The 144,179-nt window shown below is 44.1% G+C and overlaps 1 long non-coding RNA gene across 1 annotated transcript; it reads right to left on the bottom strand.

Moving 5' to 3' along the window:
* Positions 1-48,528: 48,528 nt before the first annotated feature.
* LOC148525152 (uncharacterized) lies at positions 48,529-117,640 on the bottom strand. Its single transcript, XR_015878308.1, has 4 exons — positions 117,339-117,640; positions 88,995-89,127; positions 75,814-75,902; positions 48,529-50,945 (listed from the first exon to the last, which is right to left on the bottom strand). It is a non-coding gene; the product is annotated as an uncharacterized LOC148525152 (long non-coding RNA).
* Positions 117,641-144,179: the final 26,539 nt, after the last annotated feature.

The raw sequence follows: 144,179 nt of genomic DNA, 5'->3' as shown, positions 1-144,179 counted from the left end.
CCCTAATGGTGTCCCAATAACAGAATTACCCACAATTCCAACAGTTCGAATAAAAGCAGAAGTCATCACTAACTTCTTAGTCTTTCAGATCTCTCTGCTACATTTGATACTTTTGACCACTCTCTTCTCATGCAAACTCTACAATCCCTAGGTCTTCAGAATACAGCCGTATCCTGGTTCTCATCCTACATATCTAATCGCTCTTTCAGAGTTTGTTTCTCTGACCCCACTTCCTCTTTGCTTCCTCAATCTGTTGGAGTACCACAAGGCTCAGCCTTAGGCCCCCTGCTTTTCTCAATCTATACCACCTCTCTTGGCAAACCTATCAGCTCTTTTGGATTTTAGTGTCACCTGTATGCTATCCTCCAGCTTCTCACCTGCTGCTTCACTGTCTCTTTGCAGCCTGTCCTGAAGTTGCACATGCGCAGCTTCAAGACAGGCTGCGAAGAGATAGTGAAGCAGGGAAAATGTCCCTTTTACCCAAAAAGCTATCTCCGCAAAAGGAGCAGTTTTTCGGAAGTGATAATTAAGTATAGGAGGCATGATGACTGCGTCCAATACTATGATTGAACTGGCAGCAAGTTCAATCCTTAATTATCACAGGGGATACTTTTCCCCTGATGAATAGACCCCATAACCTGCTTCCGTTCATGATTACAGGACTTTTTTTCTAGTTGCACCCACTCTGTGGAATGCCCTCCCATGCAAAATAAGACTTTCCTCTAGTCTCCAAACCTTTAGGCGTTCCCTGAAAAATCACCTCTTCAGGCAAGCTTATCAATTCCAGAACCACCCACATAACCTCCATAAGCTATCCTACCCAATTACATCCCCACTAAACAATCCACACATAACTTTACATATTTTCTATTTCTTTACTTTCACATTCTCTGACCCTTGGCCAACATTCCTGTGTGTCTGGATCATGCAGCCCACCAAGAACCTCTGCAATCAGGCTGGCCAGTATGCAATAGGTAGCACTTATCCTTGTGTATCAAAGCCTGTTTCCATATTGATTGTAAACTTACGAGCAGGGCCCTCTTACCTCTACGTCTGGTTGTTATTATTACCCAATGTCTATTACTCTCTGTTCCCATTTGAAAAATGCAATGGAAAATGCTGGCGCTATATAAGTAACTGATAATAAATAAATAATAAAGACCTGAAGCCAATTACTAAATCTTGAAATATATGACATTACTGGCAACAAGTCACCATCCGGATGCATTAAAAAAATAATTTCCCAATTTTGCAATTTATGCAAGTTCTGAGCAAGATTTGGCAGAGCTTCAGTTAAACAAAGTCAAGAAGAGATTTTATGCACGTGATGACTACAATTGATAGAAGCCTAACCAGATGAGAGACTTGTTTAAAGGTATAGGAAAGTTGACTTCTGCTTCTAATCAGAAGGACAGACTTATATTTAACACCAGATGTGATAATGGCCTAGGGGCTGTACAGAAATTGGTCAAAAGCATTGGCCTCTACTTGGTACTGACCCAAATCTGAGGAGAGTTGGGATCAGACCATCTCCATTGAGCATAAAAAGGGGACCAAATCTGAAAGACCTCTATCAAATGAATATGTCAGCTGTGAAAGTCCAGCAGGTTAATTGGCTTTCTGGAAAAAACAGCTGTTATCGGTATCTAGGCTGCACCACTTGTAGGGCATTAATGGTAAGAACCTCTTTCATGCATCCACATAATGGGAAACAAATTATTCATAAATATCGCATGACCAGTCAAATGGACCACATCATTTATATACTATTATGCCCTTTTGGCCTATTCTTTTTTTTTTTTATCGTTTATTTTAAATACACTACACACATACAATATAATTTATCCAGTAAAGATATCAAAATATGGGTATCGAAAATAGAAAGTATAACACAATAACAGAAGTGTCTGTTTTCCTACATTATTACAAGTAGTGTAATTTTATATTTTTACAAATCTTCAAACATTCCATATATAGAAAACAATAAATCAAAAATAACTATTAAGTACATCTTTAAGAAAGGAGAAAGGGTAAGGGAAGGTAGAAGGGAGAGAAAAGAAAGATAAGCAGGAGACAGATGGTGTGTTGCTGGTATCCACTTGTGACAAAAATATCAATGAGGTGCTCCTGGCAGTGAGAAGTTATGATAAGTGAACCAAGGGCTCCATACCTTCTGGTATGTAGGTACTGTGTTGTTTAGCAGGGAAGTGATATATTCCATTGAAGAAATGTACCATGGCCTGTTAATTAGAGCTGTTTTATTATGAGAATGAGGAGATTTCCAATGTTTGGCTATCAAAAGTTTGGAGACATTGCATCTATGCCCAATCAATTTATTTTCAGGCTTCGACACCGAATGCAGAGGCTCCTGAAGCAGTATTACAAGCGGATCCATGGGTACAACAGAAGAGATCATTTCTGACATTAAAGTTACCGTCATAGACTAAAACTGATGGATCACAGGGCAATCCCACCAAATGTGGAGGAAAGAACCTTCCATACCACAATTATGCCAACATCTATCGGAGGAATTTGGATACATGTGATGTAATTTGTCAGGTGTTAAGTACCAGCCGGTGTAGACTTTAAAGGATGTATCTTACACTAATAGAGGCTTTTGAGATTTGCAGTCGTATACGGGCCCATCCCTCATCATCTAGTTGTAGCCCAAGATCACATTCCCAAGCTAATTCAAATTTGTCTTTGGCGGGTTGTTCGGGGGCCAAAATCGAATGGTATATCAGAGAAATCACACCTTTACGCCCAACCAAGTACAGACATTGGTGTTCAAACTGGGTGAGTTGATGAAGAGTTCTAGACTGACATTGAGTCCATATAAAATGGGTAATCTGGAGGTAAGGGTAGTGAAGGTTGGAAGGGAGGTGATATCTTTCCTGAAGATCTGTAAACCCTTCAGAGAGATGCAAAAAACATGTTATACCCGATGAGAGCCAAGGTGCAGCCCAGCTTGTCGAGAAACCTGGAGGAAATAGAGGATGTTTCCATACAGGAGTTAAAGGAGATGGGAATGATGTGAGTGAAAAATGTCGGTTAATTGTATCTCATGTAAATTGGATGGAAGGGTGGGAGTAGGCCAAGGCTGGTCTGTGAACCCGTGGGAGCCAGGGAAGAAAAGCTACACCTAAGTCTGTAGAGGATGCGTGTTCTATATCAACCCATTTTTTTGTGCCTGGGATAGAGTGCCAGGAAATAATATGGCTCAATTGGGTGGTGTGATAATAATTCTGTAGTAGTGGAAGACCTAACCCACCATTACCTGTAGGTTTGGACAAAGTTAAACGGCTCAATTGTGGTTTTTTACCTCCCCAAATAAATCTCCCAAACAACTTTTGCATCAACTGTAGTACATACATAGGGACACGAACCGGAAGTGTCTGGAATAGATATAATAATCTAGGGAGTGCGTTCATTTTGACAGCATTTATTTTACCTATCCAGGAAATATACAATACTTTCCAAGTCAACATGTCCCTCTGCAGTGCCCGAATCAGGGGGGAGTAATTTGCGTGGTAAAATTGGGCATACTATTTGGTGATAAAGATGCCGAAATAGTGAATCTTCGCCCTGCGCCATTGTACTTTAAAGGTGGACTCCAAGCCAAACTTTGTTTGACGTGGAATAAGTAAAGCGAGTGCTTCGGATTTTGATTCACTAACCTTGTACCTGAGATCTCACCAAATTGGTGCAAGTCCAGGAACAAGGAAGGGAGAGATACAGTTTGGTTGGACAATGTGAAAATCACTTCATCAGCAATGATATTTTGTATTGTTAAGACCGAAAACTTACTCCTGTAATATTAGGGTTTGCTCTAATGTGTGCCGCTAATGGCTCTATACATAGAGCAAAAAGCAAGGGAGAGAGCGGGCAGCCCTGTCGAGTGCCATTTCCCAGACTGAACACGTCTGAACAAATACCATTAGTTGTAACCAATGAAAGTGGATTCTGATAGAGAGATCTAATAGCATGTAGAAAGCATCCGTTAAATCCAAACATTTCTAGGGTGTGGAATAGAAACGGCCAAGATTCTCGGTCAAATGCTTTTTCAGCATCAATTGCCAAAATCACAGAGGGTAACCTGGAGCGATTGATAATGTGGATAAGATTTATAGTTCCGCGAGTTGTCTAGACCCTGATGATGGGGTATGAAACCCACTTGATCCGGATCAATTAATACCAGCAAGATCTCATTGAGTCTATTTGCCAGAATCTTGGCAAACAACTTAATGTCCATGTTCAGGAGAGAAACGGGTCTGAAATTTGAGCATAAATTGTGGTCTTTGTCTGGCCTAGGGATAACAATAATTTTGGATTTGGCAGATTCCGGGTGGAATAGTGACCCATCCAAAATAGTATTGAATAATTTTGTTAGGTGCAGGATTAAAACGGCCCCAAAGGATTTATAATAAATCATTGGGAAACCGTCTGGGCCAGGAGCCTTTGAAGGCTTCTGGGTCTAAAGAGCTTGAGTGACTTCTTCTGACGAAATATCCTGGCTGAGGTTAAGCGCTGTGTGGGAAGTAATAGCTGGAAGATTACATTAGGTAAAATACTCCCTACATTTATCCACAGATGTAGTAAAGTCTAGAGGGGGAGGTATATTATATAATGCTTCATAGTATTCTTTGAATGTTTGATTAATAACTTTGGGGTAATATATGTCAGATTACCCGAGCTATCTTTCAGTGAGACTATTGCTTGTGCTGCCCGTTTAGCTCTTAATTTTTTAGCTAATAAAGCGTCCGCCTTATTACCTTTGTCGTAAAATTTTTGCCCGAGCCAACGCAGATTTTTCTCATTTTTTTTGGCTAAAATATTATGTAGCTCACCCCTGGCTTTGTCGAGTTGTTGCAATATTGAAGCAGCGTGTTGCAATATTGAAGCAGTTTATGTGTTGCCTCCAGTTGGGTAATTTGGTTAGTCAGAGTCAACATTTCTGCTTTTTGAGTTTTCTTGCGATGTGAGGCATACCTAATCATTTCCCCTCTAATTACTGCTTTATGAGCTTCCAATATCGTCCCTACAGAGACATCCGGGGTTGAATTGGTCTAAAAAAATTAATTCATTTTGGTGGTTAGTAATGTTTGGAAATCGGGGGGCTTCAGGAGCACCTTGTTAAGCCTCCAGAAGTGCCCCCCTAAACCTGAGGATGCCTAATTCAGATGAGCCAATAATGCCGCGTGGTCAGACCATGGGTTGGCATAAATGATCGAGTCTACAAGTGTATCAGTCAACAAGGCACTGCAGAGGAGCATATCAATCCTAGAGTATGAGTCATGAAGGCGGGAGTAAAAAGTATAATCCCTGGCTGTGGGGTAAAGAACCCTCTAGGAATCAAACAAACCAGCCTCGGTTATTTGTCTCTTCAATGTTTTGGAATTATTGGAGCTGGACAAGTGCAGGGAATTACCGGAGTAATCTAGGTTGTGTGAGAGAATGGAATTAAAGTCGTCTCCTAGTATGACCTCCCCGTGTTGGAAATTATGTAACTCCAAAAAGAAACTGCAGAAAAAATCGGACTGACCTGAATTTGGGGCGTACAATGTTGCTAGGGTAATGTTCCTCCCACTGAGCTGACATTTTAGTATGAGGAAACGGCATTCCTTGTCTTGGAGTGAGTCAAGTAATGTGAAAGGGACAGAGTTACGAATTAATATCGCTACCCCACAACGTTTTGATTTATGATTCAAATAGTAGGTTGAAGGGAAACGTCGAGTGGATAACGAGGGATGGCCCGCCTGTTTAAAATGTGTCTCCTGCAAAAAGACAATGTCAGCAGAGTGGGACTGAACAAAAGAAAACAACATAGATCGCTTTTGTGGGTTGTTGAGACCCCTGGCATTCAAAAGTACAACAGAAACAAAAAATAACTAAAACTACAGGGATAACAGGAAAAGGTAAGGAATGTGAGCGAGGACCCCCCAATCAAGGAGACCTGCCACACAATTAGAGTACCCTAACTAACCTAATCGAATGGGGCTCAGGGTAGGGCATGAGTAAGAATTCCCCCTAAATATCAGTAGGGTAAATATTTAACAAATAATATATTCGAATACCTTAAAAAAGTTTATGGAGGCGTGGTGTGGTAAAAGAGTTAGGACATAAAAGCATGCTTCCAGAGCCCTAAAAAATAGCTAAGTGAAGCAAGTGTGAAACGTTGAAAACATAGTAGAACTTCTCAACAGTATTAAGAGAAAAAACAGTTTCAGTGACGGTTAGATATATGAAATACATGAAAACTAGACTAGACAACCTCAAGTATACAAGGGTATATAGTCTGATGAACACAGACTAAAACAATATGCCCTATTGGCGTAAATGTCACATTAGAAGGTGCTTAGAGGATAATACAGTTCAGGTGTTTGGGTAATTTTCTTCGGTCATTAGGGAAGGGCCAGGTGGAGCAGAGCAAAGGTTCAGCTGATGGAGTAGGTCTTTATCCTCATGAGGGGAGCAGATAATATGTTGGCGGCCTCCGTTCTCCACTATCAAGCCGAAAGGGAACCCCCAACGGTATCTATATCCATGGTCATGGAGGATGAGGGTAATTTCCTTAAGATCTCTGCATTTGGCTATGGTAATAGGTGCCAAGTCTTGAAAGATTTGAAGTTTTGATCCTTCGAAATTTAATGAGGCTGCATTGCGGCTTGCTTTTAGGATTTGTTCCTTAAAACGGAAGGACAGAAAGCGGAGGATCACATCTCTAGGAGGTTCGGTGTCTTTAGGTCTTGGGCACAGAGCACGGTGAGCCCGCTCAATACATATCTCTGAGGGTGACATTGTGGTTATCATTAATGTAAAAAGGCGTGTAAGATAGGAGGTAAGCTCCGCAGGATCAATTGCTTCTGGAATATTCTGGATACGAAGGTTGTTGCAATGTTCTCTGTTCTTCTCTTTCAGAAAATCTAGTTCACGGCTCAAATATTCTAGATCTCTATTAGTTTCAGATTGGAAGGTTGAAAGTTGAGAAGTGGTCACTTCTAGGGCTGTAGTACGTGTATCAATATCAGAGATGTCCTGTTTTAGTTCACCTACCAACTTGTGAAGATCGGTGGTAAGGGTATTGTTAAGAGAGACAAGTAAAGATTTGAGATCTGAGATGTCTTTCTTAGTAGCCGGTACTTCCTCATGATCCATGTCGGAATCAATGGAGTGTTGAGGGGAGGCAGGTTGAGATTTAGTGGACCCTGCTTTATCCTGTTTGCTAAAGTGAAGTGTGATTTCAGCTTGAGCCCCTTTTTTGCCCTTGTTCTGGATTTTACTCATGACGGAAAATGGATAGTGATAAGTTCCAATGAAACTGTTGATGGCAGAAAAACTTGCTAGTAGAATCAAGCTCGAGAAGTGGTACACATTAATTAACAATGCATTGGCACAGTGAGGTTCAAAGGAAAGTTCCTGGTACTATCCCGAACTCCAGACCGCTGATATATGCAGCGGTGTAGATCGCCACTTGCAGAAGCCTAGCTTTGGGAAGCAGGAGGAATGAGGGCATGGGAAATTAGTTTTAGGATTCTGGGATCCTCCCGGACCCTTAAGTTAGATTGCTAGCTTGATCCTATGTACCAGTGGTTAGGATTTGTAATAACTATTCCACATACGTCAGATTAAATTATTTAAACAGAATTATTAATCTGGGTGTGTAGGGGAAAGTTATAGAGGGGTATTGTGCTACAGGAGAAAGATACCCCCCTGCCCTGTACAAGGATAATAATATCAATATATAATAGGGTGAGTTGTATAAACAGTGGTTGTGTACTGTTTTCTATAAAAAAAAGACTGAGGGAAGGTAAAGGACCAGTCAATAGGTCTCAGTCCCCTGCAGGCAAATACCTTGCTTGCTATGAGCACTGGAAAGGCTCAGGATCAGCTTCTCTGCTCTGCACTGTGATGTCCGTCAATACAACTCGGATCTGGAGCCCGGTGAGGTCATGCAGAGGACACAGCCAATAGCCACAGGGCAGGAAGCCTTGATGGGGACAGGTGAGTCCAGTAATATGGCCCAATGGGGAGAGGGGACCAGCGGAGGAGATGGAGAGAAATCCAGGTCCCGGCTTCATGAGAGTCGGCGGGGTGCAGCTCGCAGCCATGTATAAAAGCACTGCCCGGCTCTGCCATCCACACCAGCCGGTAAGCTTTGTCAGGGACAGCTGCTGGGAGGCAACGGGAGCTGGAAGGGTTATCGGGGTGGCTGGCTGTGAGCCGTTTCTGAAGGAGCTCTGGTTGCGTGAGTCCAACTCCATTAATGGCTATACCACACACCTCCTTGTGGCCTATTCTATGTTGGAAAGACTGTTAGAACTTTCCACGAACACATGTCAGACATTAGACTGGCTTATGAGAAGAAAAGCACTGGCAAACCAGTGGCAGCCCATTTTTTACAAAAGGGGCATCAAGTCTCCATTTTTAAAATACATGATAATCGATTGGGTCTCACCACCTAGAAGAGGCAGAGATCGCGGTTTGCTGTAATTAATATGTGAATCCTACTGGATCCATAAGCTGGACACAGCGGCCCTTAAATGGCTGAATTAATATATTTCCTTTCCATTTTTTTATCAATTTTTTTTTTCGTTTTTTCATGTTCTGGATTATATATTTTTTTAAACATGGTTTTCTCAGATGCCCATTATATGATTTTTTTTTTTATATATTATTTTATTGATTCTTTGGTGATGGGATGTTATTGCACTTTACATTGCTATTTGTAATTTTGTGATCAACACTATTCCCATGGGTCTCATTTATATACCTAATAGCACATCTTTTGATTTGAATGTGCATAAGATTAGCCTGATTTTGAAGGGTTAATCATCTTTCTGATTGTTACATGTTGCAATACATTTTGATATTACTCTGTGATCGCTACAGGTTACCATAAGATATTTACTGCTAGACATGCTGATTAGCATTATTTTCCTGTGTGTTTTAATCAGTGTATAACATTAGCCTGATTTTGAAGGGTTAATCATCTCTCTGATTGTTACAGTACATGTTGCTATACATTATTATATTATTCTGTGATCGCTACAGGTTATCATAATGTATATACAGCTAGATATGCTGATTAAAAAAAACTTTCCTGGAAATTTTGTTTTTCCTAGGATGCAGTTTATATATCTGAATTGTGTACTGCTATTTTGAATATGTACTTTATGTTTAAGGGTTAACTTGCCTCCTGATTGAAATATGTAGTATTGCTGTCCATATTAGATAGGATAGTTTGTCTCTAGGAAATATGTGTGTGGTCGCCCGGTTTCTGGGGGTACTGTATTATGAGCTGGACGTGGTATGCGATCTAGGTCTATTATATGATTTATGTTATTGGTCCCTGTTTGTGGTGATGTACGCGCCGTATGTCTTGTTCAATGTGGGGAACGGTGTACTGTGTGCTTGATCCCGGGGAAGCAAGTACGCAAGCCGGAAGTGACGTGGCTGGAGTGCAGACCGTGAAACTTCCAGCAGCAGTGGAATGCATGCTGGAAGTCTCAACCCGTGTGTCTTAGATAAGGGCCACCCTGGGGATTATCAAGGGGCCTTGGCATTCAAGTGATGGCATTGAATGTGATTGAGCAGTCGAGTGACAGGCAGCAGGTAATTTATGCAGTTGTGTATACAATTTATTCATCAGTGTCTCCTTCAGTGAGCGCCACTTCCGGTCCCAAGGGGGCGCAGGAGTGAGGGGCCACTAGCTGGATTAATTGACTGGGGTATATATTGGCGCCCTGGAGGGTCGGTGTTTGTATGTCTTATGGTCACTTGTGGTGTCCTGATGAAGGCTGCATTGATGCAGACCTTTTATGGAATTTTAAAAATAGATTATAAGCAAGGCTTTATACGTGATCATCTGCTTCTCTGATATCAACCCCACCACATCATTGCTGCTGAATGATCTTCAAAGGTGACAATAATATTGATGGGAGGAGGAACTCACCAGTGTCGTTTGCATTCTCCATTACTCTTTAAATTACCACTTGCTCAACACATATTCTACATATCAAGATACCCTGCAGAACATATTGGACAAAATACTGACATACAGTATGACAGCATAAGTATATTGGTGGTCAAATAGATAAATCAGTAGCTAAGCATTTAGATCTTACTTGTTCAGCTTCTCATGGGAACATTGTAATCCATTTCAATGGACTTCTTCTAACTTTGAATACTAAGTCATTATTCGCCTTAAATATCCAGCAAATCTATTTATCCTAAATATACTTGAGCCATCTGAGATATTAATGATGGATTGAGGAGCTGGATTCACCTGACTCTGACTCTTACTCTTATTTAGTGAAAGCAAACCTAATAACCTTTACTTGGCTTTTATACTTTCTTTAATCATTGCCCATTCTTTTGACGCACAAAAATAAGTTTATCAATGCTTACTTTCGCACATGCATATGGCAAATTAAGAGGGCATGGATTAGCCAGAGAATACTCTATCAACCAATATCGAATGGTGGAAAAAATGTCCAAAACATTACTAACTACATCTATGTAGCTTTAATGCAATCCTTAGTTGATTGGCTTAATGGTTATAACACATATGCCATACTTCCTTAAATAAACTATTCATGTTGAACCTAGATATTGAATATATAGATATTTTTACATATACACGATCAAGAAATCCCACAGCGTCTACAACATAATCCTCATCTGTGGAAAACCAGGAAATGTAGACACATACTCTGCACCATAAAACTGGACTAAATGATCATGAATCCATCTACCTCTTGCAAAATTGTGAATTCAAAGATGGCCTGACTTCTTATACTTTTACATTCTGGAGAGTCACCGAGATTAATGATGATCATCAATTGAACAGACTAATGAAAAGACTGCTAACTTTTTTCAGAGGCAACAGAGAGATTTGAAATGCTGTGGACATACCCTTTAGCATTCATGCAGGCACACAACTTTTACTAATATAGAAAAATTGTTCTGTCTGTTTGCTCAAATTGGCGCAAAAACTACTGAACCGATTTTCCTAAAAAAATTCATCATGTTGTAGTGGACTCTCCTAGAAATAACCTCCACTTTGTTTCAGCTCAATCAGGAAAGTTAAAGATGAGCAATAACAGAAACAAAATGTATTGACATCATCAATGAAAGAGATAGGTGTGGCACCATGCGCACAGCCGGTAAGGGTGATGGGAGAGATGCTTTGGGCCTGCGTTCACTTGAATAGGATAGGCTACATACAGTCTGTGCACAGGGCACACAGTGACATTGGTGTGATTGGTGGTTGAAGGTGTTGCTGCCACCAGTCTGTATAGCGCCTGCTGGTCACGTGGGCCACTCCCATGACAGGGCCCCTATGCAAAGCAATACAGCTATAAAACTTCAAATAAAAAAAATGTGGGCAGAAGTGATTTCAACGTGGGCAAAACCACAGGCAACAGCTAGTATTACATACGTTCATCTGATAGACTGTTCACTGATGCTGACTGACTTAGACAGGTTTTTTTCCTGCAAGCCTCGGTGTCTGTTAAGGCCATCCCATATTATTATTTGTTAGAGAAATTGTAGATCATGAGGCAATCAGTTTGGGAATTATACAATGGTTCCCTCACTTTCCTAATTTAACCATCACTGATCTAATTTGCATTCTTACCCACATGGAAACAAAAGCTTATAAAGAATTATTTCTAAATATCTAGCACAGGACTTATCTTTCATCTCACAGATGATTCCTCATGGGCTTTTTCACCTCTCATGATTGTCCCAGGTATAACCATAGTGAGGCCAACCTGCAGGGGCGTATCTAGACCCTGGGCCCCCCTCGGTCCGCACGCCTGCCCCCTTCACCCTCCTCACTCCCCTCTCCTTGACTTACCTGCTCCGTGGTCACGGCGCGCAGGGCAGGCACACAACCTCTCCCAGTCGTCGGCTCCCTCTCTCCTCACTGACTGATGCTGGGAGGAGGCGGCCACGCCTCCTCCCAGTATCAGTCAATGAAGGGGAACCGACCAGGAAAACGTGACCATGGAGGGGGTGGGGTGCGCTACCAACAAGCAGGTAATGCAAGGAGAAGGGAGTGAAGAGGGTGCAGGGGGGAGTGATATGGGGGGCACGGACCGATGCCTGGCACTGTAGGTGCAGGGGGAGAGCTGGTCCCCGGGTCGGTCCGGGCCCCATAGCAGCTGCACCCCATGCACCTACGGTAGTTACGCCACTGAAAACCTGTGTCACTGTCTATGGGAGTGTCCTGTGGTACTGTACATGGATTTTAAACTTTGTAAATTATCTTCCTTTAACTCCAAAATGGGCAATATTATGAATAGCCCCCTAGGTCAGAGGATCATCAAAGGCTGCAAAAAATATTGTTGCCCATAAGTGCCATGAGATAAAAAGACAATTCATAGAGAACCTATTAATTTCTAACTGTATAAGGAGAAATACTTTTTTGTGTTCAGTATGGACTGGATGGAGACCACGTTCGAAAAAAAAAAAATTGAGTTGTCTTAAGACTCCTGGAAAAGCTACATATATATTTACCCTTATTCTTGCAGAGACAAATTTACTAAATTCTTTGCCTGAATGCAGAGCCATTACTAGACTTTTTGGTGCCCTGTGCCAGATAGTACATTGCCCCCCCCTCCATTTTTTAATTAGGGACACCTAAAAAGATAGTGCACCTGAAAAAGGACCTTGACCTCATGGGGGAGTTTCAGGAAAGAGATAGGGGATGCCAGGAGGTGCTGAAGATAAAAGAAGAGGAAGCAAAGGCACAGGTCGCACTACCCTAGTTACAGCCCTGCCTGACTGCAAGGTTTGAGATTTGGCCCTTCCACCTGGCTCAAATTGATTATCATGCATTATTTTCCATTACTTTACATTATAATTGTACATGTATTTTGATTCTGTAATACATAGTTTGTATATTTTATTTCTTTGAGATGTTACAGCTAATTCTTCTGTATTCTGTTTCATTTACTATCCGATCTTTACTAAGCGAGCTGTAAACAATTGGGAGTAAATTTACTTAGAATCGAGTCTAATCGAGTTTGGTTTTTTTAAACTCGATTTGCATCGCCGAATCTTGGGTGATTTTCCCATTATTAAACTGGCAAATTTACCAAAAGAAGTGAGTTTAGCTGAGAGTGAGAGGCCGATGGTGAAGTAGATTGAGATTTCTCCCCCGAGTAGCAAGTTTAGATGAGATTGCTCACCCGAGATTGCAGTATTTTCTCTCTGCAAAACTCTCCCGAGCAAGCAACCTGCACATATCAGTGAGATGTGTGAAGGCTGCTTGTGTGTTGCACCTGTAAAAAACGGGATAAATGTAAAAAAAAAATTATGTAGGGTCCCCCCACTAAAGCATAACTGGCCCGGACTGCTCAGCCAGTCCTGGTTCTTAAAATTACAGGGTACAAAACGAGTAGGGTTCCCCCATATTTTAGGAACCAGAACCTGGCTGCTGGGCCAGTGCTGGTTTTAAATATAGGGGGGGGGAAATTACATAGGGGTCTCCCTATATTTAAAACCAGCACCGGACCCAAACTGACCAGGGTGTAATGCCACAGACAGAAGACCCTATTACCGGGTGCATTCGCACCCCAAGCTGGTCAACCCAAGTCGGGGATCTCAGGGGAGGTATGGACCCCCACAAGAAGGGGTCCCCCTCTCCCAAAACCCCCATGTTTGGGCTGAAGCCTGGGACTCTTCCCCGCACCCCTAGGCTGTGGGTAGTGGGGTAATAATGTGGAAAATAGTTATAAACTACTGTATTTTACAGTGGAACTACAGGTGCCAACAGGCCTGCCCTTTGGTACTTGTGGAACTACAAGTGCCAGCAGGCGGCCGGCACGCATACCTCCACTGTAAAATAAATAGTTCAAAAAGACAGTACACACACCGTCTAAAGTAAAACTTTATTACACACCTACCTACCTCACTCGCACATACTTACCTGTGCGTGCTGGTCGGTCCCCATGTTGAATCTGTTTGGAGTACCTGGAATAAAGATGCCATACTCACCTCCATCCTCGCGCAGCTCTATCATAGCATCCAGGGGTCTTTGCAACATAACACACCGAGTAACCAAACCCATACGAACAAGTATTGGTATGTGTTGGCACACATATCAATACTTTGCGAATGCCAGCTGACAGGAATCCTCAGGAAATCCCACGGCCCACCAGCCAATCAGAGGCCGCTCATTGGCTGGTTACACATGGGTCCCTGCCAATGAGTGGAGGTATGGGTGCCAGCCGCCTGCTGGCACTTGTACATCCACAAGTGCCAAAGGGCAGGCATACTGGCACCTGTAGTTCCACTGTAAGTTACAATAGTTTAGAACTATATACCACATTATTACCCCCATACCCACCGCTCCAGGGATACGGGGAAGAGCTCCATGCTTCAGCCCAAGCCAGTGGTTTCGGAAGAGGGAGGACCCCTTCTTGGGGGTGGTCCCCACCTCCCCTGAGATCCCTGGCTTGGGCTGACTGGCTTGGGCTGTGTATAATGCTTTGGCCCTGGAGACCCAGTGATAGGGTTTACTGGATGTGGCATTACATCCCGGTCGGTTTGTGTCCGGTGCTTGTTTTGAATATAGGGTGTCTCCTATGCATTTTTTCCCCTATATTTAAAACCAGCACTGGCCCTGTTTCCTAAATTACAGGGGAAATCTACTTGTTTTGTCCCCCGTAATATTAGGATCCAGGACTGGCTGAGCAGTCCTGGGCTGGTTATGCAATCAGGAAGTCAGCTGACGTAAGCCCGACAGCCGGCTTCCCGACTGCTTTATCCCAGCGAGGGTTAAATGACAGGCAACTAAATATAGACGCCTGTAATTTTTCCAACGCTAGGAGACCTGCGCCCGGCATCCCGATCGAAGGGATGCCGGGTGCCGCGAGCGGACAGCCGTGGGGGGGGCCGTGTTTTAGGCTTAGGGCTCCCAAGGGGACTTAGGGTTAGGCATCCCCCAGGAGGGTTAGGGTTAGGCTCCCCCAGGGGGAAGTTAGGGTTAGGCACCCCCCCGGGGGACTTAGGGGTAGGCAACGGGGAAGGGGGGGTTAGGTTTAGGCACTTAGAGGGGGTTTTAGGGTTAGGCACAGGGGGGGAGGTTAGGGTTAGGCACCCCTAAGGAGGGTTAGGGGGGTTAGGTTAGTAAGTACTTTCCTAGGGACGATCAGGATTTCCAGCGCTGTCGGGCTGCCGCTGCCGGGATCTCAGACTAACAGATATCTAGTCGCACAAGAATAGCTCCTAAAGAGGAGAAAAAACCCTCACATTTATATTTTCCAAAAATCAGTATCATCAAATGAGGGGTGCTACCAAGGACATCTACAATATAGTTGCCAGAGAAGAAGAGAAAAGGGATGAAATGTCCCTGTTGGTGCACGTAATTGAATATTAAAATGTAACTTTTATTGATGAATATTAGGAAGAGCAGCGAAAATGGATTAAAAATTATAGAGGTGAATATGAAATAAAGAAATGTGATTAAAAAGGCGGCACATGAGTACCCCCTAAATCTACGTCACAATGTGATAGTAGGTTATACTATCCAACATGTATCACATACAATTAGAGTATCTGATTGTACAAGTATGTATATGATAGTCACAAATAAGGCTATCAAGGAAAGTGTTCACTATTATTGAACTTGTATTGAATCACAAGGAGTCATCCATGTGTTATTATGTTATCAGTTCTCAAATAATGTTTCAATAGCTGGGACAAAAATAATAATATGTCCCCTACATATATCATTAAATACACATACAGCGATAATCAATTGAAAAGTGATTTTCATAAATCACTAATATGGTTATGGTGAGACATGTGTGGATCACATTGCTAAGATGCAGCTCATATATTCAATTTAATGCCCCAGAGTGATATCAACTTATATTTTCATTTATTATAAAGACACTCTCAATTTGAGCATGATATTATAGATCTTTTCAACACATATACAGATGCTGCTGGGAAATATGCAAATATAACACACAATGTAATGCTCTAGGGATACCGCACCGCACTGGTCACAGTTATCCAATTTGATAGAGCTATTGATAGTGAGAGTCGCGCATATTGAAACCTTTCTCAGGATAATCACATATGACTCTCAATATAAACATACAGTGTAATTGCTTATTTCAAAACATAAGGGGTATAAACATGCGCCGCTAACCGACGCAGCGTTTCGCTTCCATGCTTTATCAAGGTAAGTCGAATGTCTTACTGAAAAAGCCTTAAATACCCGCGGGTGCCGTAATTGGCCAATCCCCAGCGTTCAGATCGTCAACAGGCCTATTACGTTCTGATCTTATTCAGGCTATAGTAATCAAGCTCCAATCTTTTTCTGATATAATTCCTGTATCCACAATTAGATTCCAGAGTAAACAAGATAATATGTGGGGTTACTTATAAAGTAAATAAATCCTCTATATATGGACAGTCAAAGTTCTTACAGCGGGAGTAGATAGCACTATTAAAAATATAAGGTCACATGATCGCTATATACGATATTGGATATAGCCTATTCAGACTGAATGGTAGATTACCTATTCCTTGCTTGCCATCTATTCTCACATAAATACATGGATTTGATCTAAAATAGCATCCAATATATATAATATAAACCCAGATAAAGATCATATTGTTTAATATAGTATAATATCATCCAAATAATCCCATCTATATGTAATATATAAAAAAATGTAAATATATATATATAGAAAATTAATATATAAATATATTGATATAAAATTATAAAAATTAAGTGCTACACTGTGTTAATAAATAATGTCATGATATGTAAATGTGTGAATGATCTTCATAAAATGAGTCAAAAATATGTGAAAAATAAGAAAAAGAAAAAAAATACAAAAATTGCGAAGAATATATAAAAAAGTGAGTTAAGGAGACATTTGTCTCAAAAAATAGTGAAGAGAAGGGGGAATATATACATATATCTATGATGAATCTTATATAAATTAGTCTAATCTCAAAACTCTGGATTAGAGAAAAATCTCTAACATATATACTATCTTAATAGGTTCTTTTTATGTTGTTTATGATGCTCTTGTTGTTATATCCATGGATTTTAAACATAATTGTTAAGAAATCCTCATCAACAAACATAACCCCATTCAAACTGGAGAAAGTTATAATATAGTATACTATTAAAAATATCTAAATGTGAATTGAGAAAACAATATTTAAGTAAATATAAATATAAATCTAATCTATTTATTATGGATTAAGTACATTTGAAAAGAATATATATATAATAATATTTTAAATTCATCCAATAATCTACCACCATAAATTGAATATTATTGAATATTATAGTATACAAATATTGTCATCTTCTAATCCTCACTCCAAAAAGGCTGTATGGGTATTTTCTTCATTCAGACCCCTGGGTGTTAGAGTGTCCATAAGGAAAATAAGTTTAGTTTCTTGTTTAAGTAATTCTCGATCCACATCTCCCCCTCGAATGTTAGTATTAATTTTCTTCATTCCAAAGGCCAAAAGACCCTCAGAATTGCCATCATGAAATCTCAAAAAATGTCTGGCTATTGGTGTTAAAGGTTTGTATAGCTGTTGATCACATTTGGCATTTCTTATACTTCCAAGATGTTCAAGAATCCTCTTCTTGAGAGGTCTTATAGTTTTACCAATATAGTGTTTTTTACATGGACATTGTAAATTGTATATCACTGCTGTTGTATTGCAATCAATGTGTTCTTTAATATGCCAAATTTTTTTGAATTTAGCACAGTTAGTTTCCGTAGTTGTCATAACTGAACAGGCTTTACAAGTTCCACACTTTCTTGAGCCCTTTTTAAAATATAAGGGCTTCTTAGGTGTTTCAAAATGGCTTTGGACTAAAATGTCCCTCAAGTTTTTGGATCATCTCCAGCTCATTTGGATTTTATCTCCAAGGATTCTCATCAAATCTTGATCAGTGTGTAATACATTAAGATGTTTATGTAAAATTCCTTGTATAAGTTTCCATTCGTGGCAAAAAGTTCCCACAAATCTCACACATTCTTGTTCTTTTTTCTTAATTTTTGGTGTGAGAAGTTGATCTCTATTATATGTGTTAGTATCTTTGTAGGCTCTTTTAATGCTCCTGTTGCTGTATCCTCGAAATTTTAATCTTTCAGATAATTGTCTAGATCTGACCCGAAAAGGTCTGGTCTTCTGAACAATTGCGCTTCATGCGCAAGAATTCCCCCTTGGGTAGACCCCTCAGAACCGGAGGAAAATGCGAACTAGTATTATATAAAATACTGTTGGTAGATGTTTTTTTGCGACATAAATCTGAGGATATGTGTCCATCACCTTCGATAGTCAATGTGATATCCAAAAAGTTAATTTTCTCTCTGCTTGCCTCGAAAGTTAATTTAAGATTAAGGTCATTGGAATTTAGCTGATTTAAAAATTCCATAAATATCTCCACTTCTCCCTCCCAGATGATCAGGAGGTCATCAATATACCTCAACCACAGAATTACATGATTTGTATAGATCTCGTTAATCTCGTTAAAAACATACTCCGGCTCCCACCACCCCAGGTAGAGGTTAGCATATGTGGGGGCACAAGTGGTCCCCATTGCAGTACCTCTTACCTGGAGATAGAAGTTGTTATTACACACGAAGTAGTTTTTGGTAAGTACAAATCGTAATAATGATATAAGAAAATTATTAAAGTTGCTATCCTGATCCATACACACATTTACATATCATCACTTTATTTATTAACACAGTGTAGCACTTAATTTTTATAATCTTATATCAATATATTTATATATTACTTTTCTATATATATATATTTACATTTTTTTATATATTACATATAGATGGGATTATTTGGATGATATTATACTATATTAAACAATATGATCTTTATCTGGGTTTATATTATATATATTGGATGCTATTTTAGATCAAATCCATGTATTTATGTGAGAATAGATGGCAAGCAAGGAATAGGTAATCTACTATTCAGTCTGAATAGGCTATATCCAATATCGTATATAGCGATCATGTGACCTTATATTTTTAATAGCGCTATCTACTCCCGCTGTAAGAACTTTGACTGTCCATATATAGAGGATTTATTTAGTTTATAAGTAACCCCACATATTATCTTGTTTACTCTGGAATCTAATTGTGGATACAGGAATTATATCAGAAAAAGATCGGAGCTTGATTACTATAGCCTGAATAAGATCTGGAGATTCGAGTATCCATTGGAACATCCTGGGTTGATGTTATCTTTCTCCTGCTGCACCTATGTCTGTCAATCAAGGGTAAAAAGGCGGGACAAAACTAAAGATCAGAACGTAATAGGCCTGTTGACGATCTGAACGCTGGGGATTGGCCAATTACGGCACCCGCTGGTATTTAAGGCTTTTTCAGTAAGACATTCGGCTTACCTTGATAAAGCATGGAAGCGAAACGCTGCGTCGGTTAGCGGCACATGTCTATACCCCTTATGTTTTGAAATAAGCAATTACACTGTATGTTTATATTGAGAGTCATATGTGATTATCCTGAGAAAGGTTTCAATATGCGCGACTCTCACTATCAATAGCTCTATTAAATTGGATAACTGTGAACAGTGCGGTGCGGTATCCCTAGAGCATTACATTGTGTGTTATATTTGCATATTTCCCAGCAGCATCTGTATATGTGTTGAAAAGATCTATAATATCATGCTCAAATTGAGAGTGTCTTTATAATAAATTAAAATATAAGTTGATATCACTCTGGGGCATTAAATTGAATATATGAGCTGCATCTTAGCAATGTGATCCACACATGTCTCACCATAACCATATTAGTGATTTATGAAAATCACTTTTCAATTGATTATCGCTGTATGTGTATTTAATGATATATGTAGGGGACATATTATTATTTTTGTCCCAGCTATTGAAACATTATTTGAGAACTGATAACATAATAACACATGGATGACTCCTTGTGATTCAATACAAGTTCAATAATAGTGAACACTTTCCTTGATAGCCTTATTTGTGACTATCATATACATACTTGTATAATCAGATACTCTAATTGTATGTGATACATGTTGGATAGTATAACCTACTATCACATTGTGACGTAGATTTAGGGGGTACTCATGTGCCGCCTTTTTAATCACATTTCTTTATTTCATATTCACCTCTATAATTTTTAATCCATTTTCGCTGCTCTTCTTAATATTCATCAATAAAAGTTACATTTTAATATTCAATTACGTGCACCAACAGGGACATTTCATCCCTTTTCTCTTCTTCTCTGGCAACTATATTGTAGATGTCCTTGGTAGCACCCCTCATTTGATGATACTGATTTTTTGGAAAATATAAATGTGAGGGGTTTTTCTCCTCTTTAGGAGCTATTCTTGTGCGACTAGATATCTGTTAGTCTAAGCATATGTTTGGTGAGGTAACTCACCCCTCTTTCTTTGGTCAGCACAGAAATATATGATGAAAACATAATAAATAAAATTATATTTGTTGATATAACCATCATAACAACTAAGTCGAATTTTTATTGAACTTGCCTTGTCTATCATTTATGACATGTCTAGTTCAATTGCAACTGAATCAAATATGCCTAACTTTAGTCTAAGCCGTGAGTTAGATGACAGACAAACAAGATTAAAAAATTATACAGGTAGTGTATTTAGCAATGAAATATCTAACTCAGATCCTTTATGTGGAGATTGGATGAATGATTTATATCATTTGAAACAAATGCTTATTAAACAATCAAAAACCTTTTGGAATAAAGTGACATTTGAAAATTATATTAAGCAGTCCATCACACCAAGGGGTTTAAGACCTAGGGTATTCCCTTCTTTTGAATTAGCTTCTGATACTTTAAAAATAGAATGGGAAAATACCCTTACAACCTGCTCTTTGACTTTTATTACTATTTTGATCAAACATGATGAATTACTATTGAAAAAATACTCACAAGAAATTTCCACTTTGGGAACTAAACTAAAGCAATTTGAAAGTTTAGAGAAATTTCAAAAAACATGATAAATAGAAGCAGGAAGTAGACAACATTGAGAAAGATATTATCAGTAGAAAAAGAGGAAAATTGCAGAGAGATAGGAATGATTTCATATCTGATACAGTATATAAATGGAATAATGTTAAAAGAAGAACACCAGATAGTCGGCTAAATTACACTACATCAGATATTGAATCATCTGAAAATGAATCTGTACAAGAACCACCTCACCAACAACAGAGAAGTTTTTTAGGGGTTACCCCCAGAGAAACCAGGAATTCTATACGACGAAATTCAAGAGGATTAGAAGGGGAAAGAAGAGGAAAAAGGAGTTTCAGGGAATGGAGGGAGGAACCAAGAGATCATCGTCGATACAGAAAATAGATGATATTGATTCTTTGAGAATCATTAATCTTACTGATCGGACCCTAACACTTCCTCAAATTGGAGTCCTTAATAAGGGACTGTCCTTTTCACTCACACAATCTTTCGATAGATTTGAAATAGAAAAAGATATCAATCTCTTTGCCAGAAAGTTATTATTAAAAAAGTTTTTTACGACTAAAGGCAATAATCACACATGCACGAATGTTGAACTCTCACAGAATGATTTAACAGCTATTGCCATATTGGAAGAATTAGAGGATACACAATCCTTAGGACGTAGTGATATTAATTTACTAAATCCTATAGAGAATCAAGTAATTGTCTTAAAGAAAAAATCTACATTCTCACCAGACATCTCTATTTGCCCACAAGTGCAGGTCTTTGTAGACTTTTTAAGTAAAGATCTTGATAGATTAGAAAATCAGAAAATAATCAAAGATTGTGATAACAACTTGACTAGGGAAGAAAGAAGGGCATTAAAAGAGATGCGTAAATGGGAAGATACAGTGATCAAGCCCTCAGACAAGGGGGGCAATGTTGTTTTGTGGTCTCGACATCAATATGTGGTAGAATTGAATCGACAACTTAATGATGAATCCTGCTACAGACGTCTTACTTTTAATCCCACCAATGATTTTTTGGATCTATATAATAAGATCATTACAGAAGCTAAAATTAAGGGTATTATAACAAAAAGGGACTATGATTTTTTAATGACTGAAAATCCAAAAGTCGCGACCCTCTATTTATTACCCAAAATCCATAAAAATTAGACTAACCCACCGGGGAGACCGATTGTCTCAGGGATGGGTAGTCTCACTGAAAACGCCAGTAAGTTTTTGGACTCCCATCTTAGAAATTATGTTCTTGCATTACCATCATTTATAAGGGATACATCAGACGTTTTGAGCAAAATCCAAGACTGTTTTTGTGAATGATGACACATGGGTTATTACGTGCGACGTGGAAAGTCTTTACACAAGCATTAGCCATGAATATGGGATCAAAGCAGTGAAATATTTTTTAAGTATGGATCAGGATAGCAACTTTAATAATTTTCTTATATCATTATTACGATTCGTACTTACCACAAACTACTTTGTGCGTAATAACAACTTCTATCTCCAGGTAAGAGGTACTGCAATGGGGACCACTTGTGCCCCCACATATGCTAACCTCTACCTGGGGTGGTGGGAGCCGGAGTATGTTTTTAACGAGATTAACGAGATCTATACAAATCATGTAATTCTGTGGTTGAGGTATATTGATGACCTCCTGATCATCTGGGAGGGAGAAGTGGAGATATTTATGGAATTTTTAAATCAGCTAAATTCCAATGACCTTAATCTTAAATTAACTTTCGAGGCAAGCAGAGAGAAAATGAACTTTTTGGATATCACATTGACTATCGAAGGTGATGGACACATATCCTCAGATTTATTTCGCAAAAAAAATCTACCAACAGTATTTTATATAATACTAGTTCGCATTTTCCTCCGTTTCTGAGGGGTCTACCCAAGGGGGAATTCTTGCGCATGAAGCGCAATTGTTCAGAAGACCAGACCTTTCGGGTCAGATCTAGACAATTATCTGAAAGATTAAAATTTCGTGGATACAGCAACAGGAGCATTAAAAGAGCCTACAAAGATACTAACACATATACTAGAGATCAACTTCTCACACCAAAAATTAAGAAAAAAGAACAAGAATGTGTGAGATTTGTGGGGACTTTTTGCCACGAATGGAAACTTATACAAGGAATTTTACATAAACATCTTAATGTATTACCCACTGATCAAGATTTGATGAGAATCCTTGGAGATAAAATCCAAATGAGCTGGAGACGATCCAAAAACTTGAGGGACATTTTAGTCCAAAGCCATTTTGAAACACCTAAGAAGCCCTTATATTTTAAAAAGGGCTCAAGAAAGTGTGGAACTTGTAAAGCCTGTTCAGTTATGACAACTACGGAAACTAACTGTGATAAATTCAAAATTTTTTGGCATATTAAAGAACACATTGATTGCAATACAACAGCAGTGATATACAATTTACAATGTCCATGTAAAAACACTATATTGGTAAAACTATAAGACCTCTCAAGAAGAGGATTCTTGAACATCTTGGAAGTATAAGAAATGCCAAACGTGATCAACAGCTATACAAACCTTTAACACCAATAGCCAGACATTTTTTGAGATGTCATGATGGCAATTCTGAGGGTCTTTTGGCCTTTGGAATGAAGAAAATTAATACTAACATTCGAGGGGGAGATGTGGATCGAGAATTACTTAAACAAGAAACTAAACTTATTTTCCTTATGGACACTCTAACACCCAGGGGTCTGAATGAAGAAAATACCTATACAGCCTTTTTGGAGTGAGGATTAGAAGATGACAATATTTGTATACTATAATATTCAATAATATTCAATTTATGGTGGTAGATTATTGGATGAATTTAAAATATTATTATATATATATTCTTTTCAAATGTACTTAATCCATTATAAATAGATTAGATTTATATTTATATTTACTTAAATATTGTTTTCTCAATTCACATTTAGATATTTTTAATAGTATACTATATTATAACTTTCACCAGTTTGAATGGGGTTATGTTTGTTGATGAGGATTTCTTAACAATTATGTTTAAAATCCATGGATATAACAACAAGAGCATCATAAACAACATAAAAAGAACCTATTAAATTGTATATATGTTAGAGATTTTTCTCTAATCCAGAGTTTTGAGATTAGACTAATTTATATTAGATTCATCATAGATATATTTATATATTCCCCCTTTTCTTCACTATTTTTTGAGACAAATGTCTCCTTAACTCACTTTTTTATATATTCTTTACAATTTTTGTATTTATACTGTTCACATTTTGACACTATTTTTCTTTTTCTTATTTTTCACATATTTTTGACTCATTTTATGAAGATCATTCACACATTTACATATCATCACATTATTTATTAACACAGTGTAGCACTTAATTTTTATAATTTTATATCAATATATTTATATATTAATTTTCTATATATATATATTTAAATTTTTTTATATATTACATATAGATGGGATTATTTGGATGATATTATACTATATTAAACAATATGATCTTTATCTGGGTTTATATTATATATATTGGATGCTATTTTAGATCAAATCCATGTATTTATGTGAGAATAGATGGCAAGCAAGGAATAGGTAATCTACTATTCAGTCTGAATAGGCTATATCCAATATCGTATATAGCGATCATGTGACCTTATATTTTTAATAGCGCTATCTACTCCCGCTGTAAGAACTTTTACTGTCCATATATAGAGGATTTATTTAGTTTATAAGTAACCCCACATATTATCTTGTTTACTCTGGAATCTAATTGTGGATACAGGAATTATATCAGAAAAAGATCGGAGCTTGATTACTATAGCCTGAATAAGATCTGGAGATTCGAGTATCCATTGGAACATCCTGGGTTGATGTTATCTTTCTCCTGCTGCACCTATGTCTGTCAATCAAGGGTAAAAAGGCGGGACTAAACTAAAGATCAGAACGTAATAGGCCTGTTGACGATCTGAACGCTGGGGATTGGCCAATTACGGCACCCGCGGGTATTTAAGGCTTTTTCAGTAAGACATTCGTCTTACCTTGATAAAGCATGGAAGCGAAACGCTGCGTCGGTTAGCGGCGCATGTCTATACCCCTTATGTTTTGAAATAAGCAATTACACTGTATGTTTATATTGAGAGTCATATGTGTTTATCCTGAGAAAGGTTTCAATAAGCGCGACTCTCACTATCAATAGCTCTATTAAATTGGATAACTGTGACCAGTGCGGTGCGGTATCCCTAGAGCATTACATTGTGTGTTATATTTGCATATTTCCCAGCAGCATCTGTATATGTGTTGAAAAGATCTATAATATCATGCTCAAATTGAGAGTGTCTTTATAATAAATGAAAATATAAGTTGATATCACTCTGGGGCATTAAATTGAATATATGAGCTGCATCTTAGCAATGTGATCCACACATGTCTCACCATAACCATATTAGTGATTTATGAAAATCACTTTTCAATTGATTATCGCTGTATGTGTATTTAATGATATATGTAGGGGACATATTATTATTTTTGTCCCAGCTATTGAAACATTATTTGAGAACTGATAACATAATAACACATGGATGACTCCTTGTGATTCAATACAAGTTCAATAATAGTGAACACTTTCCTTGATAGCCTTATTTGTGACTATCATATACATACTTGTATAATCAGATACTCTAATTGTATGTGATACATGTTGGATAGTATAACCTACTATCACATTGTGACGTAGATTTAGGGGGTACTCATGTGCCGCCTTTTTAATCACATTTCTTTATTTCATATTCACCTCTATAATTTTTAATCCATTTTCGCTGCTCTTCTTAATATTCATCAATAAAAGTTACATTTTAATATTCAATTACGTGCACCAACAGGGACATTTCATCCCTTTTCTCTTCTTCTCTGGCAGCTGCCGGGATCTCTCCAGCTGTCTACCTCACGCTGCTGGGATTCGAACTCACGGCCATACGGCTGGCGGTATTTCATACCGCTTCCGAAACATACACAATTCACACTGATCTGTGTATGTTTCTGCAAAACTCACAGCTCAGGAGGTAGTCTACTGTATTTGAAATTCACGAGTTGCATCTTTTTCATGAAAAGTACTTCAGAGTTTGGCGGATGGTGAGTTGATTCGAGTTTGCAATCTCACCAGAGTTTGTCAGTGAAAAATGAAAACTCTCTCCCAAACTCACACGAGTTTTAGTAAATTTGCAAGATGAAAACATACCTAAAGTCACCCGAGATTACAATCTTGACCAAACTCGAATCTTAGAAAATGTAATCCTTGTTGTCATTGTACTGTTAGAGCATTTTGCTTCAATACAAATGCTTTGAAGAAAAAAATATATACAGTCAGGTGCATAAATATTGGGACATTGACAGAATTTTCATATTTTGGCCTCTATGCACCACCACAATAGCTTTGAAATGAAACAAACAATATGTGCTTTAACTGCAGACTTTCAGATTCAATTTGAGGGTAATTACATCCAAATCAGGTGAGCGGTGTAGGAATTACAACAGTTTCTTAATGTGCCTCCCACTTTTTAAGGGGCCAAAAGTAATGGGACTATCAACTCAAAAGCTATTTCATGGATAGGTGTGGGCTATTCCCTCATTATTTCATTATCAATTAAGCAGGTAAAAGGTCTGGAGTTGATTCTAGGTGTGACATTTGCATTTGGAATCAGTTGCTGTCGACTCTCAATATGAGATCCAAAGAGCTGTCACTATCAGTGAAGCAAGCCATCATTAGGCTGAAAAATCAAAACAAACCCATCAGAGAGATAGCAAAAACATTAGGTGTGGCCAAATCAACTGTTTGAAACATTCTTAAAAAGAAAGAACGCATCGGAGAGCTCAGCAACACCAAAAGACCCGGAAGACCACGGAAAACAACTGGGGTGAATGACAGAAGAATTATTTCCCTGCTGAAGAAAAACCCCTTCACAACAGTTGGCCAAATCAAGAACACTCTCCAGGAGGTAGATGTATATGTTTCAAAGTCAACAATCAAGAGAAGACTTCACAAGAGTGAATATAGAGCATTCACCACAAGATGCAAACCATTGGTGAGCCACAAAAACAGGAAGACCAGATTAGAGTTTGCCAAACAACATCTAAAAAAGCCATTACAGTTCTGGAACAACATCCTATGGACAGATGAGACAAAGATCAACTTGTACCAGAGTGATGGGAAGAGAAGAGTATGGAGAAGGAAAGGAACTGCTCATGATCCAAAATATTCCACCTCATCAGTGAAGCATGGTGGTGATGTATGGCTGCCAATGGAACTGGTTCCCTTGTATTTATTGATGATGTGACTGCTGACAAGCAGCAGAATGAATTCTGAAGTGTTTCGGGCAATAGTATATGCTCATATTCATTCAAATGCTTCAGAACTCATTGGACGGCGCTTCACAGTGCAGATGGACAATGACCCGAAGCATACTGCAAAAGCAACCAAAGAGTTTTTTAAGGCTAAAAAGTGGAATGTTAAGCAATGGCCAAGTCAATCCCCTGACCTGAATCCGATTGAGCATGCATTTCACTTGATGAAGAGAAAACTGAAGGGAAAATGCCTCAAGAACAAGCAGGAACTGAAGACATTTGCAGTAGAGGCCTGGCAGAGCATCACCAGGGATGAAACCCAGCGTCTGGTGATGTCTATGCATTCCAGACTTCAGGCTGTAATTGCCTGCAAAGGATTTGCAACAAAGTATTAAAAAGTGAAAGATAGATTTAGGATTGTTTAGTTTGTCCCATTACTTTTGGCCCCTTAAACAGTAGGAGGCACATATAGAAACCATTGTAATTCCTACACCGTTCACCTGATTTGGATGTAATTGCCCTCAAATTAAATCTGAAAGTCTGCAGTTAAAGCACATCTTGTTTGTTTCATTTCAAAGCCATTGTGGTGGTGAATAGAGGCCAAAATATGAAAATTCTTTCAATGTCCCAATATTTATGCACCTGACTGTACTTGCACCCCATTGTGGCTTGGTGCCCCAAATCCATTCCCTTTATCTGCTTGTGCACAGTTTACTATACGGAGGTGTTTATCTTCAGTCAACATGCACTCCAAAAAGCTGCTGTTTTGAGGGTCTCAGGCCTATAGTACCTCCTCTTGGCAACTTTCATTATTTTCAATTGGTAGTTCAAAAATGTAACCTATCCATTTCTCCCTGCAGTTAGTTCAGATGAATAGTATTTACTACAGGCATGCAGTATACATCTGAACTGCAGCCATACAACTTGTAATGTTTATTATCTGGAACAAATGCAGACAGTCAGAACATCACTTTTACATCGTGACAGTAAGGGGAACATCATACTATCATACTACATGTGTCACATTTGTACATATTCCCAGGAACAAAAAATATCTGTCTGGCAATTGGTCATGCAGTAATATAATGTACTGTACATTACTACTGTCAGTCCAAATTCAGCAAGTAAAGCAATTATATTAGCTGTTTTTATAAATTTTAAAGAAATCTAAAACCGAAATTGAACTAAAACATTTGTGGGTGATTCTGCCAAAACCAAAACACAGGGGTCTGCGCACATCTCTATTCACAATAGATTTCTCCTGTCTCCCTTCTCATGGGCATATTTACATGATATGTCAACGTATAAAGTATTTCATTTGCCTCATGTCTTTCTTTAACAACATAATAATTAGGCTGATTACTTCCGTGCAAATTCTATTTAATGGCCAAGTGATGCAATGCCAGCCTTTCTCTTAATTTGAGTGGTGGTTTCCTCTTTTTTTACCAAGCCATTATTATTTATTTATTAACAGTTTCTTTTATAGCGCAACATATTCCATTGCGCTTTACAATTGGAAGCATTAATAGAATAAAACTTGGTAATAACAGACAGATATATAGGTAGGAAGGCCCTGCTTGCAAGCTTACAATCTATAGTTGTCGTTACATGGTCCAACCCCCAATTTGGATTTAGGTGCACAATAATCTGAAAAACAAGAGGGTTTGTGGGGATATTTTTATTTGAATAAAAGTTGTGGATTTTTACAGTGCCTTTATATGGGTGGACTATAGGTCCCAGCAGCCCTGGTTGCAAGGGTCTTGTACTTTCCCAAGTGCCAGCATGCTCTGGCAGCTGTAAAATGTAAATATGACAGGGCTTGTTGGAATCTGGCATTTTAATCATTTTCCAATCCTCCTGATTTCCCAAAGTTATATATTTCTTATAGAAACAGGACATCCACTCAGTGTCACACCTGAGGGTTGGTTCGGGTTGGAACAGGCGTGGAAGGATGAAGAGGAGATTCGAGAGGCGTGAAGGAACATAGTTGGCTTGAGCAAGGACTTCCTCATGTATTGATGTGAGGAGGTAGATATATAGCAGTGGATGAGGGCGCGAAGGACAGGAATAGAATGTCTTTATTGAACAGCAGGTTGGATTGGGACTGGGTATATAATACTGAATGAATGAGCAAAATTGGATTGGGACCGATGATGCTGGATCAGTTTGAGCCCGATATTGATGAATTGAAGAACTTGATGGATTTGAATCCGATGTTGAAGAATTTATGAACTTGATTGGTTTGTTGATGAATTGAAGAACCTAATTGATATGAGTCCGATGTTGATGAATTGATGAACTTGATCAGTTGGGACCGATGTTGATGAATTGATGAACTTGATCAGTTGGGACCGATGATGAAGAATTGAAGAACTTAATTGATATGAGTCAAATGTTGGAAGAATCGGATAAGACCGATGGTTGGAGGTAACAGCTGGAACCAATGGTGGCTGCAAAAACAAGTTTCAGTGGTAAAACCAGACTAGTGTGTAAGATGTTATAGGAGACTTGTTTACCAGATATACTAACTGTATATAACGGACTGGGACCATACAGATACAGAGAACCTGGGAGCTCAGCACAGAGCTGTAAATTCAGCAAGAAGTGAAGTTGTACTGGCAACATAGGTCAGTCAGGAAATGGAATTTATAAGGGAGGAGTCCCATTTATTGGATGCTGCAATCAGCTGGTCTGGGAGCAGTGCTCTGAGTGGAGGAAGAGCGTCAGGTGACAGAGTCCAACATGGCTTCGCCCATACTGTGGTTTAGGAGGGAGCTCTGGCATGCAGCCTGTGTGCCATCATGCTGGGAAGACACGCTGTAAGGGGCTGTGGAGAGCCATCTCCATGCTCTGAACAGGACACTGAGCGGACATGGCCAGAGCAGCACAGACAGACCTCAGCACCAGCCGGGAGTGATGTGCAGCGTGAGCGGACCTCTGTGCTATCCAGGAGTGATGCATAGCATGAGCGGACCTCAGAGCTAGCCTGGACAGACACCGCAGAGGTAAAAAAGTGTTTTTTAAGGACCAGAGCGTGACACTCAGTGTTTCATTATTAGCACTGACTGCATTGGTATCAGTGGCCAGTCTGATTTGCCCCTAGGATTCTGATACTACCATAATCTTAGGTGATACATATTTCTGCACAATGCACAGTACCACTCATAATGGCATCAATTTACTCAGCACTTTACTGAGAATTTTGACCAGTAATAAAATAGGTAGAGGCCAGGAAATCTGGCAATGTGTATGTGGTTTTACTGCTTCCAATATTTCACAATGCAAAAATGGAACAAACTAAGCCTAAACCCTGATTCATGCAAATAGTGATCTATCAAACCACACTGACTATCAAGTGAAATGCCCCACCCTTTTGTAAGACTCTCCCCATTTGGTGTACGTATTGCTGCAATTGCAAAGTATTGTGATGTAATGCTTCTACCTAACTGTTGTCAGACAATTGTAGGTCAAACAGACCTCTATCACTAATGCAGATCATATATTCAATTATTTTTGTAATCACGTTTTCTACTATTTCTAATGAATATTATTGGAAGGATACGGAATATGAAAGAATCTACCGCCTATTGTCAGATTGACAGACGGTGTAAATGGCATACTTCACAGTCTTCAACAAAGAAGTGGCTGCAGGCGAAATAGCATATATGAAACTGGTTTGAATGGAAAGAATAGGTATAAACAAACAGTGATTGTGACATCCTTAACTGTGAACAAAAAAAGAGCCGTGAAACTAGCTGTGACATGCAGGGCGAGTCTGTAAGTGCTGTGGGGGGAGATAGATCTTAAAGGACAGACTGACATGTGCTGGACAGATGAAAGTAAGACACCCACTTAGAGCAGGTCTTGGAAGGCCGCAGGGAGCCTGAAAGGAAGTTACATGCTTGAGGCATCAGCTGAGTTTTGCGTCTGAAAGATGAGCGCAGTCAGGGACAGCAGGGGGCTCATGTTCTCAGCTGACTAAATTAACAGTGCACAGCGTGGAATTCACATCCTGTTCTTCAGTGTCTGCGTCACACACATCCCCAATATTATTCAGGCCTGAAATACTAAATTTCATGTGACTACAGCACTTCAGATCTACCTGCTTTTATCAATGTCCCATTTTGTGATTTGCATAGAATGTTGCATAGTTCCGCTATTCTGTATAGCCACATCCTATTTTATAATTATTAATGTTAACATTTATTTATAAAGCACCAGCATACCACACATTACTTTTCTAATTGGGAACAAACCCAGTAATAAAACAAGACTGGGTATTAACATGGACGTAAGAGGTTCCAGCTTGGAGGCTTATTATCTCCTGCTGTAGGATGAGTTGATATTCCCACCAAAGAATGTGTTTGTGTCCTCTCAAAAACAGGTCTATTTATTAAGTAGTGAAAAGCTATCAGTAAGTATCAGTAGCCCTCGTCAGCGCAGCGATTCACCGACACGGTGGTATGAGTACCTCTGCAATCCTCCTTTCCCCACTGCCATCTCTGAATGGAGATAGCAGGAAATAATTCATGACAAATAGTCTTCATTTATTTAACTGACATATTTTTGCAGTACAATATTTTTATTTGCAAATATTTTAACATTTTTAAATTTTTTATTTTTACACTGGAGCCCAAGTCATGGGCAGCACCACTGATCCTGTGTGGACTTGTCACACACATACAGTTATATCAAGAGTTTGTAAATTGTGATAATTGAGTTTCAATCATTGTGATAAGTGTTGATAGAAGAGTTGTGTTTCACTGTATAATAGAAAAGGGACAGGTGAACCAGAGTAATACGCCTTTCAGATATACAACCCGGGAAATTTCCTGCTCAGACCTGGGAATTTCTCCTGTGCAAATTCCAGGGTATTTGGTCAAGACCCCCCTTTCACACTACAGCGTCTACCCGGGAAATTCCCAGGTAGACCCCTTTCAGACAAGAGCAGGGTTTTTCTGCTTACCTGCCTCTTCTCTGCCGTCTGCTCCTCCTAGCCTATCCCCTCTCTGGCTGATGATGATGATGTCATCATTCAGCTGCCGGAAGCCGGTCAATCACAATGCAGATTTTTTTTTATTTTTTCAAAAATTACTTTTAATTCTCTGGTGGTCTAACGGGAGTGCGGGGGGCCTGCTGTGGCACGGCCGGCCGGCGCTGGGGGTGATGAGCAGCAGCGCTGAGCATCCTATAGGACGGTCTGCGCTGTCAGCTCAAAGCAGCAGCACTGAGCAGCCTATAGGACGCTCTGTGCTGTCAACTACATGTAAAAGCTGCTTGGTGCTACCCGGGAGTAGTAAATTCCCGGGTAGCACCTTTCAGACAGAAGCAGGGTAATTTCCCATGACTTAAGTCCCGGGAAAAACCCTTGTCGATTGCAGGGGCGGCTACCCGGGAACGTGTTCCCGGGTAGGTACCTTTCAGACAGACACGGCTACCCATGAATTTGGCTGAGGCAGGCCAAATTCCCGGGAATCTTGAGAAGTCTGAAAGGGGTATTACAAGAACTTTAAAAAAAATAAAAATTAGAATGTTCCTAAATCTCTGTCCCCCTCTCATTGCCCTCTCATTTTTAGTTTTTAAGAGATGTCAATAAATACCTCCCAATTGCACCAGTATAGGTTGTACTGTCCTGATTTAAGGGATCTGTCCCTCCATTTTGATTGGAACAGCTATATCTCGTACACTACTCCTGGGCCTAGCGAAGTTGTGGTGAACTAGTGCTGGACACACAATGACAGTCAACTAGTGCTTTTAGAGGAGGGGAAAGGTATTGGTACTATCCAGCACTTTGAAAATGCTGGTGATAAGTCTGCTTCAATGATATTTCACTACGTCCGTTTCTCATGTGTGCATATGTCTCGGGGATGTCACTGTATCCAGGTTTGGCAGGCTGAATTCTCAAATTGGCTACCTCCATTGGATCTCATTTATGAAGCACACTTAAAGTGCACTGCAATTCACATCATCATGATGTATGAGCATGTATTGTGTCATCAAGCCCCACCCATAGTGAAGTAAACAGGATCCATGAGTTTATTTGCTTTTCTAGGAGTCAGACAGGATTCCCCCAAAGTTCAGTGGAGTAGGGAAGTATGTTTCTTTTGTTCACTATAAATGTCAACCTTGTATCCCTTTATTGCCCCTACTTTCAGTTAAATCCATTTGTCCTTCAATATTGTTTTATTTAACTTTCTTTATGGCTTAAATAATTTAACAATAAATAAATACATTAAGTGAGAGAACATCATTTATTACATGTGCCACTTGTGTGTTTGAAGCCTTTATTGCATTGCTCTTGCTCGTAGAGGTCACTATAATTAATAATAGGACCTCTTGTACCGAAAACTCTCTCAGCCAAGTGGTTCCTGTATTAAGGATAGTGTTAAATTGTTTCTAAACAATACTTGCTAACATTTGGAACCTCCCTTCAAGGAGATCCTGGAGAGGAGCTCCAAGTGCCAAGTGCAGTAGGCGTAACAACGCATTTCACACATGGCCCCACTATACCGCTGCAATTTGCATACACTATGCTCTAAGCCATCGTAACATCTTAATAAATCACAAAATGAACATATCTCTGTATGCAATTTATTAAAATGTTTTCTTCTTTCTTGAGCCTTCGTATTCCAAATGGAAACAAAGAAATTAAAACCTCACCATAAAAACAATGACCTACCTGCTCACTACAAACACTATTTTCGGGGAACCTTCTTTCCTTAAGGGAATAAGCCCTGTGTTAACCAGCTTGAATCTGGTTTTCGCTATAGTAGGTTTAACTCACACTCTCCGTATAATAGTGCCATGTATCCTGGGTTGTCTAGTGCTGGGACTGTAGGAGGATTTCAGCTGGTAGTCACACTGTCCATTGTTTTTATTACTTATTTTCATTACACAGATGTTTCCTTTATTATCAAAGATGGAAGACAAGTCCCCTATCTAGAAATCTAGAAGCATCTGCAAAATCTAGTCCCACAGTGGGTCAAAAGCTGAGTTTTTACTGTGGAGAGCCCATATTGCTACTTATAAATTACCTTCACCATATGTAGAAGATACAAGCAATGTAAAGGCACTATAAGGCTTCATCTGGAGAGACATAACTATTTTATAGAACCCTTCATGCTTTAAAAAGCCTTCTTTGAAGTTAATGGGAAAGATTCCTGGACTGCACAACCTGAATATATATATATATATATATACATATATATATATATATATATATATATATATATATAATGGGAGGTGCTACCTGATGAGACTAATTGCAGGCACAGAAACAGACAAATCTCAGATGCACAACTCCAAATTATTGATAATATATGAATGTAATAAAATTTTGCAATCAATAGAGGCTTTTAGCATAATCATGGCCAAGGTTATGGGCCTACCCACCATATCCAGGTAACCTCTTTAGGGCAGGTCCCTAACATACTAGGGTTCAAATCCAGAGCGCAGGACCCCCCCCAAACTGGCCCAGCTAAACTGCCCCAGGGCACCGCCATAGTAAGAAATGTGCAGTGTAAAGAGATAGTTAAGAGCAGCCACAGCTGCATATAAAGAATGAAAATAAAAAAGTGAAGTACATGTATAGTAAACACACAGTGAAGGGTTAAAATGTGTTATAAAAGAAAAATGTGTTATAATGCGGTGCCCAGAAACACATCAACCAAAGCATTCCAGGGGGACCCATGCCCCAAAAATGAACCAAAGTTGCACTACAGTATATAACTTGTAGGACTTACCTAGAATTGTGCCTCCTATGTCAGGACTGTGACTATCTCAGTACGTAAAGATAAACTACATTTGCCAAAGTTCCATTGTGCTCGTTGGAGCAGCTATCCTGGTTGCTGGCGTTCCCCACATACAGGGGATAGAGAGTTAAAATGATCATCTGTCTCAAAGGTGTTGTCTGGTTGTGGGATTTTTGATTGCTTATTATTTCAAACCTGATTCCATTTGGGCCACATGTTCTGAACCTCCTATGGATCACAGACCCATAGTATAAAGCCTGTTACTAACTTTGTCTCAGTGTCTGTGCAACGTAACTTTCAGGTCTTTTTTGGACTCCTGCCAGATCCCTGCTGTGCCTGTGGTTTGCTGTGGACTTTGCTATATCTCTGCCCGTGTTCTGGTTAAACTTCTGATATTGGTTACCAGCTGCACTACAGAGCTCAGCATTGCCATTGCCTAAGTATCATTATCCTGCCCCATCGCTGTGGTTGCATCCCCTGCTGGATTATTTACTCTGCCTGTTGTCTTCTACTTCCATGGACATTGAACTCACCTCTACTACAGTTGTCAACTGCACTGTTACAGACTCGTCGCCGGACCCTTCGGCATCGCGGGGCTCAACCCCGCTCTGGATCCTCGTCATGCCGCAGGGCTCAACCCTGCTCCGGACCCGTACTACATTGTGGGGCTCAACCCCACTTCGGATCCTCATCACACTGCAGGGCTCAACCCTGCTCCAGACCTTCACGGCATCGCAGGGCTCAAACCTGTCCCGGATCTTCACTACCTCACAGGGCTCAACCCTGCTCCGGATCTTTACTACATCACAGGGCTCAACCCTGTCACGGATCTTCACTGCATCACAGGGCTCAACCCTGATACGGATCTTCACTGCATCACAGGGCTCAAACCTGCTTCACATCACAGGGCTTAACCTTGCCTTGGATTCTCACCACGTCTCAGGGCTCAACCCTGTTCCGGATCTTCACTACTTTGCAGGGCTCAACCCTGTTCCAGATTTTCATCACGCTACAGGGCTCATCCCTAGTAACGTCCTTTATAACATCCTGAGGTCTAGCCTCATATTGGACTCGGGGTTCCCCACCACATTAGTATCAGAGACTTTATTTACATATACGGGGGTTTACTCCTATATTGACTACTGCATATCTGAACTTCTGTGTTGTTGAGACTTTATGTGAAACGTTGCTATATATTTGCCTGTGAATAAATTCTATTTGCTTTTATTCCGTGTTACTGAGATTCCATGAAAAGGTAATTCCTAAAACCACCTCAGTTTATAGTGCCCAGCAGGCCTGACTCCTTCCATGAGTCTCAAGTGTCGGCAGCCGTGACAGCCTAATACCAGTGTGCATAAACATTACCAGACTCCATGCTTTTAAACCAATAAGGAAGGGTGCTAATCCAGACTGGAGGCGTCTCCTTTCCCTTAGATGTGCAATAAAGCACATTAAATGGAGTATATGGGAAAGATTCCTGGACTGCACAACCTGAATATATATATAATGGGAGGTGCTACCTGATGAAACTAATTGCAGGCACAGAAAAGACAAATCTCAGGTGCACAACTCCAAATTATTGATAATATATAAATGCAATAAAATGTTACAATCAATAGAGGTTTTTAGCATAATCATGGCCAAGGTTATGGGCCTACCCACCATATCCAGGTAACCTCTTTAGGGTAGGTCCCTAACATACTAGGGTTCAAATCCAGAGCGCAGGACCCCCCCAAACTGGCCCAGCTAAGCTGCCCCAGGGCACCACCATAGTAAGAAAAGTGAAGTGTAAAGAGATAGTTAAGAGCAGCCACAGCTGCATATAAAGAATGAAAATAAAAAAAGTGAAGTACATGTATATTTAACACACAGTGAAGGGTTAAAATGTGTTATAAAAGAAAAATGAGTTATAATGCGGTGCCCTGAAACAGATCAACCAAAGCAATCCAGGGGGACCCACGCCCCAAAAATGAACCAAAGTTGCACTACAGTATATAACTTGTAAGACTTACCTAGAATTGTGCATAATACCAGTGTGCATAAACATTAACAGATTCCATGCTTTTAAACCAATAAGGAAGGGTGCTAATCCGGACTGGGGGCATCCCTGTTCCCTTTTTTGGGGGGGTCCTACGCTCTGGATTTGAACCCTAGTATGTTAGGGACCTACCCTAAAGAGGTTACCTGGATATGGTGGATAGGCCCATAACCTTGGCCATGACTATGCTAAAAACCTCTACTGATTGCAAAATGTTATTGCATTTATATATTATCAATAATTTGGAGTTGTGCACCTGAGATTTGTCTGGTTCTTTGAAGTTAACCATACAATACTGTACAACCATTATATTGCTTCTGCAACTCTTCTATATATACAGTACTAAGAATTCACAGAACTTAATGTATCCACTCTGCCTCTCATCTATACATATGCTATACGTTCATCTGGCTTGAATTGTGGGAGAACTAGAGTGCAGAATGTTGAGCAAGTGTACATAACTCATTTTATATTCTTTCACCCAAAGTCAGAGCTGTGCTGCAATACCCTTTAGATATTTCTATAACACATGGGACCTTCTTATGATGAGGCTGTGTGACCCCCAGGAATGGAAGGGCAGAGCCAAGGGAAACATCCGCAGACAGCTGCTTGTCTCACTCCGTGAAACAAAAGACAGAGACACAGACAAAAAAGAACAGAGCCAGATGTTCTCCTGAGTCACACACCTCAGCCAATGTGTGCAAATCCAGTGAACCCCTTCAGGGTTGCAGCTTTTCCATTACCACCTCAGCTGGTTTGATGCAGAAACATTTCTTGCAGGGAACAGTGGAATGATAAATGAGAAAAAAAGAAAACAGAAAGCAGAGAAGCTCTACAATAACACAACGAATAGTAAATAGATGATCTGGCAAGGCAGCTCTTTATCAGATGCACTTTCCAGCTCTAGCATCATTCCGTACAAACACTAATGGCAATAAATTGATACAAAGTGGCTCATATATATTGTTTCAATTGCTGCTATGAGTCACTTTAGCAATTCAGGCCACAGCAATGAAGCTGTCGTTTTGCCTCTCAGTGGTATTCTATGGGCTGAGCTTTTTAATAAAAAAAAAAAATACTCTTATTTTTAAGCGGTTTATTCTCCTTATGCTTATAGAGCTCTGGCACACTTAGAAGTACAATATGCACACAAGAGAATATGCATATTTGTATTTAAATATAAATATATCTGTTAAATTTGAAAACAAAGAAAAAAACCACTTACCACACACAGCAAAAGCAACAGCACTACCATCCTGAATACCAACATGTCCAGGATGTTATCAGTGCAAAATTATTTTGAGTACATGCACTTTTTAGTTTCTATGGATGAGAAAGAACTGTTCAGAGCATAATGCAATGCATAGGGTTGGAAGGTAAGTACATCATTTATTAAAACTCACAAATGGTGTATACAGTTTACTGACTACAAAATATGTTAACCTTGAAGAGTATGAGTTACTTTCAGTGGTGCAAGAGGGAATGGCTTGGTCTTGGTCAGGGTTCTTGTGAAAAGTTATTGCTGGAATGTAGTCACATCCCCTCTGATAACTCATGCAGGGGCAAATGCTTAAAACCTCCATGAGACATAAAGTGGAAAAATTGGCAATCGCAACCAATAAGCTTCTAACTGTCATTTTATAGACTGTGCTTAATAAATGATAGCTACAAACTTATTAGTGGCTAAAGGCAACTTCTACACTCTATCTCTCCCGTAGGTTTGCTACCTTCTCCACTCAAGTGGGGAGGAGAGGCATGAAAGTGGACAATATTTCTTAACAGGTGACCTTATAACATTTATGCTTATAGGTACTAACTTACATAATCATTTTGTCTTAGATTAACTTGTCATTGACAGCACAGATCACTATGTCATATTAGTATATTCATTTTCAAAGCCACAGTCATCTGCCAGTTATAACCCAACTCACTCAATAAAACCATATCTTCTGAGTTTTATACAGTATGTAGATTCAGAATGTTCTGGACCACTCTCCGGGATTGGACATTAGGGATGGATCAGATCGCTGGAAGCATGAAGACTACATTTCTATACATTAGTTTACAAAATATTTTTGCACAAACGTTTTCCAGATTTAAAAATACATAAACAATATCAATATTTTGTAGATCTGCCGACATGTTGAATTTTAATTAGCTATGTAATTGGATATTCTGGTATGGCACCTAAGACTGTGTGATCCAACACCATTATACAGATCTAGGTTTGGTGGTTTTCAAGAGTAGTCTTGCATCCAAACTGTACAATTCCAGACATTGGAAGATGCAATGTCGTTGTATACAGAGAACACAGGGCGGCCCCCGACTTTACATGGGTATTTCCATTTTACTGACCACTACCTGTGTGAGTAATATCATTAAAAAATCACCATATTTATTCTAAGGTAAAATGTATTGCACATGTTAAAACCATATGCATGGCAACTCGCATTTCATTGATTCTGACCCATAATATCGGACCAAAGGTTGACACCTTCTGTATTGTTTATTGTATATGGCATGTTTCAGTTATTCTTTGTTATTGGACAATAGTAGTTATTTGGACCCTATATTCATTGAGGGAAGGTAATGAGTCCTTATATCTGAAGATTTTGTAAGTTCCCTCTGAGAGGGAAGCATAAAGAGATGAGGTGTATACAGGAAGCTTCATCAGAACCAAATCTTACACAAACAAAGATCTCTTATGGAGCCTTATTCACCAATGGCTCATGGACTTTTCTCTCCTTGCAGAGTGCTCAATGAAAGAGACCTATATTGCACATTTTGTGGCACTGTGCACATGGCATACTCAGACCACTGTACTTTGGGCTTTCACAAAAAATAAATATTGAGATTGAATGATTTATCTTTTACTTCAGACTTGACTAAAGGACATATGATGAATGAACTGATTTTCTCTGTAATCGTCTATGTTCATCTTCACCAAGTAAGGAATTCTGGTGGCTACAAGCAAACACAATATTGCTAGTATATGCAAGGGCCTTCTTGTACATTTATAACATAACACTACTGTACCATGTTTCATCCCTCCCAACCAGTTCCAGATTAAGGTCTGCATGGGCCTGGAACTGAAATTTATGAAGGGCCTATTGTGTGCCGCAGGGGGTGTGACCAGCAATGTCACTCTGATTCAATAACTGACACACAAATACCCTTCACTCACATCATGCCTTGCCTACATAATGGACACAGAAATACCTCTTACTCTTTATCATATCCTGACTTTGTCTATATATTAAGTATTGTTCGCAGCCCCCATACCTGTATGTATGCACCATGCTTGTCCCATTCCGTGTATATGTGACATATTATGCTACCCACTAATCTTATATTCTGCACTGTGCACTTCCCTCTCTCATCTGTTTGTCAATTATTGTGCTTTTCTCCCTCCTCCTCTTTAACATTATTTTGTTCCCCCTCTTCACCTGTGTCCACTACAGTGTTCTCTCCCCCCCACTCATCCTCATCTGTGTCTATTATAGAGTTCTCATCCTCCCTCCTCAGCTGTCCGTTACGCTGCCCCTCCATCATCATTGTGTCCATTGAGTTCCCTTCCTCACTCCTCCTCTATGTGTCCATTACTCTTTCTCCCCTCCTCTATTCCAATTACTCTGTCATTGTCATCATCTTTTCCTCTTTGTCCATTACTCTGTCCCCCTCATCTGTGTCCATTACTCTGTCTCCCCTCCTCCTCCATGTCCATTACTCTGTCCCCCTCCTCCTCCATGTCCATTACTCTGTCCCCCCTCCTCCTTTGTGTCCATTACTCTGTCCCCCCATATCCTCCTCCTCAACTGTGTCCATTACTATGTCCTCCCAGCTCACTGCATGTCCATGACTCTGTCCCCTCTGTGTCAATTACTATGTTCCCCTCCCCTCCTCTTCCTCCGTGTCCACTATCTCCACTCCTCCTCCATGTCCATTACTCTGTCCCCCTCCTCCTCCATGTCCATTACTCTGTCCTCCCCTCCTCCTCCTCCATGTACATTACTATGTCCCCCTCCTCCTCAATGTCCATTACTCTATCCCCCCTCCTCCTCCTCTGTGTTCATTACTCTATCTTCCCCTCCTCTTCCTCTGTGTCCATTACTCTGTCCCCCTCCTCCTCCATGTCCATTACTCTGTCCCCCCTCCTCCTCCTCTGTGTCCATTACTCTGTCCGCCCATCTCCTCCTCCTCCTCTGTGTCCATTACTCTGTCCACCCAGCTCACTCCGTGTCCATGACTTTGTCCCCCTGTGTCAATTACTATGCTCCCCTCCTCAATGTCCATTACTCTGTCCCCCCTCCTCCTCCTCTGTGTCCATTACTCTGTCCTCCCCACCTCTTCCTCCGTGTTCATTACTCTGTCTCCCCTCCTCCTCATTGTCCATTACTCTGTCCCCCTCCTCCTCCATGTCCATTACTCTGTCCCCCCTCCTCCTGTGTCCAATACTCTGTCCCTCCATCTCCTTCTCTGTATCCATTACTCTGTCCACCCAGCTCCCTCCATGTCCATGGCTCTGTCCCCCCTCCTCCTTTGTGTCAATTACTATGTTCCTCTCCTCCTCATCAGTGTCCATTACTCTGTCCTCCCCTCCTCCTCCTCCATGTCCATTACTCTGTCCTACCCTCCTCCTCCTGTGTCCATTAATGTGTCCCCCCGCCTCATTTTCATCTGTGTCCATTACTCTGTCCCCCTCCTCCTTCTCTGTGTCCATTATTCTGTCCCACTACCCCTCCTGTGTCCATTAGTCTGTCCCCCTCCTCCTTCTCTGTGTCCATTACTCTATCCGCCCACACCCCCTCCTCCACTGTGTCCATTACTCTGTCTCCGTCCTCCATGTATAGTACTCTGTCCCCCCTCATCCTCCTTCTCCTCATCTGTTGTCCATTACTCTGTTCCTCCAGCCCCTCCTCCTCCTCATCTGTGTGCAATACTCTCCCCAACCCATCCTCTGCATCTGTGTCCTCTTGTATGTTTTGCTCTCTGCATCCCAAGTTCACTTTCCTGCTTCTCTTCTGTCTTCTGCTGTCTCAACATCTCCTCAAAATTCTCTCGGTCTTACCTCCAGGAGCTGCCAGGGAGATCAGGTCAGTTGCTGCCGGCAGTACAGCCACGACGTCTGATAGTCTGGAGGATCCAAGAGCGCCTTCTCAGTCATCCACTGTGTCAATGGCAGGCCTCATGTATGGCCATGCACCTGGCAGCATCGATGTGATGTCAGCAGATGCAGAGTAGCTGAGGCAAGCTATGCAGCACAGGGAGAGCATGTGAAGCCTTCCACTGCGCCGCCATTAGAATTAATTTTATGTTGGCCCGGGATTTGGGGGACAGAGAAGTTGGTTGTCCTGTGCCGGCAGGGGGCGAGGCTGGAGGTGATGGATGGAGGGGTTTGAGTGGGCAGGGCACGAGTCGGATGGCCGCTGATGGTGAGAGGATTTTTCATTTCCTGTCTCCAGCAGATCCTCCTTGTACTGTGGGCCTATTTTCATTGGGGGCCTGAAGCTGAAGCTCCACCTGCCCCATTGGCAATCTGGCCCTGCTCCCAACTAAGGATCAACACAGAATTCTGCACACACTATTTTGTACTTTTACAGTGTATTGTGACCAACTAGATGGTTTGAACTATTAGGACCTGCTGCACAGTTTAATAAAGGTTAAGGTGCATCTGCGTCTTATCCATAACATCTATTGGCTACTCCTCATTATCATCAGGATTCACTTGCACCAGGCTATTCTAGGTGCAAATTATGCCAGGCATATATTTATGCTAACATCCAGTCCCTTAGGGAGAAGTTATGCATCAGTCAAGGTGGCTATTTTTTCTTACCAAGCCAGGACGCAGATTCTATATGGACCAAGGAGGACATTCCCATTGTATATGAGTTAACAATAAATGGTTAACAGATAATTGTGTCCGGGTGTCTTTTTCAATGAATTTCCCTGGCAGTCGTTGGGCATTACAGAACTCTGGAGTGGTCTCCAAACATATTTATTATGCTAGCACCTAAAGGCCAGTTGTGTTGGAATGTCTTAGTAATATTAGCTTGGTGCTGGTTTTTCCTAGGGGAAGGTAGATGCCTTTTTCTTTCAGGCCCAATCCCCCTAGATAATACATTCCAGTGCTGACTGAATTATGACTGGTTGGCATTATGGCAGAAGGACTCTACGCTCTGTGTGTCCTTGCTGTTACAGCACCAGCCCCAACTGGTAATGCCTAGTGCTGGTAATTTCTGGGGGACCCCAAGCACTTTCTTTCACTGATTACCAGCCAAAGCTGAAGGATTAGTGCTGTTTTTTTTTAACTGGGACAGAAGGGACCCTATGCTTTTTTTTCCCATTATTTTGAAAAAATAAAAAAGAAAGATACCGGAATGCCATGTGTGGGTTTATAACCCAGCGCTCATTACCAGCAGCTTGTTGACTCAGGGCCTGATTCAGCAAGGATCGCTATTCTGCTTTTACGCATGCAGTGCAGTTGTTAATATCAGCGGTGATATGCAAATATTTGCATTCGCATTGCAATCACAGTCTAACATAAGGATGCCCACTTACCCTTACTCACATCCGTATACTAGGACAACATAGCAAAACAATCGGTAACATCGAGTAACATCGGACCCATACGCACAGTTAAGGCAGGTCAGACCTCACTCAGGAACTGCTAACTTCAACGCACGCTATGAGGCCTCAGGCTGCATATGGTATCACAGTGGCTAATTTGAGCACGCCCCTGCAACACCGTCCCAACGCACTGGCACGTCTGCGTTCACACTACCACCCCCCCGTTACCACCCACAAATGGCACTACCTGTCAATCACTCTGTCATGGGTCTGTGTATACTCTGCGATCGCATTCCCGATCGCAATTGCTAGTTTGCGCATGCACACTGCGATGCATACACAAGCGCAGTACGCAACAATCGGCCGATTGCATGCGTATGTGCAACTGCAATCCTTGCTGAATCAGGCATTCAGGGGGTAATTCAGAGTCGGTCGCAAGCGTTGAGCGCTTGCAACCGACTCAATGTTGCCCGACTGGGCATGCGCACGACGGAGCCGGCTCCGTCGTACGCATGCGTGAGACCCAGCTAGCGACGGATGCTCCGTTGCTAGGGGTCTCGCAGCAGATGGGGCGAGCTGTCAATGGTGAGTGACAGCCCACCATGTTTGGGAGGCGGGCAGGGGGTGTGCCTGCCCAAACGGAGGCGTTCCCGCCGGAACGCTTGCCGTTTGGGGGCGGCCCCACTGACTTCATTGCTGATGTCAGTGGGGAGCTTCCTGCTCGATCAGAGCAGGAAGCTCCCTGGGGCTTACGAGTGCCCAGACCCAACCTTAGGGTCTGGTCGTAAGCCCGGATGGTCGCGATGGTCTTGACCATCGCGACCATCACTATGTCGGTCGCTAGAGCTGTGGGTGTTAACCCACAGCTTAGCGATCGACAAGGAGGCGGTCGTTCGGGATGCAAGCGGCCACCCTGATTCAGGGCGACCGCTTGCAACTAACGACCGCCTCTGAATGAGGTCCTCAGTCTTTAAATCTCCAGCTACTACATTTGGCAATTATGAGGTCAAGATGACAGAAAATCTTGTGATTTTTGGGGTCTTAACAGTTACTAAAAATATGCAATCTATTATATTCTGGCAACAAATGGAAAATCCTGTGAATTCCTTCTTCTCGTGTATATTTATAAATATTGATAATTAATTACTTGATTCATTGCAAATTATCATAACAAATTTAGCATATTTGCAAAACTATTATTTACAGAATTAAAATTTAACACGTGATTGTGATTGTTTAGGGTTAATTGTAAATCTGTTGATATTAGAAACAAACAAATGAGAAGTAAGAAGAAAAGAAGTGTATAGCTTATTCAACCTCAGTTCTTTACATGTATCTTTATATTTATCTCATTCCTTATGTCCATATTTCAACTGCACATAGAGAACAATAAATAAATAAAATAATGTATTGCAGGTCACTAATAATAAATAGGGTAACGGGATTTTGTTGGCACACAACTGAGACATTGCTCGCAAAAATGTGATATGCAGGACATGGAAGCAGTTCTTGCTGTTATGGAGTCACTTTGTATAGTGCTGCCATTTCCTCTCCCTCTGTGTGTCACATCTACCGTGAAAAGACGGGGGAAATAGTTTGAGAAATATTTAGACGAGGAAGCATGATCCGTGTAATATATCTTTCCCTCATGAGGGAGTCCAGCTCTGCCCCAATGCTAATGAAGGCTGCCAGGGTTCATTCCCAAAGGACATGACAGGTTAATAAGTTTTGCCAGTAAAGTTACTGCAGGCCATATATGCATATTATAGTACCAACGAAGCTCCGGCTGAAGCTGTGCATTATTATTTTAAGCCTTTGGAATACAAGTTGATTTCAAACGTTGACAGTTACAGCTATAAACATAGGCTCAGAGAGTAAATATAATTGGTAAATAGGATACATTTGAACATATTTAAAACAAAGAGGTCTTTAAGGAGCATTATGAAAGTCGACAATATCCAGTTCTTGTTACAGTACAACTCCCAGCATGCTGAAAGCTATCAGAGCATGTTGGCAGTTGACAGATGTTGAACACTTTGCTTAAGTCTATTACAAGAAAATGTGAAATGCATATTAATGCATACATATATAATCTGTCTCGGCCAGCATTCAATAAAACAGTGACTGCATATCTCTAGAGCTACAGTGCCGGTAGTTAATGCTCCACAACTTTCTTCTCTGACCCTTTTTGATGCAGCTCTATATACTATTCATTGGTGCGTCTACGTAAAAGTTCATTGTAAGAAATATATCACTCCTGGCTATATATATTTAGTGTATAAACCCTGTTAAAAGGATTTAGAACAAGTGGGAGGTGGTACACTCTGTATTATTAATATTATTATCCTTTATTTATATGGTGCCACAGAGTGAAGAAACAGAAACAGTATAAGCAACACAAGAAAGAAAGTGACTTATAGTACAAAACATCGCAGAACATGGACAAGGTTTATAAACGTTGCAGCAGCAGCAGCAGCCATAATACCTAAATGAGCAGCGGGGAAAGATTTGGTGCTATTGTTGGCAGTGTGAAGAAGACGATGGTATAAGTGAGATAAGGAAAAGCAGATGAGGGAAGAGGGCCCTGCTCGTGAGAGCTTACATTCTAAAGGGGAGTGGTAGACAGACCGGGGTGACACAGAGGGGAGATACAGTGAGCAAGGAGCATGGGGAGGTGAGTTATGATGAGAGCTGGAAAGCTTTGATAAAAATGTGGGTCTTGAGAGCCCATTTGAATTTTTTTAGAGAGGTGAAGAGTCTGATAGTGAGCAGCACAAGGCAAAATGCTCCAGTTGTTATTATTGGAGGAGGGAAGAAATATTACTGTACCCTAAATTATAATTATAAACACAGTTGATGTGCAAAGTTAGACTGAGGAATAGGGGGAGATTTAGGAGTCATACAGACCACAGACATATTATTGGTCATCCCCACCCCCAACAATGTCTGCCCCCCCTTCCTCTGCCCACATCACATCACTGCCAGCTTTGCCTCCTCTTTGTCGAGACCAGTCCTGATGGCTCCGGACAGCCAAGTCATCCACAACATCTCCCCCCCCCCCCACCTCATGCACCACAATCTGCCCTTCACCCTTCTCTACCAGACATCTGATGCAGAGGCCTGCTGTGCCACCCCCAGCAAGTGGTGCCCCGAGGCACAGCGAAATCCATTACTGCTGAGGAATGTAATTAATCCAGATATTTTATTTGGGAACATTTAAACTCTCTTTTTAGATGTCCTTGAAACACAGACACTGTTAAATGTAGAGTAACAAGAGTCAGTTTAACTTCTTTTATGCCAATGTTAATGGTCATATAAGAGCGCAAAATATTCAAATAAAGTTATTTTTTTCAATGTCTCCTTGAGAAGTGCAGCGATTGTCTCCCTCAATGCGTTCTCTTTATCAGGGTATTAAACATTGATCAATTTGTACACGGCATGATATTGACCTCTTTTTTCAACTTTCCCCAGCAACGTTGCCAGACTGCATAGACTGTGCCCAGCCAGTGCTGCTTGACATGCTGCTCCACAGCAGTCAGTCACTGTGGAGTGTGGAGAAGCAGGACAGACACTAATGATTTCCTCAAGTCTGTGCCAGCATAACCTTGGTCCCCAGCTTCTCCTGCAGGAGGGAGTGAGGGGAACCTGTCACTTCCCCTTAGTCTCACAAACACAGGTTTTATTGATTAAACAACAAATGTGGATTTATATGAGCATGGTCACAGTAGCAAGAATAACCCCTGTAACTACTATGTGCTGTAGTTGCCACCTGTACCTAATTTCCAGGGACAGTCCTAGGTTATAAAGAATTGTACCTGGAGATGTTTATCCCTGGAGGACATATCTTTGTATTTTCGCTATTGGCTAGCCACACAAATCAAAAATAATAACTCTTTAATTGCCAACTAGAATGCAATTCTTATTTAATTTTCCTATTCTCTGGGGTTTTATGAGTTTATATTCATTATAAATGTAAAAGTCTGTTGGAATCAAACTGGGGCAAAATGGTAGGGATTGTAGTGCATTGTTGGTCCAGTGAGACAGTGGGGTAATTGTACTAACTTAAACATTATTGCTGTTTTAAATTTGGGGGCTAAAAATGCAGAGAAGCGTGCCGCCACTTGCCCCCGTCACATGCGTCTTTCTGCGTCATCACGCAACCCCTGGTCACTGACATTCATTGTTCCAGTGCCAACCGTTACACTTACACAGCTGCAACTTTGAAAGGCACCGTAATTACATCAAAAGCTCAAAAACCTGTGTGACTTCAGCATTAAAGCATGAATGTGTGTGATCTCATTTAAAAACAAGAGTTTTGATGTGTTAGATCAGTGTGAGAAGTACAGTAGCTTACTGGTGTCTGGTTTTACAGGGAAATTACACTCTATTTATTGGTTACTACAGTATTCTGTTATGCATGTTCATTAAAGTATATGGAAATGTATATATTGCATAAATTAAATCTTAAAGAGGCAGTCCTACCATGTTTTAGGTTAAAGAAATATATCTGCAAAGCTGGTTTCTATTACAGGTTATTTTCTCAGAAAATATAAAAGACAGCACCAGTATGTATCCAAAATAGAAAAACTTAGTATTTACAGAATGATTGACATAAGAACAGTACAAGAAATGAACAATGACAATAATGTAAATTACCTGACAGTAAAGGCCACTAAAGATAATGGCTAAACAGGTTTTTTTTTATTATTTGGTTGGTTCTTCAAAAAAGGTTTAATAGAGCACCATACACAATTACAGAGCAGTCAAATGTCTCTCATTGTAGAGTGAATGTTCTCAGTGGAATATGACTGCTCTGGGGCTTGTTTGTTCTGTCAAAACATGACACCCTGGTCTAATGGATAACAAATACACATTCAAGACTGATACATACATGTTAACCCTATAATAAAGTAGAGCCCTATTTATTAAGTCTGTGGTATTTGACACCTACAGCATCTACTGTAGCAGTAAAAAACATGATCTGAATTGTTCAATGGCAGAACATAGCTTTTAATATAAGATTGAGGGAATCTAGTCATTAATAATAGATGTCCTTTTATTTATGTGATACACTGTTACATTTTTGCCATCTTGCTACTACCAATCCTTTATATTGATGAATCATAGTGACTGATCCAAACATTTAGGGGCTGCTTCTGAGGTCAGACGTGGGATCCTGAGCATACTGATATTCCCTCTTGCAGCGGTGCTAATCCATCGCAGTGCGTTTTTAGAAGCACCATCAGTGCACCACCACCTGCACCACCAAAACTTGCACAGCCCTATGGCAGGTGCAATTTCTCCATATGAACATGGCTTCCTGTGTCAGCGCTACTTCGTCTTTACTGTAGGTGCAGTCGCTGTCAGTGGCAAGCCTATGTCTGGCTAGCCACCCCCCATTATCTACTAGGATTGCCCTCTGAAATCCCCAGATCTAGCATCCAAAATCATTCTAAGTCTCCCTGCGGTAACCATTGGGACCTATGCTCAGTGTGACTTGGACGTATGCGTAGACTTATTACATCGGCCAACTGCATGCAGCATTGATACTGCGTCTGCCTCTGAATGAGGCCCTTAGTCACATGACAACAAGTGTGTCAGTTCCACAAATGGGGTCATTCTGGTATCGCATCAGGTGAGAAGCTGCACATTGTGTGCAAATAAGGCAGAATTCCTATGAGGTTCTACATCTGCAAAAAAGAAAAGGCGTTCCTCTGAAATAAGTACATAAGAACAATTGTTTTGTTTTCTAATTCCGAGGGGAGATGTCATTGTGCAACATATACAAGAGCAGACGATGGTCAAGCAGAAAATCCATCATAATAGCATTAATATGGAAATATAACATTACAGACAGTATATGGAGCATAAATCTATTCTGGCTCAAATATTGATAATATATCTTTACATACTGTACTCAAATTGCAAATGTTTGTGATGACAGACATACTGTACATAATGTAATGGATAATCTGAGACAACATTCCACATGAATGAGCTAAAGAATCCACTTGCGTGAAACAAAGCGATGCGGTGCGTGGAAAAGGTTAATTGCAGAATTAGGGCGAGATGTGAAGGAATGGGTGTTTATCCTGTGTGTCGGACTGAAGTAAGGGTGCAGAGTGAGCATTGCCCCTACTCAGTTTATATTCGAATGTCAAGATACATATTGCAGCCACAGACTGGAGCAATTAATGACCACTCATGGAAAATTCTTTCTGCCTCTCTGACAAGCTAGGGGCTCCCACTTCCCCATCTTACTAGATGTTTCTGGCAGTGAGTCTGCATGAAGGGCACACATCCTTGCTCCGCGCTGGGCTGTCTCTATGAATTAGGCTTACACTGCACAGGGGAAGCCAGGGCCTTATTAGCCGGACCTGTTAAAAGAGCACAACTTGGAGTAGTTTTCTTACCATGTGCACAACTGCAGTATGAGCTGAAAGATTAAAAGCCTTGTCATCGGGAGAGCAGCCAAAATGTGAAATACAGAGAGCGTTTGTACACATCCTAATGTCTGTAAAACAGAGGCTGCTTACTGAGACAGAAGCAGAGGTCTGGAAACTACTTTCCAATGTTCTTGATGTTAAGGAGAGGGCGCTTGCTGTGCTGGCTGTGAGATATGCTGGAATCAGGAGTTTACTATGGATTCCTATTTAACCTCTATACCCTAAAGTCGCTATTTAGCGTATCTTACGCATATGAAATAATCGCTTTCCAGACTTTGAGTGTGGTTCCAAAGCACAAAAGTTATTATTCACATAAAAGCATATAGTTACATGCCTTGATATACAATACAATTAGCACAAAGGTTATACAACATACAATGTACAGTTGATACATACGCATGCGCTCTGGATCCAGATTTCCCAGCATCAACTATGAAACCCCCGCCAACAGAAAAGGAAATAAGACTAACTACCAGATCTAGAGTGCTTGCATATGTACCCTTGCAGAGATAGGCAATACAATAGTATGAGTTGGCATAATCCCATTGGTTCTTCCTCCTGGTTCTTCTGTTACGATACAGTTCATAGGTCAGTTTGTATTGTAATAGTTCAGCCCCCCAACAGCTCTTTGTGTGCGTTTTCCCGCCGAAGAACAAGTCTAAACTGGCTAATAAAGATTACATTACACAGTACAATTCAATGCCTATCTCTCTATGATCCATAATTCGCAGACGCATGTTGCGATCTCCTTGCCGATGGAACCGGAGATCTGTAAATAAACAGTGGTTTAGAATAGCACCAAACACGGTCTGCTTATCATGTACTAAACCCTAGATATCAAATACCTGCATTTAACAATAGATTTGATAACATATAAAACCTTTAATATTAACCTTAATGCTAGGGAACCTTTTTGTGTAAGTATGCAATGTGTCAGTGTGTGGATATTGCATATGGTCGCTAATATACGTGGTGCGTTTTATGTGCAGAGTGTTTTAATAAACAGCACAACTGTGCGCTGTGCGTCTTGTATATTATATGTATGATTTAATGTGCGTATGGAGTATGGTAGGACTTTTAACAATATGCGGTAGCAATGTAATCGCACGATGCTAATAATAGCATATTAGCATTGCACAAAATGGTTTCATGCTGACTACGCAAAGGTGGCGTCGTCAGGGGCAACATAAAATGGCGTCGTGCAGATTTTAATTTTACAATTTATGTTTCAGCCAACCATCCGGCTTCAACACCATATAAAAAAAGAATAGATACTAAAAGTATAGGTGAAGAAAAGAAAATATTAAACAGCAGTCTAAAATACAATGTCATATTATAACTCAATCAGGGACTTTAGCGCTTACTTCCTTGTGTGCTGCATTTTGTATTCTTATGATCAGCGCACTTCTGACCAATGGTTTAGGGGCTCTATTTATGAAGACCCCACTAGAAAGATGATGAGATGATGCTCATCTCAGTGATAGAAAATCTTTTTTCTTCTAGCTTTTTAAGAAAGGTCACCAGGGGCAGCTGAGCAAAGCTTGACTGCCTGGTGACACTGGTCGGCAGATTAGTTTTACCACTTGCCAGGCCAGTTAGCTGCCAAAGAGCGCATTTGTGATCCAGATTATCGACTTCCACATAAACACTGGAATTTGAAGCCCTATTTAGACTTCCAGTTCTAGGGATATATTTACTAAAGTGCTATTTTTTAGAAGTGGAGATGTTGCCCATAGCAACCAATCAGATTCTAGCTTATTATCTTCTAGAAGGTGCTAGATAAATGTTAAGTAGAATCTGATTGGTTGCTATGGACACTTCTAAAAACCCGCACTTTAGTAAATATACCCCCTACAGTCAGTAAAAGTAAAGTGTGTTTAAAAAGTAGAAAAAGTAAAATACACACACACACACACACACACACACACACACACACACACACACACACACACACACACACACATATGTATTTTTAAAAGATAAAGAAAAATGCTTTATTTTAGCAATAAGGCATTCTCTCCTGTGGGCACCTTTGTCACTGGCATCCTGTGTTAGCCATAGGGGCACAGCCCACTGTTGTCAATGATACATAGCCTACCTTCTGTGATAGCTGACAATAGTCTTCACAAGCTAGGGCCCATTGATACAGTATTTGTGTAGGAATCTCCCCATTTTCTCAAGATTTTAGAGCTTTCTGCCTTTAATAAAGAAACTTCTGGGACTACCTCAATTTCATGCATCAAATAGTGTCTAGTTACTGTCAGAATGTTGAGTCACTCCTCAGAAACCACTGCTGACGAAACGTCTCCTTCAGATGATCGTACATGTGCCTCTAGGCCAACCTGCTCTTGGGTTATGATCAATGTTTCCACTTACAGGTTTTTCCCATATACAGGAAACTTTTACCATGATCAGGAATAGTGTTTCTCTTGCTGTTTTCCTGATTACTGGGAAATTAGTTCTTGAAATGCCTTGAAATTATTAAAATTACTTTTTCAGCTTAGTTTTTTTGTTTTCTTTACTTAGCTTTTATATTACTGTGTATGTATGTATGTACTGTCTTGAAAGGGCAACTTTTTTTTTACATACATTTTTCAGGAAATTATGATCAAGGAAAATTAGGTAGAGACCAGGAAATCTGGAAATTTCAAGTGGAAATTACACCATAAAACATTTACATCACATCATCATGATTTCATCTAATGTTTGTCATTATTGCTATTTTGTTTTTTATTAGAGATGTACGGGTACAGTCAGGGCCGGTGCTAGGGTGTTTGGCGCCCTCCTGCAAACTATTACATTTGCGCCCTTCCTTATAGTTTTCTACAAAGGTACAGTGTGCGCCGTAGGCACATGGTGCACAAAGGGTCGTGGTCTCACAAAAAGGGGGCGTGGTCACACAATAGTATCCAGAATTCAAATTAAACCACACAGTCACACAAGCCAGGTCGAGGTGAGGAGGGGAAGAGAGCCAGGTCAGGTGAGAGGACCAGTTGGACCAGGTCAATGGCCAGATTCACGACTCTTTGAAAAGGAAGCAAAGCCAAATGTCGGGAGGGGCGGGGCTTAACTGCAGGCCACGGCAGGCACTGCAGCTCCGGTATAAGAAATAAAAATTGGTTCATCAGACGGATGTGGCCGGGGCCCGGGATGGGACATCGAAAGAAAACATTATACCAATGTTTTTAACATTGAGTACAAAACATTATTTAGATACAAACTTTGCTTCTCTGGAACCGATGTTAACCGATGTTTTACAATGTATTTGGTTTTTTTAAGCAAACTCTACACTTAAACATATAATAGACTAACACACTTTTAAAATAATTCTTAGATTTAGGGCCATATTCAATTTGTGGTGAAAAGTCTGAGGTCGGAATTTTCGCCATCATCGCCGGTTTTTCTGGGATAAAGGACCTCATTCAGAGTCGGTCGAAGCGGCAGCACGGTCGTCCGCCACCGATGTTCGCTATACTGCGCATGCGTAAAGTTCACAATGCACGTGCGCGAACTAACCGCTACGATCAGAAATTTCTCTCTCTTTGAACACAGCCAGGTCGGTAGTTTGAGTGACAGATTGAGGCGTTTGTGGGTGGTAACAGGGGAAGGTGCTTGAAAACAGGGGTGTGGAGATCCAACGCAGGCATGCCTAATTATGCGAACGGCGTTTTATGGGAGTGCATACGGTTTATGGGAGTGCATAATTAACAAAGTAGCGTCATGGCACATGTGACATGGGAGGTTTTTACACTGACATGATCGTAGAGCTTAAGAGAGGGTATGGTCAACCTTAAGCTCTACGACCAGTTTCGATGGTTCCCGAGGGTCTCGATTAATTCTTATATGCCCGGAGATGACGTGCAATGCGTACGAGAAGGGGGCGTATTATTTTGAATTCCGACCGTTTCCTCCCCTTGGTCGGCCAGCTACTGATCCGAACTTAGGGCCGCAACTTGCGAGGGAATCTTTTGCATATCCGGCCCCTTTTCCCGTACGACTGTGGGGGCGCTTCGACCGACTCTGAATGAGGTCCAAAGTATCGGGCGCGTACCCGCTTATCCCCATATTCAATTAGGATCTGCCGAAAACGGGACCCAGCGGAAAGGTAAGTATCGTAAAGTCCTGTCACTTTTGGGGAGATCAGCCTGTCACCCCCCCCAAAAGATGGTCTGACATGGGGGATTACTATTGGTACCACCGATTTGGCCTGCCGAAGGTAATTGGGGTTCTAAATAGCCACGGTAGGTGCATAAATGCACCTGTGAAGAACTGGTGAAGAATAGCACTTAGCTTTTAAAATAAATAAATAGTCCCATCAAATTTGGGGTACACGAAAATGGGTGCAAGCATATTTTTAAGTCCCTAAAGTGATTTTTTAAAATTCTTAAAAAATGCACCTGCCGCAACCAGCCGCATACTTGGGATCGCCCCCGGGATCGATTTTGCTAGTTTAGAAGTTTGTCCCCCAATATTTTTTTTCGTCCACAAAGTGAAAGTACCTTTTTTGGGGTGTCCTGAGGAACTTTAAACATTTTTTTTGACACAGATTGCTTTAATGGGACATTCCAAAGGCTGCAAGCGAATTTTTTTTATTCTGCACCCCATAACCCCAATTCTGCACTTTTTTTCGCCACCTAAACAGTGGTGAAAACTTATCCCCGTTTTTTACAAAGACTTTTCGCACCTGCATTTAACTAAATCAAACCTTCATCCACTGCTGACTCTAAAATCATGTCCAGTTCTTTTTTATAAGACTCTGTGGGATCACTAGTCAATAATTTGTATGTAAGACCATCACTTAACAAATGTTCACATTATGCAATGTAAATGTCAGTACCTTGTATAACGATGGAACCACCTTTATCAGCACCCCTTATTATAATGTCTCTCCTTTTACTCAGACACTCCGCCTTCTTCTCCTCCAGTGGTAAATTACCGTATATACTCGAGTATAAGTCGACCCGAATATAAGCCGAGGTACCTAATTTTACCACAAAAAACTGGGAAAACTTATTGACTCGAGTATAAGCCTAGGGTGGGAAATGCAGCAGCTACTGGTAAATTTTAAAAATAAAAAAATGGCCCCCAGTAGTAGCCCCCCTTGTAGTGCTCCCAGTAGTAGCCCCCCCTTGTAGTGCCACCAGTAGTAGCCCCCTCTGTAGTGCTCCCAGTAGTAATCCCCCCTGGTAGTGCCCCCAGTAGTAATCCTCCTGGTAGTGCCCCCAGAAGTAATTCCCCCTTGTAGTGCCCCCAGTAGTAATCCCCTCTGGTAGTGCCCCCAGTAGTAATATCCCCCCCTGGTAGTGCCCCCAGTAGTAATCCCCCCCTGGTAGTGCCCCCAGTAGTAATCCCCCCCTGGTAGTGCTCCAGTAGTAATCCCACCCCCTGGTACTGCCCCCAGTAGTAGCCCCCCCAGTAGAGAGAGACATAATAATAATAAAAAAAACCCACTTACCTGAAACCCCGCTCCTGGTCCCGACGCTGCTACCGGCTCCTCCGGCCGCTTTGCATTATGGGAGAGACGTCATGACATCATTACCCACTGGAAGATGGCTCCCGCAGTGGGAGCAGCAGCAGCCGATGAGAGTCTGATAGACTCTCATCGGCTGCTAATTACAACAAACACACAGCTGCCGGCGGCTGTGTGTTTTGCACTGTGTAGTGCTGACCGAACTCCGTCCAGTCAGCGCTACACACGCGGTGCAGCTGTGTCACAGAGACACAGTCTGCACCACGCCCCGCATGGTAACAAGCTGAGTGAGGCGCCCTCAAATATGTGGCGCCCTACTCAGCTGCGTAACGGGAGAACCGGCCCTGGTCACTCGAGTATAAGCCGAGGGGGGGGGCTTTTTCAACACAATGTGCTGAAAAACTCGGGTTATACTCGAGTATATACGGTATAATGTATAGGACCCGTATCCTCCTTAATGGAATCCTCTAATAGCCGACTAAAGGTTTTGATCGGAGCGTTTGTGGACTGGGGGTCAAACTTCGACTTCATACCCAGTTTAGCCAATCTATCTGGTAAAGTCTCTGCAGCCACAATTGGCGGCTGTTTGTCAAAATATTCTTTGAGTTTAAGCGAACGCTGGAACTTAAATATATCTGTTTTCCATTTAATTAAAACCATGGATCATATTTGTGGGGACAAAAGAGAGACCTCTATTTAAAACGCTATGCTCGGCTGATGTTAAGGCTGAATAGGACCTTAGTTTGAAGATCAGGTCCTCCTGGCTCTTGGAGGCCTCCTTGTGTACCTGTCTCCTCTTCTGGTAAACTTTCTCCTCGGGCTGCTGTCCCAGCTCGAGTGCTTACCCATAAAGGGGTCAGCGGTTTCTTAGATCTAGAAGTAGATGGTAGATTTTCCTCCAATTCGCTCGCTGATGTACTGGAGAATCTAACTTTTTGAAATCGTTTTCTAAACCGTGGGGACTTATTCGGTGCCGTATAATTCTGCGTGCTGCCCAGCCATGAATAAACCCTATGTTGGGCATAATCTGTTTGAACTTTTTAAAATTTTTCTTTTTTATATTTTAATAAATCTGTCTTGTATTTCTCCAGTTGTACCTTCAATTTTGTAATCCAGTCCGTGGTAGTGTCAATGGACAGTGCTTGGAGATGTTCCTTCTCAAAGATACCAATTTTCTCTTTTGTTACATTTAATTCACGGGTAGATTCCTCCACGACCAATAATATTAGGTCCATGGAGCATTTGTTAAGGATGGAAATCCACTTTTTGCAAAACATCATGTTATATCTGCCAATAGTGGGTGTGTTATGTACACGGAACCCCCGTGGAATTTGTTTCACACGGAAATAGTCAGACAAGGTTCTATTGTGATAAAGAAAGTCCAATTTCCGTTTCTTAAGTTTAAATAATTCTCTATATTTATCCAAGTTGGAATCCATCGACTCCTCAGTCAATGCAGGATCCTTGTGTAGTATCTGCTCAGCATCCACATCCGAAAAGCTGAGTGTCTCGTAGTTATCACATTCCAACAGGAATTATGTAAAATCCAGTTCTTTTTCTGGGTTTGCCATATTTAAAGTGCGTGGTGCTCCGTACAAAGATGCACAAAACAGCACCCCCAAATGAATATAAAAACAATCTCAAGGCGTCACTCGGAGACAGATGAAAATAATACACTCACCAGAGGGATTTTATTAGTGGTCAACGTTTCGGGGTCTTCTACCCCTTCCTCAGGACAACATAGTGAAAAACTGTGCAAACATACAGTGTTTAAATACATATTGTGAAAACACTTACGACCATGTCCCCCTGGCCTCCATCTAGAAGCCGCACTTCTGGTCGGGGCAGCTCCGCGAAAACCGGAAGTGACATCACCAAGGAAGGGCACTGGTGCCATGGAAACCTATAAACAATACACTTTAAGCACAAGATGTACATATAGCATATTTCACTATGAGCTTTATTTTGGTCACTCCTGAACATGGCCAATCTGTCGTTATAGGCAAATTGCCCTGCATGTTCAGGCTTTGGACAATGTCGGAAATGACCAGCAGGCACACGCATGTCGTAATCGTGCAATCGCTCAGTAATATCGCCCAGTGTACGCACCATTAGGCACCGCTGGGTCTGTCATGCACATGCAGTGAGTGCCTGACAGTGAAGGTGCGTACACACTGGGCGATAAAGTGGATGACTGAACGATAACGATATCGTTATCGTTCAGTCGTCCACTTTATCGTCCATTTTTAACCCCAAAAAGATGAACTATAACGACGACGCGCGTTCCCGAGGGTCGTTCGTCATTATCGTTCATCGGGCTGACATGCAGGCCAACCTGACGATCTCGTCAGGTTGCTGCATGTCAGGGAATGGGGGAGAGAGCCCGGCGCTGAACGATATCGTTAATTATATCGTTCAGCGGCTGTGCTCAATGTCATGAACGACATTGAGCACAGCCTGCCGGGGACAACACTACACGATATCGCTCAGGGAGCATATCGTGTAGTGTGTACCCACCATGACACTGTGGGACTGACTGCTCAGTTACCAATAACTACAGCAGCCAGACACCCCAGCAGCCAACCAGTGCTCACTGATAGCAGCACCAGTGACAGTGAGCCAGGGGTGGGACTGTCCTATGTGCTGCAGCTGATTGGCTTTCCAAAGTGTCTTTCACTCTGTCAGCCACCACTCCCAGCAAAATCATGCAGGCAGCAGTAATAGCCCAGTCAGTGTTTTCTACTCTCTACTTAAGTTGGAATTGACTATAAATCAAGGAGAGAGCCAGCTGGCAGCCCAAAGCAGTGACAGCACCACACAGTGTCACACAAAAAAAAAAGGAAAACATTGGAAAAGCAGGGAAAAACATCGGGGGAGAAATCTTACGATGAAACATTGTATCCTAAACATTGCAGGGTTGAACATCGAAACCATTTGACCGATGTTTCCGATGAAACATCAAATGATTCCCATCCCTAGCCTGGGGCCAGTGGCGCTGGTGAAGAGGCTCAGCCTGCTGCTTGGCTGTCATTTGATGTGACAGCACACAGTACAGCAGGCTCAGCAACGCAGAGAAGAGCAAAGGGGGCCCGGCCATAGTAAAAGAAGAGCGGCGGTGCTGCCCACCGGTGGGGGAGCCGCTCATTCAGGCAGGCTCAGCCTGCTGCCTGACTTTCATTTGATGTGACAGCACACAGTACAGCAGGCTCAGCAACGCAGAGGGGGAGCCGCTCATTCAGGCAGGCTCAGCCTGCTGCCTGGCTGTCATTTGATGTGACAGCACACAGTACAGCAGGCTCAGCAACACAGAGGAGAGCAAAGGGGGCCTGGCCATAGTAAAAGAAGAGCAGCGGTGCTGCCCGCCGGTGGGGGAGCCGCTCATTCAGGCAGGCTCAGCCTGCTGCCTGGCTGTCATTAAACAGCAGGTATCACAGCTGCAGAGGGGATAAGGGGGGAGACCCGGCTAGGGGAAACGAGCTTCAGTGCCACTCATGGTGGTAAGGAGCTCAGCTGCTCATGAGTGACAGCAGGTAAGACTAGGAGTTAGCACAGCAGGGAGGAGCGAGGAGGGGAGTGGAAGAAGGGGATGCTCTGCCAGGAGGAGGGGGAACGTTCCGTTCAGTGTGTGTGTGAAGAGCCACTCAGACTCAGGCAGCGATAGCAACTGTCATACAGTGTGACAAGCGCAGCAGCGGCCGGCAGCTGCAACAAAGGACCCAGCGCCTCTCCAGCCTGGTGCCTCCCTGCAGTGCAGGATCTGCTGAGTGGGTTGCGCCGGCCCTGGGTCCAGTTCTCAGAGAACTGACAACAACCAAATTTAGGCATAGTCAAGTCCGAGTTTTATAAACGGATCTCTGGGGGTCATTCAGACCCGCTCGCGAGCGCAGGACGCTCGCAAGCGGGTCGATGTTGCCCCACTGCACATGCGCGAGACCCGGCTAGCGACGGGGTATCCGTCGCTCCGGGTCTCGCACCAAAGGGGGCATGCTGTCGATGTTGATTGACAGCATGCCCCCTTTGGTGGGCGTGCCGGGGGTGTGGCTGCCAGACGGAGGCGTTCCCATGGGAACGCCTACCGTCTGAGGCCGGCCCCACTGACATCACAAGTGATGTCAGTGGGAGTGATTTTGGCTCTGATAGAGCCAAAATGACTCCAGGGCTTGCGGCAGCGAGACCCTACCGCAGGGTCTTCGTCGCAAGCCCGATGGTCGCGATGGTCTTGACCATCGCGACCATCATCATGGACGCTCGCATAAGCTGTGGGTGGTCACCCACAGCTATGCGAGCGTCCAGGAGGACGCTCCATTTTCATGGAGGAGGGCCCTGATTCAGAGCGAGCGCTCTGGTCAGAGCGTTCGGCTCTGAATCAGGCCCACTGTGCATGAACACAAATGATGAGGTTTTGCATACAGCGCATGTGCATATATGATATTGCACATTTTTCATATCTATGTCCTATTCTGAGTCACACTGGACTCGACCAGCTCTGTTTTCTCATGAAATTGGACTTTTCAGAGTAGGAAATGGGCGGCGACAGTGCAAGTCCTGACTTGTGGGAGTGTCAGTGTTCACTCTAACTCCGGTGGCAGGCAGGGCGCCGGAGCTAGAGAGGGCACTTCATGCGTGCGCGGAAGGCGCGCGCCCAAAAAGGGGGTGTGGCCATTGAAAAGGGGGCGTGTCTATAAGACGCATCCCCTTCTCATCACTCCTGGGGGCGCTTGCGCCCAGCGTCTATTTTCCAACGGTGACCGGGTCACCGCACATTTCCCCACCCGCGGAACACTGCGACCCGCGGGTGAAGATGGCACCCACAGGCTGTGAGGGCAGGGTGCTTTTTGCCCTCCTTCTGGAGGGCAGGGTGCTTTTTGCCCTCCAGAAGGAGGGCAGGGCGCCGCGCCCCGCTAAAACAGCCTAGCAGGAACACTAGAGTGTTATGGGAGAGTAGCGGGCGTGTATCAAAATCTCTGTGCAATTCTGAGTTGTGCATATGGGGAAGGGAAGACTGATTCTGAAGCATCTTTTGCACCTAGCATGGGGCTGGTGCAAGTGCCGACACTAATCATGATGGTTGCAACGGCCAGCGTAACATTAGTGGGTGACACATCTTCCCACTTGCAGACACACAGCCCCTCACATTAGCCCTACATATTATAGCATTAGCATTAGGTAGTAAATCTGGCATCCACAGCCGCTCACTACTGCAGCCACTGTGTGACCAATTCAGAATCAGCCCTAGGCTGTGGCACACAGATGAGCTGGCGCTTCTACTGGAGACCTGGGGCACAGTTTGTGTTTTTTCCTAAAGAAAATATTTTTTGGTATATTGCCCCATAGTTTTACATTATCTGTTTATTGACAAATATTCAAACAGATCAGCACTTCTTGTGGCCATATATTCACTAAAAATGGTAAAATGCTCTTAACAAAAGATTTGAACATGGTTTAAATACAGAGTTTTACTCACTAAAATCCTAAAAGCATTTTGTTTTCTTTCAAAATAATAAATGAAAATAAGTGGCTATTGCCCAGGATCAGGGCGTGATGTGTCTGTGGTCTCTGACATTTCTTAGATATGTATTGTATTCTGTCAGCCTATATGAACATCTATATCAAGACTCTCCTGTCCTTTCACATCCTCAATTCTGCTGGGACCTACCACTTTCATCTTTTGTAATTAGCTGCAAAACCTATTATCTCCCCTGTCACATCTCTGGGTTGGGTGAATGAGATAACTATTACTTCTTAGTACCATTGGCATATTGCTCCTAGTACAGGAGCCTCATCAGGCAGCCAACGAAGCATTTTCACCATGCTCCTTGGAGAAACGAAACTGCAGATGAATGCCTCAATTGGGTTTAATATCTACTGACCTTACTATGCAAAACGTACCCGTGCAGAAACTCGAATGAATGAGACTGACAGCACCATAGCACTATTACATGCCTGCTGCCATATATATATCTGTTATTCTAAATCCAGTAACACTTTGGAGGGCAATAGAGCAGAGCTTGTAATAAGGAATGCCCCGTGCACACAGCTGCTTTGCAGTCAGAAATAGAGAAATAGATAAACTAGAATAAACTAAAATAGAGAACGTACATTGGAGAAACCGGTTGATAATAAGGAGTGGAGTATATAGAGTTTGTGTATATTACTTACATCTGAGTTCATCTTCGTTTCCTTTGCTCCTCCTCTTCTGTACTTCTCCTCCTTCCCTTTTACCAAACCACTTTTTAATTTTGCACATCATTTTCCAGTCCTTAACCATGTACTTTTGTTCATCGGGAGGCTTGCCACCTAGCAACAGCTGGTGGGTTAGATGCAAGCCTCCCGATGATCGCTGAGAAGGAAAGTGAAAGAAACTTTCATTTACCTTCTTAGCAGCCAGGAGAGCGGGGGCAGTTATGGAGATGGCAGGCCATGTGCGCACCTGATTTTACCTCAGCGCTGAGCTGGAGGACACCATGTCAGTATCTGATACATACACATTGGCTGTGTCCCCTCTCTCAGCAAGAGGAGTTACATTACAGGCAGTCCTCTAAGCTGGGTTTACCTGAAGATGTGAATAGTTCTGAAATAGATTATATTTAAAAGGGGAAAACTGTTTAAACCTGTCAGGTTGCAATACAGCAGGGGGGGTTCAGAGGAAGGTGAGCTCACAGGCTGCACAGTCCCCTTCTCCAACAGCATACTGTATTCTCATAAAGTTGTGAGAAAACACACTTCAAAAAAGAAACATGTCACCAAAGTTTCTTCTAGAGATACCTGTTCAGGACAAAACATCTCTTTCCCAGGTATTTCCAGTAGCTGGAATATCTCAGTGGTCCGCAGCAGACCAAATTCTCCTGCCCACAGCCGACATACCTTTCCTGTCTCTGACCGGCAACAACACCGTTCTCACCGTCAGCAGCATGTGCTGCCCCCATCCCTCTCATACAAAGACGACACTTACCCCTCTGTGGGAGTCAGAGGAGGTGACTAGAACTAGTGCGTCTTCCCGCAGGGAATAGTTTAGCGACCTGCAAATGAGCCAAGTGGCTCTTGCAGGCAGAATGCCTACTTATAAATTATATACTTCACATTGGGCACTGAGTGAACTCTCTGAAGTGTATAATTTCACCCAATTAGCCTTCCGAACAGCCCTCATTAAGGAGGATGAAATGGTTCTCTGTAACCATACCGCCATTTCGGACATTCCTGCCCTTTTTGCCCCAGAGATTGATCCAGCCTTTTCTTCACTCGTGGGGGATAATACTATCGATAAATTACTGAAAAAAATACAGTTCAAAGTAGCAATGAGCGGGTATGGTTCTCAGAGAACCAGACCCACCCGAACTTGCAGATCCGAGGCAGAACCGAGTCCGGCTCGGGTTTTCCTGCCTGACTCAGATCTCAAAGCGAGGCAAAACATCATCCTCCCGTTGTCGAATTCTGGCAGGTTTTGGATTATATAAAAGTTCCCACGATCAGCGCCATTTTCACTCCGGCTGTGGAGAGTGTAGTGAACGGATGTGCTGTGTCCATCCAAGAGCTGCCGTATCTGTCTTTTTTTTTAAATAGTCCTCAACCATTCTTTGAATGGTGACCATATCAGATGGAGTCACGATAGAGGTATCATTAATTGTAAGCAATTCTGACCCGTCCAGATGTCAAAAGTTAAAACTTGGTTGTGTTGACTCATCTGCATCACCAGTGGGTGTTTTGAAAGTTTAGTTTTTTTTCTCGCCAGATGCACTTGTCGGAGAACATGAAGGAGAAACCATCGCTGCATCACGTGCCACTTGAGCTGACAATTTGCTTACCAACAGCTCTTTACATTTCTTCAGATCTGTGTCGATTGGCAAGAAAGACACAACGTCTTCATCCCTTCTGGGATGAAAATCCCCTCCCAGCAGCTGGCATGGTGGTCAAGGATTCTCAAGAAAGACGCAACGTAAGACTTAAACATTAAATCTTGCATTTGCTCTGTACAGATTGGAAAATGCTTTTCAAGTGGAATCTTTGCAAAGGATTATTTAACAGTCAATTGTTTTGGAAAGCTGCTAGTAGTCTTCCCGGTCCCCTTTTGGGATGAAAATCAACTCCCAGCAGCAGCAGGCATGGCGCTCAAGGATTCTTCTGGGGCAAGAACTGATGTTAATGTGTAAAAAAATTTTTGTAAATGCCTCCCTCTCCCCTTCTCCCTTCGGCATCAAAAAATTAAATAAAATTTACTACCAATCAACATACTCCAACTCTCTCAGGCCTCTTTAATAATAAAAAAATAAGTTTTTTCCTGATGTGCCATGTTGGAAGTTAAACTGCCACGTGTTTGTGCCCATTGCTGCCGCTTAGATTAGTCAGCCAGCTAGCTTGGTGCAAATTTTGGGCCTGAACTGGATGAAAACAATACTGTGAGCTGTGAGGTGGTAAAAATTGACTGGAAACGAGTGGAAAGAGGGAGTCGCTAGAGACTCCCTAGATTCCCACGTTGCTTCTAAAATGGCTCTTTTGAAAGCCATTAGAAGGGCTACAGTAATGATTGGCCAGACCTTTGACTTTAATTCTAACTCCCGCAGAACTCGCTGGCTAGCTAGTGCAGGTCTCACTAATCTAGCTCCCAGGCTAGTAGATGTCTCTAATCTGACCGACTCTGACCTCTTTGGGCCTCATTTTATAGATGAGGTCAATGTAAGTTACAATACCTGCAAATCCTTTGCAGACCTGAGGGGTCACCTGCCTACAAATTGCGTCATTTTGTCACAGCCAGTAGTTCGACCCAAGAGCAGAGAGCCAACCCCAGAGCACCTAAGGGAGGCTTCTATCAGACTCGAGTTGCAATTGGTGCTGTGTCAGGCAATACCAGCTCCTTCAGGAAAGAAAGTGGATATGGTGTTTTTTATGCGCCCCCTTCTCCATGTCCTTCTAATGCAATTGCTTCCTGGAGGCAGATTACCACAGACAGGTGGTTATTAAAGATTGTAGAATAAGGCCTGACCCTTCTTCTCTACAGATTTCCTCAACAGATATTCCCCTGCTCAAAGAACACCAGTCCTCTGCTAGACAACATTTTGTCCCTCGCTCTACATCAGGGCAAAATAGAGCGGGCAGATATATCCAAAACAGGCTGGATCAGTCACCTCTTCCCTGTAAACAAACAAGACAGGTCATACAGACTGGTTTTAAACGTCAGATCCCTCAACCAGTACATAAAGCCTCATTCTTTCCATATGGAGGGTCTGGCTGATGTGCCTTTGATATTGGCAAAGAAAGATTTCTGTATCAATATCGGCCTCAAATTGGCCTTCATACGTTCCAAGTTCATCCAAATCACAGGAGACTTCTGAGGTTCCTATGGAACAACACCCTCTATCAATGTACTGTCATGGTGTTTGGCCTGTCCAAAGCTCCTTACACATTCACCCATCTCATGAATGCAGTAGTCACACACCTCCGTCAGAAACTCATGCGGTGCATCATCTATTTAGACGACCTTCTGGTGGTTCCCTTGGGCCAGGAGGTACTTTACCGTAATCCTCCCCAAATCAATACTGACTCCCTGTTAGTCAATCATCTTTCTGGGGTTCCTCTTGGATTCCCTTTCTTTCTCCATAGCTGTTCCGGTGGACAAATGGAGAGAGATTTAGCATTTTGTTGATCAAGTTTTTCTTTGTCAATTCTCACTGAGAGATTTAGCCACAGTCATATGGAAAAGGAGAGCGTTGGATCCAGCGTTTCTCCATGCTCCTCTTCTATGCAGACATTCCCAGAACCTTCCGTCAGCTCTCCTTCGTCAGGGGTTCGGCTGGTCGGAAAAAATTCTCCTGGCCTCTACAGTCCACAAAGAGATTCGCGACTGGACAACCCTCCTGTTGCCTCCTCCTAAACTATTTTACCCCCTCCCCCCAGACACTGTCAATACCTTCAACGCTTCCTTAGCAGGCGGACGAGCATTCACAAGAGACAAGCAGTACGAGGGAGATAGTCCACTCTGGAGTCCACAGCCCACATTAAGCACCCAAACTCCTCCCTATATACATAGCCATCGATTTCCTGGCTACTAAGTTTGAGGCAGGGCTAGTTTCCACCACAATATGTTCCTATGGCTCCACTCTAGCCTCTTAGCCCCTTTAGTCCCGGGTCTTACATAAAGCAAACTCTACCTTAGGTTTCTGAAGGGCATATTCTTGTACAGACCATGGTGTCCATGCTACTCTTCCACATGGGATATTAACTAATTTCTAAATTTTCTTGCAACCATCCCTTCCATTGTCGATATTTTTCATCTTTTCCGAAAAAACTGGCTTCATTACTGGCCCTGGCCTTTGCAGCCAGAGGTGCTGAGCTTCGTTAATATGCACGGACAACATGCAGACGCCCACTTCCCCTCTTTCACATCCGTAATACTTTGCAAACCTTCTCAAACATCAGAAACATCGAGTACCATTAGAAGTATCTGGTGGATGTTCACTTGTGTGGACTGAAACAAGGAGAAGATAATAACAATCAAGGAAACTAATAGTTGTACAGTATATCTTGGACAATATTGTGCTGGCAAAATTGTTTTTCTTTTATACAGTATCACTATATGCCACTGCAGACATATGCAGTTGCTTTGTGATATATTATTAGCATACATTATGTGAGCACTGTATTGTAAACCTGTCAGTAATTTCCTGTGGATATTGGTGCAGCATTATTTATTAGTAGACCCTTGCAAAATCACCACTGTTGATATTTTCCAAGATGTGTTTTGTAATCTTGCTCATATTAACTTAAACAGCATGTGCATTGCATGATGCTGTTTCTAATGTACATAGCTCAAAATTACTCTCCAAAGGCAATAGTCATGTTGGGATGTAGTCAGGAAGCCGACGGTCTAAATACCGACAGCTGGCTTCCTGACTGTCAAATCACAACAAGGTACTAATGACAAGCGTCGAAATCCCAATGCCTGTCATTAGACCTACGCTTGGAGCCCGATGCCCGGCATACCGAACGAAGGTAAGCCAGGCGCCGGGCGAAGACAGCCACGGGGGGGGGGTTATGTTTAAGGCTCCCTGGGGGACTTAGGGATAGGCACTCCCCTGGGAGGGTTCGTTTTAGGCTAGGGGAAGGGGGGGATAGGGCTAGGCACCCCTGGGAGGAGGTTAGGGTTAGGCACCCCCCCCTTAGGCTGCGGGATGGTGGGGTTAGGTTTAGGCACTTAGAGGTGGGTTAGGGTTAGGCACTTGGGGGGGAGGTTAGGGTTAGGCATCCCTAAGGGTGGGTTAGGGGGAAAATAGGGTTAGTTATACTTACCTAATTAGTGATCGGGATCTTCACCTCTGCTGGGCTTCCGCTGTCGGGATTTGAACCATGTGGCCGGCGGTAATACCTACTACACCCGTCATGTTATATACATTACAATCTATACTAACTCATCATTAAGACTGCTGTAATTTTTTTCACATATAGGGCTCTAAATATTAACATTATTTTTACTAAAATAAAGTGAAAAAGGGTGTTTTCACACCCTTTTCACATTATTTTAGTATTACCTACAGATACTACAGGGCAATTGTAGTAGAATTCATAAAATTCTATTCCAACCCCTAAGTATCACTTATTTTTAGTAATCAGATTGCATTTCCCATTATTGTAATGGGAAAAGTGATCTGGCCAAAGTTACTAAAAATAAATTGTAAAAAAATACTGGGGAAAGCCCTGTGATAATAACGCCACCTGGAGGTGGAGTTATCCAGGGTCTTCCCCGGTTACCGGACTCCTACTTTGCTCTAACGGGGAGAGCAGAGCTGGGAGTTGGTCCCAGTAATCAGCTGTGTGGTCTAAACAGACCGCAAGCTGATTACTGTAAAAAAAAAAAAAAATAGTAAAAAAAAAAATAAACTTACCTGACTCCAGGGACCGGTGATCGGGGCTCCGGGTGATGTTCTCCCTCCGGTGAGCTGGTCTACCATAGTGCACTGCGGCCCGGTCATCAGGTGATCGGGTCCCAGTGCAGTATGGTATATCACCTGACTGGACGGATGGAGGACATCACCGGAGGCAGGTAAGTGTAATTAAGGGAGGAGCGTCGCGGGGGGTCCGCGATTGTGGGGGGCGGGGCTTAGTGCCGGTGGGGCGGGGTTTAGCGCCGGGGGGTGTAGCAGCGGCGACCGGTCGGCGCATGCGCGGGCACTTTGTCACGGTATTTTTGGCGAAAATACTGTGACTAGTGTGTGGATGGGATTTGCAGGGACAGAGCTTTATCGCAAGCTCTGTCCCTGCAAGGGATTTGTCGTAAATCCCTGTGATATTGCCTGAATTCGCAATGCGAATTCAGTCGATAATATCACACTACAATCTGCATTCAATATGCGGATTGTAGTAAATAGAGCCCATAGCAACAAATAGTGTAAATAAGTCTTACATAAAAGGGATTGTATATCTTCAGTATTTTGCTGAGCTGTGTACTATGCTGAAATCGAAATTTGCCACAAAAGCAGTATAAGTTTATTACACTTAAATGTGAAAAACTGACATTGGTACAGCCGATGTGTATATAAAGGCATCCTGCGAGACTGGTGAGGTTTTTCATAGCCTTACTCAGCCTATAGTATGAATCATTAGAGTATGTGACGTGAGCCTCAGTGACTCTTCCAGTTAAATCTGTTTTACAGGACACAAATAATCCATCTCACAATCGAGTCAATGGGCTCAAATCCTATGTATAATCACACAGCAGTTCAGGGGAATGCTGAGCATAATTACCAACAAGTAGGGGTGTGCACAGGCCACTTTTCGTGTTTTGTGTTTTGGTTTTGGATCTGGATCTTTCTTCGTGTTTTGGATCTGGATTGGTTTTGCCAAAACCACCCTTCCATGTTTTGGGTTCTGGGTTTTGTGTTTTGGATCTGTATTTTTTTTTAAAAAAGCATAAAAACAGCTAAAATCACAGAATTTGTGGGTTTTTCTGCTCCTATGCTATTATTAACCTCAATAACCTTAATTTACACTCATTTCCAGTCTATTCTGAACACCTCACACCTCACAATAGTGTTTTTATGTCCAAAAGGTTGCACCGAGGTAGCTGGATGACTATGCTAAGCGACACGAGTGGGCGGCACAAACACGTGGCCCATCTAGGAGTGACACTGCAGTGGCAGACAGGATGGCAGTTTGAAAAACAAGGCCCCAAACAGTACATAATGCAAAGAAAAAAAAGAGGTGCAAGATGGAATTGTCCTCCCACCCACCCTTATGTTGTATAAACAGGACATGCACACTTTAACAAACCAATCATTTCAGCGCCAGGGTCTGCCACACGACTGTGGCTGAAATGATTGGTTCGTTTGGGCCCCCACAAAACAAGCTGCCAATTAATCTGTCCCTGCACAAACTGGCTCTACGGAGGCAAGATGTTGTCCTCATCCTCCGATTCCTCACCCTCTTCAGGGTTGTGTACATCCTCATCCTCACAGAGTATTAATTCGTCCCCGCTGGAATCCACAACCACAGGTCCCTCTGTACGTTCTGGAGGCTGGTCTCCCTGGAAGAGTTGATAATTCATTTTATGAACATCATTTTCTCCACATTTTGTGGAAGCAACCTCCTACGCCTTTTGCTGACAAGGTTCCCGACTGCACTAAACACTCTTTCGGAGTACACACTGGAGGGGGGGCAACTCAGGTAAAATAGAGCCAGTTTGTACAGGGACCTCCAAATTGCTTCTTTTTCCTGCCAGTACAGGTATGGACTGTCTGACATGCCTACTTGGATGCTGTCACTGATGTAATCCTTTAACAGACAGACGCACGCTTGTCGCTGCTGCTTTAAGGATGCAGGTGCGGCTACAGCCCACACATTTCACAAAGACAGAAAAAAAAAGAATATTTTTATTGTTTGTGGAGCGCACTTTGAGGGTGTCACCACCCTTTAACAGACAGACGCACGCTTGTCGCTGCTGCTTTAAGGATGCAGGTGCGGCTACAGCCCACACATTTCACAAAGACAGAAAAAAAAAGAAGAATTTTTTTATTGTTTGTGGAGCGCACTTTGAGGGATACACCACCCTTTAACAGACAGATGCACGCTTGTCGCTGCTGCTTTAAGGATGCAGGTGCGGCTACAGCCCACACATTTCACAAAGACAGAAAAAAAAATAAGAATTTTTTAATTGTTTGTGGAGCGCACTTTGAGGGTTACACCACCCTTTAACAGACAGATGCATGCTTGTCGCTGCTGCTTTGAGGACAGTATCATATGCAGTGACAGTAGACTTGTCAGAAATTGTTGGCATGTCCTTCAGTCCGGACCAGATGTCCAAACCGGCCCTTGACTTATGACACAGGCGCATGCTTGGCACTGCTACTGTGTTGCTGCACATGCGGCTACATCGCACACAAGTCACAAACGCATAAAAAAAATATTTTTTATTTTTTGGAGCACTTTGAGGGTTACACCACCCTTTAACAGACAGACGCACGCTTGTCGCTGCTGCTTTGAGGATGCAAGTGCGGCTACAGCCCACACAATTCACAAAGACAGAAAAAAAATAATATTTTTATTGTTTGTGGAGCGCACTTTGAGCGTTACACCACCCTTTAACAGACAGACGCACGCTTGTCGCTGCAGCTTTAAGGATGCAGGTGCAGCTACAACCCACACATTTCACAAAGACAGAAAAAAAAAGAAGATTATTTTTATTGTTTGTGGAGCACACTTTGAGGGTTACACCACCCATTAACAGATAGACGCACACTTGTCGCTGCTGCTTTGAGGATGCAAGTGCGGCTACAGCCCACACAATTCACAAAGACAGAAAAAAAAAGAATATTTTTATTGTTTGTGGAGCGTACTTTGAGGGTTACACCACCCTTTAACAGACAGACGCACGCTTGTCGCTGCTGCTTTAAGGATGTAGGTGTGGCTACAGCCCACAAATTTTTTCACAAAGACAGAAAAAAAAATAAGAATTTTTTAATTGTTTGTGGAGCGCATTTTGAGGGTTACACCACCCTTTAACAGACAGACGCACGCTTGTCGCTGCTGCTTTGAGGACAGTATCATATGCAGTGACAGTAGACTTGTCAGAAATTGTTGGCACGTCCTTCAGTCCGGACCAGATGTCCAAACCGGCCCTTGACTTATGACACAGGCGCACGCTTGGCGCTGCTACAGTGTTGCTGCACGTACATCGCACACAAGTCACAAACACATAAAAAAATTATTTTTTATTTTTTGGAGCACTTTGAGGGTTACACCACCCTTTAACAGACAGACGCATGCTTGTCGCTGCTGCTTTGAGGATGCAAGTGCGGCTACAGCCCACACAATTCACAAAGACAGAAAAAAAAAGAAGAATATTTTTATTGTTTGTGGAGTGCACTTTGAGGGTTACACCACCCTTTAACAGACAGATGCACGCTTGTCGCTGCTGCTTTAAGGATGCAGGTGCGGCTACAGCCCACACATTTCACAAAGACAGAAAAAAAAGAAGAATATTTTTATTGTTTGTGGAGCACACTTTGAGGGTTACACCACCCTTTAACAGACAGACGCACGCTTGTCGCTGCTGCTTTGAGGATGCAAGTGCGGCTACAGCCCACACAATTCACAAAGACAGAAAAAAATAATATTTTTATTGTTTGTGGAGCGCACTTTGAGGGTTACACCACCCTTTAACAGACAGACGCATGCTTTTCACTGCTGCTTTGAGGACAGTATCATATGCAGTGACAGTAGACTTGTCAGAAATTGTTGGCATGTCCTTCAGTCCGGACCAGATGTCCAAACCGGCCCTTGACTTATGACACAGGCGCATGCTTGGCACTGCTACTGTGTTGCTGCACATGCGGCTACATCGCACACAAGTCACAAACACATAAAAAAAATATTTTTTATTTTTTGGAGCACTTTGAGGGTTACACCACCCTTTAACAGATAGACGCACACTTGTCGCTGCTGCTTTGAGGATGCAAGTGCGGCTACAGCCCACACAATTCACAAAGACAGAAAATAAAAGAATATTTTTATTGTTTGTGGAGCGCACTTTGAGGGTTACACCACCCTTTAACAGACAGACGCACGCTTGTCGCTGCTGCTTTAAGGATGCAGGTGCGGCTACAGCCCACACAATTCACAAAGAGAAAAAAAAATAAGAATTTTTTAATTGTTTGTGGAGCGCACTTTGAGGGTTACATCACCCTTTAACAGACAGACGCCCGCTTGTCGCTGCTGCTTTGAGGATGCAGGTGCGGCTACAGCCCACAGAATTCACAAAGACAGAAAAAAAAAGAATATTTTTATTGTTTGTGGAGCCCACTTTGAGGGTTACACCACCCTTTACACCACCCTTTAACAGACAGACGCCCGCTTGTCGCTGCTGCTTTGAGGATGCAGGTGCGGCTACAGCCCACACAATTCACAAAGACAGAAAAAAAAAGAATATTTTTATTGTTTGTGGAGCGTACTTTGAGGGTTACACCACCCTTTAACAGACAGACGCCCGCTTGTCGCTGCTGCTTTAAGGATGCAGGTGTGGCTACAGCCCACAAATTTTTTCACAAAGACAGAAAAAAAAAAGAATTTTTTTATTGTTTGTGGAGCGCACTTTGAGGGTTACACCACCCTTTAACAGACAGACGCACGCTTGTCGCTGCTGCTTTGAGGATGCAGGTGGAATCTAGATGGGATTTGGAACCGGGGACACACTACCTCCTTCAATTGTCTAAATCCCACTGCACTAATGGCGGATACCGGACCCACGTGTAACACCAACATAGCAGTCAAGGCCTCAGTTATACGTTTTGCTTCAGGATGACTGCTGTCGTACTTCATCCTCATCGCTAGGGACTGTTGGAGGGTCAATTGTTTAGTAAAAGTGGTGGTGTTCCTACTTCCTCTCTGGGATGATGAACAACTCCCAGCAGCAGCAACAGCACTAGGAGGAAGTGGTTCTTGATCTTTCCCTATTTTATTTTTATCGGAGAAAGTTTGGTCCTCCATTTATGTTATATTGATATATACGTGCGGCTAAAGCGCACACAAACACAGAAAATATTTTTTTATTTTTGCTGGAGAGTAGTGCACTTTGTGGGTTACTCCACCCTTTAAGAAATGAGCCAGTCGGCTCTTTACTTATGGGACACAGGCGCACGCTTAGCGCTGCTCCTTTGTTGATGCACGTGCAGCCACAGTGCACACAATTCACAAACACAGAAAATATATATTTTTTTGGTTTGGACTGGAGTGTACTTTGGGGGTTACAGCACCCTTTAACGGTCAAGCCAGCCGGCCCTTTACTTATGACACAGGCACACACTTGGCACTACTTTGTTGATGCACGTGCGGCTACTGCGCACACAATTCACAAACACAGAAAATATTTTTTTATTTGGTTTGGAGTGTACTTTGGGGGTTACAGCACCCTTTAACGGTCAAGCCAGCCGGCCCTTTACTTATGACACAGGCGCACGCTTGGCACTACTTTGTTGATGCACGTGCGGCTACTGCGCACACAATTCACAAACACAGAAAATATTTTTTTAGTTGGTTTGGAGTGTACTTTGGGGGTTATAGCACCCTTTAACGGTCAAGCCAGCCGGCCCTTTACTTATGACACAGGCGCACGCTTGGCACTACTTTGTTAATGCACGTGGAGCTACTGCGCACACAATTCACAAACACAGAAAAAATATTTTGTTATTTGGTTTGGAGTGTACTTTGGGGGTTACAGCACCCTTTAACGGTCAAGCCAGCAGGCCCTTTACTTATGACACAGGCGCACGCTTGGCACTACTTTGTTGATGCACGTGCGGCTACTGCGCACACAATTCACAAACACAGAAAATATTTTGTTATTTGGTTTAGAGTGCACTTTGGGGGTTACAGCACCCTTTAACGGTCAAGCCAGTCGGCCCTTTACTTATGACACAGGCGCACGCTTGGCACTACTTTGTTGATGCACGTGCGGCTACTGCGCACACAATTCACAAACACAGAAAAAATATTTTGTTATTTGGTTTGGAGTGTACTTTGGGGGTTACAGCACCCTTTAACGGTCAAGCCAGTCGGCCCTTTACTTATGACACAGGTGCACGCTTGGCACTACTTTGTTGATGCACGTGCGGCTACTGCGCACACAATTCACAAACACAGAAAATATATTTTTTTGGGGTTTGGACTGGAGTGTACTTTGGGGGTTACAGCACCCTTTAACGGTCAAGCCAGCTGGCCCTTTACTTATGACACAGGCGCACGCTTGGCACTACTTTGTTGATGCACGTGCGGCTACTGCGCACACAATTCACAAACACAGAAAAAATATTTTGTTATTTGGTTTGGAGTGTACTTTGGGGGTTACAGCACCCTTTAACGGTCAAGCCAGCCGGCCCTTTACTTATGACACAGGCGCACGCTTGGCACTACTTTGTTGATGCACGTGCGGCTACTGCGCACACAATTTACAAACACAGAAAAAATATTATTTTTTTAGCACTTGGGGAGAGCACCCCTGATGGACAGAGCACCCCCTGGACAACACTACAGCACCCCTTTAGGACTGGGACACTGCACAGGACTTTGGAGTGGACACAGCCCCTATGGAGAACTGACTGCACAACACAGTCCAGCCAGCCCCTATGGACTTTGAAGTAGCGGACACAGCCCCTATTAACAACAGCAGCACAGCACAACACAGCCAGCCCCTATGGACTTTGAAGTAGTGGACAACAGCAGCACAGCGCAGCACAGCACAGCACAACACTACTCTGCACTACACTACACTACACTACACAGCCCAGCCAGCCCTAACTCCCACCCTCCCTCTTCACTGTCCACAGCCGAGTGAGAAAATGGCGCCGACGCGGGTACCTTATATAGGATCCAAAACCCGTGAGACCCGGAAGGCGGGATGATGACGTTTTGCCTCGATTTCAGATCCGAGTCAGGCGGGAGAAGTCGAGCCTGACTCGGATCGGCCTCGGATTGGGGGGGCTCGGGGGGGTTCGGATTTCAGAAATCCGAACCCGCTCACCCCTACTATATACATGGTTTATTTTAAAAAGCAACTAGCTTGCATTAAGATGGTCAGGAGATTTTCTGAAAATCCATACAAATGAATTTCTTTTGTCAATAAGTATAAAATATTAAGGTACTGATTCAGAGTTGTAGGTAATGCCGATGTTCATTGAGTTGCGTGATTTTTTGCTATTGCACGTGCGCAAAAATCATACATAGTGTGTATGCGCTGTTGCTATTGAGACGTTATCATTACCGGGTGGTGAATGGAAGGTGGATAACAGTGGTGGCTTCAGAGTGGGGCTGCAGCACAGTACAAAAATCATAGGGGAGCCACACCAACTGCCAGGGAGTCCCGGTCAGCGATGATTGGCAGCATCTAAAATGACAGTTGGTGTTGCTCCCCTATTTGAATTTTGGACTGCGCTGCAGCCACACCTTTGGAGCCGCCTGTGGTGGCTAAACAGACGCAAGGAGATGGTCCGTCTTATGGGTATGTTATGGAAGTGTCGCGGGCGTGCCGCTGAAGTGTTTGTGGACACTCAATCGCTCACATTGGAGGTCATAGATGGAAAATTGCGCCAGCCATCAAGCTGGTACAAGTTTTGGTGGTGCGACAGATGGTGGCATCTAAAGATGTACCAGGTGGTATTACAGAATCTACAGACAATTAAAGTGGGCATCTCACTCCTTGCACATTCAAAATTTCATACGCATGGATGTACACCAGGGAAGGGCTTTGTAGCGGCAATTGCACAAAGTCGCAGACGCACGGCTACCTCTGAATCAGGCCCTAAGTTAGACATTTTTTTGACAATCTCCAGCCATCATTCTGTTACAAGAAATGACCAAACTCAATATCCTGTATGAACAGTGATCCTGGACATAACATTCAAGTATTAGAAAGTATGAGATTATCATACAACCACAACCAGAGTGATGGAAACAGGGGTGTGCGATGAGGTTACGCCCTATTCCTCTTCAGGGGCATGCAAGGTATCCCAAACTTTAACTCCCATATGTTGGGAGGTATAGATAATTTCGGAACATTTATTAGTTACAAAGTGCACAAGTAAACAAGAACATCCCCCAAAAAATAACCAAAAACAAAGAAACATACAAAACACTTTTATAACAAAAAATGTCTTAGGGTAATATATGCAATTGAATACATAAGGTAAGTTACCATCACATGGTAAAACTGCCTGGGATAACATCATGACCTTGACCTTGGTCACATTTGCATGAGGAAGCAGGACCACTAACCAGAGGGGACTGTGAATCAATGGAAAAAGAGAAATAAGAATTAGAGGGAAATTCCAAGGGATAATTGTGTACGTACACAAAAGGGAGCATATGAGGTGTTTTAGATATCGGGTTATAGTTTTGCCGGACAATCAAACCATGGCTGCCAAACCTTCTGGGACTTTCCAAGGCCCACAGTGCCTATATTTTGTCAAATACATTATGTACATGTGCAAAATACAGAGACATGAGGTGAACTATATTGTAGCAAGCAAGGAAATATTGACCATAGACCTTACTGGGGTTTTATTTTCTCTAGGCTGGCAGTCAATGATTTATTGTTTTTAAAATAGGAAAAGTGGGAGAATCGGAAACCCCTGGCCCTGGCATTATTGATGCTTCCTGGGGGCTAGTCATTTCCCAGGGACCAGCCACTTTGTATTGGCACTGGAGATTAGATGATCCGCTCAACCCTATCCATCCCTGCTTCCTTTCTGCCTGGGCCGCCCCAATAATCTGCTAACTCCCTTCCCCTAATACAGATAGGGAGCGCATCATGTGGTTTAATCAGTCAGCAGCAGCAAGCTTGCCTTGCTCAGAGGAATAGGAAACTTTTATGTTACCTTGCAGTCTAAACAGGAATAGCAATCCCGACTACTAGAGATGGGGCTGCGAACAAAAATCTGTGAGTCCGGCAGTACCATAAGTGTGTGGTGCATACAGCCGTACTTACTCGCACGAAGGGACCTGCAACTAATTGGATTGCCTCCAATGCCTTTCAGAAGACTCTACCCCATATCAAGGCTGCACACATAACTTTGTGACTTATGACCACATGTACCCATATCTCCCCAGGTTGTGCACTCAAGTCTAGACAAAAGCCAATTATGTGCATGCAGCCTTTTAAGCTATTCATCTGCAAAGTCACTTTGCACAGCTTTTAATATTGTACAGCTGGGATCATGAATTGATGCCAAAGCCCCATCCACATAAACCATATGGCCCCAAGAGAGTTCTATGTACCTGACCCATCATCTTATTTGCTCCACTGTTCTCTCCCAGCATGCTTGTTCATCATCTAATAGGAATGTCTTAAAGCTTTGTAATCAAACTTGTGAAAAAAATAAATAAAACCACTGGTAAGTTATACATTGTGGCCCTGATTCTGAGTCTCATTTACTACCTTATGCTAATGCTAGTTTCCGCAAGGCTACTGTGAGGACCCGCCTGCTGCTTCAAGTGGGAAGCCGCTCCGCCCACTGTGATTCCGTCCACAGCCGTAATCGTCATCATTAGTATCAGCACTTGCACCAGCCCCATGATAGGAGCAAGAGATCCATCAGAAACAGGCTTCCTTTTCCTGTATGCACAGAACTCTACCTACACAACCATGACATTCCCATGACACACTCACAAGACAGAACAATTCCGTGTGATCACACTGTTGCCATCAAGTTCCACCCCTGAAACGCCTGAATTCGTCTGACCAGGCTTCAGATGGAGATAAGCAAAAATGTGTAAACTCGCTACTGCACATGTGCTGTATGCTAAACCTCGCTATTTGTGTGCAAGAGAGGAGATATGTCCCACTCAGAATCACCCCCCATGTATCTGATAAGAATGAGGACATTTTTTATTTTTTTTAAACGTTACACTAAAATGCCAGTCATTATCATTGAGCTGATTATGGTTATGGTGACTGGTGCCTCTATTATGCTGCCACACCATTATATGTTTAAAGCGTATATTTAACAAATTAATGCATTTGTTATGGCACTCACTTAACATGCGTGTTTTGGAAACAAACATGTAAAACTCTACTCTGAGGCATAGAAACACTGAATACTAAAGACTGCGGGGCTCATGCTGAGTTAGGTGTACACCTGTTTGCTTGATATAACATAACTCTGTCCCCAAATGTTACATTTGGTATTTGCACCGACCTCCTTATTCTTGTAGAGGCGCAGAGCTGCATCATCCATTATGTACCTCTAGACTCCTACCTAAAGCCTAGTGGGCACTGGGGGCCCTTATAACCCTAACACTTTTTATGTGATTTATTTTTTTCAAAGGAATGGGGAGATGGGGGCTCAAACCCGTGATAATAAAAGTCACCAATTAGCCTACATTTGTCTATCACATGTGCGAGTTCTGCACCTATTCTAGGCAGAGCTTCTTGTGTACATCAGCATAACAACCTTAATATTAAAGTGCCCTGACATTTTTTAAGTTCTTGGTTGCTTCACGACATATTTATATGGACCCCACACTCACTCTGTTTATACATGGCTTCAGGAAAATTCCAGATGCCATTAGGGATAAATTTAACCAAATACCTTCAGTAACTAAGAGACAGACGTTGTGATCCGTGCCACTGTACATAGACGCTGGGTCTTTTGATTACTGAAAGAATAGAAATCTCAGAGTCTGTTTAATTCCCATTCCCTTCGTCCAAAAAAAATGCAGTTCTCTCTGGAATACTAGATATTTCTGCAATAAACTTGAATCCACTCATGTCCTGTTCCTCATGTCCTATTCATGTCTTTTACTCTTTACTATCTGATATTGTGGTGTAGTAGGCTTACTAAGGCACCCTCGCTGCACCTTCCATGTCATCTCTCTTTCTCCTCCTTTGATGTCCACACACTGGTGTATATGCAATAGACTGCGAACTTCAAGTACCGACGAGTCCCGTGCAAGATTGCACAATGTTTTTAGGTAGCATTCATTTAAAGGCAAAACCGGGTTGATTTTGACATTTAAATGACTGCTACTTTAAAACATCGGGCAGTCTTACATGCGACTCGCTGATGCTTGAAGTTTGCAGTCTATTACATATACCCCATATGTTCCTTCACTTCTCTGCTTCTGACCTCTGCCTCTGTCTGTGACCTGTACCTCTCCTCTTCTACTCTGTCTCTTACCTACACTATACCTCTACTCCTCCGCTGTCTCTGACCTATGCCTCTCCTCTTCCCCTCTGTCCTTACCTACACTATACCTCTACTCCTCCGCTGTCTCTGACCTATGTCTCTCTTCTTCTCCGCTGTCTCTGACACATGCCTCTCCTCTACTCCTCTGTCTCTGATCTATGCCTCATCTCTTCTCCCCTCTCTGACCTATGCCTCTCCTCTTCTCCTCTGGCTCTAACCTACAGTATGCCTCTCCTCTACTCCTCTGTCTCTGATCTATACCTCTTCTCTTCTCCCCTCTCTGACCTATACCTATCCTCTTCTCCTCTGTCTCTGACCTACAGTATACCTCTCCTCTACTCCTCTGTCTCTGATCTATACCTCTTCTCTTCTCCCCTCTCTGACCTATACCTCTACTCTTCTCCTCTGTCCTATACCTCTCCTCTTCTCCTCTGTCTCTGACCTACAGTATGCCTCTACTCTTCTCTTCTGTCTCTGACCTACCATATGCCTCTGCTCTGACCTACAGTATGCCTCTGCTCTTCTCCTCTGTCTCTGACCTACAGTATGCCTCTCCTCTTCTCCTCTGTCTCTGACCTACAGTATACCTCTCCTCTCCTCCTCTGCCCCGGACTTATACCTCTCCTCTTCTCCTCTGCCTCTGACCTATACATCTACTCTTCTCCTCTGTCTCTGTCCTATACCTCTCCTCTTCTCCTCTGTCTCTGACCTACAGTATGCCTCTACTCTTCTCTTCTGTCGCTTACACCTCTCCTCTTCTCCTCTGTCCCTGACCTATGCCTCTCCTCTGCTTGACAACTTTTCATATGTGGAGGGCAGGTCGTATAAATAGAAGAAGTTGTAATGACTAGAGGATGTCATTAGAATCAGTAAGTAGACAGAACAATGTATTTGATATCACTATTTGCACCATCATACTCCTGGCCATTCAATATTCACTGAGGTGGGGATGTCTTGATGTCCGCCTTGCAGACAGGAATTGCACTTTTGTTGTGCACCACACTACTGCAAGGGAGAGGCAGAGGGTGACAGAGGAATGCAATGGGTGACAGAGGAATACGGTGTGTGACAGGGGGAGGCAGAGGGTGACAGAGGAATGCAATGGGTGACAGAGGAATACGGTGTGTGACGGGGAGGCATAGGGTGATAGAGGAATGCAGTGGGTGACAGAAGAATACGGTGTGTGACAGGAAAGGCAGAGGGTGATAGAGGAATGCAGTGGGTGACAGGGGGAGGCAGAGGGTGATAGAGGAATGAAATGGGTGACAGAGGAATACGGTGTGTGACGGGGAGGCAGAGGGTGATAGAGGAATGCAGTGGGTGACAGAGGAATATGGTGTGTGACAGAGGGAGGCAGAGGGTGATAGAGGAATGCAGTGGGTGACAGAGGAATACGGTGTGTGACAGAGGGAGGCAGAGGGTGATAGAGGAATGCAGTGGGTGACAGAAGAATACGGTGAGTGACAGGGGGAGGCAGAGGGTGATAGAGGAATTCACTGGGTGACAGAGGAATATGGTGTGTGACAGGGGGAGGCAGAGCATGATAGAGGAAAGCAGTGGGTGACAGAGGAATACGGTGTGTGAAAGGGGGAGGCAGAGGGTGATAGAGGAATGCAGAGGGTGACAGAGGAATACGGTGTGTGACAGGGAGGCAGAGGGTGATAGAGGAATTCACTGGGTGACAGAGGAATATGGTGTGTGACAGAGGTAGGCAGAGCATGATAGAGGAATGCAGTGGGTGACAGAAGAATACGGTGTGTGACAGGAAAGGCAGAGGGTGATAGAGGAATGAAATGGGTGACAGAGGAATACGGTGTGTGACGGGGAGGCAGAGGGTGATAGAGGAATGCAGTGGGTGACAGAGGAATATGGTGTGTGACAGAGGGAGGCAGAGGGTGATAGAGGAATGCAGTGGGTGACAGAGGAATATGGTGTGTGACAGGGGGAGGCAGAGGGTGATAGAGGAATTCACTGGGTGACAGGAAAGGCAGAGGGTGATAGAGGAATGCAGTGGGTGGCAGAGGAATACAATGTGTGACGGGGAGGCAGAGGGTGATAGAGGAATGCAGTGGGTGACAGAAGAATACGGTGTGTGACAGGGGGAGGCAGAGGGTGATAGAGGAATGCAGTGGGTGACAGAAGAATACGGTGTGTGACAGGAAAGGCAGAGGGTGATAGAGGAATGCAGTGGGTGACAGAGGAATACGGTGTGTGACAGGGGGAGGCAGAGGGTGATAGAGGAATGCAGTGGGTGAGAGGAATACGGTGTGTGACAGGGGGAGGCAGAGGGTGATAGAGGAAAACTGTGTGAAAGTGGGAGGCAGAGGGTGATAGAGGAATGCAGTGGGTGACAGGGGGAGACAGAGGAATGCAGTGGGTGACAGGGGGAGGTTAACGAGGCAGAAAAATGCTTTGAGTGACAGGGGAACATAGGCACATTTATAATGGGTGCAGGGTGTGCGATGCACTACACACTCTGCACCCAAAGTATGCTTACCTCGCTTCGGCAAGCAGGTCCCTCCTCCTCCACGGCGCAATCTTCCCAGTGAAATTTTCAGGAAGATGGTGCTGCACAGTGAAAGCAAAGACTCTGTGCCAGAGTCTTTGCTCTCAAGTGCGCAAACAGCATCTTCCCGAATATTACTGGGAAAATGGCGCCACAGATGAGGATGAACCTGTTTGCCAGAGTGAGTTAAGTATACTTTGGGTTCAGATAGTGGGCCTAATTCAGACCCGCTCGCGAGCGCTGAGCTCCATCTTGCGCATGCGCGAGACCCGCATAGCGACAGCCAAGCTGTCGCTATGGGTCTCGCACCAAAGGGGGCATGCTGTCGATGGTGACTGACAGCACGCCCCCTTTGGTGGGCGTGCCAGGGGCGTTGCTGCCCAGACGGAGGCGTTCCCATGGGAACGCCTACCGTCTGGGTCCGGCCCCACTGACATCACTAGTGATGTCAGTGGGAGTGCTTTTTGCTCTGATAGAGCCAAAAGCACTCCTGGGCTTGCGGCAGCGAGACCCTACCGCAGGGTCTCGTCGCAAGCCTGATGGTCGCGATGGTCTTGACCATTGCGACCATCTTTTTGGCCGCTCGCATAAGCTGTGGGTGGTCACCCACAGCTATGCGAGCGGCCAGGAGGCAGCTCCATTTTTAGGTAGGAGGGCCCTGATTCAGAGCGAGCGATCTGGTCAGAGCGTCCGGCTCTGAATCAGGCCCAGTGTGCGGTGTGGTGATCCCCTGGACTGACTCATTGTAATGCGGCCAGCTGCTGGCCTCTTCATTGCAGAGAGCCCCGGTGCAATGCACCAGCTGCACCGCTGCTAGTTCAGCCGCCATCCAGCGCCAGACACAATGGGGTTGATGTATCAAGAAGTGAAAAAATTGTAAAAGTGGAGACGTTGCCCATAACAACCAACAGCTTCTACCTATCATTTTATAGAATGTACTTATTACCTCGAAGCTGATTTCTATGGGTAACTCTCCTCCATTCTTTTCACTGCTTGATACATCACCCCCAATATTCCTTCCCTGGCCGCACGTTGGAGGATTGGTATATATATATATATATATATATATATATATATTAGAGGTGAAAAGCCGCACACACTACACCATAATCCAACTGCTGGGGTGCAAAAATCCCACTGGCAACTTGAAAACTACAAGTTGCCACAATCATAGTCCATAAGAGAGAGCACTCACCAGGCTTGTATTTCAATAGAAAAAGTTGTTTTAATTGCTTACATCATAGTACAGGTCGACGTTTCGGTCCCATAGCAGGACCTTTATCAAGATCATCAAGCAGTGGCGTAACTAGGGTATTTGGAGCCCAGGGCAAATTTGAAAAGGGCCCAGGGCAAATTTAGTTGCGCGCGCCTTAGGCGCGCGCAACAAAAAAATGGGCGTGGTCACTTAAAAATGGGGCGTGTCAACATGACACACCCCTTTATTTTAAACTGAACATTCCTATCCATATGCACCTTAACCCCAGTAGTACCCCCAGTATGCAGTTGTGGTCCCTCTCATGCAGGCCCATAGTAGTGCCCCTTATACAGTATCCCCAGTAGTGGTCCCTCTTATACAGCCCCCAATTAGTTCCCCTTACTCAGTACCCCCAGTAGTGGCCCCCCCAAATGCAGTGCCCCACGTAGTGTTCCCCCTTATGCAGTGCCCCCAGTAGCAGTCCCCACAATGCAGTGCGCCCAGTAGCGGTATCCCCTTATGCAGTGCCATTTTATATATAGTGGTCCCCTTATGCAGGCACCCTGTAGTGATCCCCCCTATCTAGTGCCCCCTGTAGTGGTCCCCGCAGTGCCCATAGCAGTAAGCCCCTTATATAGTGCCCCCAGCAGTAGTGTCCCCCCCTCCCATGCAGGCTCCCAGTAGTGACCCCCCCCCCCTACCCAGTGGTCCCTGTAGTGGCCCTTCCTATTATTGCCCCCATTAGTGGTCCCCCGAGTGCAGTGCCTCTAGTAATACTATGCCCCTTTTAGAATGCCCCCAGTGGTAGTCCCCCCCCCCAGTAGAGGTCCTCCCAATGGCACCCCCAGTAGTAGCCAACCCCTCCCCCGTTGTGCAGATAGGTAAGGTTTAAAAATAAATAAATATATCTAAAAATATACTTACCTGATTCCACGCTGCTCCTGTCCGCGATGCCGATGCCGCTCCCGCCCTCCAGTCCGCCCGGGCTGGCGCGCTCAGCATTATGGGACTGACGTCATGACGTCAGTCCCATTACCCACTGCAGGAGCCGGACGGAAGTCCGGCTCTTGCAGTGGGTGCTGCAGCAGTCAATGAGAGTCTATCTGACTCTCATTGGCTGCTGTTTAACACATGCATCGCCGCCAGCGCTGGCGGCGATGCGTGTTTATGCACAGCCTGAGCCCGCCTCCTGGTGCTATTGGGCAAGCGCTCAGGGGGAGGGAACGGGCTCAGACGTGCAGCACAGGACCGGCGCTGGAAGCCTAGCGCCGGTCCTGTGCAAATGTGTAGCGCTGACCGCACTCATTGCGGTCGGCGCTACACTGGCTATCTAGGGCAGGCGGGCCGGTACCGTGGCCGGCGGCGCCCCCCGCGCCGCCGGTCCAACGGCGCCCAGGGCACGAACCCCGCTCGCCCTGCCCTAGTTACGCCACTGCCACCAAGTGCCAAGAGCAGAAGCTCTTTCTGCTCTTGGCACTTGGTGGTCTTGATAAAGGTCCTGCTGTGGGACCGAAACGTCGACCTGTACTATGATGTAAGCAATTAAAACAACTTTTTTCTATTGGAATACAAGCCTGGTGAGTGCTCTCTCTTATGGACTAAATATATATATATATATATATATATATATTTATATATTATATATATATATATATTAGGGGTGTGCACCGGCCACTTTTCGTGTTTTGTGTTTTGGATCTGGATCTTTCTTCGTGTTTTGGATCTGGATTGGCTTTGCCAAAACCACCCTTCCGTTTTTTGGGTTCTGGGTTTTGTGTTTTGGATCTATATTTTTTTGAAAAAAAGCATAAAAACAGCTAAAATCACAGAATTTGTAGGTTTTTCTGCTCCTATGCGATTATTAACCTCAATAACCTTAATTTCCACTCATTTCCAGTCTATTTTGAATACCTCACACCTCACAATAGTGTTTTTATGTTTAAAAGGTTGCACCGAGGTAGCTGGATGACTATGCTAAGCGACACGAGTGGGCGGCACAAACACGTGACCCATCTAGGCGTGAAACTGCAGTGGCAGACAGGATGGCATTGAAAAACTAGGCCCCAAACTGTACATAATGCAAAGAAAAAAAAGAGGTGCAAGATGGAATTGTCCTTGGGCCCTCCCACCCACCCTTATGTTGTATAAACAGGACATGCACACTTTAACAAACCAATCATTTCAGCGCCAGGGTCTGCCACACAACTGTGGCTGAAATGATTGGTTCGTTTGGGCCCCCACAAAACAAGCTGGCAATTTATCTGTCCCTGCACAAACTGGCTCTACGGAGGCAAGATGTCATCCTCATCCTCCTCATCCACCGATTCCTCACCCTCTTCAGTGTGTACATCCTCATCCTCACAGAGTATTAATTCGTCCCTGCTGGAACCACAGGTCCCTCTGTACGTTCTGGAGGCTGGTCTCCCTGGAAGAGTTGATAATTCATTTTATGAACATCATCTTCTCCACATTTTGTGGAAGCAACCTCCTACGCCTTTCGCTGACAAGGTTCCCGGCTGCACTAAACACTCTTTCGGAGTACACACTGGAGGGGGGGCAACTCAGGTAAAATAGAGCCAGTTTGTACAGGGACCTCCAAATTGCTTCTTTTTCCTGCCAGTACAGGTACGGACTGTCTGACATGCCTACTTGGATGCTGTCACCGATGTAATCCTTTAACAGACAGACGCAGGCTTGTCGCTGCTGCTTTGAGGATTCAAGTGCGGCTACAGCCCACACAATTCACAAAGACAGAAAAAAAAAAAGAATATTTTTATTGTTTGTGGAGCACACTTTGAGGGTTACACCACCCTTTAACAGACAAACGCACGCTTGTCGCTGCTGCTTTGAGGATGTAAGTGCGGCTACAGCCCACACAATTCACAAAGACAGAAAAAAGAAGAATATTTTTATTGTTTATGTAGCACACTTTGAGGGTGTCACCACCCTTTAACAGACAGACGCACGCTTGTCGCTGCAGCTTTAAGGATGCAGGTGCGGCTACAGCCCACACATTTCACAAAGACCGAAAAAAAAAGAACAATATTTTAATTGTTTGTGTAGCACATTTTGAGGGTGTCACCACCCTTTAACAGACAGACGCACGCTTGTCGCTGCTGCTTTAAGGATGCAGGTGCGGCTACAGCCCACACAATTCACAAAGACAGAAAAAAGAAGAATATTTTTATTGTTTGTGTAGCACACTTTGAGGGTGTCACCACCCTTTAACAGACAGACGCACGCTTGTCGCTGCTGCTTTGAGGATGCAAGTGCGGCTACATCGCACACAAGTCACAAACACATTAAAAAAATAGTTCTTTATTTTTTGGAGCACTTTGAGAGTTACACCACCCTTTAACAGACAGACGCACGCTTGTCGCTGCTGCTTTAAGGATGCAGGTGCGGCTACAGCCCACACATTTCACAAAGACCGAAAAAAAAAGAACAATATTTTAATTGTTTGTGTAGCACACTTTGAGGGTGTCACCACCCTTTAACAGACAGACGCACGCTTGTCGCTGCTGCTTTAAGGATGCAGGTGCGGCTACAGCCCACACATTTCACAAAGACCGAAAAAAAAAGAACAATATATTAATTGTTTGTGTAGCACACTTTGAGGGTGTCACCACCCTTTAACAGACAGACGCACGCTTGTCGCTGCTGCTTTGAGGATGCAGGTGGAATCTAGACGGGATTTGGAACCGAGGACACACTACCTCCATCAATTGTCTAAATCCCACTGCACTAATGTCGGATACCGGACGCACGTCTAACACCAACATAGCAGTCAAGGCCTCAGTTATACGTTTTGCTTCAGGATGACTGCTGTCGTACTTCATCCTCATCGCTAGGGACTGTTGAAGGGTCAATTGTTTAGTAAAAGTAGTGATGTTCCTACTTCCTCTCTGGGATGATGAACAACTCCCAGCAGCAGCAACAGCACTAGGAGGAAGTGGTTCTTGATCTTTCCCTATTTTATTTTTATCGGAGAAAGTTTGGTCCTCAATTTATGTTATATTGATATATATACGTGTGGCTAAAGCGCACACAAACACAGAAAATATTTTTTTATTTTTGCAGGAGAGTAGTGCACTTCGTGGGTTACACCACCCTTTAAGAAACGAGCCAGCCGGCTCTTTACTTATGGGACACAGGCGCACGCTTGGCGCTGCTCCTTTGTTGATGCACGTGCAGCCACAGTGCACACAAGTCACAAACACAGAAAATATTTTTTTTTTTGGTTTGGACTGGAGTGTACTTTCGGGGGTTACAGCACCCTTTAACGGTCAAGCCAGCCGGCCCTTTACTTATGACACAGGCGCACGCTTGGCGCTACTTTGTTGATGCACATGCGGCTACTGCGCACACAATTCACAAACACAGAAAATAATTTTTTTTTTGGTTTGGACTGGAGTGTACTTTGGGGGTTACAGCACCCTTTAACGGTCAAGCCAGCCGGCCCTTTACTTATGACACAGGCGCACGCTTGGCACTACTTTGTTGATGCACGTGCGGCTACTGCGCACACAATTCACAAACACAGAAAATAATTTTTTTTTTGGTTTGGACTGGAGTGTACTTTCGGGGGTTACAGCACCCTTAACAGTCAAGCCAGCCGGCCCTTTACTTATGACACAGGCGCACGCTTGGCACTACTTTGTTGATGCACGTGCGGCTACTGCGCACACAATTCACAAACACAGAAAATAATTTTTTTTTTGGTTTGGACTGGAGTGTACTTTCGGGGGTTACAGCACCCTTTAACGGTCAAGCCAGCCGGCCCTTTACTTATGACACAGGCGCACGCTTGGCACTACTTTGTTGATGCACGTGCGGCTACTGCGCACACAATTCACAAACACAGAAAATATATTATTTTTTTAGCACTTGGGGGGAGCACCCCTGATGGACAGAGCACCCCCTGGACAACACTACAGCACCCCTTTAGGACTGGGACACTGCACAGGACTTTGGAGTGGACACAGCCCCTATGGAGAACTGACTGCACAACACAGTCCAGCCAGCCCCTATGGACTTTGAAGTAGTGGACACAGCCCCTATTAACAACAGCAGCACAGCACAACACAGCCAGCCCCTATGGACTTTGAAGTAGTGGACAACAGCAGCACTACACTACGCTACACTACACAGCCCTAACTCCCACCCTCCCTCTTCACTGTCCACAGCCGAGTGAGAAAATGGCGCCGACGCGGGTACCTTATATAGGATCCAAAACCCGCGAGACTCGGAAGGCGGGATGATGACGTTTTGCCTCGATTTCAGATCCGAGTCAGGCGGGAAAAGTCGAGCCTGATTCGGATCGGACTCGGATCGGGGGGGCTCGGGGGGGTTCGGATTTCAGAAATCCGAACCCGTTCACCCCTAATATATATAAATATATATATAGTATATGATTGGTATATACTGTAAGTATATATATATATATATATATATATATACACAAAACCTTCTTGATATCTATAATAATACTTGAAAATTACAATCATTGGGCCTGATTCAGAGCCGTTCGCTATTTGCGGTCGTTCGTTCAAAAACAAGGGGTGGCTATTCAAATGATCCGTTCGCAAATTGCAGTCTGTTCACACCTCTAAGTCTGAACGAGCGAACAAAACATACGCTTGTTTTTTTGTTGAAAACGCCCCCTGGCCGCTCGCACCATACGTCATGTCCGCTATTTATTAGATTAATCGAGTACATCGACCAGCGTATGAACTGCTCGCTATTCTTGTGGTTGGTTTTTGCTACCACAATCTTGCGAGCAGTTCTGGCTATAAAATAACCCAGTGACGTGGTCAATGACGCTGCTGTATTAATTATGCACACCCATAAAATGCCCGTTTTGACCTTTAAGCACGCCTGCGTTCGGATCTCCACTCCCCATTTTCAGGCACCTTCCCCTGTTACCACCCACATACGCCTCATTCTGTCACTCAAAATAGCAGGCATTCGCTATATTGCGAGCACATGAATTTCGGCCGCACTGACTGGTTCGCGCATGCGTATAACGATCCGTACGCATGCGCAGTTGTGCGAACATCGCTCGGAACGAGCGTACTGCCGCTAGCGAGTGGCTCTGAATGAGGGCCAAAGTTGCTGGCAAATGAAACAAGAATGTCGCCATTTAATTTGTGACCAAAACAGAAGTTGAGCTAGGCACTCCCCTGGTGCCCCCTTGCCCAAACATTCCCACTTTACATCATCCCATCTCACTTCGCTAATAAAATTAAAATCTGAAGTCTCAGCACATTGATTATTAGCATTATTAATTATTAGTGCTACAAGTAAAGCTGTCACAACTGTCTAAACGATCATTGTCTCATGACTTGCATTTTTATCTCCTGTTTCACATTCGGCTCGGTGTCATGTTTTAGCTCAAGTTAAACTAAGAAGACATTTTTGTATGAATTATCATCGAGTACATCTGTAAAGATTCAAAGAGCTTAAACTGGGAACTAGACAGACTTTACCCCTGTGTGTCCTGGCACGATATCGCTCACAGTCTTCCTGGCATCATCTCATTAGCTCCTTTTTAATTTATTGAAGTAATTTTGAACTGTTTGTTTCAGGGTCTTCCCAATATTCAGACATCACTGCATCAGCCTGTGTAGAAAATTAAAAAACAAAGACCTCAACAAAAAGCATGTTTACCTGCTGGTCCGCTCAGCACGTTGGAGAGACATGTGAAATTGACTACCTAATGAGTCAGGAGTTAGCTCAGTAGTAGAAAAGGAAGGAAATAAAAAGACTGACTGATAGAAGCTGATCCAGATGGGAGCTGCACTATAATATTACAGCACAGCATCTCACAGCATAGGCTTTAGCACAAGCCCAGATTTCATAGTAAATCACAGCACTGAAAGACTTACTTGGCCGTAGACCAGATCCCCTCTGTGATCATTAATTAGCATCCCAACTTCTTTGTTGTATTTGATCAGAACATTAAAACTTGGGTGTTCCAACATGGTGATAAAAAAATATATTAACCACAAAAGAATTTCCAAATAATTTAATCAGCCGTGCCGATAAACGGCAAATATATTTGAACTCCCTCTAGCTGCTTTAGCTATTTTGTTTCTCTGCACATGTAATATTTTGAATAACGTCAGGACAATAATAATTGTGAATTAAAGGCTCAGCCCTAGCGTGTCAGTATGCATTGTCATGTCCATTAAGCATGATGTTAGGGAACATTTGAAAAACATAAATCTTGTTACAGCATAGTACAACAAAGCCAATAAATAGCTTCCTTTTCCATGTCTTTTTACATAATTATATCATTTTAACATAAGCCCTAACACATGGGAATTTAGATTTTAAGCATAACAGAGCTGTAAAAATAAATGATAACATAAAATATATATCTGTATGTATCATTGACTAACAAGGAGCATGGAATCAGTTTGAAGCTTCGCAGACGGCAATAGAACACGTACTTATAAAACATTCTAAGCTGCCGCCAGTACTGAGTGCACGGTGTGTATGTAATTTGTAGGGTCATTATGTGAAACTGTATTGGAGTGCATAGCACCATGTAAAAATACGTGCCCATTCTTAAAACAATATACATTAGTATATGTCGATTAAGCTGAATACAGAACCCTAATGTTACAGTAACTTCAGAGGAAATTATTAACAGACCTGGGCGCATATTATATAACAATCTGTTTTTAAGTAACATCAAGGACGTATTTCTTGGCGTGTAGTTACCGCCAAGTCATTTATCTTGACAATTTCCCAGGATTCATTCGGAAAATACAATGGCAGATGAATACAGAAAGCATGCTGGTAGATTTTATAATGGGTTAAGCTTAGCATGCAGACTGTAAGGATATGCAGTAACGATTTGGAAGTGCAGCAGGTATTAAAAGTGAACTGCTTACATCCATTCTATAGCCAAGATTGCAATAAAAGCTGTTCTCCCTGAGACTGATGAGGAGGATGAAGCTGAGGGATTTAGTTATTGAAGGCCTGAAGACGAAATGCCATGCTGTTCAGGAGTAAATTGTAGTAAGAAAACTACCTACAGCAGCGTTCTAATGTAGGGTCAGGAACTCATCTTGGCATTTCCCATATACCAGGAAGGCACGTTCAGCTTACATGCTCAGTTTTTAAATACATTGTTGAAGTTATATTTTTATTTTTGTATCATAGTGCATTAATGTATTTTATGTTTTCCAAATGCAGCTCGAAAAGTCTATAAAAACTATAAATAAATAATAAGAATATATTAAAAGGGAAATTGGCTTCTCTTCCACTTGCATATTTAAGTAGAGGGATTAAAGCTGCTAAGAAGGTTATAAAATGCACTACCAGTAGGGGGCAATGTGCAACCCTTATGCTTAAACGGTATAATATATTAATTGAACAATACAGTTTATAAAACATACTAGGGCAGAATTCATATACGTCATACATATGTGCATATTGTATACATTTTTTATTAAAATGGCATTTGATGAAAGTGTAAAGGATAAACAGCACCCGTCCCATAGAAACACTATGTACCAGTTCCCTTTCTGCTATATTTTCTACCTATGAAATTCCCATTTAACTTTCCTACTCCAGTAATACTCCTGCCGCAGTCAGTACAAAGCAGAAATAGATCAGATATAAAGTGAGTATAAACTCCACTTGCTGTAATCTAGGTGAGAGCAAGTACTGTGCATGTCGTCAATGCTGAGCTTCCAGTGTGAGTGATAGGAGTAATTGCTAGTTATGTACAGTAAGTGTAAGCAGTCTTCATTACTAACAGCATTTTGTAGCAGATGTGTTTTCTAAGCATTTTAAACTGTGTTAAAAAGAACCTTGTGAAACATTTAGTAATGAAGAAAAGCATATGGTGTTACTACGATACTGTTTTGTGTCTTCCATGCTCCTTTGACAACCCTAAATGTGTCCCTACTGTACATGTCACCCATTGAGATGTCATGTAGATGTCGTACTGCAAAGGATTCTGGGTAGTGACCTACAAACGAGCATGAGTATATGTCAGCTTTAGTGCCCACCTGTGCTTAATTAATGTGAACTGTTGAAGTGCAGCTCGCCTGCCCAACACTAGCAGGGAAAGTATACAATAGGGTATTAGACAATGAGAGCCTGAAACCTTAGAACGCTGATGCAGGTGTCTTCTTGCATGGCTATGACAGCATGACTGAAATACGTGTGTTCATTAACACCTCTTATGATATGAGAGAGAGCTAGGGAGCACGACATTGTTACACCTACTTAGTCTAACTCAGTGGAATTTTTATAGACCATTTTTAGCTGCATAAGGATGAAGTCCTTAGTGTAGCCTTTAGTACATGGCCAGTGTCCTGAAAGGGTGTTATGCTCACTCATCATCAAATAATGTAATTTCTCATTTGTTCCTTTCTCTTGTTCCACCAAATCCCTCTGTGCGACTGCTGCTCTATAATAAAGCAGCTTGAATTACGGTACATTAAACCTACAAAAACGTGGGAAATATCAGAAATATTTCTCCTATTATGTGTTTTATGAGTGTGTGGCACATGTTCACTGCCAGGACATTTGGGTTATAGCTGATCACCTGGTTCTTCTGCCAGAAGTTGGTTTTACAAGGTTTTAAATATCATTTAAATAGAGACACAATTATGAAATAGTAACCCTACTCCTGCAGTGTGAAAAAAAAGTCCTCTTGGAAAGTTCAGTAAGTGACAATCCAATTTCACACAATATACCAAGCTTAAAATAGCCGAGAAGCACTCCGCACCTCCTCTCCCAGTGCTAGTATTATTATCATGACCAAAGGCAGGGAGAAGACCCTTGTTATTTGTCAGCTTTAGCTGAACTATAATTCCCAGCATTCCCAAAGTCACAGTTCAGCGATAACTGAAGAGAATTTGTTTTTCTGAGTTTGATTTCCCGGGGAGGGCTGACAAGATGCTGGAAGCTCTCCACCAGGTCTCCTTTTATTTCACAGATGAGTATTGGCACTGAGGGATTGGCATCACTTCCCTTTGTATGCCAATTGGCATACAAAGCAATGCTTAGCTACTGAAAAATAGCGGTGTAGTTTTTTTACTGGGGTCATGGGCCCACTGAATAGTGATTTAGTGATTTTAGTACAGTAAGACAATGTTGCAGATCAATTAGATTTATTCGCCATCAGGTCACTATTGTTGCATATTTCATTCTTATGGCGGTATCCAAATAGCTCCCAACATTGCTCAGGCGCTAATAGATACCCCGGGGCAATCCAATTAGCCCCAAAGTCTGGTCCATCGCTGGCACTTATCAGGGAGTTTTTGTCGAGACCTGATGGGTCCCGAAATATAATCCTTGAAAAGTGCAGTTTTGTCGCCAGCGCAATGACGAAAACACACAGGTCCGTGAACTTATCAAGAATCCTATGTGTTTTCTGGCATGTTTTCCAATTTGTTCGTCTGAACAAATAGGATAGGGTTAAAAAAAAATCCCCATTTTTCGCCCACGAAAAAATATCAGGGCTAATTGGCCCTAAATCTGAGGTTTTGTAAAATATCACAAACACAATGTTTATACATATGGATAATTAATATCACACTTTAACCCAAATTCTCTCAATGAAAATTTTGGAAAAAATCAGTCAATCGTATTTCTCAGCAGCTTTTTATTTAACATACAGCACCTGTCAGCTGACCTGATTTAACTGGAACAGCGTTGTCTCTGTATCGTTGTCCCACCCACAAACAGCTTCCTTCCTTGGTGGAGGAATGGTATATAGTATGCACTACAGCTCTGCACAGCAGAGAGTTGTATGATCCTGCCAGTGGTGCGCACAGCATTAAAGAGATGTTTCGTGGGTGGATAATTTGTGACATGGCTTAACTGGGGAGGTAACATAGCATTGTATACAAAGTAATTTATCAACAGAACTGCGTCAGTACACAGTGGCCAATGTATGTCTAAACTATCATTGTGTTACCTAGAATCATATTTACCAAAATTCCACAATTGTTGATGCATATTGCAGCGATAATAAATTAAATAGTGCTGAAATTTACCATTAATCAAAGACATGGTCAGAGGCTCTGGTAGGAGTCCATTCCTGCAATGTCTTCAAAGTTTGGACCCTACTGCACATGGTCTTGCAGAGATTGCCTGCAAGGGATTATTTCAAATATCACTCTACCAAAAAAAACGTTGCATTGTGTAGTCAGAGGCATCACCGAGTTTGGTGACACCTGGTGCAGCACTCATGTGTCCCTTGCACGTGTGAAAGGGTTTGTAGTCAATGTGCCATGCCCCCGTTGTCGTCATGCTGGGGGCTTGCCCAATGCTCTGGGAGCTGATGGGAAGCCTCTCTTAGCACAGTGTAGATGACGCGCGCATGCACGCATCATCCATCACTGCTATCAGCACTGCTTGGTGACACTATTCGAGGGGGTGACACCAAAATAGTAGAGCAGCTCTGCTACTTTGGTGTCATCCCCTCGAATAGTATCACCTGGTGTGACTGGTGTCACCCGTAACCCCACACCCCCCCAATGACACCACTCTGTTTAGTTCACAGAGGCGTAACTAGAATGGGTGCAGGATGTGCGGTGCACACGGATCCTTGGGTCCAGGGGGCCCACACTGCACACCTAGCACCCATATAGTGTTTTACTTACCTGTCCGTAGTCTTCAGAGTGCTGCTCTGCAGTGCCGGGCCGCTGACTCGCACATGCGCAGTCTGATGTCCCCAAGAATAAGGCATGGGCGCCATTTTCCAGGAGACCCGCGCAGTCGATTCTGGCACCAAGCCAGAATTTGCAGCGCCATCAAAGAGGGGGGCCCTTTAAAACACCCCTGGTAGTTTATATACTTCAATGTCTGCATTTTATAATTTAGCTGTTCCCATTGAAACCTTTCTGAGATACTGTAACTGCTGAGGTTTGCCCTTTTTAAATGCTAGAGATACTGAAATTTTGCAGGTATCCCGTGAAAACTGCTGTTTCCCACAAAAATGTATTTTGATAAACATGCCCTCTAATGTTATAAATATGGACATGTCCCTATCCCTGTTCCCTCAGGAGACATATGTGTAACATTAGTAACCAACTGTATATTAGGTATGTTTTTCCCTCTAAAAACAGGTAACTTTTTTCTTTGCTTATGTTTCCTGCATTTGGTCGCCCAGAATCCCTGAGATCTCATGCAGAGCATTGCAGCAGGTGTGAGTGCAGTGATACACACAGTCATACACCAAACTGCACTGGTGGTCTCACACCAATCTCACTTTGTAAAAATTATTCTTTTATCAACATATAAAACATTATATAATTGGATATTGTGACTAGAATACTATGCTTATAACGAGGCAGCTGTAATGGAGGCAGCAAAAATATGAGATATGGTAAGAACTTACCCTTGTTATCTCTATTTCTACGAAGTCCATAGGGTTCCACAGGATACCTTGGGGTATAGGTGTGACGTCAGTCGCAGGGCACCAAAGAGTTAAGCTTTCAGCCTCCCAGGATGCACTAGGTCCCCCTCCTATACCCCGCCCCCGGGCCAAGGCACCTCAGTTAGTTACCAAGCCATAGGCCGGAGGAGGAGAAGGAAGAGAGAGAACAAAGATCTGGACACATACAAGAATCACATTCTCACCAGAGGGAGACGGAAAACCGGTGACCAGAGCAAAGCCCATCTGCAGCACAGGTGCGACAGGGCGGGAGTCCTGTGGAACCCTATGGACTTCGTAGAAATAGAGATAACAAGGGTAAGTTCTTACCATATCTCATATTTTCTACTTCAGGGTCCATAGGGTATCCACAGGATACCTTGGGGATGTCCCAAAGCAGTATCCTTTAAGGGTGGGGACGCTCCTGTGCAGAAAGGAGAATCCGCCGCCCGAAGGAAGCATCCTGAGAGGCGAAGGTGTCAAACCTGTAATACCTCACGAAGGTATGGACAGAAGACCACGTAGCAGCCTTGCAGATCTGAACTGCCGAGGCACCACGTCGAGCTGCCCACGAAGGACCCACAGACCTAGTGGAATGAGCCTTCAGAGAAGGAGGGACCGGTAGGCCTTCATGAAGATAAGCTTCAGAAATAGCCATACGGATCCAGGCTGCCAAAGTTTGCTTTGAAGCAGGCCAACCCTTTTTACAGAAGCCATAGAGGACAACAAAGCGTCCGACTTCCTAAACAAAGAAGTGCGGTCCACATAAGTCCTTAAGGCCCGCACAACATCCAAAGAGGCCTCACCCACGGAAAGACCCGGTGAGTTAAAGGCCGGAACAACTATTTCCTCGTTAACCTGAAACTGGGAAACAACTTTGGGAAGAAACTCGGGCCGAGTGCGGAGCACTGCCCTGTTCCCATGAAAAACCAAGAAAGGGGGTCTACAAGAAAGAGCCCCTAACTCAGAAACACGTCTGGCTGAAGCAACGGCCAGAAGGAAAACAGTCTTAGCTGTTAGCCATTTAATATCCACTGAGCCCAGTGGTTCAAACGGCGGTCCTTGGAGAGCCCTCAGGACCACAGCCAAATCCCAAGGCGCCACAGGTGGAACAAAGGGCGGCTGAATACGGAGAACACCTTGCATAAAGGTGCGCACATCCGGGATTGTAGCAATCCTACGGTGAAACCAGACAGATAGGGCCGAAACCTGTACCTTCAAAGAAGCAAGGCGAAGCCCATGATCTAGTCCCGCTTGCAGGAAGGCGAGAATCCGAGACAGACGAAACTCCAGCGGTGCATAACCTCTCGGTCGACACCACTGGAAGAACGTATTCCACACGCGATGGTATATCCTCGCGGAAGACGGTTTCCGAGCTCGTAACTTGGTACGCACCACAGAGCTGGCAAACCCCCAGGACCTCAGCATGGCCGTCTCAACAGCCACGCCGCCAAAGACAGCCGAGTCAGGTCCGGGTGAAGACAAGGACCCTGAGACAGAAGGTCCGGTCGTAGCGGCAACCGCAGAGGACTGTCCACGGACAGACCCTGAAGGTCTGAGAACCAGTGCCGTCTGGGCCACGCGAGAGCTATCAACAGGAGCGTCCCTCCTTCCTGTTTGAATTTCCGGATTACCCGTGGAAGAAGGGAGACCGGAGGGAACAGGTATGCGAACCTGAACGTCCACCGGACGGACAGAGCATCCACCAGAGACGCCCCTTCGTCTCTTGTGCGAGACCCGTACACCGGCAACTTGTTGTTGTGCCGGGACGCCATGAGGTCGATTTCTGGAAGACCCCACCTGTCCACCAGTAGTTGAAAAACGTCCGGGTGCAGGGACCATTCCCCTGGATGAACGTCCTGGCGACTTAGAAAGTCCGCCTCCCAATTTAGCACTCCCGGGATGAAGACCGCTGATATGGCCGGAAGATTGCGCTCCGCCCAAACCAGGATCCGAGAGACCACTACGAGAGCCGCCCGACTGCGAGTTCTCCTTGCCTGTTTATGTAGGCCACGGTGGTAGCATTGTCCGACTGGACCTGCACCGGGAGACCCTGGAGAAACCGCTGTGCCTGCAGGAGAGCATTGAAGACCGCACGGAGTTCCAAGATATTTATTGGAAGCTCCGCTTCTGTCGGTGTCCACCTGCCCTGGAACAAGTGTGGACCCGAAACTGCTCCCCAGCCCCGAAGACTGGCGTCCGTTGTCAACAGGACCCAATTTGGAACCCAGAACGGACGTCCCTTGTTGAGGTGGGTCGTCTTTAACCACCACGCAAGGGACAGGCGAACCTCCAGGGTGAGCACAATCGTCTGGAACTTCAGAGACTGAGGCAGCCCGTTCCACTTGGACAGGATCAGGTGCTGCAGAGGTCTAGAGTGAAACTGGGCGTATTCCACCATGTCGAACACCGACACCATGGAGCCCAGTAACCTCATCGCCGAGTGTAAGGACACCCGGCAGCTGTGCAGACAACTGCGCACCCTTGACTGTAAAGCAGAGATCTTGTCCTCCGTCACGAAGATCCTTTGCTGTCCCGAGTCCAATAAGGCTCCAAGATGCAGAATCCTCCGAGACGGGATTAGAGTGGACTTCTGCCAGTTGATTAGCCAGCCGTGCCGTTGCAGCAGTGCAATGGTCAGGTCCAAGTGGTGTAACAGGAGCTCTGGAGATCCTGCCACCAATAACAGGTCGTCCAAGTACGGCAACATGCGGACTCCTTGCAGCCGCAGAGAAGCCGCCATGACCGCCATAGCGTCCTGTATGTCCAACACCATGTAGTCCCCAGGTTCCAGCGCCAGAATGATGGACCATAGGGTCTCCATCCGAAACTTCGGGACCCGCAAAGACTTGTTGAGTGCTTTGAGGTTGAGAATCGGACGATATGACCCATTGGGTTTCTGTACCAAAAATAGATTTGAATAGAAACCCTGGCCCCTCTGGGAGAATGGAACAGGCACTATAACTCCAGCCTGGAGCATAGTGTGCAATACCTTCCGCAGCTCCGTAGCCTTGTTCCGGTCTGATGGTAGACCCGTGGTGAAGAATCGAGCCGGGGGTCTGTGCCGGAAGGAGAGGGCGTACCCATGAGAGACCACCTCCAGAACCCAAGTGTCTGTCGTAGTGAACGACCAACACCGGGAGAACTGCAGCAGGCGGCCTCCCACCCTGGGATCCCCCAAGGGGAGACCCGGACCGTCGGGCCGCAGGCTTGTCATCTGGCTTGGGGGCCGGACGTCTGGTACTCCATGCCTGTTTCCGGGGCTTGACCGATTTCGTAGGGCCAGCCTGTCGAGGAAACGACTGTGGTTTGGGCCTGCCCTGGGCCCTAGATGACCGAAAGGACGATGGTCCAGAACCAGAAGGAGCAGCGGCCGACGGGAGACAAGCAGATTTGGCTGCCGCCAGCGTGGCCACAATCTTATCCAGATCCGGACCGAAGAGAACTTCTCCGGTAAACGGCAATGCTTCCAGACCTTTCTTGGATCTGCGCCCGCCTTCCAGGATCGCAGCCACAAGGTGCGACGAGCAGCTACCGCTGCTGAAGAAATTCTAGACACCAGAGTACTAATGTCTAGAGCCGCCTCGTTGATGTAGGTGGCCGAATCACGGAGATTGCCAATCAACTCCGCTTGTTCGGCCGGACAGTCGGATTCAAAAGAAGCCTCTAATGAATCCGCCCAGCGCTCCATCGCTCTGGCAACCCAGCAAATGGCCATAGCCGGCCGTACTGCCCCCCCTGCAAGGGAATAAGCGGACTTCAGGCAGATTTCTACCTTGCGGTCCGTAGCATCCTTAAGGGAGGACATGGATGGCATCGGCAATGTGGCACTACGGACAAGACGGGTCACGTGAGAATCCACCTGTGGAGGGGATTCACACTTAGCAAAATAATTATCCGCGAACGGATAAGCCACCGCCAGGCGTCTCTGCGGCTGGTATCTTTTGCCAGGTTGTTTCCACGCCTCCTCTAAATGGTCCACCAACTGACCCGAAAGAGGAAAGACTGTGGCATCGCCCTTCACATCTTTGAAAAAGGCATACTTAGATTTAGCCGCTGGGGGAACTTCGTCCTCAATCACCAAGGCTGTGCGGACCGCCCGAATAAGTCCAGGAATATATACTTTGGACTTAGCATCAGCGTCCTTAGTATGGAAAGGTTCCTGATCGTAAGGATCCAGAATCTCCCCATCATCAGACGTCCCTTCGTCATCCTCATAAGGAGCGGACAGAGACGCCACCGGCCTTTTATGAGGCCGCATCACAGACTCCCCTTGCAACACATCCGACAAGTGCTGTAAAGAACTCGTCAGGGAGTTAACCCACGCTGGCTCCTGAGAACCCGGGAGCGGGGAAATAGGGAGACTGTGGGGTACCACCAATTGTCGTGGGAACCCCTGCATGGGTGACGACACCACAGACTGCTGGGACAAACCCATCGGAGTAAACGCGGGCTGCGGAGCTAACTGGCCCACTAAAGCTGTTAACGCCTGAGCAAAACAAGCCCAGGGCGGCTCCTGTACCGGTGCTGTAACCGTAATAGGCCGCGCCATGGACAAACACTGCTGGCAAAGGCCCTCCGCGCTACCCTCCCCCTCCGCTAACGGTACTTTGCACGTGGTACACTGTAGCCGGAGGGGAAAATCACTTTCAGACATGATGGCACCACGTATGTGACCTCTCTCACCAATTAAGTATTAAATAGGCGAGAGACCACCCTGCAGCACCGCACCGCAAGGGCTTTAGCAGAAAGAACAGGGACAGTAATAAAGCTGACAGTTTAGAGAAGAATAGTTACAGGCAGCGCTAGCACAGTCACATACAATGCAGAGAAATAACAATTCCTGCACTAACAGCGCTGATCACTCAACTACACAGACACAGGGCCTGGTAGGACACAGCGCTGCATACACAGACCTGAGCCACAGCGGAGGAGAGGTATGCGGGGGGACCCAGACCATGATGCTTCCTTCCAGACTTCCAGCAGCGTTCACCATGCGTTGCAGAGAAGATGGCCGCCGAGGAGCAGAGAGAAGCTGGCCTGGGGGAGGAGCGCTGACACAGGACCAGTTTGCACAGAGCAGAGAGGGCTGTGTGCAGCGGGGGAGGCGCCGGCTGTGAGACAGGGAAGGCGCGCTCCCCTGGCATGCATTTAACCACTGGGACGCCGCAGCGCTACCGCTCTGCTGCGGTCCGCTGTCCCAGGGGGTAGTGGAAGCGCAGGTTGGTCGCCTGGCTCCACGCTGCAGCCAGTCCCCAGGGAGCCCCCTGCCTGGGGACTTAGGACCATGTGATCAGCGGGGACCCACCGCGGGACCCCGCTGCTTACCTCTGTCCCCCTTGAATCCGGCCATGGTCCGGAGCATCTGGGGTCACCGCTAGCTGTGACCCCAGACGCCCACCAGCATCCCCGGATCAGTACCGGCGTTCTGGTACCGGCGGGGTGTAGGGAAGACAGCATGGACGTCAGGACTGACTGTCCATGCTGTTCATCCAGATGTGCAGCCACAGCTGCATGAAGAAAAAGCTTCAGGGGCTCTTCTAGCCCCCACTCCAACAGGTGCACCCGACTCCGGCCGGGCACCAAACTAAACTGAGGTGCCTTGGCCCGGGGGCGGGGTATAGGAGGGGGACCTAGTGCATCCTGGGAGGCTGAAAGCTTAACTCTTTGGTGCCCTGCGACTGACGTCACACCTATACCCCAAGGTATCCTGTGGATACCCTATGGACCCTGAAGTAGAAATAATGGATATTTATTTCAAAATTCAATTTTGTTGAAGCTAAAGTCTAAATTTACAATGTAAACAACTGTTATAGCATTTTGTGTAAAAATGAATAGAGATGCTTTTCAGATGCCTCTTCAGGCATAGGATAGATACTGTATACTGTAACCTCTGAATACAAATGTATATTCATTAGACAATACAGGCCAGCACCCAGTTGTTGCGATTACATTTACATTACATCATTAGCCCAAGCTGATCTGCCTGTGTATCCCACTGTACTCACTCTCCAGGGCCTTTGACCCTGAGCCAACTGGACGGCCACCTAGAGATCCAAGGTTTCAGGTGTGAAGTAAACATGGAGGGCCTGATTCTGAGACGCACGCAATACGGGCGCAATGCCAATGTTCATGTACTGTAGTTGAGTGATTATTTGCAACTGTGAATGCGTGAAAAATTCTGGAGACCCCTACGACGCATGCGTTACACAGAGATTGTACGCACAAAGGGGCTGTTGCATCGATTCAGATCGTATCACAAAGGTGGTGGAAAAGTGATGGGCATTCCTGGGTACTGACTGGGTGGTGGTTATTAGTGCACACAAAAATTGGTCCGTTCAGTGCGCATATTATGGGAGTGTTGCGGGCGTGTCAATGCAAATGGCTGCATTCACAGATACACAGCTGCACTCATAGGAGACCACAGTCAGATAGAGAATCCTCGCCTGCCTTAGGACGCTAAACGTCAGCATCTCAGATCCTTGCACATTCAGCCACATGAATGTACACAAGGGAATAAGTTTAAGCGGCAGCTGCATAATCTCGCAGACGGGCGACAGCCTATAGACGCTGCTATGTGTGCTTTTGTGTGCAACAGAATCAGGTCCTGAGTGACACAATGGTCAAAAATAGGTAAAAGCTAACAAATCTTACAGCTGCTATGTGTTACCATTAATAAGGGACTGCTATGGCCGGTGGAAACCCTTATATGTAGTGTACAGTAAAGAAAAACTTCTATTGCTGGCAAAAACATATATTTTCACCTTTTGATAAGATGCCCATAAATTGCAAACCATAATTGGGAAACAAAGATCAATTTGCAGTATTGATATCCTAGACCCATATATAGAGATATTTTTGTATGGTGTGTGTAGCGGGGAAATTAATGAAACATCCCAACTTTCATTCCTCAGTTTTCCAACTCAATAGATGTGTGGCTAAACCCTGCAATATGTTATGGGGAAAAACAAAAACTAAATAGGAATAAGGGGTCTATTCATTAGGTTAATTATCGTGGTATCCTCTCCGGGGCCCACATCAGCTGTAACCAAATTGAGTGACACCACTGTGTCAGACCACTCTCAGTCAATCAGCGGCCACACCCACCACCACCAGGGGTGCAGGGAAGATCCCTCTGTTTTCAGTCCAGGGTTAGTTGACCCTCAGGAGCAAGGATCCCCATTTTGGGGGGGTCCCCACTTTCTAAGGATTGCCAACCCTGGGCTGACCAGTTTGGGGCTGGTTTTCATTATGGCAGGGAGACCCCATGCTGTGTGTCTCCATGCTATAGTGTAAGCCCACCGGCTGGTACCCCATGTATATTTTCTCCAGTTTTTCCTATACCAGAACAGGCCCAGAGGTCCAAGGCTGGTTATGCTTTTTTGAGGGGAACGCCACGCCGTTTTTTTTTTCCTTAATTAATGGAACCTATAGCGCAGAAGCACTGCACAGATCACACTGATCTGTGCAGTGCTTCTGCTGAGCAAGCTGCTAAGAAGGTGGTGTACCTGTATTTTTAACTTTTTCTTTGGGACGAGTTTGCTCCATTTACGATCATGTTTGCAAACACGATTCTTGGTAAATCCCTGTTTTGTATTCCTGTCTATGGAAAGTACTTGCACCTGTTTTGATGGTGTACTAACTTGTATTTGTGTGTTCATCTGTGTCTTGCAGATCGGATCGTCTATTGATATCCTTCTTTGCCTTTCGTGAATCTCCATGTTTGAAAATCAAGGGAAACACGCCCAAGAATGGAATATCGGACAGACACGACTCTTAGTTAATATACCCCCTTTTATTTTATTTTTAAATCTCTTTTTTAAACATTTAGAAATGAAAACACAGACATTAATATATAATACAGTATATAGCTTTTGTATACAGTAACTTTTGTATAGCTTTCTATTTTTTTCACTGATAGGAATGTCCGCGACAGCCTACTGCTATTGTAAAAAAAAAGAATACAAATAAATAATGAAAATAAATAGTGGAGGACCTCCCACCACCCAATTGTTAACAAATAAACATGTTCCATCCAATTATGAATTCTACCTGGAGCTCCATAGGCTTAGAGCAGAAATCAACTACTGTGAGATTATGGGCCTGATACAGAGACATACACTATTGCAGACGCGATTACAGTTTTGTTTGCGGAAATGTAGCGGCGGTAATACGCAAATGCTATTTTCAGCCTTCCCCTTCTGTACTAGCGTGAGCTGGAATGTGCAAGCCCTGGGTCGCCCACTTCCAATGTCAATGGACATTGTATTTATGCCAGTGGTTCTAAACAAGCCACCATCGGCGTATCATTGCGTTCAACATGAATACTTGCACCAGCCCTAGGCAGGTACAGTGTCTTTGGCTAACCATGACCCCTGTGGCTGAAAACGCCTATGGGATGGCCTATGTTGCCACCTTCCAGTCACCACCCAGACACACCCACGGCTTTGCCTCGCTGTTCTTAATGCCAACGATCGCGTATGCAATAGCGTACACTCAGGGGAGCACATGCGCCTTTATTCTTTCTAAATTCTTTGCACGTGCGCAGTAACAAATAATCACTCACCTCCGCCAACATCGGCACTGCGTATACTGCTGAATTAGGCCCTATTTGCATAGGTTCCTATTGCGCTAAATTGAATCTGCCCCTTTAAGTCTTGTTTGGTTCCATCAAGTGAATCTATTTATCTATTTCTATGGGCTCTATTTATTAACATTATTTTTACTAAAATAAAGTGAAAAAGGGTGTTTTAACACCCTTTTCACATTATTTTAGTATCACATATAGTTACTAAAGGGCAATTGGAGTAGAATTCGTAAAATTCTATGCCAACCCCTAAGTATCACTTATTTTTAGTAAGCAGATCGCACTTCCCATAATGGTAATGGGAAATGTGATCTGGCCAAAGTGACTAAAAGTAAAATGTGAAATAATATCGGGGAAGTGGCATTATCCAGGATCTCCCCCGGTTACCGGACTCCTGCTCCGCTCTGATGGGGAGAGCAGAGCCCAGAGCCGGCCCCAGTAATCATCTGTATGGTCTAAACAGGCCACATGCTGATTCACTGTAAAAAAAAAAAAAAACTTTCCTGACTCCAGGGACCGGAGTTCGGGGTTCCGGTGATGTCCTCTCTCCGTTAAGCTGATCTCCCATGTTGCACTGCGGCTCGGTCATCACCTGACAGGGTCCCAGTGCAATATGGGAAGTAGGCTGACCGGAAGACATGGAGGACATCACCGGAGCTGAAATCATGCAGGTGAATGTAATTAAGGGTGAGGGGGGGTCGCGGGGGGAGAAGAGGGGGTACGCTGGGGGTCCGCAATCGCGGGGGCTGGGCTTGGCAATGGAGACAGGGCTTAGCGTCGGGGGGTAGCAGCGGCGGACGGTCAGCGAATGCGCGGGGCACTAGTCACGGTATTTTTTTGCAAAAATACCGTGACTAGTGTGCGGAGGGGATTCGCAGGGACAGAGCTTTCTCGCAAGCTCTGTCCCTGCAAGGGATTTGTAGTAAATCCCTGTGATATTGCCTGAATTTGCAATGCGAATTCAGTCGGTAATGTCACACTACAATCTGCATTCCCAATGCGGATTGTAGTAAATAGAGCCCTGTGTGTGAGAACTTTTTGCATAATACACCTGGAACTAACAGGCACGTGACAGGCATGTGCCAGGAGATGAGAAACGTTTTGAAACTGTTTGGTAAAATATATATACCTTATTCAGCAATTGGATGTAAAACTCAGAACTTTCCTTCTGCGGGATTTGTCTTTAAGAGTTCACAGTCCTACCCCTATGACACCAAATGCTTAAATACATGACCATTATTACCCCTGTTCTATTCACAAATTATCAATTACACAAAATGCTAATTTACAATACAGATCAGAATAGGAAATTAAATGGGTACTTGAATAATGCATTTCAGGACGTTTGTACTGGAAACAGCCTATATGCCAGGAACCTCAATTCGTTCATCTCTACTCATAAAGATACTGTTGTTTCAACCTAAAGCAGATTCCTCCTTTAGGATCCAGGTTTACTTTTTTGTTCCAATACTCTATTCTGGAGACCAGCTCTCAAGGTCATTTCTCTAGAGTATTGAACGTTTAAAAAGAGCTAAAATAAAATATTCAAGAGATTTCTCTGGCTGGTATTCCATGTGCTGAATGTAAGGATAGAAAGATCTTTCCTCCTGTTTTTCTCTGGTCGTCATCAGTTTTAGCTTTAAAAGGAACATTCCAATAAACCGACAATAAAAACAGTCTAAAAGCCCTGTTCCTTTTTATCACAGGTTTTATATTCTTTTTCCTTTGTGTTATAAAAGGGGATTTTATGCAGGTGAAAAGTTCCAGACTGAGAGGGCTGGAAACTAAATCCTTAAATCTTATGATGCACAGCACAGGTAGGGCACATAAAAATTCCCCACACCTCTTACATCTTTTGCAGAGATGCTTTACCCAGCATGGTAATGTAGAGGCAGTAATTTAGCAATTCTCTACTTAAGTTTTATTTTTTATACCTTTCAGTAGTTAATTATAGTTTTCTCATTAATTACGCATTGAACCTCATACATCTAGCCTCAATTTCACTCCTTTAGAATGTAAGCTCTCACGAGCAGGGCCCTCATACCTCATGTGCTTCTCCTTCCCTTATTTATACGTTCATTTACAAAAGCACCCTACACTTGGTTGCTGACACCATGCTGCAATGTTTATAAATCATTTATTTGTCCTGTATTGTTTGTACTGTTAATAACTATTTCTTGTGTGCTCATTTGTTTATGTACTTTGTAAGGCGCTGCGGAACCCTTGTGGCGCCATATAAATAATAATAATAATATGCCACATAGTGCGAGTGAGCCGCCAGGCCCCGTACATACAAAGTGCTACAATGCAGCGGCTATGGCTTTTTTCCACGCCAAGTTCCGTTGTGGTTCATATACAGACTCAGTTGCACACAGATATATAAATGACTCATATTAAATGAAGCAGCTTAATCTTGTGCATTTTCAGCTAGAAAAGCTGCCCAGCGCTAGCAGAGTAACACGGGACATGGCATTTGTACATTCATACTTTCAAATATGAATGTTATTAAATTTAGTACAAATTATTGCAATTAATCTTATATTTATAGGATTTTTCACAATCCTTCATTGCACTGTATTTGTCTGCTTTTCAATCTTCACTGTTTTACAGTCACAATACTACAGAGAAAGTTTCAAGCAGCAGCTTGTTCAGTTATTGTATCATTTGCACATCTTAATACATTATTGTGGGTCTAAATATATTAATACCCTCACTAGTTGGTCTTGATAGTGTATGCACCATTTTATTAACTAGATCAGTTTTATGTTTATATTCAAGGCATCTGTTGTACTGGTGATTTTGGCCCTCATTCAGAGCCGTACGCTCTGAGCAGAGCGCACGCTCTGAATGAGGGCCCCCCTCCATAATTATGGAGCGTCCTCCTGGACGCTCGTATAGCTGTGGGTCACCACCCACAGCCTATACGAGTGTGCAGTTTGATGGCCGCGATGGTCGTGACCATCGCGACCATCGAAACTGCGAGCCGGAGCCTGCGGTTGAGGTTTTCAACCGCAAGGCCCGGAGTGATTTTGGCTCTATCAGAGCCAAAATCACTCCCACTGACATCACTAGTGATGTCAGTGGGCCGACTTCTGACGGTAGGCGTTCCCTTGGTAACGCCCCCGTCAGGGAGGCACGCCCGCCAAAGGGGGCGTGCTGTCAATCAACATCGACAGCACGCCCCCTTTGATCAGACACAACGAGCGAAGGACTTTCCTTCGCTCGTCGCGTCTGGCGCATGCGCATGACGGAGCTCCCGCCGTCGTGCGCATGCGCAGTGCACAACATCGACCCACTTGCGAGCGGACAGCCGCTTGCGAGTGGGTCTGAATCAGGCCCTTTATTCTCAGTGTGCATATATTGTAATTTTATCATATTCACACAGTGTAACTGTTGCTGGTAATATACTATGGGCCTGATTCAGAGATGTACTCTAATGCAATCGCAGCTGCGATTTCGCATGGAACACAGCTTCGAAAATCCATCCGACAACGTACAACAAAGTAAACATCGGTAACATCGATGCAGATCCAGCAGCCACGCAGCTTGTAAGTCAAGTCTGACCTGCCTCAAACACTGTGTATATCCTGACACGCAGAGAACTCTCATCCTATGAAGGAGATCACAATAGCTAATTAATGCATGCCTATGGTATGGCATTTTAATGGTGAGACACGCTTGCGTTTGCCTAACCCCCCATGTTACTTCCCACAAAAGCTGACTACCTGTCAACCACTTTGCGAATGAATCCTCTGTGCGAGTGCAATCGCAAGCCAATCGATGCACGTGAACAATGCGGCTTGCAAACTTACGCAGTAGCAAACAATCGCGTGATCTGCGTAAATATCAGCATTGCAAAAATCTCTGAATCAGGCCCTATTTCCAAAATCTGGGTTCAATGTACACTTCTGGGTTCATTATAGACTAAGTGATTTCCAATTTGTGGTAATTGCAACACTCCCAGGGGTTAACACTGCTCTCTCATGTCATGTTGTGAGTAGCTTGTTCATTAGCTATTTCACTAATACCGCATTTACACCGAAATTCCAGGTCTGATTCGGAGTAGGAACAGAGTGTCAACCCGAATCAGACCCGGAATTTCCCAGGTGCCGACCCAGGATATTCTTGAGTTGGCGCTATTCACACCGGAGGCGGGTCTGCATTGACCTGGCTTTTCCGGTGTTGAAGTGGACGCTTGGAGATGATGTAATCTCCAAGTGCCACTGAAACCACACCAATCGGCCGGCATGCAGCGCGCTCCAGGTCATCGTGACCCGGAGTGCGCCGTTCACACTGCAGGGTTTCACAGGTTATTCCCGTGTTAAACCCTGCAACTTACCTGGGTTGGATTGCCGGGTCACTCGACCCAGCAATCCAACCCTTTCCCATTTTACACCAAGGAGCTACCCGGGTTAACCCTGCAATAACCCGGGTTTTAGCTCTGGTGTAAAAGGGGTATTACTGACTGAGTTTACCAATCACTAAGGTCTCATTTGATTTAGCTGAACCACATTTATTATTGCAATATATGGTGGAGATATAAGCATTAAAACAACAGAACACGCTATTAGCATATGCCGTTTTTCGATAGAATGCTTAAGCTGGGTACACACCTAAAGATTTTCTGTCCAGCCGTCCAACTAGTTGATTGGTTGGAATGAAAATCTGGTAAGGTATGAAAGCAAATTACAATCAGCAATTTGCTCCCAAATGCCGGAAAATGGACAAAAACTGTTGTTTGAACAAATTGTTTACATCAGACATTTAACAAACTTGTCTGACGACAATTTTCATCTGTTTTCTGGCATTTAGCAGCAAATTGCTGATCATCATTTACTCCCATATGTTACCAGATTTTCAATCAACCAATCAACTAGTTGGATGGTTGGACAGAAAATCTTTAGGTGTGTACCCAGCCTTAGTCATAGGACTATGACTAAGGGGTCTATTTACTAAGCCATGGATGGAGATAACGTGGACAGAGATACAGAACCAACCAATCAGCTCCTAATTGTCATTTTTCAAACACAGCCTGTGACATGGCAGTTAGGAGCTGATTGGTTGGTGCATTATCTCCATTAACTTTATCTTCATCCAAGGCTTAGTAAATAGACCCCTAAGTATCCTAGCAAAACTTGTATCAGGATGTTGCGTTGTTTCTTTAAAGATAACATCTCTGGAGATAACAAACTTTCTGGTATTTGAATTTCACAATCTGTAACCTTTGCTCTCATGGCAATAGCCAAGCATCAGGCACTTTACAGACTTTAAATCCAGCTTTTGTCTTCTCCCCGTTGGTATATGCACATAGGCCATACTTCCAAAGGTTCTGATATATTTTACACTTGGTTTTCTCTTTGACCACACTTCAAAAGGTGTAATGTACATTACACCCCTCACAGACCTGACACCATACCTCTCCCATAGAAATACACCTCACTCACCACCAATCCCTCACAACATACCTCACCAATTATAATACCCTTTTCTCACCACCACTCCCTAGCACCATACCTCACTCACTGAAATACTACTTCCCACCAACCCTCCTTGACACATGTCTTACCCATTGAAATACCCCTCACCCACCACCACTCCCTTGCACCATACCTTACCCACTGAAATATAATTTGTTAAATCTGCCAAACAGACACCAAAAGAAAATGTACAACATTTTTATTTCTTAAATGAAATTGTCCGATGTCTCAATGGCACACATTGCTGCTAAATCCTCCTCTCACCAGCTGTATTTCTCTGAGGCTTTTTCTTTCTTTCAACACTGGCCTGGTACAAAGGGGAAGGCTGTTGTAGAGGGTTTGTAGTTAGTAAAGATAATTGGCAAGTAATAAAAGTTGTCAATTATCTATTGTGACGCAGATCAGAAGATAAGAAGTTTGAGGCTTACTGTATATATTTGAATAGATAGTCTTTATAATAAGATTACTATTGCAATCATAATATATACTGGGCTTAGTTTATTCTATTTTACTTTTTTTCTGTGTTGTTCTTCCATATGCCTATGTGTGCCCTTGTCTGTATGTTCCCCTCTATTTGTGTTCAGCTGTATGTTGGTATTATGGTTATCACCTTTTTATTTTCAACTTACCGGACAATGGGTGTGGCTAGTGGTCATGGTCAAAACTGCAGTAGAGTTACGACCATTTTATTTGTCATATTTGAGGACATTGACCTTTTATGTAGCATCAAAGACCCCCTCATGCCCCTATATATGCCAGAGCCCCCTCATATGTCATTAGATACCCCTAACCAGAGCCATAACTAGACTTTTTGGTGCCCTGTGCCAGAGAGAGCATGGGCGCCCCTACCCCCCCATTTTTTAAATAGGGACATAAGATAGTTATGGTTGCCTACCTTTGCTGTCTCTTCCCGGGAGAAGCCCTGGGAGGAGAGGCAGGTGGGTGGCAATGGGGACGGGGCCTGATGATTCACGTCATTAAGCCCCGCCCCCTCACGGTAAAATGCCCGTGACTGGCTTAAATTTAAATAGGGGGCAAAGCCAAATGACGTGAATTACGTCATTAAGCCTCGCCCCCTGCACAGACACCCATGATGGCCATGGAAATTCGCTCCATTAAGCCCCCTGCCCTGCGGTGCCCTTTGCCATGGCACTGGTCGCACTAACCTAGTTACGGACCTGTCTAATACCTTTCTATATGCCTGAACCCCTCATGCATCTTTATACTATATGGTATAAGATCCCCATCATATGCCATTAAAGACCCCTCATGCCCCTATACTGTACAGCCCCCTCATGCTACTTTAAATAGCATCAGCGACCCCCTCATTCCCCTATGTATACCACAGCCCCTCTTGCCCCTTTATTTTGTATCAGAGACCTGCTCATGCCCCTTATATGTAGAAGAGCCCCCTCCTCATGTGCCACCAGTGCCCCGTCCTCATGTGCCACCAGTGAGTAATGACTACACCTGTGCACCTGCTAGGAGACCTGGAAAATGTGAACTTTGTGGGGTCCCGAGGACCGAGTTTGAGAACCACTGCTTTACACTAAGCACAGTCAGCAGAAGCCATCTATTTTGTGCCAGAAGCAGTGCAGCCAGGCCTTGTGCACGGCAATGAGGCCCATCATCAGGGGCGGATTGGCCCTTACCTTTAGCGGGGAAAATCCCAGTGGGCCGATTGGTCTGTGGGGCCGCTTTTCAACTGTGGCCCTGCCCCCTGATTTGTGTCACCAGGCTGTCATTTTTTTTTTTTTTGCAGTATGACAGGCAGCCCGGCTGTCAGCTCCTGCGGCCTGCCTCTATCGCGAGAAGAGACTTTCCCAAAGGGAGCTATGTCAGACGCCAAGTGCCACCAAGTGACCTGGTGGGATGAGTGCTTAGGCACTAGTCCACGGCCGGCGGCGGTGGCGGCATGTGGGGTAAGTAAGCAAGCCAAGCAGCAAGCCAGGGCCCGTGCAACCCGCTCAGTCAGCAGAGCCCTCACTGCAGGGAGACGCCAGGTTGGAGAGGCGCTCTCCCTGCAGCTGCTGCTGCCGGCTGCCGCTACTCCTGTCACACAGGACAGACAGCGGCAGTCAGAAGAAGAGCGGCTCTTCACCCCTTGCTGTTACCCCTCCTGGCTGGGTCCAATCTTCTCTCCTTCCCACTGCCGCACTTTGCTCCACCTGACCACAATGGAACAGGCTTTGAGCCTTGACGTTAGGGGTCGAGCCAGGAGAACACAGACATTGGCGGGGGTTGCTATGTGTGCCCAGTAAAATGGGAGGGTGTTGTTAAGTGTGCCCGGTAAGAGTGAGGGTAGTGCCAAGTGTGCCGAGGGAAGGGGTGTCAAGTGAGCCCAAGAAGGGGGTAGTTCTGTCCTGTCTCTGTCCTTTCCCTGTGTCCCGGTTTTGTCTCCTCTGTCCTGGTGCTGTCACCTCTGTCCTACCCTGCTCTATGCCCTGTCACCTCTGTCCTGCCCTGTCAAAAACTGTCCTGGTCCTGTCACCACTGTCCTGGTCCTGTCACCTCTGTCCGGCCCTGTCACCTCTGTCATGGTCCTGTCACCTCTGTCATGGTCCTGTCACTTCTGTCCTGGTCCTGTCACCTCTGTCCTGCCCTGTCACTTCTGACCTGGTCCTCTCACCTCTGCACTGTCCCTGTCACCCATCTCTGCTGTCCCCTCTATTCTGTCTGGGTCCTGTCACTCCTGTCCCATCTTTGCTTGTCCTGTCACCTCTATCCTGGCCCTGTCAGACATTGGCGTGGGTTGCTATATGTGCCCAGAAAAAAGGGGAGGGTGTTGTTAAGTGTGCCCAGTAAGAGAAGTGAGGGTAGTGCCAAGTGTGCCGAGGGAGGGGGTGCCAAGTGAGCCCAAGAAGAGGGTAGTTCTGTTCTGGCACTGTCATGTCCCTGTGTCCCGGTTTTGTCTCCTCTGTCCTGGTGCTGTCACCTCTGTCCTACCATGCCCTATGCCCTGTCACCTCTGTCCTACCCTGCCCTATGCCCTGTCAGTCTCTGTCCTGCCCTGTCAACCTCTGTCCGGCCCTGTCACTTCTGTCCTGGTCCTGTCATCTCTGTCCTGGTCCTGTCACTTCTGTCCTGGTCCTGTCACCTCTGTCCTGTCCTATCACTTCTGTCCTGGTCCTGTCACCTCTGTCCGGCCCTGTCACTTCTGTCTTGGTCTTGTCACCTCTGTCCGGCCCTGTCACTTCTGTCCGGCCCTGTCACTTCTGTCTTGGTCCTGTCACCTCTGTCCTGCCCTGTCACTTTTGTCATGGGGGGAGTGACTTGTGGGCGTGGGCATGGGCATTTCATATTAGGCCACACCCCTGCCACAAGGTCACACCCACTTTTAGGTCGCGCACCGTAGGCGCGCGCACATAGGATCACTTTCAGACTTTTTTCCAGGGCCACTTTAAATTCCCAATCCGCCCCTGCCCATCATCAACACGTAGTACCCTCTGATCAGTGACAGAGCCCCAGCTGGACCAGTCCAAGCTCGAACACTCCTTTCACATCACCAGCCCAGCTTTCTAGTCTAGGTCCAGTACTCTGTACTCATTCTCCAGCTCTCCGCTCTGCAGCAGCAGCCAGTTGAGCCAGCACAGCACACTCTTCATCATGCTGAATCTGTGTCTGTGTAGCGTGCCACATACCACCCACCCAACAGTGGACGCTGCTCCCGTCCCCCTTCTCTGAAGACGGAGACAGACAAATATTTGATTTATAAACAAAATATATATTTTTTTAAAAAGCAGGTATCTCTTCTTATGTATGTTTTTCAGAAATCTGTGTCCATCTATAACTATCATACAAAAGATTTGTAGTACCCTTAATAATATTTGTTTGTGATGTGATGGTACTGTAGTTGGATTATTATTACAGGCACTGATTTTCCCTACTGTTGGTGAGTCTGTAAGCAATGGCTCTTGTCCCTAATCTCTACTTTGACAGCTATTTCTCCACCTCCTCCTTTCACAGCACCGCAGAGAGGCATGGATTTCTCACACAGACTGACAGTAATCACACCAGAAATTGTGCTACAATAAATTAATATTTATTACTGAGACCTCCACCAATTAGGCCAAGAAGGGGCATACCTGACTTGCCAAGTTACTTGGGACAAAGCAAATAGGTTAAGCATACACAATACAAATAACACAGAGTGGTATGCATAATCACAACACTTGTGATAGGAATTGGTATAGAATATTATCTGTAAGGTTTTAGGATCGAATAAATGAATTAAGCCACAAGTAAGTATTCTGATTGTTAAGAATAGAGGCCCTGATTCAGAGCCGGACGCTCTGACAGAGCGCTCGCTCTGAATCAGGGCCAGGGTATTTTTTTTTTAGAATGCCTCCTGGCCGCTCGCATAGCTGTGGGTGACCACCCACAGCTATAGCGAGCGGCCAGGAAGATGGTCGCGATGGTCAAGACCATCGCGACCATCGGGCTTGCGATGAGACCCTTGTGGTAGGGTCTCGTGGCCGCAAGCCCCAGAGAGATTTTGGCTCTAACAGAGCCGAAATCTCTCCCACTGACATCACTCAGATGTCAGTGGGGCCGCCCCCAAAAGGAGACGTTCACATGGGAACGCCTCCGTCTGGGCAGCCACCCCCCCCAGCCCGCCCAAAGGGGGCGTGCTGTCACTCATCATCGACAGCACGCCCCCTTTGGTACGAGACCCGGAGCAACGTATTGCCCATCGCTATCCGGGTCTCGCGCATGCGCACAACGGAGCCGGCTCCGTCGTGCGCATGCACTCTGGGCCACAATCGACCTGGTTGCGAGCGCTCAGCGCTTGCGGTCGGGTCTGAATCAGGCCCAGAGTGCATTGATAGTTCGCTGTAAGATAGTAAGGGATATATTTACTAAAGTGCAAGTTTTTAGAAGTGGAGATGATGCCCATAGCAACCAATCAGATTCTACTTAACATTTATCTCACACCTTTTAGAAGATAGTAGATAGAATCTGATTGGTTGCTATGGGCAACATCTCCATTTTTAAAACCCATACTTTAGTACATATACCCCTTACTACTTACAGTGAACTATCAATGCACACTATTCTTAACAATTAGAACACTTACTTGTGGCTTAATTCATTTATTTCGATCCTAAAGCCTTACAAATAATATGATACACCAATTCCTGTCACACTTAACTATAGCTTATGTAACCAAACTATTCATATCAGTTCATAGATGCAATGGCAATTTGCACTGTTTTATCATACTATGCAATTAACACTGCTTATGTATCTCACTTTTCTAACTACAATATTGGCATGCCCAGGATCCATTCGGGTTTTTGTGTGCACAGTTAGGATCCTTACATTATGTGTTGCAGCGCTGCTAGATACAAATTTTAAAGGAATGTCCATGTCTCTTTCAAATGTCGTCTTGCCAATGTACAAACAATAAGTCACCCATTGTTTGAATCTTACATTATGCTAATTCACTCACTAAACTACTAACTAGAAACAACCACACGGACACCTATGTGGAATTAAAAGAGGACACAGCCGAAATGTATTGATTGAATTGTAATTAGAAAGATGGTGGCAGTAAAAAGCAGTGCTCCAAGGCCACAGCCTGGCCATTATATTTGATTAAATAAATAAAAGGCGGATCCCCACCCGGCGCAAACTGGCCTGAGGTAGAACCATTCACCCTTAATTGGCATAGCACTGACCCCTCCTTAAGATGATGGCCCGGTCCACCCCTAAGGTAAATGACCAACTCGTCGCTATCAAAAGGCAAATGCTACTCAGGCACTCTTACGCAGAGCCGGCCCTAACCACTTTGGTGCCCTAGGCAAGATTTTGGCTGGTGCCCCCTAGCAGATAATCCCATCACCAAGCTTAGTGTTTATACACGGACGCCAAAAATAAACACGTTGGTTTATGACCTATTTTTTGTTTTTAAAGAAACACATGTTAAACTCACACAATATACAACTACGCTAGAAATATAATGGAACCAAACTGCAATATAAATACTACCAACCTATACAATATAGCACCCCTGGCCTCGTTTAGCACCCCTAACCCAGCACAACACCCCTCATCCAGCACAGCATTCCCCCACCCTCCAACATAACCGCTTCCACCAGGTACAAAGTGCTCTGTTCCTGGACTTCCCACCTAATGTATGATTGCAGTCACCTGTGTTGGGCTAGGTAATAGATAAGACAGGTGTTTCACCACAGGTGGCTGCAATCATAAATTATTGTTGGAAGTCCAGCAGCAAAGCATTTTGTACTTGGTGGAAGAGGTCATGTCCTGGCCTCATCCAACTCCCTTTTCCCAGCACAGCACTCCTCTTCCAGCTGACTTTACTTAAGACTCTTAAGAGTCAGGACCAGACAGCCTCTCCTATGAGCAGAAATTAGTGTAGGACTACTCTTATGTGTGCAGAGTAAATGCACGTAATTGAATTGGCCCCAAAAGCATACAACACCCTCAACGTGCATGTATACACAAAGGATTTTCATTCCTACTGTATGTACCCCATGATATAAAATGTGTTTGTGGGAAAAGGGAGGAGGGGAGGCACAATGCAAAATGTGGAGGCTGGCCTAGAGGTGTGAAAGGTGTTAGCCCAGCTCAACCGCAGACTTGAGTACTAGAGAAACCATACAAAACAGAACATTTACATTCTTGTCCATTGTGGACATTTTATTAAAAAAACACTTGATATATTCGGAATCGGTATGAAATTGGTTCGGTTCGATTTCCGACAGCGCCTGGCCGACAAAAGCAGAGTTCCCGGCAGCGGAAGCCCGACAGCGCTGGAAATCCCGATCGTCGCTAAGGTAAGTCTAAACTAACCTAACCCCCTAACCCTAACCCTCCTTAGGGGTGCCTAAAACTAACCTCCCCCCAAGTGCCTAACCCTAATCCCCCCTCTAAGTGCCTAACCCCAACCCCCCCTTCCCCGCTGCCTAAACCTAAGTCCCCCCGGGGGGTGCCTAACCCTAACCCTCCCTCCCCCTAGCCTAACCCTAACCCTCCCGGGGGTGTGCCTAACCCTAAGTCCTTCCCGGGTGCCCTAAACCTAACCCCCCCGTGCGGCTGTCCGCTCGCGGCGCCCGGCATCCCTACGATCGGGATGCCGGGCGCCTGTCTCCAGGAGTCGGGGAAATGACAGGCGTCTAGATATAGACGCCCGGCATTTCACCCTTGGCGGGATATGACAGTCGGGAAGCCGGCTGTCGGTATTAAGGCAGCCAGTTTCCCGATTGTATACCATATATTCTACTGTGATACAACATATGACATATACAGAAATTGAGATAGATATATATAGCAGTGTTCTCCCCAGGCTGTTTTCTGCGGGCGCATCGCCCGGCAGAAACAGCCCACCGCCCGTCACTTCCCCCCACTGCATTCCCTGTCACCCTCCGCCTCCTGGTGTGGAACGCTGGCCTCTGAAGTTACCGGAGGCTAAAGAAGCCTCCGATTGCTTCAGAGACAATCGTTCGGAGTGATGCACTGCGCGGGTGACGTCATGACATCACTCGTGATGTGAAGAGCTTACCCTATGTGCCTGCTAGATCCAGTCGCAGCGGGAGTGGGAGCGCAGCTGAAGAGCATGTTCAGGTAAGTTCTGGGCTGGGACCTGCATAAAGGGCCAGTCTGGGTGCACTGTATATGGGACTAGTCTGGGGGCACTGTATAAAGGGGCCAGTATGGGGGCACTGTATAAAGGGGCCAGTATGGGGGCACTGTATAAAGGGGCCAGTATGGGGGCACTGTATATGGGCCCAGTCTGGGGGCACTGTATATGGGCCCAGTCTGGGGGCACTGTATATGGGGCCAGTCTGGGGGCACTGCATATGGGGCCAGTCTGGGGGCACTGCATATGGGGCCAGTCTGGGGGCACTGCATATGGGCCCAGTCTGTGGGCACTGCATATGGGCCCAGTCTAGGGGGAACTGCATAAGGGGCCAGTCTAGGGGCACTGTATAAGGTGCCAGTCTGGGGGCACTGCATAAGGGGCCAGTCTGGGGACACTGCATATTTCAAATTTAAATCATTATAAGGCCAGGGTTTAAAACATTTTATTATTGTGAAGGCCCCACCTGGCTACTTTTTGATACCACCAGGGTGGACATTTTTCTGGGGAGAACACTGTATATATATTTTATATATATATATAACAACTCCCAAGTCATGGACACTTTCATACAATGCGGCAATTCTTCATTCATTATATACTGAGAACAGTCATTTAGTGATATCTTACAATTTGAAAAGTTATATGTGACCTCGGAGATACAAAGCAAAAGATAAAATACACTCTATAAACCCCTTGATGTATGTAGTATGATGCAGAGAAATGGATAGTGTGAAAATATAGATAGATGAGTACCTGATACTTCGAGTGATATCACCCATTAAACACACCAGGACTCCAGTCTATACTTGCAGCAGATACATTACGGCAGCCACATACACGCATGTGACCCGGAAGCCGCTCACCAGTGCGATAGAGGACTTCAATCAACTAAGCCGGCAGTGGTAGAGCGGGATCCTGTTGAGCCCCAGGAGGTAGGTCTCACACCGGAGGAGGTCACGGCACCTGGTTCCCCATCGAGTTGCCGCCGTCAGATCTCCTCCCCAGGCTCACGCAGCCCACCCCGTCAGTGCTGGCGGTGCACGTCCGTTCACTCGGACCTGTACCGCCGCAGAGATCGAAGACGGGCAGCACAGCCCTGAGACTTGCTGTCCTGCTTCCTCAACACTCCCGTACTCCTACCCCAGGAAGACCTACACCCCGGGCACGATCAATTATTCATCAGCGGGACGCCGCTAACTATAAACATCTATTCTCTGCAGCACATCACGATTGTGGATTATACTATCTATTTATTCCACACAATTCATATTCACAGTTGCTCTACTACGAGTACACCTGCATGTACTCATCATCCAGCAAACCATCAGTTACAGGAGGCTATGCACAGAAGTGCAACCTGATCAGTTGCTATTTTCATTTGTTCTTATATTGCTCATTCAGACTTCTGACTGATATATATCTGCTGCCCAAGTGGTACTAGACGGTTATTGCTCTTTTTGATGTGGAGAGCCTGCTCCAATCACTTTGTGATGCACATTGATCTTATCCATCATTAATACCATTCATTGTATAATTATTTGTATTTATGTTAGTTTTGTCTGTATTTTTTGTTTATCCAAGCATCTCAATTAGGAACTTGAGAATATTATTGATTGTGTATATGTACATATCGTATTTGAGTCCTTTAGTAAACCTACGTTTCATATTATATCAGCCTCATCTATATTTTCACACTACATTGTATTACTATCCATTTCTCTGCATCATACTACATCAAGGGGTTTATAGAGCGTGTTTTATCTTTTGCTTTGTATCTATTATAGGAGGTCAGATACTCCTCCTCATTAATGCAGCTCCCCCGCACAATAGGCTACAGCTCAATGTGCAATTGTACTTTTGCCTTCCCTCATCTGACCCTAGAGATAGATAATTAATTAAAAAAGGAGAGAGATCTATTATACTTTTGCTGGAAAAGTTGCACAGCTAACACAATCCAGACCATGCTGCCTCACTTCACTGATCTCCATCTTGTATATTGTTAGGACATGCTTGACACAATTGCAGGTTAAGTTCAGCTACACTTGACTCACTGGATGCTGTGAACACTAAAACTACATCTCCCAGCATGCTCTGTTTTACACTGGCTGGGAGATCATGTGACTTTCAGCCAATCGCTGTCCACTTACTTCCTGTTCCCGTGGACACATGCAGGAGGGGATAAATCATAGTGACAGCTGATGTAGCTGGCTGACTGGCACGGCAGGGGACTGCAGCATAAGTAAGTAGGCGTGGCTGTGACTGAATTTCAGGGAAGACGATCGCACCACCCTTGATCCATCCTTGGATAGAATGAACTTCTGCGCATGTGCAGAAGCTCATTCTGACCGCTGCCTGATCGGAGCTGAGCTGAGCTCCGATCATGGTAGCTGCTGCTGTCCCAGTGCTACGCTGGCATAGGCACTGCAGGCAAATGCCTAGGGCCGGCTCTGCTCTTACGCTATAATAGACCGCCCAGGAGTACTGCTTACCGCCAGGCTGCTGGAAGGTAAAAATTGAAAATTGCACAGTCCAACAACATTTCAAGAATTATATACAAAACAGCTTAGACGTGTGGGTGGGTTTCAAAAACTGGAAAAGAGGAAGATTGCTCCTCTTCCAGACTATTTATAATAAATAGTAGGGTCCTTGCCCCTTATTACTGCCATAGGCTACTATTTTGATGAGCACATTCCTGGCTATGCCCCCTCCTCTCCTTTAACCCCTGGTTAACTAGCAATATTCCATCATTAAACAGGGTGCTTATCTTATAATATAAAAACAATCTAAAAACAACCTGCGCCCTCAAGGACTGCAGCTCAGTCCACACTCGGGAGCACCACCCCTTCAAAATATAGCTGAAATACAACAATATGAGTGGTCCAAAGAGTGCTGTCCCTCATAGGTCACGTCTTCTCCTATTCATTCATGGATAATGCAATGATCTCAAAACGAGGAGAGAGAATAATACACGATTATACTCCAAATGACAAGTGTTACTTCCAATGGTCCGCAATTAATATTAAAGGCCACTCACCTAAACTAGGTGAGATGCGTTCATATAAAGGTATCTTTTTGAAGTGTTTTATTCTGATCACACACAAGCACACCAATTTTCATCGCTTATTTCCCACTGGGAATACACTCACCTGAAATCAGGTATAGGCGTTCACAAAAAGGTATCTTTTTATTCCCATTGGAAGAGATCCATCCTTGACCAAGATGACTTTATAATAACAACCAAAAGATGATGCAACTCCAAAGGAATAAAGTTTCACTTTTTAATCCAAGAATGTAACAAGGTTGTATCTATCCTTAGATAATATACAGCCAAAAAATGTATAGAAATCATTAAAAATACAGTCACAGATGGGTTCCACGGTGAAAAGGAAACAATTACCAGTAAACAGGAGCCACTCCTACCTTGAATAGTGTGAAATCCTGATGAGATGCACTAGATGTATAGAGTGCAAGGGTAAGTTCCAGTGCCACCAAACCCCTAAATTCACCACCAACGCGTTTCTGACTTTCAAGTCCTTCCTCAGGGTGTACTAGGACTGTAAACTACCTTCCCATTTATACCCCTCAGTATCCATATGGGGGAGGGCTAAGAAATAACCAAATGATCGGCTATAATTAAAACCTGGCATCTGGATTAAATCCCTTATAAATATCAATAATCAAAACAACATGCCCCCTACATAATGATGCATATATACACACATATAATGATAAAAGGCAAATAAAGTAAAAACAGATGAACACACATATGAATAAAATTGAATAACAAAAACAATATAATGAAGATCCGGTTCACTTTTTCTAAAAGTCCCCTTGATTCTCTGATGAGCCATGTAATTTGGCGCCAAGCCTCCTCATGCATTAGCCGCCGCATGTTCTAAACCTTAACAGGACTTCCGGTCCACGAGGAACACCGCCGTGTACAACTGCCGGCATCTGGAACGCAGATACTTCCGGTACGCGACTTCCGGTGATGCATGGTCATCCGCTGTTAAGTGCGCTACTCCGGAAGTCCCAGCTACAGCGTATCAAAGCTGCCGGGCATGATAATGTGTTCTCTAGTGATCATCTGGACACCATTTTATTGGAGATCATAATTCACACTGATCTTATACGAGGCCCATCAAGAACATTAACGATGCCATAAGTCAGGGGACATGAAATAAAGAAAACAAAGTATGAATAAAGTCGGTATAGGAATAATACCAAATAGAATAATAAGACCAACTACTTATAATGTGGATGTGTATTGAGAGACTATAAGAACCATTTTGTCTCAAAATCAACATTCAAACCTCTAGGTGCTAGTGTTTTAAGTAAATAAATCATTTCCATTTGAGCCAATCTAACATCCATATCATTAACCCGCCAGTTGGATTTAACAGATTTGATACCACAAAAGGATACTAAATGTTTAATATCACAACAATGTTGTGCCTTAAAGTGCAATGAAACATTGTGCGTATCTAGACCTTTTTTAATATTTCTGACGTGTTCAGCTAATCTCACTTTTAGCATTCTAGAGGTCCTGCCAACGTATTGGCTGCCACATGAACACTCCAAAAGATACACACAATACTTCGTATGGCATGTGATGAAATCTTTCATTTCAAAATTTGCACCCGTGTATCCTGACTTAAAATGTGTAATTTTGGTACTAGTGGATTTGCACACCTTACACATACTACACGTTCCACAACGATAAAATCCTTTTGATTTGATATCACCAACTGTGGGCTTAACAACGGCACTCCTTACTACATGATCCTTGATGTTCCGAGCTCTACGGTATACAAATTTAGGACGTGACTCTATATGATCTTTTAATAAAGGATCCTTTGTTAATATACTCCAATGTTTGGACACCATTTTTTCTAATTGTTTATACTGGCTATTGTACTTAGTGATAAACGGGATTTTAGGTTTCTTATCCACTTTTGTATTTCCAATATCACTAATAGCTTGTGCTCTATTAAGGGTGGCACCTTTTTGTTTAGCAATTTCTACTACCTGACTGTCATACCCCTTAGCAAGGAATTGACTCTCCAAACAATCAGTCTGTGTATCAAAAATAACCTTTTCCGTACAATTTCGCCTAATGCGTTGAAACTGACTGTTTGGAATGCTTTTAAGCCAGTTGTAGTGGTGATTGCTATCACTTTGAATCAAGGAATTGCAATCAGTGGGTTTAACAAAATTCTTGGTTTTTATGCAATTGTCCTCAATATAAATGGTGAGGTCTAAAAAATCCACAGTTACTTCACTGACATTAAATGTAAGAACTATATTGGATGTGTTATTATTTAAATGCTGGCAAAAAAGATCCAAAGAAACCTGATCACCCCTCCTGATAAATAGAATATCGTCTATGTATCGGCGCCATGTCACCAGGCTGGCACCAAACTGATGCCCACTCCACACTGCGTGTGCTTCCCACCAGGCCATGAACAGGTTGGCATAGCTTGGCGCCAGCCTGGTGCCCATAGCCGTGCCCGTTAATTGGAGAAAAAAAAGAGTCATCGTACCAGAAAAAATTATTCTCCAATATGATATTAATGCCATCTAAAATAAACCTTTTATAGTCTTCACCTGTATTGCCCATATCTAGGAAAAATTGGACCGCCTTAAGTCCCAACTGGTGCTCTATAATGGTATATAAGGAGGTGACATCTGCTGTCACCAACCTATAACCCATTTGCCATTCTGTGTCTGACAACATTCTAATCACTGATATAGTATCCTTTAAAAATGAAGGAGTATTCTGTACCAAAGGTTGTAACTGGGTATCAAGATAATGAGATAAATTAGATAGAGCAGAGTTAGTGCCAGCCACAATGGGTCGACCAGGAGGTCTCTCTTTGTTTTTATGCAGCTTGGGAAGCACATATATAACAGGAATAGACGGTTTATCAATCTTAATGTAATCTCGTACCGTTTCTGAAATGGTGCCCTTAGAGGTATACAAATTAAGAAAGATTTCCAATTTCTTAATTATCGATTCTGTTGGGTTATTTCTTAATCTTTTATAGGTGGAGGTATCTGATAATTGCCTAATAATTTCGCCATTGTATTCCTCCACATCCATAACCACAACGCTCCCCCCCTTATCGGCTGGTTTAATAACAATCTTTGTATTTTCCCTTACAGTTTTAATAGCATTTCTCTCTTGTTTTGACAAATTCATATTTTTAACAGGTTTAAAAATGGTGCTTTCTAAATCCTCCTTCACTAAACGTTCAAACGTTTCAATAAAGCATCCCTTTTTATGAGTGGGAAAGAAAGTAGATTTTCTCTTAAAAACAGAATAGCTATCACTTATTCCTGGCGGACATTCACTGAAATACCTTTTTAAAGTTAATCTCCTGATAAATTTCTGAAGATCTACAAAGACCTCAAAGTCTCTGGCATGACTAGACGGAGCGAATTTTGTTCCAAGGGTCTGAATCTATTCTCACTTTCCCTATTCCATCATTAAACAGGGTGCTAATCTTTCCTCAAACTTATTCAAGTATTCGGATCTATATAGCAATGGTTTTATCTCACACAGGGGCCTATACATCAAATGATAAATGGCCCAGTAACCATGCGGAAACACTAGTTTCTGCATATTTTAGTTACCATAATGTAAAATATTGGAAAGTACAAGTATTGAGCCGAGGCTTAGAGCCGATACACGTGTATAATATGCAAATTTCAAATACACAGTAGATAAAAAACAGTACATAACATATATAATCTATATATGGAAAACAATATATGAGCATGCTGCCGCATATACTGGGTAGTCACCCCAGGAAGATACTATCTAAAAAGAGGAGCTAAAATTATTTAGATTAAACAGCACATGGCTGTATCATTGCACTATTGTGTCATACTGTATATAATAAGCAGATGCAACAGGTTCTGTTCTTTAAAAAAAGAAGAAATAACTGTGAGCAACCTTTAGAGAATAAAAAAACACATTAAATAGGCACAACGTGCAATCTAAAATATAATCAATAGATATATACATATTGATCAATCATATGAATAATAATATATCTAGTAACTATTTGCATGGGATATGATCTAAACCACCAGAGGGAAGGACCAGTTCCGTAGTTCTAAATCACTGTACATTTGTTGAGTAAGGGATCTATATATTATGTATAGTTATCGGTTACCACTCAGGGCCTGATTCAAACCCGGACGCTAAGCCGGGAACACACGCTATGGCCGATAGTCGCCCGGCTGCGCATGCACAAGTCCCTCACTGAGCTCGGGAATTGTGCGCTCGTAGTACACAGACTGGACGCTACTCTGAGTAACAGTGCCGTTTGTGAGTGGTAATGGGAAGGTCCTTGTGAATGGGGGAGTGGTGCTGCAAACGCAGGCGTGTCTGGGCATCAAAACGGCGTTTTATGGGTGTGCATAATTAGCATGGAAGCGTCATTGTACACATCACTTGGTTGTGTTTCAGCCTGCATCGATCGCAGTGCTTGCGGTGGGGTAGGGTCGAGCTCAAGGACTGTGTGCAGCTCCGATGGTTCTTGATGGTTTTGATTAATCATACACTTCCTGGAAATGATGTGTGCTAAGAAAGAAAAGTGGGCGTCTTTAGACGGCTGCCGTTCTCTCTGCCGTCGCTCTCTAAAACATAGATGGCATCCTTAAGCCTTGCCATGAGATCGCAGAATTCGCATACCCTGCCCCTAATGGCAGCGAAAGTGCTCTCCTTTGCGTCCAGGTCTGAATCGCCCCCTCAGTCCCTTAGAGTGAAGATAGCAATGTCCAGTAGGGTGATAATATCCTGCATCGTGTGCAGTCCCTTGGCTGTAGTGAACTCCCAATAATAGTAGGTTACAGAGTGGCTTGACATTAGATTATCTGGTTCCTGGTTGGAATAAAAGTCTTTCCCCAGGAATAGTGTGCAGTGAACGGTCCAACAAAAATAGATGGATCCTCTGGTTTTCCTGTCACAGACAGCTTTCTCCGAAACCCAGGTCTACTACCTCAATAACACACTTATTTTAGCTCTCAGGAATACTTGTTTGGAGTCAGCATATACTCTATACTTCTTACATCTCCCTTTTGCATTATTTAATTGCGTATTCCACTATTACACCTTACTATGGATTGGCAGGTTAAGATGGACACCTCCTTCACTACAATCCAATGGTATATTGTCCTTGCTTTGAGATGTGAGGCATCTTAGGCCTGATGATGATAATTGCCATGGCATAGAATTTTGTAGACTGGCAGTGGCATTATAAGTTGTGGATCTGGTTTTATTTTAGTGCATTTGGGCGTAAGGCCCAGGCGGAGTTAAGTGTATAGGATTATGGGTGCATGGAAGAAATATGAGCCATTCGAAATAGTGTTGGGATGTGTTTGAGATGTAATATATGGGGAATTGGTATGAATTATCGATTCCCGGCAGCGCCTGGCCGACAACAGCACAGTTCCCGGCAGAGGAAGCCCTACAGCGCTTTAAATCCCGATCGTGCATAGGTAAGTACTAACTATCCTAACCACCTAACCCTCCTTAGGGGTGCCTAATCCTAACCTCCCCCCCAAGTGCCTAACCCTAATCCCACCTCTAAGTGCCTAACCCTAAGGTTAAGGCCTTCCCCGCTGCCTAAACCTAAGTACCCTCCAGGGATGCCTAACCCTCCCTCCCTCCCCCTGACCTAACCCTCTCGGGGGGGTGCCTAACCCTAAGTCCCCCCCAGGTGCCCTTAACCTAACCCTCCCCCCCGCGCGGCTGTCCGCTCGCGGCGCCCGGCATTCGATCGGGATGCCGGGCGCCAGTCTCCCGGCGTCGGGGAAATGTGATGGCGTCTACATCTAAACACCCGGCATTTCATCCCTCGCCGGGATATGACAGTCGGATAAGCCGGCTGCCGGTATTAAGGCAGCCGGCTTCCCGATTGTATACCATATATGGGGGTCTATTTAACACAATTTGTATTTTAAATGCAATTGTGATATGATAATATTGATTAATATCACATTGCAATATTAGATATCACTGGGATTTATTGTAATAAAGGTGCCGGGACATAGCTTGCGTGTAAGCCCTGTCTGGGCAAAACGTCTACATCAGGCTTTCAGGGCATCCTGAATGGCCGCCTCCTTGTCAGTCATTAAGCTGTGGGTTACCACCCACAGCTTAACGACCGACCAGGTTGATGGTCGCGATGGTGATCACTATCGCGACCATCGGGGCTTACGACCAGACCCTAAGGTTGGTTCTGGGCACTCGTAAGCCCCAGGGAGCTTTCTGCTCTGATGGAGCAGGAAGCTCCCCACTGTCATCACTGATGAAGTCAGTGCGACCGTACACAAAATGGTAGGCGTTCGTAAAGGAACGCCTCCTTTTTGGAAACCACCCCCCCAGCCCTCCTACCAAACGGGGGCAGCTGTCGATCAACATCGTGCAGCCGCTGCGCGTGCGCAGGCCTAACCATCGAGTCGGTTACGAACGCATCAGCGCTCGCGACCGACTCTGAATAAGGTCCAAAGTATCAACCAATCAGCTCCTAACTGTCATTTCTTAAACACAGTCTGTAAAATGACAGTTAGGAGCTAATTGGTTGGTGCTTTATCTATCTCCACATTATCTCTTTCCAAGGCTTAGTACCTGTACATCTACCACTACGTGTTTGGCACCCTCTGGGCTATTTATATTGGCATGTTTGCACTATCCATATGGCCCCTGAAGCAGTTGAAATGGCCGACAGGCACCTTCTGCACGCTACATGATTTTTTTTGCCATTCGCCAATAATACAATCTTCAAGCTTCTAAATTTGAGTGCTGGAGCTTTAGCTTTATCTAGCTATGATAAAGTGAGTATATATATTTATATATATATATATATATATATATATATATATACATAGGGTGGGTCAATAAATAAGGTAATAAGACCTCTCATGTGTGTAATGTTCTCTATTTCACTACTTCATTCTAATTTCCCACCAGGCCAGAGCAGGTATACCACTGCTTCCCCTTATGGCCATTAGACTGCGCACATATCAGTCATACTGTCCCAACATCAGTTGTGAGATGGCAGGCTGTCAGAGACATGGTCAAACGGAAAAGCATCATCGTCAGCGGGTACATATGATGCAGGACGTGGTAGTGGAGTATTAACTGAGCTAGATTAAAGTCACAACCCATGAGGTGGTCTAACGTGTGCTAGTGATAATGGTACAAACTCTAGCTGCGGCATGAGTCTGGTGTTAACTTGTCAGTGCAGCTGGTGAATGTATGCTTTTGTTGCCACCTTTCACTCTTCAGCCTCTTCTTTGGATAATTATTGGGTGCCTATCTGTCTAGAGCAGGGGTTCCCAACCACGGTCCTCAAGGCACACTAACAGTCCAGGTTTTATAGATAGCCATACTTTAGCACAGTTGACTTAATTAGTACCTCAGTTATTTTGATTTAACCACCTATTGCTCAAGCTTGGACATAACTAAAACCAGGACTGTTAGTGTGCCTTGAGGACTGAGGTTGGGAATCACTGGTCTAGAGCAGTGGTTCTCAAACTCGGTCCTCAAGACCCCACACAGTTCACATTTTGCATGTCACCCAGCAGGTGCACAGGTGTAATCATTACTCGCTGACACATTCTAAAGATCTACAGGTGGAGTTAATTATTTCAATTGTGATTCTGTGAGGAGACATGGAAAACATGCACTGTTTGGGGTCCTGAGGACTGAGGGCCTGATTCAGAGCCGGACGCTCTTTGTGAGCGCTCGTTCTGAATCAGGGCGTCCCTTTTTCTTTTTTAAAGACGGCCTCCTGGCCACTCGCAAAGCTGTTCAACATCAACATCGACAGCCACCCCTTTTGTAGTGAGTCCCGGAGTGAGAGAATTTCTCTTTCGCTACGGGGCTCGAGCTTGCGCATGCGCAGTGGGGGACAATCGACCCGCTTGCGAGCGCTCCGCGCTCGCGAGCGGGTCTGAATCAGGCCCTGAGTTTGAGAACCTGTGGTCTGAGAGTGTGTGTCTACTTGGTAGGACCAACCACAAGAATAGCGAGTAACTCATACCCTGTTCGATGTACTCGATTAATCTAATAAATAGCGGACATAACGTAGGATGCGAGCGGCCAGGGGGCGTAGTTTCCCAAAAAACGACCGCAAGTTTTGTACGCTCGTTCAGACCTAGAGGCGTGAACAGACCGCAAACAGCGAACAGTTCATTTGAATAGCCACCCCTATTTTCGTGACGAGCGAGCGCAAATAGCGCCCGGCTCTGAATCAGGCCCATTGTCAGCCGATAGGCGACTTAATAAATACAGCTTCTCGGTCAGTAACAGCTATAAAAACAGACAGTACTTGAAACTTGCTGGAGCCGTGAAAACTGGAACAGATCAGTGCCCAGCTGCCTCTCAGGGTAATTGTCTTTGCACTGAGTCTAGCCAGCAGTATATATGGTACCTGTTTAGCATATGACACAGTGAACCTGATTCAGCAAGGAACGCACGGATGCAGATGCACGCACCCAGCAGCTGCGAGAATATGCTAATGAATGCATACGCACGGCAATCGCAGCACAAAGATGCAGACGTCCAGCACTACATAATGTTGCCCCCTTTACCGTCTGCTAACATCTGTACTGATGCGCAAGGCTGAGAAATCATCGGGAACATGGAGTAACATTGGGGCAGCTCGCAGACTAAAGGTAGATGTGACCCTGCTGCAGGAGTTGAGAGACTTCCTGCACGCAGAGGGACGCCAGGCTGCCTCCGTCATCTCAGTGGCTAATTTATACACGCCGTTGTAACGGGGTGCGAACACACTGGCACGCCTGCATTTGGCCGACCACTCCCCGTATCCACCCACAGACGTCGCTTCTTGTCAATTACTTTTCCCTGGGTCTACGTATTCACTGTGCTCGCTTTTGTGGATGCAGTGAGTGGCCCAGACGCATGCGCAGACTGCGAACATCAGCTGATTGCGTGCATCTGCATCCGTGTGTTCCTTGCTGAATCAGGCCCAGTGTCGCTGGAACATTCTGTATGTACTAACTTATCCTATTAGATCCCAGAGTATTGTTCCCCCAATCCCCTACACCCCCATATTCACAGCATGTATGAGAAATTTATTATTTTTCAAATAGTCTGCAGTGAGCTTAGGGCCTGATTCAGACCCACTCGCAAGCGGCTGTCCGCTCGCAAGTGGGTCGATGTTGTGCACTGCGCATGCGCACGACGGCGGGAGCTCCGTCGTGCGCATGCGCCAGACGCGATGAGCGAAGGAAAGTCCTTCGCTCGTTGTGTCTGATCAAAGGGGGCGTGCTGTCGATGTTGATTGACAGCACGCCCCCTTTGGTGGGCATGCCGGGGGCGTGCCTCCCTGACGGGGGCGTTCCCAAGGGAACGCCTACTGTCAGAAGCCGGCCCACTGACATCACTAGTGATGTCAGTGGGAGTGATTTTTGCTCTGATAGAGCCAAAATCACTCCGGGCCTTGCAGTTGAAAACCTCAACCGCAGGCTCCGGCTCGCAGTTTCGATGGTCACGACCATCGCAGCCATCAAACTGCACGCTCGTATAGGCTGTGGGTGGTGACCCACAGCTATACGAGCGTCCAGGAGGACGCTCCATAATTATGGAGGGCGGCCCTCATTCAGAGCGTGCGCTCTGCTCAGAGCGTACGGCTCTGAATGAGGGCCTTAGTGTTCAGATCACAAGAGCAGTGAGAGCAATCAGTCAGAACGCCATATGTAGCACAGAATATCCTGCCTTTTCCATCACACAAATCAGTCTGTGAAGTTACAATACACAGTTTAGACGGAAATGTGGATTCCTTAGGAGGCTCCATTACTGTTACAGTAAGTTACATCCAAATATTGTGACATACTTAAAGACAAAAGGGGTCACTTACCAAGGAGGCCATAGTGGTGTAAGAGGTGTAGTATAAATAATGAACAAAATGTGAGGCGCTAGTGTTACTATAAAAAATTAAACATTTTAACTTGGTTTCACAATAAAAACTTTTACTCACATATATATTATTCAACATAACAATACAAATAGAAATAATAAACGTTGTCCATGCAACTCAGCACCAGAATTAGTGGTAGATAGATTAATCAATGGTGATCAATATAATATTTAAAATATTTCTCCAAGTTTGCACTCAGGGCCTGATTCAGAGAGCGGCTGTGCAATTCCGTCCATCTAAAATGCAATTGCAGCAGGAGCTGTCTGTAGGAAACTGCATCTGTGATCCCAGTGCTGCAACAGAGCCTCCCCTGTCATAGGGCCTGATTCAGAGCCGCTTGTAAGCGGCCGCCCGTTCGCTCCGAGCGATGTTTGCCCAACTGCGCATGCATACGGATCGTAATACGCATGTGCGAACCAGTCAGTGCGGCCGAAAATCGTTTGTTCGCTAAATAGCGAATGCCTGCTAATATGAGTGACAGAATGAGGCGTATGTGGGTGGTAACAGGGGAAGGTGCTTGAAAACGGGGAGTGGAGATCCGAACGCAGGCGTGCTTAAAGGTCAAAACGGGCGTTTTATGGGTGTGCATAATTAATACAGCAGCGTCATTGACCACGTCACTGGGTTATTTTATAGTCAGAACTGCTCGCAAGATTGTGGCAGGAAAAACCAACCACAAGAATAGCGAGCAGTTCATACGCTGGTCGATGTACTCGATTAATCTAATAAATAGCGGACATGACGTAGGATGCGAGCGGCCAGGGGGCGTAGTTATCCAAAAAACGACCGCAAGTTTTGTTCGCTCGTTCAGACATAGAGGCGTGAACAGACCGCAAAGAGCGAACGGTTCATTTGAATAGCCACCCCCTTTTCCTGAACGACCGTCCGCAAATTGCGTCCGGCTCTGAATCAGGCCCATACTCCCTTTCAGACTGCAGAGTTTTGACTATAAAAATGATTAGAATAATACAAAGAAAATATTTATAATTTATACAAATCTTTGTATTATTCTGAATTTTTATAGGCAATACTCACCAAAACTGCAGCACTCCGAGGTAATACAGGTAGAGATGAGAGATGAGGCAGTAAGGGCTCAGCCTCACCTCGGATAACTTAGACACTGCTAGAAGCCAATAAAACACAGAGAAAAAGATCTAATGGAGAGGGGGTGCCTTGAGCTCTGATGGACACCTCTGATGCTCAGGTGACCAGTCCAGGAAGTACTCAGGCCTATGAGACTTAGCCATCGGAGCTCAGCAGCAGCAGCACTGAGGAGGTAATGAAATTTAATATGCAGACAGAGGAAATACACAAAGGAGAAAAAGGTGAGGAGGGTCTCCTGTGGACAACCGGGCACTGTCTGGGGACTTGTAAATCACTGTGTAACAGGATAGTTTTCCTGCAGATACCAGTAGCTGGCACCTTGTCACTATGCAGGGACTGGTACCTTCTGTGTAAAGCTGGGTACACAGTACATGATGCGTACCCAGCACGACATCGCTCTGATACTAGCTAGTGCCTCCCCAGCCATTGACCTCACCACACGTCCCTGTTATTTTATCAACTATATATTATTATTATTATTAATATCCTTTATTTATATGGCGCCACAAGTGTTCCGCAGCGCCTTACAAAGTACATAAACAAATAAGTGAACAAGACACAAGTAACTTACAGTGCAATACAGTGCAGGGCAAGGTCATGATTTATATACATTGCTCCAATAGAGATTAAAACACTCATAATAAGCAGCAGGGAGTTAGCAAGTGTTAGGTGCCCTTGTGGGAAGAAAGGAGTAGAAGAAAGTATAAAGAGAAGCACATGAGGAAAGAGGGCCATGCTCGTGAGAGCTTACATTCTAAAGGGGAGGGGCAGACAAACAGGTGTGACACTGATAGGGTAGACAGGGAGGAAAGAGCACGAAGTGGGTTAGGATGAGAGCTGGAAGGCCTTGATGAAGTAGTGGGTCTTGAGAGCCTGTTTGAAGATTTGTAGAGAGGTGGATAGTCTAAGAGGGAGAGGGAGAGAGTTCCAGAGGTAGGGAGCAGCATGGACAAAATCTTGGAGGCGGGAGCTGGAGGTAGCAATCAGTTGGCAGAAGATACGGCATGCATATGTTGAGCAAAGTGGACAGGCGGGAGTGTGAAGGGAGATGAGGTCAGAGTTGTAAATGGGAGAGGATTGAGTGATGGCTTTGTATTGTAGTCGAGTGTAAGAACTTTGAATTGGCATCTGAAGGGGAAAGGGAGCCAGTGTAGGGCTTGAAGGAGAGGGGAGGCAAATGTAGAATGTTTGGAGAGGAAGATGAGCCGAGCAGCAGCGTTGAGGACAGATTGTAGTGGAGAGAGGTTGGAGTATGGGAGGCCAGATAGAAGAAGGTTACAGTAGTCCAAACTGAAGATGACCAGTGAGTGGATGAGGGCTTTAATAACATCCAGGGTGAGAACAGGTCTAATCCTGGAAATTTCAACAAAAAGTAGATTTGAAATCCGCAAACATAAAGTGCCAAGCTGCCTGTGTAACACAGAGCCTTCAACACACTCAAAAAGTAATCTCTGGCTGGTGTGGCTGGACTGCTTCATGGCATCATAATGTACACTTTTTCACTTCTTTAGTTTGTTTTTTATATATGTAGCACTTTATACACTTTATTATAACTACTTATGTAGGACTTAACACATGGGACCTGATTCAGAGCCGCTCGCAAGCACACAGCGCTCGCAAGCGGCTAGATGGTCCCCCACTGCGCACGCGCTGCGTCCGGCGTGCGCGAGCCCTGTCCAGCGACTGCAGCTCAAATTATGGAAAGTGAGGTGTGAAGATGATCAGCTCAGTCTTAGACATGTCAAGTTTAAGAAAGCACTGGGACATCCAGGAAGAAATAGCAGAGAGACAGTTGGAGATACGGGTGAGGAGAGAGGGGGAGAGGTCAGGGGAGGAAAGATACTGTAGATCTGAGTTTCATCATTATAGAGATGATCTGGGAGGTCAAAAGAGTTAATGAGTTCACCTAAAGAGGACGAATATAGGGAGAATAGGGGAGTTCCAAGAACAGAACCTTGGGGAATGCCTACTTACTAATTACCAATGCCTATCTTAATCCCGATGCCAAAACAAAGACAGATGCCAGCCCTAACTGGGTAAGTCTGACCAGTCTTAGCTGTTAGCCACTGAAGGGAGGCTTAGGTTTAGGTACCAAATCGGGGTTAGCATTAGGCTTTTTTGGGGGGAGGTTAGGGTTAGGCATCCCTAGGGGAGGGTCAGAGGCACCACTGGGGGGGTTAGTGGTAGGCATTAAGGGGGGAGGGTTAGGTTTAGGCACATAGGGGGGAGACTTAGGTTTAGACATAATTGTGAGGGTTAGGGTTAGTCTACAAGAAGGGAGGGTTAGGGGGAGAAGGGGGAGGGTAAGTATACTTACCCAACCCCTATCACGATACCAATCATCGGGATGCCGATGTCAGTATTTTGACAGGAGGCATCCCGATAGCCTGCATTACATACTGATTCCATTTGAGGACTGGGAGGTGATGAGGTTCTTGAAATATGATTGTTTGGAGAGGGACATGGCAGCACTGTAGGATGAGAGAATACATTTGAAACGGAGGAAGTCTGCCTTAGAGCGTGATTTCCTATACTGACGCTTGGCGATTTGTGAACACTTTTGCAGGTATCTGGTGTACTTGGATTTTAGAGCAGGAGAGAGAGAGAGAGGATAGGGGAAAGAATCGAGTCCAGTAGGGAGGAAAAAGAAACAGTGTCAATAACGCTTAGTAATGGTAGCCTTAGGAGGTAGAGGAGGAGAAGGAGAGAGGGATAAGTTAAAAGAGAGCAGGTGATGGTCACAGAGAGGGAATTAGAGTAATCAGAAATATCACAATGGTGAGTGAATACCAGATCAAGTGAGTGCCAACTTACATGGCAGGGTGAAGAGGTTCGTATGGAAAGACCAAATGAAGATGTGAGGGTAAGGAGTTTAAAGGCAGATGATTCTGTGGGGATATCAATTGGAATATTAAAGTCACCAAGGATAATGGAGGGAAGCTCTGAGGAGAAAAAGTGAGAGAGCCATGAAATTGTCAAGGAATTTGGAGGGAGGGCCAGGGGGACGGTAAGTGACAGCTACTCGAAGGTGTACTGGTAGGAAGAGGTGTATAGCATGAACCTCAAATGTGGAGAATGTAAGGGATGGTTCTGAGGGTATTAGTTGGTAGGTGAAACCGAGGGATAGAATGACCCCAACACCACCACCATGGCGACCCCAGGGCCGAGGGGTGTGAGAGAAGGTGAGGACCCCAGAGGAGAAAGCCGCAGAAGAAGTAGTGTCAGGGGGTGAAATCCAGGTTTTAGTGATGGCTAGGAGATGTAGGGAGTTGAAGTTGAAAAGTTCATGGGTGGAGACCAATTTGTTACAGAGGGCACAGGATACAGGGACAGCATTTGTTGGGGGATTTAAATAAGATTATCAGGGTTGCTGTTACATGGAGGTGGGATTAATTTGGGGAATGATATGAATAGAGTGTAGTGATGGTGCGGGCACCTGAGCTAGGGTGGGAACCCGTAGGAGGTGGGCAGGGGGGGAGTTTAATGAGATGTGGATGGTAGTGGGGTGAAGTGATAGGGAGAGGAGTATAGGATGAGGGAATAGCAGTGTGGTAGTAGGACCAAAGTGGGGTAGAACAAGATGAAAGTGGAGTAACAGGAGAGCAGGGTAAAGAAGGTAGAGTAGACAGATGAGGGAGTAGAAGGGGAAAGGATAAAGGTGGAAGCAGGGGGCAGAACAGAGTATTAGGTAGAGACTAATTGAACGGAGAGTTAAAGAAAACATTGTCATGGTGTGGATAAGTCAGTGACATGCGGTGAGGTCAATGGCTGGGGAGGCACACATAGAGATGGGTCTGAGTGTTGGGACCCTGTCTCACCCCCTACTCACTGTAACTCTCCCCTCACTACACTAAGCTTCAGTGGGCCTAATTCAGACCCGCTCGCGAGCGCTGAGTGCTCGCAAGCGTGTAGATGGTGCCCTAATGCGCATGCGCATGACGGTGGGAGCTGTCGCTATGGGTCTCGCACCAAAGGGGCGTGCTGTCGATGGTGACTGAGCGCACGCCCCCTTTGGTGGGCGTGCCGGGGATGTTGCTGCCCAGACGGAGGCGTTCCCATGGGAACGCCTTCCGTCTGGAGCCGGCCCCACTGACATCACTAGTGATGTCAGTGGGAGTGCTTTTGGCTCTGATAGAGCCAAAAGCACTCCTGGGCTTGCGGCAGCGAGACCCTACAGCAGGGTCTTGTCGCAAGCCCGATGGTCGCGATGGTATTGACCATCGCGACCATCTTTTTGGCCGCTCGCATAGCCAGGAGGCCGCTCCATTTTTAGGTAGGAGGCCCTGGTCAAGCGTCCGGCTCTGAATCAGGCCCAGTGTCCATTGATTCTCCTACCTCATTACTGTGTCTTCTCTTGCTGCGCTGACTGAGCTTCAATCTCTAAACAGTGCAGTGCACTTCCTGGTCACATTCAAGGTGTCCATCAGTGCTCAAGGCTTGCCCCCCCCACACTCAGAGGCATGCCTCTATTAGCTATCTTTCTGCGCAACTTACATCATCATTACAAACATCATCTTTCATGGACAAACATCATCTTCCATGGACTTTTGTCCAGGAATGATGATGTTTGTCCATGAAAGATGACGTTTTGCCTCTTTCTGAGACCCGATTTTTGTCGGGAAAAATCCGAACTTGGCGGGAAAATTCTAACCTATCCGAGCTTGCACATCCCTAATTAAAATAAACAAAGAATATGTTTATAAGTTATAAATATCTTCTTTGTATTATTCTAATAATTTATATATCAAATCTCAGGAATATGATAGGGGAGGCTCTGCACCCCCGCCCACCTACTTACTCTCACTGCATGTCCTTGGGATAAATTAACTAGAAGGGAGAAAACTGGTAGTATAAATGAAATATGAATGCGAGAGAAGGTGCAAGAGATTTGCAGTGCAAGTGAAAGAACAGTGTTAGTAAATGTGTATGCACAACAACAACAGTTTACTATTGAGTGGAATAAAAGTGGGGATTTTATGGGTGCAGAAATTGAATATTAAAGTAGACTGTTAGCAGATAAAGGATATGAGGCTAGGCAAGAGAGCTATGGTAAAAAGATAGTATTTCCAAGTGGAAAGAGGCAAAATGACATAGGCACAGATGCAGTATGCACTGAGATGTACAGTATGTGAAAATTAGAAGGCCAGCAGTATTAATAGCAATTGAATTGTTGAGTTCTTGCCATGACCAAATGGAGACCAGTTGTGATTGTCCTGGATATGTAGACAGCAGAAGTTTGTCGTAATATAATGTTGGCACCTAAAGTTTTTCCCATCATATACTACTGAGAAGTTAGAAGTTATATCTATTTGCTTAATTCTAAATATTTTTTTGGTCACTTGCACTAAACTACACCCTGTAAAGGGGAATAGCGAAAATGTACCCAAAGAGAAAACTACCGTTCAATAGCCAAAACATCTACAATGCATTATAGTCTCTTTATGCATCACCAGTTACTGTAATTGCCAAACACTATTAGAAACTAAGGTCCTGATTCAGCATGGATCGCAATTGCAACAGTGTACGCCTATTGGCCGATGGTGCGTACTGTGCATGCGTATGCACCACAGTGCGCAGGTTAGTATTGCGATCGCGCTGCGATCACACATGCAGATAGAAAGCCATCGCAGAGTGACGGGACGTCAGCATTTGGGAGTGGTGACGGGGGAGTGGTCGGTGAAACGCAGGCGTGCCTGTCTGTTTTAACTCTGTTACATGGGAATGCATAAATTAGCCACTGTGACAGAATACACAGCTTGCGACGAGACTTGCAATTTTGAGACAGGTCAGAGCTGTTGTAATTCTGCGTGAGGGTCCGCTATTACTCGATGTATACGCAGGACTGCCAGGTCTTATGGATGTGAGAAAGAGGTAGTGGGCATAGCTATGCTGGCTGAGCGGTGGCAGACATTAGCATATTTTTGCAGCAGAACTGTGTGCATAATCGTAGCTGCGATCGCAATAGTGATCCGTAATGAATCAGGCATTGAGTTCATTATACATTTATTACTCTACATTTATAATAATTGCTATATAAGAATATGATGTGCAAGACATAAATTGGGCATTTATGACCACGTCTTGGTGGTCATATAGGATAAATATCTTGACACTCAACTTCAGGTTAAGTGGTTGTGTCTTATTCGGCACACCTAATGGCATACGTGCCTACTTTTGAAAAAGCATTTCATGGAGATTGTTAAAGCAACACATATGAGCGTACGTTAAAGTGGGCGTGTACTGAGAGGCGTATAAAAAACCTGACTTACATCCAAATGTAAATGAGCCCCAAAGCAGTTAGTAAGGTCTATTTGTTGATGAAAACACACTAATACTTTTCAAAAAATGCATGTAGCCATAGGGATCATTGTGCCTTATATCCAATGCAGGGAAATTATACTAATGATCTCATTTTAATGTATATATCTCTGTTTTTCTTTCTATATAACAGCTTCATAATGGGGATAAGGTGCAATCAGGGAGATTGCTAGACTCTTTAGGGAGAGAGGGAGATTGCTACTATTTCAGGGAGTCTCCCCGACAATCGGGGAGAGTTGACAAGCATGCCTAATGGATATGTATATAGTGTGAACAACACTAACTTCAATGAAAATTGCATTTTCTGCAGATTTAGGATTTTTTTTCTATCTAACAACAATGCCTGTTGCCTGCAATGGCATTGCCTAGTTTAGCTGGTGGTGGCAAATGCAAGAGCTGTCCTGCGATTCAAAGCACAGGAAAGCTATTTACAGCATATTTAAGAGGCATAGGGATAGCAGACAGTGTAATAAGAAAAAGCATTTTTCTTCTAATTTTTGTCTTTTTTACATATTTATTTATATTTTGTTATATTTTTGTCATGATCTGCATTTGGGAGCCTGAGACCAGCTTTCCAGGTACAGTACTCTTTTGTAGCTTGGCAATGCCCCGTCACTCATGGGCATTAAGGACATTGCCCACTGCTTACTACTACTGCCGGTCAGTATTGCCCATAATAATTAGCTGATAAATAGCCCTGAAAAATATATTTGGCAATAGAAAATAAGTATTTTTAGGTTATTTGATAAACAGACCATTTAGTACAGTTGGAGGATGACCAGACATGCAGCCAAGTTGTGGTTATTGTGACTTGCTGCCAATTAGCTGCAAAAGGCACAATGACCAAATTAAACTACATACAGTAGATCCTGTCTTGTGCTCCTGAATTGTAGCCATTGTTGTGTGCTCTGTAAAACTCTGTATTGCTATGGGAGCACAAAGTGCTCAGCATGTATGATGACGCTAATATAATTAGTATTATTCAGCTAGGGGGTATCCACTCACTTTAATAAGTAATACAATATATGTTCCTTAATACAGATCTTATAATGTTAACCTTTAACCTTCTGTTGTTATCAGAAAAGCACAAAAATATGTTAAATATTGAAAATCACTACTTAACAATTAATCAGTGCTGACCTAGGGTCCTGCCCAAGCTTACATAGTACATACATTAAGTATTCTCTCGTCACTTAGTCCTTATTATAGGGCAGTCTCATCCGCAGACTAGTTGGACAGCAAGGCAACATCTTTCAGGAGTAAGATGACTACAGAAGCAGAATTGGATATTTTAGTTTTTTGGTTTTTCACATAATTTATAATTGCTGAAATCTAAATCTACTTTCACCATTGAGGAATGGGACCTATATAACTCCATTGACCATTCTGATTTTCCACCCTGCTTGATCAAATTCATCTAATTTTCTGTAATTAGCGGTTAGCGGTAACTAGCGGTCTCAGGAAGCATGCCTGACAGGGCCTCTCAGACAGGGATGCTCAGATAGGGCGCCTCAGGCAGGGCCTCTCAGACAGGGACACTCAGATAGGGCGCCTCAGACAGGGCATCTCAGACAGGGATGCTCAGACAGGGACACTCAGATAGGGCGCCTCAGGACAGGGCCTCTCAGACAGGGATGCTCAGATAGGGCGCCTCAGGCAGGGCCTCTCAGGGATGCTCAGACAGGGACACTCAGATAGGGCGCCTCAGGGCAGGGCATCTCAGACAGGGACACTCAGATAGGGCGCCTCAGGCAGAGCCTCTCAGGGATGCTCAGACAGGGACACTCAGATAGGGCGCCTCAGGACAGGGCCTCTCAGACAGGGACGCTCAGATAGGGCGCCTCAGGCAGGGCCTCTCAGACAGGGACACTCAGATAGGGTGCCTCAGGCAGGGCCTCTCAGACAGGGACACTCAGATAGGGCGCCTCAGGCAGGGCCTCTCAGGGATGCTCAGACAGGGACACTCAGATAGGGTGCCTCAGGGCAGGGCATCTCAGACAGGGACACTCAGACAGGGCGCCTCAGGCAGGGCCTCTCAGACAGGGATGCTCAGACAGGGACACTCAGATAGGGCGCCTCAGGCAGGGCATCTCAGACAGGGACACTCAGATAGGGCGCCTCAGACAGGGCATCTCAGACAGGGACACTCAGATAGGGCGCCTCAGACAGGGCATCTCAGACAGGGGCACTCTGATAGGGCGCCTCAGACAGGGAGGCTCAGATAGGGCACCTCAGACAGGCCCCTCACATAGGGCCTTTCAGACAGGACGCCTCAGTCAGACAGGGCGCCTCAGACAGAGCAGAGCGCCTCAGACAGGGAGGCACAGACACGGTCGCTCAGACAGGGACACTCAGATAGGGCGCCTCAGGCAGGGCATCTCAGACAGGGACACTCAGATAGGGCGCCTCAGACAGGGCATCTCAGACAGGGACACTCAGATAGGGCGCCTCAGACAGGGCATCTCAGACAGGGGCACTCTGATAGGGCACCTCAGACAGGGATGCTCAGATAGGGCGCCTCAGACAGGCCCCTCACATAGGGCCTTTCAGACAGGACGCCTCAGTCAGACAGGGCGCCTCAGACAGGGAACCTCAGACAGAGCAGAGCGCCTCAGACAGGGAGGCACAGACACGGTCGCTCAGACAGGGTACCTCAGCCACAATTCCAAAACACCATTAACCTCAATAAATTTCTACATGTATTACTATTGAGACATATATATATATATATATATATATATATATATGTGTATATATATGGGATGTGCAGGCTCGGATAGGTTCGAGTTTGCACGCCGAGTTTGGATTTTTCCCTCCAAGAAAACGGAACTCAGAAAGAGGCTAAACGTCATCTTGCATGGACAAACATCATCATTCCTGGACTTTTGTCCAGGAATGATGATGTTTGTCCATGCAAGATGACGTTTAGCTTCTTTCTGAGTTCCGTTTTCTTGGAGGGAAAAATCCAAACTCGGCGTGCAAACTCGAACCTATCCGAGCCTGCACATCCCTAATATATATATATTACATCTATGAGGGATATGTTGCTGTTTTATAGGTAAACTAGAAAACATAATCAGCTAAGTATAATACAGTATATTAACAGCAGTAAGGTTAAGACCTACGTAGTGGTTACAGCAGAAGTACATACAGTATAACTGAGTGAAAGGCAGCATCTCATCAATTCTAAGACAGTAAGTGGAATTCTTTCCATGTCTTCTCCCTCTAGAAGAAATTCTTCAGCAGTGATTCTTACTCAGAAAAGTCAGCTTTCAAATGCAGCGAATCTTGCCCACTGGAAAGCAGCCACTGACATAAACAGCGAGGATTACTCATTAGCAGGCAGTGTCCTATTAGCAGTGATGTCACTCACTGGAACAATTCCCATAGCCTGTCCAGGTAAAGTCTTGAATCGTTAGCTTTCTTATTAGTGACACCATGATGTGGGTCCTGTAAACTGTTAGGATTCAATTGTCAGATCATCCCCAGTGCTGCAATTAAAATTCAAATACTCTCCTAGAATGGTGGGGTGGAGGACAGATCTCTCAGCCCCCCCAGTCATTGACTTGCTCTGACATTAACAATTGTTTTCTTTGGCAAAACTCTCCCTCATTGTACAAAAAAAAATAACTTCCAGATCCCAGCATTAAATCAAGGTGAATACATTAGGAAAAGAAATCTTGCTTAGTCTCCCTGGCCAGCAGGACTAATCTCAGCAGTAAATCTCCTGGGGATAAGCACAGCTGAGATATAATCAAGTAGACAGGGGGTGCATTCATAGAGAGATAAAGGTGACAGGACAGTACATTGCTAAGGTGATGACAGTATGACAGTGCTCTCTACAGAGAGATATAAAAGAGTACCTAGTACTAACCCCACTGCGTGATGCTTACACACATAACAAGCTTGTGCAATATACACTAGGTCAGCATGCACAGCTGTATTACTTTAGATGAATAGACCTGTCTACTGTATGACTGAACACTTGAAATCCATTAATCATACATTCATGAAGGAGCAGAGTTTTTCCATATGACTACATTTTTATGTGATAGGTGATCTAAGGTTCAGGTCCAGGTCCAAATGTTGGGGCACTGTACAGCAGGGACCAAACTATGCATAAATACCTAACCACTAACATGTCACTTGACAGAATATACAGATGTATCAGCAGTGATATGTACTTTGTAGCAAGGTATATAAATGCGCTCAGAAACCCCTTTATGTGTGTTTGAAGTGAACTAGGGAGATAGGTGTTCACAAAAAATAATATTTATTTCTAGATGCCAAACAGGATGAATAAAATAGGATGAATAAAATAGTTATACTTGGATTTAAATTAAAGGTATATGCATAGCAAACAAAGCTTGACTCTACTTCGTAAATAGGAATTATCCACTGGAATAATATTAGTCACTTAGGGTATTGGTTAGCTCCCCTTTATTAGGAGAGCCAGAAATTCAAAGGTTATCCTGAGACCTCTCGATGTGTAGCACTGGGGATGGGTATTGCTGGTAGTCCAATCCAAATATTATTAAGTCACATGCTAAGGTGGTCACACTCACATGCAGCATCCCCCTTGATATTGTTGCCCGGGAATGTCTTCCTGGGGCAGAGAGTATGGCTCTGGAGTGATGGGGCAGCGTTCTCCTGACTGAGGGACCCGCGTCGTGCACACACGCCGGTGGCCGCCTGATTGAACAGACTGACCCCGTCAGCGTGCACTGACGCAGGTACCTTTTGTCAATGGGGGAGAAGTTCCGGTTAAGTTTCAAGGGAACCAAAGACCTTGCACCTCTTTACAACAGTTGAGACTCACCTTGCCCTCACTGTCGCAGTACGCCGCTTCTGCCCCTCGCCGGCTTGTATTGTTCGTGGTCCTCTTCCTTGTTTGCTGGATACTTCCGGGTCCCATGATCGGCTATCAGCTGGTGTCCGGGTATATACTTAGCAAGTTGTGGTGGAGAGATGTAAGTTCTCTGGATTGGAAGTAAGTTCTTTGTGGTGCAGTTATCTTACTGATGCTTGCTAACGCGTTTCAACACATCTGGGGTCTTCTTCTGAGCATGATATGTACTTTGCTTATTCCCTTAAAGGCCAGACATGATCTATAACTCTAAGGCTAGGCCCATTGTCATGGTTTTAGGTTGGTTTGGTCATGGTTCTGTTTTCATATGTCATTCTTTATAAAAAAAGCTTCTTTTTCTGTGACATAAAGGGATTTTTTTAAATAACATATGGCAGAGTTTCCCAAACGCCGCCATTACAGTCCAAGTTTAAGGATATCCATGCTTGAGCACAAGTGATTTAGGCCTCTATTTATTAACATTATTTTGACTAAAATAAAGTGAAAAAGGGTGTTTTCATACCCTTTTAAAATTATGTTAGTATCACCTATAGTTATTACAGGGCAATTTGAGTAGAATTCGTAAAATTCTACTCCAACCCTTAAGTATCACTTATTTTTAGTAAAGCAGATCGCGTTTCCCATAACTGTAATGGGAAATGTAATCTGGCCAATGTTACTAAAAATAAAATGTGAAAAAATATCGAGGAAAGCCCTGTGATAATAACGCCACCTGGAGGTGGCGTTATCCAGGGTCTCCCCCGGTTACCAGACTCCAACTCCGCTCTAACGGGGAGAGCAGAGCCGGGAGTCGGTCCCAGTAATCAGCTGTGTGGTCTAAACAGACCGCAAGCTGATTACTGTAAAAAAAAATAGTAAAAACAAAAATTTACTTACCTGACTCCAGGGACTAGTGATCGGGCCTCTGGTGATGACTCCCCTCCGGTCAGCTGGTCTCCCATAGTGCACTGCTGCCCGGTCATCAGGTGATCGGGTCCCAGTGCACTATAGGAAATCACCTGAACGGAGGCATGGAGAACTTCACCGGAGGCCCGGATCATGCAGGTAAGTGTAACAAAGGGAGAGGGGGGTCGCGGGGGGTCCGCGATCACGGGGGGGGGGCTTAGTGCCGTGGGGTGGGGCTTAGAGCCGATGGGGGGTAGCAGCGGCGGCCGGTCGGCACATGCCGGGCACTTAGTCTCGGTATTTTTTGCGAAAATACCGTGATAAGGCTCCGAAGGGGATTCGCAGGGGCAGAGCTTTATCGCAAGTCCTGTCCCTGCAAGGGATTTGTAGTAAATCCCTGTGATATTGCCTGACTTCGCAATGCAAATTCAGTCGTTAATATCACGCTACAATCTGCATTCAATATGCATTGGAGAGATATAAAGTGAACAGAGATAAAGTATCAACCAATCAGCTCCTGTCATTTTTCAAACAGTCTGTAAAATGACAGTTAGGAGCTGATTGGTTGGTACTTTATCTATATCCACTTTATCTATCTCCAAGGCTTAGTACATAGACCTCTTAATTATTTCTTCAGTTAATTCGATTTAACCATCTGGACTCAAGCATGGATATCCTTCAAACTTGCACTGTAATGGCAGAGTTTGTGAAACTCTGACATGGGATTAATAGCTTTTTTATTTTATGTCTTTTAGCTAGGAAAAACCAGATTACAAAATATTTATAAAAAATATACTTTCCTTATATAATTATAGTCTAGTCAGAGTAAATATACCTAAAGAATTTGATAATGGGCTTCTCGGTGGATTTTACGTGAAAATTGAAAGCTGATTTGCAAATATAGGCCCTCATTCAGAGCCGCTCGCTATTTGCGGTCGTTCGTTTTCTAAAAAGGGGTGGCTATTCAAATGAACCATTCGCACTTTGCAGTCTGTTCACGCCTCTAAGTCTGAACGAGCGAGCAAAACATGCGAACGTAAATTTGAAAAATACGCCCCCTAGCCGCTCGCACCATACGTCATGTCCGCTATTTATTTGATTAATCGAGTACATCGAACAGCGTCTGAACTGCTCGCTATTCTTGTGGTTGGTTTTTTCAACCACTATTTTGCGAGCAGTTCTGAGTTAAAAAAAACCATGTGACGTGGTCAATGACGCTGCTGGATTAATTATGCACTCCCTTAAAACGCCCGTTTTGACCTTTAAGCACGCCTGCGAACGGATTTCCACTCCCCGTTTTCAAGCACCTTCCCTGTTACCACCCACATACGCCTCATTCTGTCACTCAAAATAGCAGGCATTCGCTATTTTGCGAACACATGAATTTCAACCGCACTGACTGGTTCGCGCATGCGTATAATGATCCGTACGCATGCGCAGTTGGGCAAACATCGCTCGGAGCGA

The sequence above is a fragment of the Taudactylus pleione genome, unplaced genomic scaffold, assembly GCF_031769625.1.
Source record: "Taudactylus pleione unplaced genomic scaffold, aTauple2 ptg000111l, whole genome shotgun sequence".
Taxonomy (NCBI): domain Eukaryota; kingdom Metazoa; phylum Chordata; class Amphibia; order Anura; family Myobatrachidae; genus Taudactylus; species Taudactylus pleione.
This window is presented reverse-complemented; position numbering and strand designations above follow the sequence as displayed.